The 144,179-nt window shown below is 41.0% G+C and overlaps 2 protein-coding genes across 6 annotated transcripts in view; one reads left to right on the top strand and one right to left on the bottom strand.

Annotated features, from left to right (window-relative positions):
• SPICE1 (spindle and centriole associated protein 1) overlaps positions 1 to 26,223 on the bottom strand; it is a 52,909-nt gene extending 26,686 nt beyond the window's left edge. Inside the window, exons 1-7 of one of the 3 annotated variants that reach the window (XM_059391959.1) lie at positions 26,134 to 26,223; positions 17,933 to 18,031; positions 14,940 to 14,987; positions 10,812 to 10,955; positions 5,891 to 5,993; positions 4,987 to 5,093; positions 1,689 to 1,801 (exon numbers count right to left, since the gene is read on the bottom strand). In XM_059391959.1, coding sequence (XP_059247942.1) covers positions 1,689 to 1,801; positions 4,987 to 5,093; positions 5,891 to 5,993; positions 10,812 to 10,955; positions 14,940 to 14,987; positions 17,933 to 18,031 — 614 coding nt within the window. In that variant the 5' untranslated portion in view covers positions 26,134 to 26,223. The other 2 variants (XM_059391958.1, XM_059391960.1) reach the window with 2 other exon arrangements.
• Positions 26,224 to 37,827: 11,604 nt separating this feature from the next.
• SIDT1 (SID1 transmembrane family member 1) lies at positions 37,828 to 135,718 on the top strand. 3 transcript variants are annotated; one of them, XM_059391956.1, is made up of 27 exons: positions 37,830 to 37,914; positions 38,000 to 38,573; positions 68,997 to 69,118; positions 70,270 to 70,440; positions 81,436 to 81,481; positions 84,734 to 84,835; positions 86,406 to 86,489; positions 88,221 to 88,308; positions 89,246 to 89,317; positions 89,742 to 89,835; positions 99,965 to 100,008; positions 111,031 to 111,102; positions 112,433 to 112,578; positions 113,433 to 113,506; positions 114,641 to 114,707; positions 115,956 to 116,029; positions 117,019 to 117,142; positions 117,352 to 117,469; positions 119,695 to 119,831; positions 120,466 to 120,574; positions 123,408 to 123,422; positions 124,476 to 124,552; positions 127,238 to 127,284; positions 130,594 to 130,699; positions 130,798 to 130,908; positions 131,839 to 131,952; positions 133,820 to 135,718. In XM_059391956.1, exons 2-27 carry the CDS (start codon positions 38,364 to 38,366, stop codon positions 133,880 to 133,882), a joined length of 2,487 nt encoding a protein of 828 aa, XP_059247939.1. In that variant the 5' UTR covers positions 37,830 to 37,914; positions 38,000 to 38,363; the 3' UTR covers positions 133,883 to 135,718. The 3 variants fall into 3 exon arrangements, with proteins under 3 accessions (XP_059247938.1, XP_059247940.1, XP_059247939.1); XM_059391955.1 differs by having other exon boundaries at positions 37,828 to 38,573; XM_059391957.1 differs by lacking the exon at positions 123,408 to 123,422 and having other exon boundaries at positions 37,828 to 38,573.
• Positions 135,719 to 144,179: the final 8,461 nt, after the last annotated feature.

Below are 144,179 nucleotides of genomic sequence, written 5' to 3'. Positions count from 1 at the left end.
AAAATTATTCTAGCATCAGACCAGTCAAAACAACATTCAAAGTAAGCCAAGAATGGAGGAACATTTTCAAAAAAATTAAGGAAACAAAATATTAAAGATTTTATATCCAGCCAAGCTATCCTTCAAATATCAAAGCTACAGGAAAACTTTTAAGCTTTCAAGAACTCAAAGAATAGAACTCATAAACCCTACACCATGAGCTTTGTCTAAATGAGTGATCCAACCAAAAGTTAACTAGGAAAACATCATAAAAGGATTATGAGCATTTAATACATTTAACTATAGATCCAAGACTAAAACAAAAATGGCAATAATATTTTTGCCATATTTATGGCAATAATATTTGCCATATTTTGGTGGCTCAGTGGGTTAAAGCCTCTGCCTTCGGCTCAGGTCATGATCCCATGATTCTGCAATCAAGCCCCACGTGGGGCTCTCTGCTCAGCAGGGAGCCTGCTTCCTCCTCTCTCTCTGCCTGCCTCTCTGCCTACTTGTGATCTCTGTCAAATAAATAAGTAAAATCTCTTTTTAAAAAATGGCAATAAGGAAGAATAATCTGTAAATGTTTTATGTCCTGTCAAAGCAAAAAAAAAAAAAAAAAATGCAGCTAAAAGAAGAGAAGGACTGAGAGAAAAAGAGAAAGAATGAGAATATAGAATAAATTATTTGTTGCATAGGTCATAGGTGGAAGTCAAAGCATGCCATTTAAAACTAACACACCTGAGCAAAAGGTTGAAGAATATAGGGGACTAAAGGGCTCTATAAAAGGCAGATATAAAGACAACCAGCCAGAACAAAATTACAAACTTCCTAAATATCAAAAGAAATTTTTAAGAGAACACAAAAAACATTACATAAAGAAAACTATAATTATAGTATAATATACATAGTACTATAAAATAAGTTGACATCGAACACATCTACTATATCAATAAATATTACAAGCTTACTTCACCAATTTAAAAAAAAAAAAAAAGACTTTTAAACTGGCTAAAATGCAAGACCCAACTCTATGCTAAATACAAAAGATACACCTAGTACACAAAAATTCAGAAAAGCTAAAATAAAAGAATGAGCAAGGATGAACTAGACAATCAGAAACAAGAAGGCAGAGGTTTCATTCCTGATACCAAACAAAATAGGACTGAAGCCAAAAGGCATTAAATATGACAAAGGACACTTTACAATGCTAAAAGCCATAATTCACAATGAAAATACAATACTTATGGATATCCATGTTCCAAAAAACACACCAATCAGGTATTTAACTTTAAACAGAATTAAATATACTTAAACATCATATGCAAAGAAAAATAGAAACACACTAAGAGAGACTTTAATACACTACTCTCAATATAAGATAGTGACAAAAGTAAGTACAGACACAGAAGTAAATAACATCATCAATGAAGCAGATCTTAAGGATATACATATAGACCTTTATACACTGGTAATATAGAATATACCTTCTTCTCAAGCACACAAATGGAACATTTACAAAAATTTAATCATATATTAGGCCACAAAGAAAACATCATTAAGTTCCACAAGTAGAAATATTATAAACACATTGTATACCTTAAACTTACACAATATTATGTTAATAATATCACAATAAAGCTGGGAAACAAAGGAAATGGCCTTGGAGAAAAGGGAAGCCCTGTAAATATTTATCCATATATACCTACCGATCTACGTTAGTTTTTGACTGAGAGTTTATAGAGTTATCCAACTCATTCCCACTTTCTTCAGACTGGCTGTTAACAGTTCCTTCTCCTTCATCATCTACTTCGTTAAGAGCCTTTCTCAACATAACAATAAAAATACAAATACAAGTTGGTTATATGTACACTCATCCTTTGTTTCTTTTTGTCATTATAATAGAGAGGTCCCTCCTTCTACTGCTAACATCTCCACAAGTGCTCTAGGACCTAAACCCTCTCACCTCCTTCCACTCCATCAAGTGCCCCATCCCTCTCGGGCAACTTCAACCTCTCGGCACTGGCTTTAGCTCAACCGCATTTAAATGTGAGTATCTTTTCTCTTTTCTCTCACCATATCTTTTCTCTTTCACCACCAAACTTAAAAGAATCTTACCCACCCCTCCACCCCCACCCCACACGGCTTCTCAACCACCTATGCCCTACAACCTTGCTTCTGCCCTACCATTCCACTCAAACTGCTGTCTACAAGGTCAATATCTTTTTTTTATTTGTTCCTAAATCAAATAGATATTTTTCAGTCTCTGCCTTCCCTTTCTTCTCTAATTGATTGGACATTAATGACCATTCCTTCCTTTCTTTCAATATCTTCTTGATACATTCTTCCTTTTAACTCCCAAGATACCATATTTCCCTAGTTTTTATTCTATTCTTTTGGCTCTTCCTTCCCATCTCCTTCATTGATTCTTTTCTTTCTGCCCTTTCTTAATACTCAAGATCCTCCCTTTGGACCTTTTATCTTCTCATTTTGACTCCCTTTCTGAAAGATTGTATCTAGTTCCAAAGCTGCAATTACAATTCAAATGCTGTGAATTCTCGAATTTCTTTCTTCACCCAGATTTCTCAGGAGTCCTAGACAATTATGTTCAACTGCCTAAGATATTGCTAGTAGACATCCTACACACATAAATTTAACGTGTCCAAAACTAGTCATCTTCCTAAGCCTCTCCTATCACTCTTTCAGAAGCCTTATTCCTGACATATTACCTAAGACCATGAGAGTATTGCCATCTACTGAGATGCTCAAACCAGCAAACTGGGAGTTACCCCTTTTTCTCATCCATCACATCCAATCAGCTACCAAATGCTGTAAATTCTATCCTTTTTTAATCTTTCAAACCCATCTCTCTTCCCCTCTACCTTCTTTTACTGCCATTGCTTAGGTTAGGCCCTCACCACTTCTCACTAAAATTCTAACCTAAGTCTTCTAACCAGATCCTCTCACCAGTCTTGTCCTTCCCAAACCCTTCTTCCACTCTACAATGGATTTCATCATGACTCTATTCTTCCTAAAATTCTTTGGTGGCTCTCCTCTCACTTTCTGGTTCTTTAGCCCTTCATTACCTACCTCCTCCTTATCTCTCTAGCCCCAGCTCTTGCCATTTCCCCTTCCCCATAACAGAGACCATAATTATCTGAAAGCTAACATTTTTTTTATTAACATACATTATTTGTTTCAGGGGTACAGGTCTGTGATTCTTCAGTCTTACACAATTCACAGCACTCACCACAGAACATACCCTCCCCAAGGTCCATCACCCAGCCACCTCATCCCTCCCACCCCTCTCCACTCCAGCAACCCTCAGTTTGTCTCCTGAGACCAAGAGTCTCTTAAGGTTTGTCTTCCTCACTGGTTTTGTTTTGTTTCATCTTTCCCTCCCTTTCTCTCTGTTTTATTTCTCAAATTCCTCAAATCAGTGAGGTCATATAATTGTACCTCTCTGATTGACTTAATCTCGCTTAGCATAATACTCTGTAGTTCCATCCATGTCATTGCAAATGGCAAGCTTTCAGGTTTTTTGATGGCTGCATAATATCCCATAATATTCCATTCCATTCCATGCCATGCCATACCACATCTTCTTTATCCATTGATCTGTTGATGAACATCTAGGCACTTTCCACAGTTTGGGTATTGAGCTATAAACACTGGGGTGCACATGCCCCTTCAGATCACTACATTCGTATCTTTGGGGTAAATACCCAGTAGTGCTATTGCTGGGTCATAGGGTAGCTCTATTTTCAACTTTTTGAGGAATCTCAACATTTTTCAACGTGGTTGCACCAGCTTGCATTCCCACCAGTAATGTAGGAGGATTCCCCTCAAAGCTAACATTTTTAGTAAGTGCCAAAACATAATGGCTTTTGGCTATTTAAAACATGTAACATTCTACTTAATTGCCTTTGTAAGCAGAAAACAGTAGACTTAAGTTGTTTTTTGTTTGTTTTTTTTTAATGATTCTGATTTTTTGATTAATGATTTTGATTTTGATTAATGATTTTTTGATTAATGATTTTTGTTTGTTTGTTTGTTTTTAATGATTCTGGACCTTGTAATTCCCTAGGATCATCCCTCTAACTGATGATTCTCCTTTTTTCATAGGACATATAAATAACCTAGGAAATTGCACTAAACAGGTATTGAGTCCTCGTCAATCCTAAAAATTTGTTTTATTTTAATATTAAATTCTTCGTGAGCTTTAAAAAATGTTTCCCATTTCAAAATTCTAAGCATTTTGATTAATTAAGAGTTTCAGTTAGGTTGGGATACATTTTAATTAACATTTTACTACTATAATATAATTTTCCCATGTAACTGGTCGATAAATTCCAAGTTTCCTGGGTAACAGGAATAAACACACCTGTTTTATAAACACACCCATTAAAAGAGACTATTAACATTTAATGAAGAACTAGTATCTGGAATCATGATAGACACATAACTTATCTCAGCTGATCCTCACAACAATCATAGTAAGTATATTCTACTCCCATTTAACAATAACAACAACAACAAAACCAAAAATACTCTGAGTCATCTCAGATACCTTAAGAAATCAACCCAAGATCCAACAGCTAGTACTAACAGAATGTAAACACAGATCCACCTGACTCTAAAGTGGAAGTTAAGAGACTCCCCACTGTTTCTATAATGGCAGACGGAGCAAATGCCATCTCTGATGCTATGTGATCTTGGACAAGGCACTTAATTTTTCTGAAGCTCAGTTTTTTCACCTGCTAACTGGAGGTAATGCTAGTACCTACATCATAAGTAAGTACTCAATAAATGGTTAGCTATTATTATCCAATCCTGTCTTGTTTGGTACAAATATAACTCACCCAAAGTGTAATATGCTTGAGGAAGAACAATTCTAGCAACCAAACTTGGTATCTGTTGATATTTAAGCTTTTGAAAAGTTTACCTCTATGCCTGCATAAATTTAATTTCAACATAAGCATGATGGCTATAAGGACAGCATATTACCTGAGGCTCCATGATGGATTCACTAAGAACAGCCTGCGTGTCAGGGTCTTGATTTACCACAATAGGACCCTGAGAGGAATCAGGAGCCATAGTTACATTTGGAAACCCTGCAGAAGGAAAAGAAGTCATGATGATTTTACTTCATTTAATTAAACTGACTTTACAAGCACTATACACTGCCACAGGTTTGTATTATCAAATAAAAATCTTAAATGATAATAATAGCAGCTCACACTTATATAATACTTACTATATGCCAGGCACTTTTCTAAATGCTTTTACATATATTAAATCACTTTACCCTCACAAAATCTGATGAGGTTGTTACTATTATTATTTTATAGGTCAGCAAATTGAAACTCAGAGACATGAGGCAAATGGCCCAAAGTCACAATAATAAATGGTTAAGCCAGGATTCAGATCTTAAACTAAAAACTAATGATCTGTTTTTAGGGATTAAAGTAAACAATGGATTATATACACATTAAAGTGAATAATGCTATATATCTGACAAAAGGCAAAGTCTCTGTCAGAGAGAGACTGAAGTAGCTTTAGGCTTCAAAATTTAGCTTTACTCAAGTTACATACAAATACAGACACTTTATACGGTAACCGAACATTAATAAACTGGAAACTAAGTCATATTTATAACAAAATCTTGTAAACTGCACCATGAGATATACTAGTAAATGATGACTTACCTCTATTTAGCTCCATAATTTGTAATAGTGAATATTCTTAGTGAAAAGCAAACAAATTATACTGAATCTATGCCTAACAACTCTAAACTACTTGTACTATAAATAATGTGATGCCCGAAAAAAGTTTTCAAGTTCTTCCAAACAGCCATTGTAGGCTATGATTAATAAGAAAAAGAAGCTTTTGTTTGAACGAAATACATTACCTGTGCGCCTACGGGGAAAATCAACAAACAGATCTTTTGCTTCAGCCATCAAATGATCAGATTTTTCTAATACCTCCTGCATCTGGTATTGATCAGAAAGAATCTAGACATGTGTTAATGATAAATATTATTATTCAGAAAAAAATCTATATATACTATGAAATCACAAAGGAAAAGTCCATGCAAAGGTTCAGAGAATAAAAACAACTGTAAGCCACCATCCTCCCAAAATCCTTCAATGGCAATATCTGTAAGTACCAGGAGATGGCGCTATTACAATAATTAGATTTCAGATGCTTGGCTACAATCCAAGTTAAGAAATACATTATTTCTTACTTGGCCTTACTTGGCGTGACCTAATATACACGCAAATGTAAATGCATAACAAGATAAAAGTCTTACTTAACCTTACTTTTTGAGAACCATTATAATATTTTCTTTTAGTTTCTATTCTATTTTTTAAAATAATAGCTACAACACACTAAATTAAGCAATCCACTAACAAGTTGTGATCCACAGTTTGAAAAACACTGATTAAAGATATAAAACTCTGAGCCATATATTCAGAGGGTTTCAACCTTTAAAGTGATTTCATATTCCACTAATAGATCATGATCAACAACTTAAGAGACTATGAGGTAAGATATGAGTTTTGGGGCATCAAACAAAAAAGTGACAGTTCTGTATTTACAAACAAGGTGGACTTTTATCCTAGAGGGATGAGAACTCAAAAAATACGATTACAGTAGCGCCTCTGATTAGGCACTTTCAACTCAGGAACTTTCTTAATTATAAGCAAGGAGCACAGGCAAGTCAACTCTACCCACCACCACCAGGTGGCATTCTTAAACTGAGAGGAGTCATAAAACAAAACTGCCTGGTTTCCAACACTGATTCAAAACAATGAAGCGGAGCTTCTGGCAAAAAATCCTCTTACCAGAATCTCTCTAGCCCATGGAAACAAGTATATAATATGATTTCAGTTATTGTTTTAAGACATTAAGAGAAATAACAAAAGTCACATTCCGACTTTTTCCCTTTCTTCTCCTGCTGTGGCCAATCAGATTGGATAGCTCAGTGGGTGAGAATCAAGTCTTTAATTTGTTCTTTCCACAGAGTAAGTTTTGGAATGATATAAGGCAAAGAGCACATTCAGAGCCAGAAGACTAGGATCCAGCCAAGGGATACTAAGCAAAATCCAACCCTCTTTAAGCTTAGGTTCCTAATATGTAAATGAAGATACCGCCACCTTCCCCTACCCCAAAGGGCTGTTGTAAGAATGTGGACACACTGAACACCTGTACCATTCTAGAGATATTTGGAATGTTGCTACAACTTAAATTATATTATCCCATGAACCAAATTTCTATCCCTGGTTAGCGATCTTGCAAGTACACCCAATTAGAGCTTAGGCAAGAGAGTAAATGAAGCATTATAATCTATCACTTAAACTAGAAAAATTAGACACAGAATATTTCCTAATGGCAGTTTTGAGTTTACTATCAAAAAAAAATTACTGACCTTCCATCAAAATAAAGAGATATAATTGAAAAAAGCAGATAGTAGAGGAATAATTTTATCATACCAAGACCTGATTATCAATTATAATGAGGTCTCCAGGAAAGAGATTACACTGTTGCATTTTGCCAGTCTCTGCCCAGCCTTCTTGGGGCAGATGGGTTGAGAGGCCACAGATCAGGGTACTGGCTTTCTTTTGCTCTCTCTAGATTTATTCATCACTCCTCTCTGATAACACCCATCTTCTTAGGGAGCCTGGGTGGCTCAGTGGGTTAAGCCTCTGCCTTCGGCTCAGGTCATGGTCTCAAAGTCCCAGGATCGAGCCCCGCATTGGGATCTCTGTGCAGCAGAGTGCCTGCTTCCCCTCTCTCTCTGCCTACCTCTCTACCTACTTTTGCACTCTCTCTCTCTGTCAAATAAATAAATAAAAACCTTTACTTAAAAAAAAAAAAAAAAAAAACCATCCTCTTGATAAGTAAACCAATCTCTGCAAGCCCATCTGTATACATTACATTACTTTCCCAGATGGGTTCATAGAGCACAAAGTCAAACTTATGAATAGTGGTACACATCTTGGATTCACAAAAGATCATCCAAGATCCCTTCAAAAATACTAACAAAAACTTTTAATTCTAGCACTTTTGTTCTCTGATAATAAAAACCAGACAGAAATAGCAAATTACAGAGAGACCTGGGAAGTTATTAGACTTCTAAAATTTATAAAATCTTTATCGAAGTTTCCCTTTCTCTGATCGAATTTGGACCCTCATTTGCTTGATTCCCAAGACATGAGTGCATCATACAGCGAATGATTATGCTAGCCAAAGAGCTTTTCTCTTAACTTTGCTAATCTAGGTAGGAGTCCATTTCTGGGGGATGGACTGGTAGATCTAATACATGTTGATACTGCCTAGGTGAGTATGCCCAAGGAGGCTTCTTCATTTGGTCCCATCACATCCCTTAACAAGGACACAACAAATTTAGCAACACTGAAATAATAGATGCACATATCTTTGACTCAGCAGTTCCACTCTTACGAATTTATCCTACATGGGTGTCTAGGTGGCTCAACCGGTTAAGCACCTGCCTTCTGCTCAGGTCATGATCTCAGGGTCCTGGGGACGAGTCCCACATCGGGCTCTCTGCTCAGCGGGAAGTATGCTTCTCCTTCTCACTCTCCCTCTGTTCTCTCCCTCTCTCAAACAAATAAATAAATAAAATCTTTAAAAAAAATTTTGTTCTACAAATATAGTTTTACATGTACTTAAAACCACATTCAAGGGTATTCATTGTATTATTTCCAGTGACAAATGAGGTAACAATCTGTGGGTGACAGACCTGCTACTTACCCACCAATTTCCTGTCTTTTCATTTTCCTTTTAACAGAATTCCCAAGTTTTAGCCAAGTATACACCGACATCTCCTAACCGTCATTCTAAGTGAGAATGGTCATATGATGAATTTCTGGACAGTGGGATAGAAGCCAGAATTTCTGGATGATATTTAAAGGAGTAGCATGCATTCTCTTTCCCTTTTCATGCTGGCTAGAATACAGCTAAAGGCAGCTGGAACAGCCATTCTCTACTCAGTGATGGAAGCCCTGGAATAAAGGACCACAGAGACCCTACCAACTACTGGTTACTTCTGAACTGTTTCATAGAGAGAAACAGATTTCTATTTTGTTTAAACCACTGTATCTTCTTAACCAGAGGTCTAAACTATAGTCCATGAGGCACCTAGGTGGCTCAGTGGGTTAAGGCCTCTGCCTTAGGCTCAAGTCATGATCCCAGGTCCTGGGATTGAGCCCCGCATCAGGCTCTCTGCTCAGCAGGGAGCCTGCTTCCCTTCCTCTTTCTGCCTGCCTCTCTGCCTATTTGTGATCTCTGTCTGTCAAATAAATAAATAATCTTTAAAAAAAATAAATAAACTATAGTCCAATACACTTCCTAAGTTTTCACAAATAAGGTACTGGATAAATAAATTGTGGTACATCTATATATTACCTGGCCATTAAAAAGAAAAGGTAGATTTCTAAATACTGACATGGGATAATCTCCAAAATATACTGTTAGATGGAAATACTTGATCTCACTAACTGCAGAGGTTCTCAACCCTGGCAATGAATTAAAATTACATAACAACTGTCTAAAAAAATACCTAAGTAGGGCCACATTATAGGTCCACTAAATCAGATTAGCTGAATATGGATATATCTGAGTCCAAAATACCTAAGCAGGGCCACATTATAGGTCCACTAAATCAGATTAGCTGAATACGGATATATCTGAGTCCAGATACTATGATTTTTTTCATAAAAGATCTCAACACTGACTGATCTAATGTGCAGTCAGCGTTGAGAACCATGACACAAGGGCCTGAGGCATGGGACTGGAGGGACATATGAGAGACTTCACTCATCCTCTCCTACCACTCTTCCTTCAGTCCCTCCTTCTACCATATCTACTCCTTCAGGACATGAGCAGTTCAGGACAAGAGCAGGAGCCACTAGAGATGGGACACAAAAGCCCAGAGTCGCCTCAAAAGGGCTGCCTTTTCTCCTGGTCACTGTGAACCACATACTTTGTCCAAGATTATCAAAGGATACTTATCTGTAAAGAACCATATTCTCTCAATCTACTGTTTTTACAAGTCCATATAAACATTTATTTGGGAGATGGAATTCTTCCTGATGATACATTAAGACTGAAACTTTTACCTTTCACTAACAAGCCTAATGAATTCTTCGAAAGACAGAGCCATTTAAAGCTACAGTGAAAGGTCACCCAGAACAGCCAAGTGCCATAAGCTTCAACAATGAACAAGAAGCGACACTACAAAGTATATTTCTTTTTCAATGATTTCATCCCAAATCAAAGGTTTTTTTGCTGTAGCTTCCTCTTATTTGCCATATTATTTATTCCTACACATCTGATTACTTATCCAAATACCCTACATTTTGTAAAAGATTTAGCCAAGGACAAGTGGCTTACTAACTAACTTGTTGGACAAGCACACATTTTTTTTTTTTTTGCAAAGTAATTAATCTAATAGCACTGTGTGTGAACTGAGAAAAATAATTATAGCAGTTTATATATGTATATAAGGAACAAATTATGTGCCGAGGAATGTACTAGTCAGTTTGTTAGCATATACCGCTGAAATCTCATAACATTACAATCAGGCAAGTCACATAAACAGTAACTTTCCATGCAGGAATTCAAACCTCCAAACTAGATGCTAATCATCACTCCACTGCTTTTTTCAGAGTCCATGTGTAAATCATTATATAAGGACACAGTTATTTACTGAAGTCCTTCCAATGTGAATCAAATTTGAAAGGAAAGAGAGAAACCTATTGATCATTTTCTTCTCTAACTCTAAAGATAATGCAGTTTAGCATTACCTCCTTCATTATAGACAATCTCCTTCTCTCAAGATTAGAAATTTCTGGTTTCTGCTTCTTCCATTTTCTCTTCAAAGCTTTTTCTTGGAGTTCCCAGTGTACTAATGCTCTGTTCTTTGATTTGTGTATTTCATGACGACGTATCTGTACAAAAGAAAAAAATATAAAAGAATGCTTCAGGAACAAAGAAGTTGCCTATTCAGATGGTGGAACCACCTAATCTAATTCAACTTTTAAAAACCTTTTCTGGTCCAACATGTGTGTATTTATACATATTCACAACCAAAATTTTCAGTCTTCTAAATCTTCAAACGTGATTTTAAAAAAATATATCTAGAACTAGGAGACCTAGCAAAAAGACAAAATGAAAAAAATACTAATTTCTACTTCCATTGGCCAGAACTATCCAATAAAATGTTATTTTCCAAACTACGGGTCAGGATTCATTTAACAGGTGGTAAAATCAATTAATGGGTCAAATCAACATTTTTTTAAATAAAACAGAATACAAAATAGAAAATATTAAGACTAAATCACACAAAAGAAAGAATTGGGTGCCTGGGTGGCTCAGTGGGTTAAAGCCTCTGCCTTCGGCTCGGGTCATGATCCCAGGGTCCTGGGATGCAGCCCCACATTGGGTTCTCTACTCAGCAGGGAGCCTGCTTCCCTTCCTTTCTCTCTGCCTGCCTCTCTGTCAACTTGCGATCTCTGTCAAATAAATAAATAAAATCCTTTAAAAAAAAAAGAAAGTTAAGAATTGTTCTGTTAAACTTTTCAGTTACATATATGTGTACTTGTACAATTATACACACACATACACACACACCGAGTACAACGTAAAAGGCACAAAGTCCACTGACTCATCTTTGGCAAAGACACACCCATTTCATAATACTCACGTCACTACCAAAAACTAACAATGTAGTATTTTTATAGCCCTGCAATGGCTGCAATTTGGAAGTGGGTCACTGGAAATGCAGAACTCCAGAAAAATGGAATTCCTGAAGCAGAGATACAAGCCACAGCTTAAGAGTTGCAGGAGAGGAGTTCACTGAAGTGGCTAAGGAATAGGAACAGATATTGGCTTTATAAGCACTCTAGTATTCAGAACCATGAAAATGAATAAAATGTACTGCTTTGTTTTCACCATGTAAATAAGAAATCAGTCCATTAAGAGACCAACAACCAAATACTGTGTAAGGATCATGAACACAAAAAACAAATGAAGATGCTATTTTTGAGATAACTGGGGTGATACGAATATGGACTTGGAAACAATAAATAATTATTGTTACTTTTGCTAGGTGTGATAATGGCATTGTAGTTATAGAAAAAATACCTATATTCTTTAAAAATGTAAACAGAATATGTTGGCACAAAATGACATGTTCTCTGGAATTTGCTTCAAAATGCTATAGTGAAGGAAGGAAAGGGTATGAAAAATGAAGAAACTATGGCAAAATTTTAATAACTATTACATCTGGATAAATAGTACATGGAAGATCTTCATATTTTCATCTCCATTTTCATGTAAATTTGAAATTTTTCATAAAAAAATTTTTAAGTCAGTAGGACATCATTATCCTATTTACTAACATTAAGATTTCTAGGTCCACAAAGATATACAAGATACAGCCCTTATCCCTCAAAAGCATTAACAATCTGCCCCGGGAGACTGAGCACATACAGTTGACCCTTTAATGACATGGGTTTGAACTGCTTGAATCCACATATACATGAGCTTTTTTCAATAAATATAGTATAGTACTATAAATGTAATTTCTCTTCCTTATGATCTTAATAACATTTTCTTTCCTCTAGCTTACTTTTTTATATGTTATATGTATATATAAAATACAAAACATATTAAACAGCTACTTATGTTATTGGTAAGGCTTCCTGTCAACAGTAGGCTATTAGTTAAGTTTCAGGGTAGTCAAAACTTATATAAGAAATTTCTGACTGTGCAGGAGGTGGCACCCTTAACCCCCACATTGTTTAATGTACATAATGTACCAACTATACATATAAAGATAAATGAAATACATTAGACAGCACATACACAAGGCTTCATATACACAGTAAATATGAGAACAGTTTAGAGGGGATACCAATTGTTGGGCAGCTTCAAAAAACTTCAAAATTAGTACAAAACTATAATAATCAAGACAATGTTGTGTGGCATAGGATAGACATATAGATCAGTGGAATAAAACTGACAGTCCAAACTAAACCCTTATGTTTACAGAAAATTTATTTTCAGCAAGGGTATCAAGGTAATTCAATGGAGAAAGGACAGTCATTTTAACAAATGGTACATGGAGAACAGGCTATCCATTTAGAGAAGAATGAAGCTGGACCCTTATCTCACTATATACAAAAATTAATTCAAAATGGATCAAAGACCTAAACATAAGTGCCAAAACTGTAAAACTCTTAGAAAGAAACACAGAAGAAATTGTTGTGAATCTTGGGTTAGACAATGGTTTCTTAGAAGAAACAAAAAGCACAGACAGAAAAAACAGATAAACTGGAGTTTATCAAAATTAAAAATTTTGGTGCTTCAAAGAATACATATCATCAAGAAAATGAAAAGACAACCAATAGAATGGATAATACTTACACTTGGATCCAGAATGTGTGAAGAACACTTACAACTTAACAATAAAAACACAAGTAATCCAATTCTAAACTGGCTAAGGAATCTGCATAGACATTTCTCCAAAGAAGATAATACAAATGGCCAATAAGTACACAAAAGGATGTTTAACATCATTAGTCCCTAGGGCAAATCAAAAACAAAATGAGATTCCACTTTACACCCATTTAGGAGAACTAAAACCAGAATAACATGTGTTGGCAATGGATATGGAAAAATTGGAACCCTAATGCCTGCTGGTAAGAATGTAAATAGTGCAGCCACTTTGAAAAACAGTTCAGCAGCTCTTCAGAAAGCTAACTGCAGAGATACCATATGATCCAGCAATTCTACTCCCAGGTATACAACAAGAGAACTGAGAACATATGTTCACACAAAACTTGTACACCAACATTTGGAGCATGCTTATTCATAATAGTCAAAATGTGAAAACAATCCAAATATCTAGATCGATATATCCATGCAATGTAACAGTATCAGCAATAATAGGGATGAAGTAATGACACATGCTACAATATGGACAAGCCTTGAAGACATTCTGTTAGACACTAAAGGACACACATTGTCTTCCATTTACATGAAATGACCAGAATATGAGCGCCTGGGTGGCTCAGTTGGTTAAGTGTCCGCCTTCAGCTCAGATCATGATCCGAGTCCTGGGATCAAGTCCCACATCACACTGCCTGCTCAGCAGGGAGCCTGCTTCCTCTTTTCTCTCTCTCTCTCTGCCTGCCTCTCTGCCTACTTGTGCTGTCTGACAAATAAATAAATAAAATCTTTAAAAAAAAAAAGGATACAGGTTTTCTCTCAGGGAGTGATGAAAATGTTCTAAATCAGAAAATATGAATATGAATATATTGAAAACCAATGGATCATACACATTAAAAGGGTGGATTTTATGGTATGTGAATTGTATTTCAATAAAGCTGTTTTTTTTTTTTTTATCTACAGCAGAAACCTTTTTCAAAAGTAATACTTGAACTAGGATAAGGAAGCAAATTGAGATTTGGATAGGTAGTCAAGAAGTTAGAGAAGGTAGAGAAACTGTTCCAACTAAAAAAAAAATCATTTAATTGAGACTCAAATGTGGAAATATGCATGCAATATTCAAGGAATAAATTAGCACATTCACTAGACTGGTATGCTTGCATACAGAAGTAATAGTAAATAAGGCTAGAGATATGTACAGATAGAAGACAAGAGATACTACAGGGCAATACTGGACCAGAGAGATTTGAACAGTGATTTGAAACCAAACCTATCTAATAAAATTTTAATATATACTAAGTGACATTCCTACATAACATCAGGAAGTCCAGATGATAAGCTTTTCAATTTCATATAGACATAAACAAGATTAAATATAACTAAACAACTTTCAGGAAGTACCTCTGATTTCTATTCTGAAGTCAGAAACCAAGTATCAAATAAAACATTGAGCAAATCTTAACTTTTTATATTAAACTTACCAGATCTTCAGGAGTTGCCCGATGAACTGTTAGATCATTCACAGTATTCTGCGATAAAAAAGAAAAGAACTTTCTTTTAAAAAAAAAAAATTTTTTTTTACAAAATATTAGTATATACTGGATTTTTTAAAAATAGGATTTCAGTGTTTGTTCACTTTGGGTAATTTTCTTACAGGAAAAGTTTTCTTTAAACTAGGTTAAAAAACATTTAAAATCAATTTTAATTTATTTTACATTCTATTTCCTTTTTATTTTTAGAAGCCTTCTTTTTAAAATTTTTTAAAGTTTTTTTTTTTTTTTAAAGTAATCTCTATACCAACATGTGGCTCAAACTCATGACTCTGAGATCAAGAGTTGCATGGTCTACTGACTCAGCCAGCCAGATACCCCTCAAAGGCCTTTTTTTATTAGTTTAAGCCTGGTGTACCTTTCTTCTCCCTCATGCCAAATGGGCCTCAGTTAAAAGATTATGGACTTGGGGCACCTGGGAGGCTCAGTGGATTGAGCCACTGCCGTCGGCTCAGGACATGATCTCAGTGTGCTGGGATTGAGCCCCGCATCAGGCTCTCTGCTCAGCAGGGACCCTGCTTCTCTCTCTCTCTCTCTCTCTCTCTCTCTCTGCCTGACTTTCTGCCTACTTGTGATCTCTCTCTGTGTCAAATAAATAAATAAAATCTTTAAATAAATAAATAAATAAATAATAAAAGATTATGGACTTAACTAAGCATGCTAACCTCCAAGAAACCTTTCTTTGAAGAGTTAAGGGATTTGTCTGATCATCACATTCTAGCAAGATAATATTGCTATTTAAAATTGAAATATTTCTATTTTTACATAATATATAAAACAAATGTGTTTATTTAAATTAAAATAAAATGTTAGTTTTATTATTCAAAATTCTTACCATATTTGTTCCCATTCTTTAGAGAGTTATGTCACACCTATGAACTTACATTGTTCATTTATATGTGGTTAGGTATGAGTACATCCTAGATTTTAAAGGTTGAAACAGATTCAAAAGTCCTGGGATGAAAACGACTTCCTGTCCAGGAACCAGTATTCTCAATTTAAATATTAATATGGATTCTTTTTAGTTATCTTATTAAAACATAACAGGCTATTTTTAGGTATCTTACAGAAAATAAGCACTAAATTTACCAAGCAAGTATATATTATATTAAAACAATGAATAAAACAGGGTAGTTATGTAATCCAAAATGAGTAAGTTTAAACTAGTTTTCAAACTGCATTCCAAGGAATGAGGTACCTCTAAAGATTCATAAAAGATAAACTGTGATCACTATAGAGAGGTTAAATTTGTGTGCATGCAAACAACTTGAGCATAGAATGTATCATACATAATAAGAGATAAAGTTTGAGGGCACTGTATAATTTCATAAAATGTGAGAACAGTCACTTATGTAAAAAGGCACTAAACCAATAGGGCAGGTCTACCACACCCCACAACTCCAGGAGCTACCACTGGGATTGTGTAATGCACAGCCTACACAGCTTGAAGTAACTGCCCTACAATTTGGCCTCTCAAAAGTGACTTCAGTCATTTTGTTACAGAGATTCGGTAAGGCTGGAAATAAAACAAGTTAGTTCTACATCCAACAGATATAAGAGAATTGGATCTGGTGAAACAGCTTCTGATATATTCAAAGACTTAACTTTTTGGCCATAGTTTATATTTAGCTCAAGAGTTTTCTATACTAAAACTGTTACTCCTTTCATATTAATTTAGAAAAGCACAAGATATAACCATAAGATCTTGAGATTTTTAATAATCAAAATAAAATTCAAGCATATTGGGGATATGCCTGGACTTAGTTCTCATGGGAGAAAAATAATGTCATTAATAGTACTACTGCTTAAAATGATTTTCTTCTGAAATCGCCTTTAAATATAATTTACATGCTATTTCAAAAACCATCTCACTATTTTTATCAAAACAGTATTATCCAGTTTTATCTCTCCTCCTTCATTTACCATTTACTCCAAATGACTTAAAACTACTTCCAAGTTTGTCTACAAAAAACAGACTTTTCCAGCACTGGCGATAATGAAAAGCAAATGAGGAAAATGCAATTTCAAATGGTGGGTTTCAATTATGTTTTGAGCAATAGCAGCAAATCAGAATAAATACTAAACTCCCACAGTAACCACTCTGAAGTGGATAACTTCTAAGTTATCAAATGCATTATTTTCCTTTTAATCAGTTTCATTGTTTTAGAATCACACCCTTATAATATTTTATAGCCAGAGGACAACAAAGCAATATAAACATAAGTAAGTCCCCCTGAGCCCCTTCAAAAAAGCTGTCAGTTTTCCCAGAAGTTTCCAAGTCCAAAAGAATCCCTGAGATCCCAAGTAGTCCCTGACTAGCTGCTTTCCACAACAGAAAGAAAAGGTACCTGAAGTGTCACAGTTCAAACTAAAGTACCATGCTGTGAAAAATAAAGATGCCCTTGATAATACTGAACAGTAATCAGAGTGGGAGCTGGGAGTCATATGTCCCAGGTACTTGAGACTTGTCCTGTCCTGTATCTTAAGAAAACCTTTGTACTGAAACTGACCAGCTTCTGGAGGTAAAAAACAAACAATTCAAGGAGTAAGAGAGCAAGAACCACCCGCTTTCTCAACCCAAAATGCCACTCATATGAGTATGATATCACTGGTTGCTATGGGCAAATCTTAAAATTCAGATTTCACAGAGTAGCTCCAGTTGCCTTAAAGCAGTAAGTTCTCAACGTTTAAAAAGTGGGACTTCTTAAAAACATACTCCCCACCTTCTTAAGATTCCCTCTACAAAAGAGGTATAGGTTATGTATGACCTTGACTTGTGTCCTTCCAAGACCTGGGATATGACTCGCCCAGAAATCCATTCCACCCTATCACGTTCAGAGCACTGTCTCGAGTGACCAGGGCCATGTCATCACATCTATTCCCCCAGAGCAATCTTACAGGTTTATTAACCCATCTAGACTTACATCCCATTCTTGCTTCACAGACGCTTTCTTCTTCTTCACCTTCAGCACTTTCCTTCCTCCTCCCCGAGGACCGTAACGGTTCACTCTGACAAGTGACATCTAGAAGTAATAATCATATCAAATTTTTAAAATACAAGAAAAAGTGGTAATTAAGTATCTCTGGATGGGGACAAAGACATCTAGGAAAATAAACTTTAAAGTGTCAGAAGAAAATTTTAAGCATAATGAAAGGAACAGTCTTCCAAAATACTTGGTTCTTTTACTTCACAATTAGAAAGCTATACTGATAACCATGATAAAACAGGTTTCAATAGCTTATATTTATTTGCTTAATAAAGAACTCCAGGAATACAAATTATGATAAAGATCAGAGCTAGGACAGGAGGTGTAAGCTTGTCATCAGTTACAAACCTCACAATTAACAGAGAAAATGTCAGTCACAGGCTAACAGTCTGAAAGCAAAAGGAAAAAGGCCAAGAGTTGGAGTTCTTTGTTGAGCATCCTATTACTGAAAATTACTACCATAGATATATATGTGTTTACCTAAAATAAAAGGGGCTATATTTTAGAGACAAATGAGTTATATCATTCTAGTATATTCCCACACAGTACTAAGGGAGGGTGACTGCCGATACTAAACTGGCATGTGAAAATTGCTAACATTTGCTTGGCACTCTTAAAATAGCAATGCTAAGGACACTGGACTAAATATTACCCAAAATTAGAATAAGACTCATAGTTCCTGTACACTAGGATTTTACAAAACATGGATGTGACTTTTAACAAGCAACACATACATATGAGTCCCATTCCAAAATTTCATTACACACCTAAATAGTTACAGAACTTTCCAGCGGACCCCCTTTTTCCAAATTATCCTAAAATAAGGACAGTAGGATCTTCCTTAAGCACACTTTTATTTTTATTTTTTTTTTTTTAAAGATTTTATTTATTTATTTGACAGAGCGAAATCACAAGTAGATGGAGAGGCAGGCAGAGAGAGAGAGAGAGGGAAGCAGGCTCCCTGCTGAGCAGAGAGCCTGATGCGGGACTCGATCCCAGGACTCTGAGATCATGACCTGAGCCGAAGGCAGCGGCTTAACCCACTGAGCCACCCAGGCGCCCCTTAAGCACACTTTTAAAAAATGATTAAGTAATTAAAAAAAAAATCCAAATTCAAGGATTTTCAAGAGGTTCTCCTTAGTCCTCTTTGCTTTGTCTTATCAATCACATTGACTCTTCAAACATGTTCTCTATTTTCAGGGTTTACAATCCAGCAAAAGCAGTAAGTCACATTTGAGTTGGAGAATAACAATTGTCTTATGGTGATGGTAATGAGGACAGTGGAGGTGGTAATGACTGCATTAGCTAACAGAATTAAGGTACTGTTCTTAGTAAATTCTTCCACACAGTATTTCCTTTAATCTTGACGATAAGCCCATTAAGTATTTACTATTTATTACTCATTTTACAGATGAGAAAGCTAAGGGACAAAGAATTTAACTAACCGTGAAGGTCACACAGGAAGTGGCAGAACCATAAATACCATTTTAAAAGATAGGGAATAGAGAGAGAGCCTGGGGCTCAGTTGGGCTGGGCAACCAAATCTTGGTTTCCCACTCAGATCAGGATCTCAGGTCAAGAGGTGGAGCCTTGTGTTAAGACGCCACACTCTCAGCGGGGAGTCTTCTTGAAGATTCTCATCTTCTGCCCCTCCCCCCACTCATATGTGTGCACTCTCAAATAAATAGGAATATCTTTTTTTTTTTTTTTTAAACAAACAAACAGAGCACCTGGGTGGCTCCGTCAGTTAACCATCTTCCTTCAGCTTTGGTCATGATCTCAGGGTCCTAGGATCAAGGACCCTGTCAGGGTGCTGAGTGGGGAGTCTGCTTCTCCCTCTCCTACTGTCCCTTTCCCCTGCATGTACTCTCTCTCTCAAATACATAAATTAAATAATTTTTAAAATAAACAAATAAATAAATAAAAGATACAGAAGAGGATAGAACTAAAAATCCAACACAAACCCTTACATTTATGGTCAGTTTCTCTCTCTTTTTTTTAATTCTTTATTTAAATTCAATTAGCCAATACATAATACATCATTAGTTTCAGATGTAGTGTTCAATAATTTATCAGTTGTGTATAACACCCAGTGCTCATCACATGTGTGGTCAGTTTATTTTCAGCAGAGGTGCCAAGAAACAATTCAATAGGGAAAGGATAGTCTTTTCAATAAATGGTGCTGGGACAACAGGAGATCCATATAAAAAAGAATGAATTAAGACCTTTACCTCACAATATACATAAAAATTAACTAAAAATAAATCACCAATTTCATTTTAAGAGCTAAAAGCATAAAACTCATAATAGAAAACAGAAGCATAAATCTTCATGAAGCAGTGGTTTCTTAGATATAACACTAAAAGCGCAAGAAACCAAAGGAAAAAATAGACTCCATCAAAATTTAAAACTTTTGTGCTTTAAAAAATACCATCAAGAAAATGACATGACAACCAACAGAATGGGAGAAAATATTTGCAAGTCCCATCTGATAAAAAGCTTGGATCCAGGATATATAAAAGAAACTTAAAACTCACCAAGAAAAACACAAATATTCCAATTTTTAAATGGCTAAGGGAGCAGAATAAACATTTCTCCAAAGAAGGTACTAAAATTGGGCAATAAGCACATGAAAAAATGATCAGCATCATTAGTCATTAGAGAAATGCAAATCAAAACCACAATGACATACCACCGCAAACCCACTAGAATGATTATAAACAAAAGGGTGGAAATAACAAGAGTTGGTGAGAATGCAGAGAAACGAATACTCTTGTATTGTTAGTAGGAATGCAAAATAGCATGGCCACTTTGGAAAACAGTTCAGTAGCTTCTGGAAAAAGTTACCACAGTTACCACAATTCTAGTCCTAGGTATATGTCCAAGAATTCAAAACTTATGCCAATACAAAACTTGCACATGAATGTTCATAGCAACATTATATTCTTAAAAGACAAAAAGCGGGAAAATCCCAAATGTCTACCAGCTGCTGAATGGATAAATAAAATACGGTGCATCCATACAATGGAATATTACTTAGCAATATAAGGAATGAAGTACTGATATACGCTATAACATGGCATAGGAACCTTGAGGATATTATGGTTAAGAAGCCAGACACCAAAGGCCATATACTGTATATATATGATTCCATTTACACAAAATGTCCAGGATAGGCAAATCCAGAGAGACAAAAAAGAGACAAGCAGTCGGCAGGGTCTGAAAGGAGGAGGGAATGGAGATTAACTGCTAATGGGTACGGGGTTTCTTTTGGAGGTGATGAAAATGTTCTAAAGAGTAGTCGATCAATGCACAACTCTGTAAATTTATTTAAAAGCTCTGAACTACAGACTTCTAAGGGGTAAATTTCATGGTATATAAGTTATATCCTAATAAAGCTGTTATTAAAAAGATATGGAAAAATATACCAGTTGTTCAGAAATAGTTTCTAATGTATTTCACTCTCTAACCTACTCTTCAGTTTACTCTGCAGAAATAAAAGAGAATAATAAAATGTCACTAAATCTGTTGGATGAATTATATACCCATTAAAATTGTATTAAGAAAAAAGTTTAATGATACAACAAAACATAAAATTAAGTGTAAAAAGTAGAATATAGAACTTCAAGTATAGTATATTCTCAATGATGTTAAGATACATACACTATTAATAAGCATTTATTTATGCTAAGCATTTCACATTTAATCCCACAACCCTATGAGGTACATTTTGTCTCGAGAGACAATACAGCACAGTGGTTAAGAATACAGACTGAAACCAGACTGTCTGGGCTCACATCCCAACTTTGCCAGAAATTGTAAAATGGAACTAATTAAATAGAAAAGTTGCTGAAAACCCCTACCTAGAATATACTAAGTTCTAATTAGGATTAATGACGATGGTGTCATTAACTGGTGTTAATGGTGTCAACTATTAGTCCTTTCCCAAATGAGAAAAATGGGACTTAGAAAGATTAAGCACATATATTGCTCAAAGTCACACAAATAATAATGGGCAGGTGGGAGGTGACATTCAAAATCAGGTCTGACTCGGCAGCAGCTTTTTTGCCCACGAGTTCTGTCCCCATGCTTTAATAAACCCACCTTTTTTGGGAAAAAAACAAAAACACAGGTCTCACTAAATGTAATGTACTTCCTAGAAAATGGCACTAATACTGAGTTATCTCTGGCTTGTTCTAGATTTTCCAGATTTTCTACAATGAATCCATTTTACTCTTAAAATAATTCATTTCAAGTTATATTATTTAAAATACTATACTTATTCAGAAGCTTAAATTCTACCAGCCTCAATTCTGAAAAACCAACCATGAGTCTGACAGATGCAAAAGCTTATGAGCAGTCAAAAAAGGCCCATATACTTCTTTCATTGGTGAGGCCCTCAATATAACAGTATCAGAAATTTAGGAAAAGCATTTTTTTTTAATCATAGCCATTTGTACACTAATGGTGACTTCTCATGATAAATATAATTATCCAAACAGAACTTTTCTTGAGCAAAGAGATGTGGAAATTTAATACAAACAACTGAACAAATGCCTGAGTATTACTTGTGGCAATGTGAACAGGTCTCAATTTTAGCACAAGAAAATGTAACATCCCCCAAAAAAACCATATTCACTGACAAAAACTGCAATGAAATGAAGGTAGATGCTATGGTCTGAATGTGTTCCCCCAAAATTCATGTTGAATCCCAAGCCCCAAAAGTGATGGCATTAGGAGGTAGGGCCTTTGGGAAATGGGGCCTTGGGAGGCAGAGCCCTCATGAATAGGTCTAGTGCTGTCATAAAAGGGGCTCCACAGATCCCTAACCCCATTCACCATGTGAGGACACAGCAAGAAGGTGGTGGCTATGAACCAGGAAGAGGGCCCTTACTAGAACATGAACATTTTGGAGACTTGATCCTGGACTTCACAGCCTCCAGAACCATGAGAAAAAACTTTCTCATTTATAAGCTACCTAGTCTCCGGTATTTTGTTATGGAAGTCTGAATGGACTACAAGAGTCTACTACTGTTCTCATTTTCTTTTTTTTCTTTTTTTTTTTTTTTTTTTTTAACTTCAATTTAGGCTAGCAAAGCTGGCTGTGGTTACTCTTAAGACGACCTGCAATGAATAATGCCATCATATGATCCCTTCTTACTCTTGAGTCTGGACAGAATCTATGACTTACTCGGGGTTTTTTCCCACTGTGATTTGTTTTATCCAATAAAACAAGGCAAATGTGAGGAGATGTCATTCCTGTGATTACATTATGTCACACAAGTCTCTGTCTTACGAAAGTAGAGCAAGAGAGTCTCTCCTGCTGGCTCTAAAGAAGCCAACTGCCACTTGTGACTGCCATATGGCAGAGAACTCTGACAACTGTGGACAGCCCCGAGCAGAGAAGTCAATAAAAAGACTCCTATGGCATACAGCCACAGGAAAATAAATTCTGCCAATAACCTAAGTGAGGTGAGCCTGGAAGCAGACTTTTCCCAAGCTAGGTTCTAGATGAGAACGCAGACCACCAACACATTAATCCTAACTTTGTGAGACCCTAAGCACTCTACCAAGCTAAACCATGCCCAAATTCCTGCCTCACAGAAACTGTGAGATAATGAGTATTGTTTTAAGTCACTAGGTTTGTGATAATTTGTTATACAGTATAGGAGACTAATATGTTAGCCAACTCTCAATTCCAGCCTGTGTGTGCTAAGATCACTAAGAACTAAGCTGTAATGTAGGAACAACCCTTGCACTGAAAAGTGTTCTCTTTAACATCAGCAATACAAGTGGGCATATTTTTCGTAACCCAGGATCAGACTTTGTGGTCTAAAAAAGGGATTTTGAGTCATTTACAGATATCAGATATTGTAGGGGAGCTGTAGTTCATATGCTGAAATGCAAGACTATAGAGATATTCTGATGATTTTTAGTACTAAGGAGTACAAAATCAGCATAGCCCAGAAAATCTAGGCCTGTTTGGAGAAAATCTAAAATATTAATACTTTCTTAACTGTAAATTGTTGGTGCCTTCTTACCTCTTCTCAAGCCTTTTCCAACACTAAAGACTCCCACTGCTGGAAGCCCTCCCCTCCCTTGGTTTCCATGACACTTTTTCTCTCAGTTTCTCTCCTATTCATCTCCCCTTTTTTTTGCAGGCTCAGATACCACATAATCAAAAACTTCACGCAGTTCTACCTCAACCCTCTTATCTTTACACTGGACACCCTCTCTCTTCATCCAATAATTGTTTTTTATAAGCTATCATATGCCAGACACTGACTGGCATTGGAGATAAAGCAGTAAACAGTTCTAATATGGTACAAGCTCTCATGGAGAGCTTTCTTACTTTCACTTTCTTACTAAAAAGTAAGAAAGGTGTTCACATCTTTCCTCAGTGACCTTACTCATACCCTTGAACAAAGCTACAAGTGCACTGGGCACATAAACACATAAACACACTGTTAAAATGAGCCCCAAATCAAGGATCCACATTATTCCTCAATATACCAAATGCTCATTTCCAACTGCCTTCTGTGTGTATCTCCCAAATATCTCACATACAATATAGTCAAAATATAGCTTATCATCCATGCCCCTCCCCACCAACCTCTAGTTCTTGATATACAACTGGCATGCTCAGTAAATGTCTGAACTCAACTGAACTTACAGAATTACCATCCTCCTGGTTGCTCCAGTTTAAAATCTTAGTTATTAGCATCATCTGCTACTCCTTCCTGTCTCTTAGCCAATCAGATACCGGAATTTATTCATTCTCTCATCAGTCCCCTCTTCATCTCTACTAGGAATGTCTTCGTCCAAGCTCTTTCTCCTAACTGGACTCCTTCACTCATATGCTACTTCGTTATCCATTATTTCAACAAATATTTTGAAAACATCTGCCAAGAGCCAGGCACAAAATACAATAAAGTAAAATAGTCTGCACCCTCACAGAGCTTGGGGTTTATCGGAAGACCACAATTAAAATGAGTAATCTCAATAAAAAGTAAATTCAGTGTCATGTGAATACCTAACTTACTCTACTCAGTACAAAAAGACCACTACATCCCCGTAATTGCTCCCAAAATGTTTAAGCTGAGAGTTAAAGTATGAATAAAGCTAGAAATGGGGGGAAAGAATGTTCCTGGTGGGAGAAAAAGCATTTACAAAGGGTTTGAGAAGTTCAGTTTGACCAGCAAACTTGAAAAGGTGAGAGGCTAGAAAGAGGTTAAAAGAGAAAGGCAGAGGACGTATCATGGCCTTCTAAGCTACAGCAATTTGAACACTATCCTAAAGAAGCCACAGAAGCCACTCGAGGATTTTAGGGAAGGAGAGTTATGATGAGATTTAGCAAATCCACTCTGGCTGGTGGAAAACTGACCAAAGGGAAACAGGACCTCCTTCCAAAAACTGTCGCTGCAATCAATCCTTCATCCCTATATCAGGACAGAGTATAACTCTCAGCCCTTTACTTTCTTCCCCCAAAAGATTTTAATAGCTCGTCCCTGCAGAGAGGACTCCAACTCAGCTACGCACTAGGAGCCTCTGCCCTCCTTGTGGCAGGGCTGACCTGCCCTTCCAGGCTTTGCTCCTCTCAACCTCCCACACATCTAACTCTCGCCGTCACAAGTTGCTCCACCCATCCTTTCTGCTCTGCGGGGAACCCCATCAGACTTTCGCTCCCTTCTCCACGCGCTTACCTCCACTCACTCCTCAAAACTCATTCCGGCGGCTCCTCCTGATAAACTCTTTTCTGAAAGTCCAGTCGACTGAAATGACACTCCCTGTCCCCCGGTACCCTGGGTATTCTGCCTCCCGCTACACTGCAAATTCCTTGATGGCTACAATAGGGTACCCCCCAACTTCAGCTCTCTCCCCGAAAGCGCTGCGCACACTAAGGGTGCACCTAAGGGTTGCGCGCTAGACACTAACACACCCACTCATCCTGACACACACAGACAGTCGCAAAACACAGAGTCGCGGTGCGCTTTCCGCACTAAGGATCCTCCACCAGGCGCCTAAAGCCCCAGGGAACGCAAGGGAGACGCCACCACCGTTTTCCCCTCCTGCAGGCCGGTCCCTAAGACGCGCTGGGGCTACAGGCTGCAGGTCCCCGCCACCTCGTCGCAACCTGCCTTTCCGTTTCCCGATGGCCTCCTCCACCTCCACTAAAACTTCAGGCTCCAGAACTGCCCGGCCCGCCACAGGATAACGCAGCCGACAACTTCCGGGATGTTGCCTAGGCTACCCGAGCCCCGCCCCCACTCCCTGGCGTATATCCGGTGAGGCCAGTGCGCAGGCGCCTCCCACAGGCTGGCAGAAATTGTGGGAAAAGGCTTTTGTGCGTCTTTCTTAACTGTGCTCTGTGTAGGATTCAGGGCAAGGCGTTGGAGGGTAGGCGTGTGGCACTAGCCAGTTTCTCGTGAACTCTCTCCACACCAGGCTTCACATACAACATTTACTTGCTTTCACCTTTATTTATTTATTTTTTCCAAGAATGTTTATACTGCCTACCAATGTGCCATAGACTGACTATAGTAGGCCCTCCGGAATCTAGAAACACTCAAGATCTCTGTGGTCAGTAAGCTTACTGCATGGTAGTAAACAGCTATCAACAACACCAATGTAAAATTAGAACTGTGACAAGTACTAGAAGATACTAGATACTAAATTTATAGGAGTATTTGTAGGAATTACTCGAAATCTGAAAAGTAGATGAGTCAGCTACCAGGGAAGAATAAAACAACCCTGCAGAGGGAGGCATATATGCGAAGCTGTGTGGCAAGTGCAAAGAACTGGAAGAAGTTCAGTATATCTGAAGATGAGAGAGCAGTGGGAGCTTAGTGTAAGGAAAGCTGGTTTAATAAGGCTAGAGCCAGGACAGGAAGAGCTGTGTGGGCCACGTTAAGGACTTTACAAGCATTTTATTTGAAAATAGACCTAATTTGCTCCAATATGACAACTTCCTTTAGTCCTTGGTTTTCTATTGTTAGGACATATCCATACAGGGACCAGCAAATACATTCAGCACCTTCTAGATGCTAAGAACTGCCTTCTAATAGTTTCCACTATGACTGGGGAAGTTGATGTAGATATATTTGATGATCAATCAATATAATCATTCCCTACATACATCCTCAGCTCCCTGCCCTTCTCTGAATTACTGTAATACTGGGCAAAACCACAACTCTGGCCTTAGCAAAACTACATACTAAGTGCCTACACCTTTGCAACTGAAACTGAAAGAAGAAAAACACCCAACCATGTTGACTTTCAATTCATAATCACTAGTTTTATTTTTTTTAACACATTTATTTTTTTGTTTGACAGAGAGAGAGAGAGAGCACACAAGTAGGCAGAGAGACAGAGAAGGAGGTGGAAGCAGGCTCCCCGCTGAGCAGAGTCCAGTGTAAGGCTGGACCCCAGGACCCTGAGATCATGACCTGAGCCAAAGGCCAAGGCCTAACCCACTGAGCTACTCAGGTGCCCTTAAAGATGCCCCAAAACCATATTAAACTTCCCCCTCCACTGATTTCTCTTACCCTTCTACATGACAACTTTATACCGTCTCTCACATCCAACATATCTTCCTCTATCCTCAGTTTCAGGCAGTAGTCTTGCTTCCTAATTCATTGGACACTGAAGCAATCTGAAGAGAATTTCCGTAAGTCCATATTGCTAATTCAGTCCTTATATCACATCTTTACCCACAAACTTGCCTTCCAGAATCTTAACAAAACCGAAACACAAGAAAGATGAAGAACATTACATCAGTAATGTACATAAGTGTACATAACAAATTACACATTAAATTGTTCAGAAACATATATTTAAAATATATGTAAAAGTAAATGCATGGCAACAATTACATAAAGGCCAGAGGACAAAAATGGAAGTCTATTACTGTAAGATTCTTATATTATTCCTTATGTGTATAATATTACTTGCTGGTAGACTATAATAAGTTAAATATGTATATCATAAACCCTAAAGCCATCACTAAAATACTAAATACTAAAAATACTAAAAATTACTTAACTAGCCTAAAAGTAAGCAGAAAAAGTACAAAAAATGAAACAAAGACCAGGTGGGAGAAATAGAAAACAAAAAGCAAGATGATAGATTCATGTCAGTCATTACATTAAATATAAATGGTCTAAATACCCCTGTTAAAAGGCAGAGATTATCAGTATAGGTTTTTTTTTAATTGCTTCCTATTAGAAGAAACTACATTAAATATAAAAAGTGAAGTTTAAAGGGGCACTTGGGTGGCTTAGTGTGTTAAAGCCTCTACCTTCGGCTCAGGTCATGATCCCAGGGTCCTGGGATCGAGCCCCACATCAGGCTCTCTGCTCAGTGGGGAGCCTTCTTCCTCCTCTCTCTGCCTGCCTCTCTTCCTACTTGTACTCTCTGTCTATCAAATAAATAAAATCTTTTTTTTAAAAAACTGAAGTTTAAAGTAAAAGCTAAAAAGATATGTCATGCTAACACTGGTCAAATGAAGTTGAAATGGCTTCATCAGTATTAGATGAACTAGTTTTCAGAGAAAAGAATATTTCCAGGGGTAAAAAAGAAAAAAATCATTTCATGATGACAAAGAGGATATTAAATCAAAAATATAAAAATCCTAAACACTTATTCACTTAATAAGAGAGCTTCAAAATAAATGAAGCAAAAACTGATGGAACTGCAATGTAAAATTAAAAGTCCACAATTATAATCAGAAAGATTCAAGTCATACTAGGAATGTTCTCTGACTACAATGCAATCAAATTAGAAATCAGTAACATAATGATTCTTGTCAAATCCTTCAAAATTTGGGGAAAAAATAATACACCTCTTAAAAAGCCATTAGTCAAACAAGAAATCAAAGCAGAATGTATTTTGCACTAAATGAAAATGAAAATACAGGATATAAAAATTTGTGAAATGTAACAGAAATAGTACTTCAAGAGAAATACATGAGACTAAACGCCTATATAGAAAAGAAAGTCTCAAATCAGTGGCCTCAGCTTTTACCTTCAGAAATTAGATAAATAAATAAAAACAAGTTAAATCCAAAGTAATAAGAAGAAATAAAATATAAAGATCAAAACTGAATCAATAAAAGAGAAAGGCAAAATAAAAGAAAAATAATGACAGTGATGGTTGGATCTTTGAGAAGATTAATTAAATTGCTTAACCTCTAAATAAATTGATCAGGAAAATGACCTATAAACGACCAATATCAGAAGTGAGAGCAGTGAAATATTCTACAAACTCTAAAAGAATGTATTTTGAACAACCTTATGGTAATAAATCTAATAAAACAGATAAATGGACAACTTTCCTGAAAGACATAAATTACCAAGGCTTTCTCAAGAAAAAAATAGATAACCTGAATTGCTCTATATCTGTTACAGGGAGGAAACAAGAGAGAGACATAAAGGAGGAAGGAAACTTTAGAGGGTAATGGATATATAGATAATGGTTTCATGGATATGTATGTATATAACACAAGTGATATGTGCACGTTAAATATGTGAAGTTTATCATCAGTTATACTCAAGAAAGCTGTTTATATAGATTTATTTGCGTGGTCCAAATATAAGCTGGGTGAGCTCCCCAAACCGTAAGATGCCCTGCTTCTACTTAGCCTAATTCCAGCTTCCACATTCCAACTTCCAATCAGTGTTTCTGAAGTTTTCCCTTTATTACACTATAAGTCTTTTTACTCCTCTCCTATCTTTGAGTCTCTGCCTAATGCAGGTGATGGTGGCTGAAATCTTTCCTATATCAAGTTCTGAATAAACAGTCTGTTTACTCTCATGTCAATAGACTTTGTTTCTACAACTGCTTAGATTTTTTAATGACATTGATTTTTTTTAATATTGGCAAGATTTGTTAATACCTGATAAGATCCCTTTCAGTTAGGTTCAAGAGCATGTTTTATCCAATGTCTCTTCCAATAGATGAAATTGCCTGGTTGATGATCATCAAGAGCCTATTTAAGGTTATTTACTTGAGACAGAGCGAGAGAGAGAACATGCCTGAGTTGGGCGAGAGATAAAGGGGGAGAGTCTTCAAACAGATTCCCCACTAAGCAGTGAGCCAAGCACAAGGCTCCATCCCATGCCCCAGAAGATTAGGATTTGAGCTGAAACCAAGAGTCGGATGCTAAATGAACTGCGCCACCCAGTGCCGCATAAAGAGCCTATTTAAAAGTGTTGTGAGAAGCTGGCCTTAACTTACTTACTCATGGGTATGGTACATGTTTCCCTTGCAATATTTTGCCACATCTCCATGCTACAGAGAAGAGTCTAATATCAAGCATAAAATTTCTAAATGTGTGGGCCTTCCTGTTAACATTTCATTGGGACATAATCAATGTATCTCTGAGGGAATGGGTCATATGGCCTTACAGACTAGTGGGAGTACATTTAGCCAAGGGAGCTCAAGGATTTCTGAAAGTTTGGCTAATTTTAATTTAAGGATGCCATTTGTTCTTTTGATTTTTCCCAGAAGTTTGTGGATGCTAGGACAATACAGTTTTTGAGAAAGGGTAATGATTCACAAATTTCTTTTAAAAGGATTCATATAAATTCTGTCTTGGTCATTGGATATAAAAATTGATATACCCCAGGTTTGAAACATAAAATCAAACAGCTTTTCAGAGACTGAAAAAAATTACAGCAAAGATCTTCAGCAAGGAAATGGCTTAACCCATGCTGTGGTGAGTGGGAACTGGATAAAACTCATCCAAAGGTGTTTAAAGGGACTTTGAGACTTTGGCTCCCACCATGCCTCATCTTTACAGGTTGCGTTCTGTCTTTTTTTAAAGTTTCCCAACTAATGTTGATTTGAAATTGTTAGCAAGTTTTTAAAGATTTGATTTATTTTTTTGACAGGGAGAGATAGAGAGAGCCAGAGCACACAAGCAGTGGAAACGGCAGAGAGGAAGGGAGAAGCAAACTCCCCACTGAGCAGGGAGCCTGACTTGGGGTTTGATTCCAGGACACTGGGATCATGACTTGAGCCAAAGACAGATGCTTAACTGACTGAGCCATCCAGGCACCCCAATAGTAAGCAATTTGTCTTTACTGTGATGAGCCTTTTCATGGAGAAATTCAGCTAATAATCATTTGAAATCATCTGGTGCCACCAAATGGCCATGTTGAGTGTGCCAAGGATGATCTCAGTGAAGGATATTCTTCGTCTTTCCACTCTTCCATTTCCAAATCAGTCGTTTAATGTGGGTATTTAATGATGGCCTCTTTGAGGCAATCTAGAGATTTATCCTTTGGGGTTTTAGTTAGTATCACAAGCTTGGTTAAAGCAGCTTATCTGGCAAAATGATCTGCTGGAGGATTTCCTTTAACTCTGTTAGCATCAGCCTCAGTCTTTACAATAGCCATCTCCCAATAGCCATCTCCCAGGGCACCTGGGTGGCTCAGTGGGTTTGGCGGAGAGCCTGTTTCCCCTTCTCTCTCTCCGCCTGACTCTCTGCTTACTTGTGATCTCTGTCTGTCAAATAAATAAATAAAATCTTTTAAAAAAAAATAGCCATCTCCCTGGAAGGTAGAAGTGTATCTAAAAGTTCCTTAACTTGTCCACTTCTGCTGGTGTTCCAGCAGAAGTAAGGAAAACTTTTTGTTTCTAAAACATCATGCACTACTCCAGAAACATGCTTGCTATCTGCATGCATGTTTATTTACTCTCAGGACTTTGTCTGATTGACAAGCTCTGCAAAATATTATGAATTCTGCCATATGCACTTACTTTACCTCAGGTAGATGACTATCCTACAAAGGAAAGTTTAGATAAGTGATACCATTAGAGATAGCCTAATAACAAGTTTCAATTCTGAAGTACCACCCATGAACAAATAGTACGTCTAGATTCTCAGTGTGAGTCTCCAGTAAAGCTAGCCAATTTGCAGAAAGTCCCATAACTGAAGAAAGACAATTACGGAGTTCCTCTTCTTCAAAGCAAAAGAGTGGTAGGATTCAGGGTATTGTAGCAGTGGCTAGGAATGTAAGAGGGAGAGGGCAACAAGGGGTGTAAATCCATAAGAGGTTAATCAATGGACTTCAGGATGTTGCGGGTTCTCCAGGAGACTTGACCGGTAGTCAAGTCAGTACTGCATGTGGAACCATAAAATCAAACAAGGAACCTAGAACTAATTCCACAGAAGTTTTGCAGTGGCACTATTGCCCTAACACAGAGGGTATTATCCTTTGCAACTGGAGTAGTTGTGAGGCTACAGTAAGTGATGGGGTTTTTACGGTGTCCATGAAGTTGACTTAAAGCCCCGAGGCTTTAAACCCCAGAACACTCATGCACAAATAGACAAAAGCGTTTCTGTTGTTTGTAGGGATGTCCAGGCAAGTGGGCTGTCGAGGACCCTTCTTCAGATTAAAGAAGGCTTGTGTAATACTTGGGCTCCCAGAAGAGAGTGGATCTTACTAAAACCTTAGTCATTTCATAAAGAGGTGTCACAATCTCGGAAAAAAATTACACCCCTTGTCTGAAATATTAGACCTAGATGTCATCTCAGTTATAATTTTGTGAGGGGTCTAGGATAGTTTTGGATAGTCTTTATCCTTTTATGAGAGAATGTTTTTCACTCCTTCAAATAGCCCATGCCCTAAATAATGTACCTTCTTTTGACAAAACTGTAATTATCTCTTTTGAGATGTTATGCCTTTTTTCTGTTAAGGCTAAGAGCTACAGGCTTCTATGAACAAAGTAGGAAATTACCCACATATTACATCAGAAATGAAGCATAAGGGAAATTTGGATCTTTTGGTCATTGATTAAAGGCCAAAGAAAAATAGGAAGGGGTTTCAGTGAACCCTTAGAGTCTAGCTATCCATGTCTATCATTGCCCCCTCAGATGAAGGCAAAAGGATATTGACTCTTAAGTGTAGGAATACATCCAGAAAAGGCACTAGCAATGATCTACTACAGGGAAGGAGGTAGTTTGTGGGAGAATGGATGACAGGATGGAATTTGGGGTAGGTATTAATGGAGAAGGAGAGATAACAATTGTATTGGTGTCCTGAGATCTTAAACAAATCAATATACTTGTCCACTTGGTTTCTTTACTGGCAGGACAGGAATGTTACAAGGGCTCATGTACCTTATGAGAAAGGACTCTTTATATAAGGCTCTCAACTATAAATTTGAGTCTTTTCTTGCTCTAGCTTCTAACCTTGGGGAAGTTTGAGAACTTGATAAACTCTAAATGAACTTTAATATATGCTGTTCCAATTATTTTTCCTATGTCAAAGGGGATTTTAGCCCATAAAGAGTCAAGTACAATGTCAAGATCTGTATCTGGAGTATACATCAAGTATACTGGAGAAGGAAAGTTTTATACGAAGCAGACACAAGTTGATTAGGAATTGATACATCCTCTGAAACCTCAAGAAATAGTCCCTCTGGTGTGCATTTAGTATTTCAGCACTATTTGCTAAGTAGATCTCTCCCTAATAAATTTGTAGATGCGGTATCACAGAGGAAGAAGAGATGTCAATCAAGGATCCAAAAGTTGTAGCTCAGTGCTGGGAGATAGGGACAAATCTGTGAGTTGTTTGAAATACTTACACTTTTGTTCTATGCTTACACCAAGGAAGAGATTGAACAAAGATGGCAGGGTTTAATGTAGAACAGTTAGTGTTGTTGGGAGATATTTTCTGTTTGTCCCCAAATCTCCTATAGTTTCATCTTTTTATTTGTTTGCATGATTAAATTATGATCCAATCAACTTTTATTTGAAATGTTTTGGGTTTGGCTCTTAGGAGACTTAGACTTCTTTTTCTGGCCTTTTTCTGACCCGAAGGTTTTTCATGGAAAGAGAGATCCTCAGGTCGCTTTCCAGGTTGATCCAATCGGCTTTTGTCATCCAGGATTTAGCATCTGAGGTTCTGATCAACATGCATGCAAGTTGATACAGGTCAGGCAACTCTGGGTCATATGCATCCAAAGGATTACAAATTCTTCTATGAGTCTTCGCTAGTCTTGCTTGGGTTTAGGGAAATCATTCATTGTAGCTCTTAATTCGTCTCAGATTCAAAGTTTAAATTCTACAGACACCTGCATACCTGGCTTATGGGAGGGATAGACTATTGGAGTCAACTAGCATTTGGAGGCTTTAGAGAGTTGCTGGGAAAAGATAGGGCATCTGAACAGGGGAAAAGGAAGGAAGAGGTGCAGAAGGAGGGACTTCAGAAGAATAAGGGGGAAGGGAGAGAGCTGGCCACAGGAAAGTAACTGAAGGACTTGGAGGGGGAAGACTTACTATCTAAATGAATCTAGATTATAGGTTAAGCTTGCCAAATTTCTCATTAGTTTTGACCAAAGAATATTTTAGTAAAGGAATTTTTAACATAATTTCATTTGAAGTCCTCTGCAAACCACTCAAAAAATGGGGTCCATTGGATCTGAGAAATCTTTATTCTTTTTGTTTTTTGTTTTTTTTTTTTATAAAGATTTTATTTATTTTATTTATTTGTCAGAGAGAGAGAGAATGAGAGCGAGCACAGGCAGACAGAGTGGCAGGCAGGGTCAGAGGGAGAAGCAGGCTCCCTGCCAAGCAAGGAGCCCGATGTGGGACTCGATCCCAGGATGCTGGGATCATGACCTGAGCTGAAGGCAGCTGCTTAACCAACTGAGCCACCCAGGCGTCCCGTCTTTTTGTTTTTTAAAGCATCTGTCAAATAAACAATTTTGGTCAAGGCCGATATTCCACAATGGTCATTTAAGGCCCAGGTCATCCTTGGTGAAATTTCGTCATTTGAAACATATAGGTGCAAAAATTAGAATTGTAATGAGTGTACATATAAGAAGGTGCAAAAATTAGAATTGTAATGAGTGTACATATAAGAAGTGAAGCTTCTCGAAAAGAAAAAGAATTAAACTTAGCCGAGACTGTAAGAGCTGGCAGCTGGAAGTGATGCTTGTGTACTTTGAGTCTTGAGACTCCAGCTTGAAGGGAGCTGCCTCCAAATGTAGACCCAACAACCTATACCTGCGAGCAGGTGGAAAACCAGAGAGAATGTTCTCTGGGAATCAAAGCCAAACTCTAAGGACAAAACAATGGAAACAAAGGATAGCCTAGTTTTATAGGTGATCCAAAGCAAAGTTTGCCCAAAAGAAGGCTGGTCCAGTGTTCTGCTCTATGACAGCCAATACTTTTGGAAAATAGAACACAAAACAGAAGCAGGAAAGAGAGCAAAGATGGCTGAAAAGGAATACCTGAACTCCACCAAAGATGCCAAACAAATGGAAACCAACAACAAAACCCAGATATCAAACTGAGATGAGATAGCCAAAGAACTCAGAAGCAAAAAAAAAGCCAAGCTCAGACATGGTGTTCACTTACCATGTCAACGCATACCCAACAAGTGAGCTGTAAGGCCCAGAGACCCTTGGTGAGTATCGCACCTGGGTAAAGGCTGGAGCCATTCAAATGGCAACAGATTTCCTCATGCAGAGGTTGCTTGCTATAGCAAGCCACCATCTCCTCTGCTTGACCAAGACTCAAAGACAGGCAGGGGACTGGGAATGCTTTATAATGAAGAAAAGGCAAGGTTTCAGAATACTCTGATTGTATCTTGGTGGTACAGAGAAGCTGCAAGCAGACTAACTAGAAGTGGGGCATTTTTATGGTTCACAAAATATATTTGGCTTCCTCTGATGAATCTTGAGTTGGGAGCAGAGGCAAAAATTGGGGACCTCGGCAGTCACTGACAAAGTCCTGATCATTCTGGGCCATTTGCTGCAAAGATTGTGGTTTGTCTTCCTAGACCAGGTGCTGTAGAGTTTGGGGTCAGAGGTCTATTATCATATATAGTCTGGTCATTGACTGTTCATATATTCAGCCTGTCACAGTGGAAGCTTGGCATTGTAGATATTCTACAAGTCTGATTGCTGAACCGTATTTAACTTTTTTAGCTGTTGAACTAGGAGTCATACAATAATAATATTTAGTCATACAACGTGTAAACTTTCTAATATAATTTCAAAAACATTCTTCTGACCCTCCCCCCATCTTTACAGCAACCTTGTGATCCTGAGAGGTTAATTACCCAAGGCCCTTCAATGGAATGAGGATTAGATCATAGTATAATTTGTAATATATAATTCAAATTATATATATGTCATCTATAATGGCTTTAAGATAAATGTTTTGGCTTCTTTGCTAAGATAAAGGATCTGTTCTAATCACTTCTAATTTCAATGCTTAAAGTTAGGGTCATAGCTCCTTCAAATACCCACAAGGCTGTCATGTGGAAGAAGGATTAAGTTTATTCCTATGGCTCCAGAGGGCAGAACCCATGCCAGTGAGTGAAAGAGAGGCAGATTTCAATTTAGAATGTGAAATACCATTCTAGTAATGAGACATTTGCCCGCAAAAGAAGGAGTTACCTTGTGCTAAAGCCAGTTCCTCATCTCTTATGTGCTGAGTAGGACTGCATGATCCTATAGCTGTAGAGAGTGCTTGAACTGGCCAGGCCAGCTAAACTTGAAGGACTTGATGAACGTCAAGTTTATTAAATTTTGTTAAATTCTGAGAAGAGATACAGACACTCTAAATACAGCAGTTCAATGTCTGGATGAAATTATCATATTTCTCAAAACAATGAGTTGCACTTTAAACTTTACCCCCAGACTCCTCTTTGAATTTGTATTTTTGTCCTTATGCCCATACATTTTCAAGAACATTTTTTTAAAAGTGAAAATTGTCCTAATAAGTACTCTCTAACTTAATCTTCCTTTAGTATTATTTTCTAATTGCACAGTTATGAAACATTATACCAAATGTGTTGAACTCATTTGTGATATTTTAATAAATTACAGGAATTCAGTGAGGTTAAAAACAACAAAAACAACTTGGGGTGCCTGGGTGGTTCATTCCGTTATGCCTCAAACTCTTGGTGTTGGCTCAGGTCATGATCTCAGGGGCATAAGATCCAGTCCCCGAGTGAAACTCAGGGCTTGGTGTGGAGCCAGCTTGAGATTCTCTGTCTCCCTCACCCACTGCCCTACCTCCCTCTTGTGTGCGCTCTCTCTCTCTCTAAAATAACTAAACAAATCAAACCCTCCCTTTGAATGGTAAATGCTAGGATTTTAATCTGTAACTTAATTCTTTGAACATGATCTTTTCTTCTTCTGGCTTCTCTTTAAATGTTCCTTCAGACCGAATGCAATTTTATTACTTTCTAGTTTACAAATAACTTGAAGCTGAAATAAGACAGTGAGTTCTCTTCTGCACCTGAACAGTGATTGTTTGATGTTCCCTAAGGACTTCCCAGGGATCCTCTTCCCACCTCACCCTTTATCTGTCTCTCCAGCTGTTTAAATCAAATTCCCTAAGTTCTGCCAGAAGAATAGTTCCTTATAATGACCCCTAGTTTCTCTCTTTTGAAAAAGAATTCAGAACCCCAGGGATTCTCCCAGGATCTAAGAAGTCCTCGCAGAAGTGAAGAAGGCAAGAAGTTGGCTCAGACGGAAAGTAACCCTCTGCAGAAACCCAGCTTCTCTGAGACCTTGACAACTTCCGGGACCAGATTTCAGGCGTGTTGGAAATTGTCTTCTTTACCCTATCTCTTCATTGTCTTTATGACTGTACATATGCAATAGGTACACAAACAGCGAGGGAGAGAGAAAGCGATAGTGTGAGGCTCTCCCTGAGAATAGAAGATGATAAAGAAATAAAACAGGTGTCTGGGAAGGGGTTCTGTTAGTGAAGGGAGAAGTGAGAGTTAATAACCATCATTCAAACGGGCGGGAGTTCTCTGCAGGTAGCAGACAGGAAAAGCAAACTCATGCACCCTCTTTGGGGACAGGCTCTGTTGCTTTCTCTTTCTTCGCTTGCAGTCGGTGCACATTTACTTGAAACAGACTGTATTTCCTGCTTCGTGGCTTATCAGGTTGACTCTTAAGACTAGTAACTATTTCTTTCCTTAATGTCTCTAATGCCTTTTAAAGTTTATTATTTATTATTATTTTTTTGAGATTGATTAAGGACTAAATCTGTTGAAATTCTGGCTGGGTAAGTGGGGGATTATCAGAAATGAGAAAAGGGGGAGGAAAGGGACTTGGAAGCGGGAGAGCTAAGCAGCAGCCCCAGGCCCCCGTACCCTCCGCCCCCGCTACCCCTGGCCCACGACCTCCCGCGGAGACCCCAGGCGGCTGCATCAATATTTGATCGGGTCTTCGCCGGCTGATTGCCATCACTCGCCGGCGGGGCTTGCCAGGCATCACCCGCGCTGCGCTGAAGCCGGCGCCCAGGCCCGCCGAGGGGCTTTGCAAGGACCCGCTCTGCGCTCGCTCGCTCGCCAGGGAGGCTCTGCTTGGTAGCAGGGGCGCGGCGCCCACCATGCGGAGCTGCCCGCGGCTCGCGCTGCTTTGCGCGCTGCTACCCTGGCTCCTGCGGGCCGCGGCACCCCCGCGACCCGCGCAACCCCTCCCACGCCGCGACCCCCGCGACCCCGCCAGGGGCGCCGATTTTGATCGCGTCTACAGCGGGGTGGTGAGCCTCAGCACCGAGAACATCTACTCCTTCAACTACACCAGCCAGCCTGGCCAGGTAAGACACTCGCTCTCCTCGCTCGACTCCCAGGAACTTGCCAGATCTCAGAGCCCCGTCGCTGCTTTGGGTCCCCTGGGAATTGACCTCGGGAGTCCTCAGGGACCGGAAGACCCTCGTTCCCTTTCCCCTTCAATGCAATCAGTATCCTGCCCGAGGCTGCGGCATCCTCTCGCAAACCGGCCTCGGGGACAACTCTGGTTCATCTCGCACCTTCCCTGGCCTGGTCCCCTGGCATTTCGGGGCTTTGCAGAGGGGCGGGTTCCCTGCACCTTCTGTGGCTCCTGGCCCCCTGCTGGGCCTTTCTCTAGAAAACTCAAGATTTCTGGGGTGGCGGAGGGAAAGGACCGCACTTCTGTGCCTAATCCCTGGGGGAGAAGGAACCTCATTTCATTTGGATGATTCTGCCAGACCCTTCTATTTCATAGCTCCTGGGTAGGGAGAGCTGCTCAGAATCTAAAATAGGAATGTGTGAGAATGGACGCAAGCTGCAGAGCATGTGTGTGTTCAATAGTCACTTCCTGTGATTCTGTACTACTGTCACACGTCTGGGCTTCAGAAAAGCCACAAGACATGGCCAGAGATGTTGCAACTGCAGCCATCAGCTGATCTATGAAGGTTTTGATGTTAAATAAGGATGGATAATTGTGGGAAAGTTCTAGACCTATTTCTGACAAGAATCGAGGTGAGACAAGGGGAGGAAATGACTGCTTCAGCAACTACCCCTTTGACACATATACTCTGATTATATAATGTAGAAAAAATGCATAGGTAGATTTTTCCGTTTGATATGGTCCCCTTTGGGGCACAGAGAAAAGAGAAGACTTGCCATTGTGCCTGCCTCTGGGTCTTCTTCCCATATGGATGTGTATGTGCATCTCTTACTGTGACAGGGTTCCTTACTCCCTTGGGAGATTCCAGAACCAGATGACTTAGATACCACAATATGCCTTCCTCTCTAACTCTCAGTGAGAACCAGAGCTCAGAAACCTGGTAGCCTGGAGTAGTATTGAGTAGCATGGACCAGTTTGCCCACCATCACTCCCAGACATCTCCCTGAGCAATTTCCCCATCTCCAGGCTGGCACCAAAGGTCGCCAAGGCAGCGCAGCCCTCACCCTGGCCAGTCGCCTGCTGACCTTCAGGTTGGATGTCCTGAAGTGAGCAGCGTGCCCATGTGCAGAGCCATTCTACTGGGGACAAGTGGGAGGGACAGTTTTTAATCCTCCCAATTCTGTGTCACTCATCTCTTCCTGTCCAGTGTGCGGTACAGACCTGCGGAGATGGTGCCATCTCAGTGAGTTGTGTTCCTAGCCCTGTCATTTGCTCAGAATGAATAGCCTGGAAAACTCCCCGATCTCTGGGGTACACTGTCAGTTTTCCCCTAAATCATTGGGAAGGGCATTCAGATGTTAGGTGCAAAGTGAGTCCTGACATCAGCCTTTATTTAGTATTTCTTACACTTCTGCTTAGAAATAGATGGGCTGTTTTTAAACTGTTCCTTGGCCTTTCTGCCCTTAGTATTTGGTGAGTTTCTCTGCCACAAGCACAGGTGCTCTGTGTGCAGCTGGGTCACCTGCTTGACTTCCCTAGAAAAGCCTGAGATATTGAGGACAGGGGCAGAGTCATGTTCATTTACTAATGTTTTTGAAAAGTGAATAAGTGAAGAAAGATTGAAGGAAACTGCAAAACTAAATAAAAGTAAATAAAATAAAATACATACTTTTGGGGGCGCCTGGGTGGCTCATCCAGTTAAGCATCCAGCTCTTGATTTTGGCTGAAGACATGATCTCAGGGCCCTGGGATCGAGCCTTGTGTCAGGTTCTTCGACTCAGCGTGGAGTCCACTTAGGATTCTCTCTCTCTCTCTCTCCCTTCCTGCTCCTCCTCTAAGATAAATAACTAAACCTTTAAGAAAAAAAAAAACAAAAATATATATACATAATTTTAGTAGGTTGAAAGTGTGAGATCATTCCAGATAAAAACAGCATTTTTAACAATTGTTATGAAATTATGCCCTTTCCGTTTTGCCTGTCTACATGTTTAAATAGCTCTTGTTTTATAAAACAAGAGTGAAAACTCATTTTTTTAAAGATTTTATTTATTTATTTGACAGACAGAGATCAGAAGTAGGCAGAGAAGCCCGCAGAGAAGGGAGGAAGCAGGCTCCCTGCTGAGCAGAGAGCCTGATGCAGGGCTCCATCCCAGGACGCTAGGATCATGACCTGAACCGAAGGCAGAGGCTTTAACCCACTGAGCCACCCAGGTGCCCCTGAAAATTCATTTTTAAAATACTTTGCATAATACAATAAAAAGATGACAACCTCAACAGTCCCTAAAATTTCACTAGTCTGAGAAATACAGTTGGGAACCATGGGGCTGGCAGATAACTCAGGTGTTTTAATTATTTTAACACTGGTATGAACCAGATGTCCTCAACGCTTACAGCTTTAGAGAGACCGCTTTTTAATTCTTTTTTTTTTTTCCTAAAGATTTTATTTATTTATTTGAGAGAGAGACAGTGAGAGAGAGCGTGAGAGGCGAGAAGGTCAGAGGGAGAAGCAGACTCCCCATGAAGCTGGGAGCCTGATGCGGGACTCGATCCTGGGACTCCTGGACCATGACCTGAGCCAAAGGCAGTTGCCCAACCAACCGAGCCACCCAGGTGCCCAAGAGACGGCTTTTTAGTATGCAAATAAAACAGTGAAAACCTCAATCCTCTTACTTGGGGAAATTGCTCCCTTTCACTCCCCCTGGTATTCCTGATATACCTCGTATTCTCCAGAGATGGCATTTTTCTCATCTATCTATCCAAACCATTACTCTTATTTCTCTTGATTGCCTCCTCTCTTCTTGGTCCCATTTGCCCCACATTGGATACCAGCGGCCCCATCTTCCAATACCATGAATACCATGCCTTTGAATATAGCAGAATTTTCCTGAAGGTTTGGACTGACATAAGGGAATTACAGAGCAGAGCAGGGTAGGTGATAGATTAAAGTGGAGATCTAGGCAATGCTGTCATAACTACTTATTAGCTATTCCCCACTAGGGGAAATTTCAAGATGGCGACACTACCTTTTAGGCCTGGTTTATCACCATGTTCTTGGCTACTCCCTACCCCAAATGCTGGCCTCTTCCACTCTCTAAATTTTTGTTAATTCATGAGAAGCAGTTTGTCTCCATTGCAGATCCCAAACTCACTGAAGGGCTCTGCTAAATAAAGCACTATGAACCCAAGAGCCATAGTTTGGCCAGGACCTTTTTCCTTTAACCTGACCCAAGTGTTGGTCAGGGACACCTCCCCTGCAGGGGTCATTTCCCACCCATCCCTCTTCAGTGCACCAAAGAATTGGGTTTAGGGGGGAAAAAGTATAGCCGTTTGAGTTTTCATCTTTTTCCCTTTACTCTTCAAGCCATTGTTATGTTTGACATTATTTTTTCTTCACTTTGGAAGAGAAAGGCTTTTCCCAATTTAGGCTTTGGTAAGAAGGGGAAGCTGCTGTGGAAACCTTGGCCCCTAACCTTTCCTGTCAGCCACTGCCTCTCCCATACCAAACACTGATCCAAAGAACTAGTTAGCCAGGCATGTGTCATGCTAATTAGCTGAGGTCAATATCAGGAAAAGCCTCACATGCCTTCTAGGCAGAGTAATGTAAATATGAAGTTGCCACTAAAAAAAAAAAAAAAAAAAAAAAAAAAAAAAAACTCTGAAAGAATAGAGCGACTGCTTTAAAGAATAGTGAAAATAAGGATTGAAGGTGCAGGTTAAGCAAGATCATGATTCATTTCACTTCCCTGAAGGGGAAGTATCTGGAGACTCCTTTCTTTTCAGGGGAGTAGAGTTTCACTGCGGGCGAACAGGGTGTTCTACCACTACTGGGCTGGAAATAAACTAGAAGGAAATCACCTTGTTGAGAAAGTCACCAGGCATATGTTTGACTAGGACAGAGGGCACGAAAGCAGGTTTATTGAGAAATGAGAATACTCCTGTAGAGACAGGTGGTGGCCATAATCAGATGTTTATACTTGAGCTAAATGCTGATAAGAAGGCTTTCAATAAAAAATGTACCTACCAGCGGGCAAGAAGTCTTCTCAGAAGCTTTCAGTCACAAACTTCGTTGTTCTTTGTAGATCTTTTAATTTGAAATGCTTCCCTGGATATATTCTTTTTGTTTATTCAATGGAAACATTTATCTTTTAATGACATATGCTTTTTTTAATGCCCAAGGAACAATCCTTGACTTTATTCACCTCAACCTGTAGTTGTATATCTAGAACGAGCTATACTGCCTCTTGGATTCAAATTCAAAATATCTATCCAGTTCCGACAAACAGTGAAATATAGATCAGGACACTCCAGTGGTAACTTCTAACTATACATTAGTGGTAACTTAGAAGAATGAAAACCTCTGATGTGATTAGCCTCAGTTCCCCCCGTCTTGGATGGACTCCCCCTGTATTCTTTATGTACTGAGGCAGGGAAACCTTCTTTGCTGGCCTCCCACTTTCTCTTACCGAACAGGACTGGTGCTTGTTTGTGAGGAGGAAATCATCTCATTAGCATGTTATCTGGTGGAACAGAATACCATAGACTGGATGGCTTACAGAACAGACATCACTTCTCACACTTTAGGAGACTAGTTAGTCCAAGATCCAAGTGCCTACTGTGGGCTGACTTCTAGCTTGTAGACAGTACCTTATAGTGTGGGTCTTCACATGGCCCAGAGAGCAGACAGAGAAGCAAGCTCTCTCCTGTCTCTTCTAAGGGCACTAATCTTATCATGAGTGCTCTGACCTCCTGATCTAATGACCTTCCAAAGGCCTTATCTCCAATACTGTCACATGGGGGATTAGACTTCAACATACAAATTTGGGGGCAGAAGGGGACACAAACATTTAGTCCACAGCAGTTACCACCATTTTTCTCTAGGCTCTGAAAACAAAATATCAAAGTGTCATAAGGATGTTTAGGGGCTGACATTACTCCAGTTGTGGGTCCAATTTAATGGACCATTTATGGTCCAATTCTGCCTGAGATGCCTTCTCATCTATCTAGACCTGGTAGTCATGTGCTAAGTTATCAAAAAGATTCTGTAAGTATGTGCTGTCCATTATGGTAGCCACTGTCCACATGTGGCTCTTGCACACTTGAAATGTGGCCAGTCACAAAATGAAATGTACCATAAATGTAGAATACACACCAGACTTCAAAGAAAGTATAAAAGAACATGAAATGTGTAATTAATATTTTTATTATATGTTTAAGTGATAATATTTTGGATATATTAAGTTATATCAAATATATTAATAAAATTAACTTCATTTGTTTGTACTTTTTAATATAGCTACTAGAAAAAAAATTTTTTTAACTACTAGAAAATTTAAAAATACCTGTGAGTCATATATTTTCCATGGACAGCACTGCTCCAAGTCTTCCAAGACTTTAGAGAAGTCATTCATCCCATAGATGGCTTTGTTGGAGGAAATAAGGCTTGAAAGGTCATAAGAGATAAAAAGAACTTGGATAGGCCAAAGAAAAGGAGAAAGGCCTTTAAGACAAGGAAAAATGTATCTGATTTCTTTTTTGACAATACTACCTCAGAAGTGGTAGTATATATTTCTACCAGGAGGCACATAATGTCTGGTTGTCTCTTTTTGTGATGATAGCCACCATGGATCATAATTGCCTAGTTTCATTAAGAACAATAAAGTAATAATATTTTAACTATATCCCTTACTTTTTCATCCATGAATTGGAATACTCCTATACTAAGAAACTTCTCATCAGCTCCTGGGGCATCTTAAGCTACTGTTTTGTCTTCCTTCCTTACTTTTACTTACCAATTTACACAAAATAATTAATTGGTCCCCAAGCAGCCTATGATAAGGGTCATGACATTTCATTTAGCATAAGCATGAATTCATGAATTTAAACATATCTGATATGTTTTGACCCATTGCTGTTACTAAACTTACGTTCAAATTGTTCATTGGCCAGTGAAAGCCAGTTTGAGTTGGATCCTGAATTCTCTTGATAAAATCCAAGTGGTCTCTGACATCTTCCTTGCTTTCTGGCATGAAAAGTTATTACAGGCTTAGCAGGTTCAGTTCTTGTCTCCAACATGGAATCAGACAGATCAGGTTCCTTTGAGTAACAAATAGAGACCACAATATGAAACCTAGAGGCTTTTATTGCTAATGGATTGGTAATTTTTTTCTAAATCTTTTCAATGGACAGAATTAAGGATAGATTGTATCATGAGCTCATGCTAGCACTTCCAACTCAAATTCAGAAATATAGGCTTTTTACTTAACCTCATCCAACTCACACAGAGATTTCCTTCTGTGCCCAAAACCCTGGTTTTCAACTATATGGACTTACTCACTTGCTTTAACCCACAACATACACACAACAGTTTTAGATAACGATACTAACATTACCACCAGTAAGATTACTGGCGCCAATTTAAGATATATGTTTACAGTTCCTTTTACCTTAGGGCATATTTCATGATTGATTAAGTTGAGTCACATTACTGTGTTTTAAAGTAAGGTAACAGTGCAGTTATGAAATCCTTTCAGTGTAGTTATGTTATCAACTTAGCAGTCTGTTAAGCATTGGACATGTGATTTCAGCTCAGGTCATGATCTTAGGGTCATGAGATGTAGCCCCAAGGCAGGTTCCTCACTGAGCGTGAAGCCTACTTAAAATTATCTCTCCCAGAAGGTGGTGGGGTTATGGACATTGGGGAGGGTATGTGCTATGGTGAGTGCTGTGAAGTGTGTAAACCTGGCGATTCACAGACCTGTACCCCTGGAGCTAATAATACATTATATGTTTATAAAAAAATTTAAAAATTTTTAAAAAAAAGATTCTCTCTCCCTCTCCCTCTGCCACTCCCCACCACCTCATGGGTGTGTGCGTAGATGCACACGCACACGCACATATTATGGCCTGTAAAATGAAGCAGTTTTTTTGCTGTTATTATTGTTCCAATGGTTTCCTTTTTTACTAATATATTGATATGTTGCCATTAGCCTCTTCTAGTTTTGTCTCTTAGTTCTCTATGATGAGCAATACTGAAATAAGATGGTAACTTCTTCTTCTTCTTCTTTTTTTAAAAAGATTTTATTATTTATTTGTCAGAGAGAGTGAGCACAGGCAGACAGAGTGACGGCAGAGGCAGAGGGAGAAGCAGGTTCCCCGCTGAGCAAGGAGCCCAATGTGGGACTTGATCCTAGGACGCGGGGATCATGACCTGAGCCCAAAGCAGCCGCTTAACCAACTGAGCCACCCAGGCGTCCCTGGTATCTTCTTCTCCATCTCTTTTTTTCAACTCCCAAATCTAAACCCTAGTTATGCCTATAAAGAAATTAATGAACTTATTCTACTTTTTATATTTTCTCCCCATTCTTGCCCCATTTTTGGTTAGTTGTACATACCTGATTGTTGAAGCATATAGTCATTACAAGCTACACTATCCCTCCTTACAACAAACATTTAGTCTTAGCTGTGCAGGTACCTGTATATTCACAACTAGACTTATGTTAATATTCTCCAGTCATCTGATTGTCTAAAGCTTATTCTCTAGGAGGTGCCTTCTACAATTCCTTCGTGTTTGTAACGCTTTGTCCACAGCCTTTGTACTTGCAAGTCTGATTAGCCGAATATAAACCCCTTACTTACAGTCTTTTTCCTTGAGTTTTAAGCATACTATTCCTTTGGTTTCTGGCAAAAGTGGTAATAAAAGGGATTCTTTCACTTGCAAGTAATTTCATTTTTCTGCCTGGATTCCTGAAAGACTCCTTTTCCTTTTTCTTTGAAATCCAGTAGTTTTCCCAGACTGCCATCTAATAGGTTAGTCTTTCCCAGGTACATGATGTAATTTTGCAATATGTAACTTAAGTGATTATTTCTTTAATTCAGGAAATTTTCCTTAGTGTTTTTAACATTCATTTATTCCAATGCTTGATTATCTTCTTTAGGAATTCTCTTTATACTTATGTTGGCTCTTCTTTGTTGTTTCCTATTACCTACCCATTTTTCTAGAATTATTTTTTTATATCCTGCCCAGATTTTAGAAAATTTTTTCTCCTTTTTACCTTCTGTTTTCCTTATGGCATTATGGAGGTTTTTTTAAATATCCCTCTGCTCCTCCAAATTAAATATTCATTTATGTTAAGATTTTAAATTTTAACTCTAATTTTTTTCCTGAGTTCTGCCCTTTCTTTCTTAAAACTTCATTTTTTCTAATCTCATTTCTGAATTTTTAAAATTCTGATTTATGGCTTTTTTCATAGTTTTTAACTGTTCATAATTCTTAATTTTGAAATATTATGCTATACTTTCCATCTGTTTTATAGGTACAGTTTTCCAACATATATTCACCATCTGAAATGGTGTTTTCTGCCTCTTACTTTCTTTTACTTACAGTGACTTTGTGTGGGATTCAATTGCAGTCTTTAGGTGTTGCTCATCTTTACATTAGGTGAGTTCTTCTTATTTTAGCAGGGAAAGATGGACCTAGATAGCTTTCCTGTCTTTCTTCTCTTATCTTTGTGAAGTGATCAAAATGTGATATTCTTTCTAAGAAATTTCATAGGTCCTCTCCCTCATATTATGGAGTCTTCCTCTTTCTATTCTAGTAAATTGATTAAACCCAAAGAGAACATTGTTATAACCTCTGATCTATAGCTGGTCAGTCAGGTGACAACATGGACTTTTTTAAAAATTTGTTTATTTATTTATTTAGGTAATCTCTAGGCCCAACCTGGAACTCGAACTCGCAACCCAAAGATCAAGAGTTGCATGCTCTTCTGACTGAGCCAGTCGGGTACCCCCAACCTAGATTCTTTGATTGGCACCTGAAAGCAAGTGGCAGTCTTACAGAACTGAACCCTTAACCTGTGGGATCTGACGCTATCTCCAAGTAGAAAGTGTCAGAATTGAGTTGAATTATGAAACACCCAGCTAATGTCTGAGAATCTCTTGGTGGTGTGGGGAAAAGCATATATTGTAACTGGGGGTGCAGAATTGTACCTCCCCATGACTAGCAAAATAATATTTCCAGGCTCTTAGGGAATCATAAGGGAAGATGACATCATCAGTTATCATCTAGGGCATCTATTGTGACCCATTATCCAGATCATCTAGAGAGGCAGCTCTACCTCTAGATCACTTAATAAGTATAGTAATCCTCAGTTTTGAATTTACAGTTAAATGGATAAGCATATCATTATTTTCTTGATTCATGCTAAACTGAAAGCCAGAAGAGTGAAACAAATTACATCAGCAATTACTGAGGCTAGACTATCCAAGTGTCGGAATTCAGGTTCATCATTTTATCCATTTTATCCATTTCAAATCTTGGACTGTGGAGTTCTCAGTATATATATATTTTTTAATGTAGGTTTTTGTTTTCTGAAATATGATGAACTTTACATTGTCTCTGGGTGGTGAGATTATAGAGTTTTAATGGTCTTTTCTGTTCTTTTCTGTATTTTCTGAGTATTTCATAAAAAATGTTTTGGGGCACCTGGGTGGCTCAGTGGGTTAAAGCCTCTGCCTTTGGCTCAGGTCATGATCCCAAGGTCCTGGGATCGAGCCCCACATCGGGCTCTCTGCTCAGCAGGGAGGCTGCTTCCCCCACTCTCTCTCTCTCTGCCTGCCTCTCTGCCTAGTTGTGATCTCTGTCTGTCAAATAAATCAATAAAATCTTTAATAAACAACAACAACAACAACAACGACGAAAACGTTTTACTCTCCTAAGGCAAGGACAACCACCAAGAGGCTGAGCAGTTTGGAGGAAGAACATGGGGTGAGGCTCCAGAAGATGTGTGTTTTTAATCTCTTTAACAACCTGTGTACCTGCAGCAAATCCTATTCCCTCCTTGAGCTTTATGTCCCCCGCAGATAAGAGAAGACCACATTTTTTCTCTCTAATGGAGTGCAAAAGTTCAGTGCTCTTTTTTTTTTTTAACCATGTGTAAGATTGTAATTTTTACATATAATTAAAAAAATATCCTATACTTGTATACAACTTCATCTATTTTTTTTATTTTAAGTAAGCTCTATGCACAGTATGGAGCTTAAACCCACAGCCCCGAGGCCAAGAGTCACATACTCTACCAACTGAGCCACCCAGGTGCCCCAAATCTTTTTCTTTTTTATAGACAAGTAGGAGAAATGTCTTGCCAACAAGATCATTTGTAACTCTTTGTCTCATAAAAGCAAATGAATGAAAACTTTAATTTATTGTTTCTGAAAAACTCCTTTTTTGTTTGTCTTGTTGTTTCTTTTGAGACGCTTCCCATAGGGCTCTTCACTGTCTAGAAGTGGTTTTGTTCTGTTTCATCTTGCTTTGTTCCCACTGAGCCTGTATTCCAGCCACCTTGTTTCTCTCGCACATTCCTTTTGTTTCTTCCTGAGTGTCATGGCAATAGGCTTGCTTTGGTATTGGGTTTAGTTTTTTGGTGGCTGTTATTTTGTTTTGTTTTGATTTTACTGCTGTGATGCTCCCTTCTGTGGGGGTATTTTTAGTATTTGATACAGAATGTAGGGATTTTCACTCATATGGAATATAAGGAACAATGCAGAGGATCACAGGAGAAGGGAGAGAAAACTGAATGGAAGAAATTAGAGAGGGAGACAGACCCTGAGAGACTCTTAACTGTAGAGAACAAACTGAAATTTGCTAGAGGGAAGGTGGTGGGGGAGGGGAGATTGGGTAATGGGTGATGGGCAGTAAGGAGGGCAAGTGCTGTGATGAGCAGGGATGAATCACTGAACTCTACATCTGAAACTAATGATGTACTATATGTTGGCTAATTGAACTTAAATTTTTAAAAAAGCAAAAAAAATTTATACACACACACACACACACATATACATGTATACACATGGATTTTTCAGTCTTCCTTCCTTTTGCTCTCTAGTTTCAGCACATTACCTGAAGTATCTCCTATGTCATTTCTCACTGTTGGCTTGAATCTAAAAGGCCAGGGACTTGATACTTGCAATACCGTGAAACTTCTGTGCTGCAAGAAGATGCCAGTATTTCTTTCTTCCTTTCAAATGGGTTGATATTATTACACGTTGCCATGGAGCCCCCAGAGTTTGTTAGCCAGCTCTTCCTACATTGTTTAACTCCGGAGTTAACTGAAGTTTCATGTCAACACACCAAGATGGTGTGTTGATGATTTAAAGATACATCTAATGAGCTATTCGAATTGGGGCCTCACCATTCTTTCTGCTTATTTACTAAGAAAAATACCAAAGATACCATGGTGTCTCCAGGCAATAAAATCATAGTCTTTTTCATTTTGCTAAAAAAATTACATTTTTGAATATTGTTTATTTTCTTTTCTTGGATATTGTGAAAAAATGGAAAGTTTGAAGGTTTTTTTCAGTACATTAGTTGCTATGCAAACCAAAACCAAACAAAACCTAAGGGCCTGTATTCTGCTTAAAAGCTAAGGTCAGCACTGAGAATAACTATTGGACTTAACACTTAAGTTCTCAGTCTAAGATCCTTTGGTTTTCATATGTAATAAGTTTCTAAAAATGTGTAAAAATTGTTTATACAGGAGAAGCAATTGATTTACCAGTCAAAAGATAGTGTTCCATTCCTGGAGAAAGAAAAACAAAGTTGAGTGGCATATAGCAAATGTAGGTTATATATTAAGTGTTATTAATAATAAAATTAATTGAAATAATTTGCTCTAGTAATTAATTACTTCCAAATTCTCACTTGTCTCATCCCCTCAGTTTATTTAAAGTGAGAATAGGCAAATAAATTGATTTTGCTCTTAGGAAGAAGGACAAGCATATGCTGATTTTGTACAAAATTAGACAGGCAGTGTTTCAATGGGTTGGATAAGAAGAGTGAATCTGGTTTGAAAGTATCTTATATTGAAAAATGCACCCAAAAAAAAAGTTGAATATAAACCTTCTTTCTGATAGCACAGCTATAGGAATCCATTTTCCTGTCATAGATCTCAAGAACTGGTAAATTTTCCCTCTGTTCCACTGAAAAGTTTTCAAGAGCTAGCTCTCAGCCCATAATTTTAAGGAAGTTAATTTGGGACCCAGCCTTCTTCAGTTGAGCCCAAGGCTGGCCAGCAGTGTCTATGTGTAATTATGAAAGTACTAGTTTATTTAAAGGTATAAATCACCAGTTTAGGTTAAACTCCTAAGTATTTAAATAAAATACCTTATTTCTGAAAATAATGGCAAAATTAAGTTTATCTATTATCACCAAGTAGCATGTAACCCTGAGTAAAAGCATCCTCTAACTACCTGTAGTCTTACAGTTGATTGGACCATTAAGAGTGTAAAGGTGTGCCCTTCCCTCTGCCTATCCTGGGACACAAAAATTTTTCAGCTTTGTCTGCTTCCTCACTCTTCCTTTATATATATTTTTTTAAATAGACTGTTTTTCAGAGAAGTTTTAGGTTTACAAAAAATTAAACATTAATTTATTTTTTATTTATAATTAATTATTAACATCTTACATTAGTGTGCTACACTGATGGACCAATACTGATACAGCATTGGTGTTGCAGTGACCTTTATTATTTGCTAAAGTTCACATTTTACTTTATGGTTCACTCTTGGTGTTATATGCTTCCATAGGTTTTGAGAAATGCGTAATGTATCTGCCATTACAGTGGATTGTACAGAATAATTTATTTCATCTCTGTAAAAAATCTCCTATGCTTCACCTATTCACCTCTCCCTCCTACCCTCAAATCCTGAAAATGGCTTATTTTTTTTACTGTATCTCTAGTTTTGCCTTTTCCAGAATGTCATATACTTGGAATCATACAGTATGTAGCCCTTTCAGACTTCCTTCTTTCACTTATCAATATGCATTTAAAGTTCCTTCATGGTTATTTTTCATAGCTCCATACCTTATTTCTTTTCAGTGTTGCATAGCATGTTCTTGTTTGGATATGCCACAGTTCATTTATCTGTTTACATATTGAAGGCTATCTTGGTTGCTTCCAATTTTTGACAATTACAAAGAAAGCTGCTATAAACATTTGTGTGCAGATTTTTATACAGACATAAGTTTTCAACTCCTTTGGGTAAATACCAAGGAGCTTAATTCCTGGATCCTATGGTAAGGGCATGTTTAGCTTTGTTAGAAACTGTCAAACTGCCTTCGAAAGCAACTGCACCATTTTGTACTCCCACCAGCAATGAGAGTCCTTGTTGATCTACCTCCTCAATTGCCACTCTATTAGGTGTAGAGTGGTCTTTCATTGTTTTAATTTGCAGTTTCCTAAGAGCATATTAGCATCTTTTCATATGCTTATTTACCACCTGTGTATCTTCTTTGGTGTGGCATCTGTTCTGATCTTTTGCTCATTTTTTAATCGGACTGTTTGTTTCCTTGTTATCAGTTTTAAGAATTCTTTGTACATTCTGGATACCAGTCTTTTATCAGATATGAGTTTTGCAAATATTTTCTCCTAGTCTGTGCCCTATCTTCTTATTCATGTAATAGTGTTTCTTTAACAGAGCAGACATTGTTAATTGAAGAAAGTACACTTACTAATTGTTTTTCCTGAATCACACCTTGGTGTTGTATTTAAAGGGGCTCCTGGGTGGCTTAGTTGGTTAAGCATCTAACTCTTGATTTTGCTCAGGTTATGATTTTGGGGTCATGATCTCAGGGTCATGAGATGGAGCCATATGTTGGACTCCACGCTGGGCATGGAGCCTGCTTGAGATTCTATCTCTCCCTCTCCCTCTGACTCTTCCCCCTCCTGCTCCCTCCCCCAATATGCAGCTCTCTCTCTCAAATTCATCAATTAATTAAAATAAAGTCAAAGTTCACCTAGATTTTTTCCTGTGTTATTTTGGTTATTTTCTGAAATTTTATAGCTTTGAATTTTACATTTAGGTTTATGATCCTGGTAGATAAACTTTGTGAAAGATATAAAGTCTGTGTGTGTGTGTGTGTGTGTGTGTGTGTGTGTGTGTTACTGCATATAATGTCCAACTGTTCCAGCATGAATTGTTGAAAAAAGATCACACTGTGTTTTTAATATTACAGTGTTATGTATATGTGGGCAAGTTTATAGACCTCCTTGGACCACAGAGTCTGAAAGCAGCTTTGTATGTGGAGCTCATTGTTCTTATCACTATTTCCATAACCTCTACCATTCCCTTGTGGCTAGTTTTTTCTGTGTATCTGGTATCTCTCTGCTCATCTCATGCTTTTTATCTTTCAGACCTTTTATGAACACTGTTGGCCCATCATGTTTCTTCCTCTCTGGTTGATGTTCTGGCTTTGCTACTGGCGAAGAAATTCCTTGTTCTTCATTTCAGACAACATGTTTTGTTTTGTTTTTTCCCATACCTCCTGATTCAGATAATCAGGGTAATGACGAGGGTAATCTCAGTTGCTAGAGAGTTGGTCTCCAGATTTTTAAAGTTATGCTATAGAATTTTAATAATACCAACAGTGGAGGATGAAAAACATATGCTATTTGGGAAGTCAGGCTATATTTGTTTTGACTTCGTGTTCCATTATTTCCTTTATTCATGGCAACAAGATTTTCTTGTCAAGTCTCTTTAGCTATAGAAGTGCGATTGGCTTGCATTTTCTATTCTTTTTTCTATCCCTAAAAGAAACATAAAATATTTCTGGAAACCATTGGGATAGAAAGGGATATTTGTATTTTTTTTTTAAGTTTTTATTTATTTGTATATCAGAGAGAGAAAGAGAAAGCACAAAGCAGGGGGAGCAGCAGGCAGAAGGAGAAGAAGGCTCCCTGCTGAGCAAGGAGCCCAGTGCAGGACTTGATTCCAGGACCCTGGGATTATGACCTGAGCTGAAGCCAGACATTTAACTGACTCACCTAGCCATCCCAGCGGTATTTGTATTTTAAACTTAAGAGCTAAAACAACCTTTTAAATCACCCAGTCTTTTCTCTTAACAGGAGAGAAAACTAAAAGCCAGTGAAATAAATTATTTGTCCCAAATCATGTAACTAGCTTGAAGCAAAGCTAGGAACATAACTCTGGTTTTTTGAAGATATTTCCTCAGGATATTTCCACTAAACCACTCTTCCTCCCACAAGAGCACATCTGTATATACTTACCAACAACAATAAAAAAATAATCTGAAGTATGACAGTCACACTTTCAGGTCATTTGATCACACTCTATGTGATCCCTTACATGTTCCCTTATAGTTACTGAAAATCTACACATGTTTTCATCTTTGTCTTTCCCCCCAGGAATTGTCCAGGCATCCATTCGTCTGTGTGAGTCAGGCCAGCAGGGTTGACACTAACTAAAACTGAGAAGTTCGCAGATTTGGTTCAATATTTCCAAAGCCGCAGCCACCCACCAACCATGATCTTATTCGGACCCCCTGTGAACCCAGAAGGCCAATCTTCATCTCTTTTATGCTCCATTTTCATCAATGCTTGGGTTCCTTTGTGACAGACACAAGGCAGCTTGGAGACCCAAGCAGTTAGCCTATACGTCACTAGAAGACAAGATTTATCCTGAGAACTGGTATTTCTGGATCTCCATTAAACAACCGTGAAGATAAGCCATAGCAAACAGGATTAACCAACTGTTTCTGTTCCTCTAGATTTAACTGCCCTGTTGTAGACAAATTGACTCAGTTATTTTAATTATCTAAACTGGAAGCATATATTAAAATATGACGTGAAAATACTCAATTTTTTTTTTGTTCTTTCCAGTATCTGCAAAAAAGAAATCCTGTATTTGTCCCTGCTCTCTCACCATACCATCTTCACCAGAGTAGAGTAATTATAACTTTCTAGGACAAAGACAATGTTTATCTGGTATTAAAAGTACAAGAAGTGGGGGATAAGGAGAGAGGCAAACAGAATGAAGTCGGTATATGTAGAGATGGTTTGGGAGGCTATGGCTAGTAAGGCTCCAAAGTAGCAATGGGCTATGAGCAAGGTAGAAAAAGAAAGAGGGTGTGGGATCAGGCAAAGTTCTTAGCTGCAAGTGACATAGATCAACTAGCTAACTTAAGCAAAAAAGTCATTAGAAGAATGTTGGGTTGCTCACAAACCTGAGTTGCCAGGCTCAGACCACAGGGAAGGACCAAGAGAAACTAAGCTACAGGAAATTATGGCAACAGTCATGCCACAGAGTGGTTTTGTCAAGATGCCCACCTGGGAATCACCACCTCCTCTGCTGTTAAATATGGTTACCCCAAACCTGCTGCCATGATCCCTACTGGTATCAGCATTGCAGTGAATTCTAAGCTCTCCCTCCATCTTTAGATCATGTAATCACCACTGAAAAATACCAGGTGGAAGTGTCCAACTACCTGAGCACAGGTCACATGACTCTTTTGGCATCCCTCATATGTGCCACCTCCCACAAAACTCATCAGGTTTAATGGAGTGGAGGAAGTCCCTTTAAAACATGTAAAGGATTTGAATGCTGCGTAGCCTCCAAGTCCATTCCACCTAAAGTCCTTATGGGGTCTTCTCAAGCTAGGGCATTTGTTCAAAGACAGATACATAGATCCCAACATTGGTCGTCAGGGACCAAGATGTGGCAGGGAGGAAGAAGGGTGCTTGAACCTTCTATCTATGTCCATTAAAGAGAAACATCTAATCAAGTTTCAGAGAAGAATTAGAGTAGTACATAGCATCTCTGCCACCATGTTCACTCCATGACTGGAAAGAGTTAATTTCTTGAATGTGGCCTTCCCTGAGGCTTCTTCTGTTCATCTCAAGAAATTTTCCTTTAGGATTTTTTTTTAACTATATTATGCTAGTCACCATAAAATATATCATTAGTTTTTAATGCAGTGTTCCAAGATTCATTGTTTATGTACAACACCCAGTGCTCCATGCTATACGTGCCCCCCTTAATAACCATCACCAGGTCAACCCATTCCCCCCACCACCCTCCCCTCCAAAATCCTCAGTTTGTTTCTCAGAGTCCACAGTCTCTCACCGTTCATCTCCCCCTCCGATTTGAACCAATTCACTTTTCCTTTCCTCCTCTTAATGTCTGCTATTTTGAGGGTGGAAGATGTTTACAGACGATCAGCTTTGTCTTATTTAGAAAGCAACTTCCTGGGGTGCCTGGGTGGCTCAATGGATTAAAGCCTCTGCCTTCAGCCCAGGTCATGATTTCAGGGTCCTGGGATGGAGCCCTGCATTGGGCTCCCTGCTCAGCGGGGAGCCTGCTTCCCCCTTTCTCTCTGCCTGCTTCTCTGCCTACTTGTGATCTGTCAGTCAAATAAATAAATAAAATCTTTAAAAAAAAAAAAAGAAAGAAAGAAAGCAGTTTCCTGTAATACTTATATCCTGACAAAACTTATTTAAAACTATAAATGATACTGGTATGTTAATAAATACCACTACAGAAAGAATTGCTGGTAAGTGTCACACCATAACTCTGACAGTCATAACAATAATTTTCTAGTGCCTTTCCAGCTTCAGAACATTAATTAAGTGGGCCTCAGAATAGCTCTCGAGAAACTTGCCTGCAGTGCAATCATTCAGCATATAAATAAAATCTAAGGAGTGGATCCTTGAATTCTGCTTAAACCATAAAATAATTATTTTTCCCTCTTTGAGCCCCTCCACTTGTACTCCAAAGTAAAGGAATTGTAAGGACAGGGAGTATAGGTGAGAGATAGGGAGAAAAAGACAGGAAAGGTAATGGAGAAAAGGAACCAGGCACAGGAGATGAGCAGACCCCAATACCTAGAAGATGAGGAACCAACATGCAGCTGGTTGTCTCCCAGGAACCAAGCCTGGACATGCCTAAAGCAGGGAAGGTCATGGGATTGAGGAGCCAATGCAAAAACTGTGAGAGAACTGGTGAGACAGAAGATGGTTAAGCTCTTGAAGTGAGAGACAAATAGCAGCCCATAATTTTAAGAGGCCACTGGTGAGGAATAGGTTGGAGAAGAGCTTTTTTTTTTTTTTTTTAAGATTTTTATTTATTTATTTGAAAGACAGAGATCACAAGTAGGCAGAAAGGCAGGCAGAGAGAAAGGGGGGAAGGGGAGAGGCTTTAACCCACTGAGCCACCCAGGTACTTTGGCTCAGAGAGCTTTTTTGTTGTGCTTCTCTGCCTCTTTGGGTTTGGCCTAGATGGATTGCCACCTGCTCTGCCTTATCGCCCTTATGAGGGAGAAAACCCGCAGCACCAGGCCAAGGCTGGCTGGGCAACGTGGTCTCACATCTGCGAGGGCCTGCTGGAGCACATAGGATAACCACTGTGACTGTTGACCTGCTGCTGACTCTGAGCATTCCCTCCTTCCCCACCACCCCCTTCACAAGGCATAGGCCAGCAGATTATAATGGGAGCAAAAACGGGGTGCAGGTGGAGAGAAGGGGGGTAGAAGTAAAATGAGATGGGGGCAGACTGGACCCCTGTGTGAGTGTGAAAAGGGGCGTGGTCAACTCAGAGGTTGTCCACACTGTGGTGGGGGGGCTTTCCTTCCAGCCCCTCTTTCTACCCTGGACCATCCTCCCATTTAGCACCGATCCGCTGGGGTTCTCAGTACAACCCCAGGTAGCTGATACTTTCAGAAGTTTGAATTCACAGGAGAAAATAACACATGTGCAGAACAAAGCTACACGAGAGAAATCAACCTGGACAGCCTTTACCAGATGTTGTCCAACTAATAAACAGGAAGAATAAGATTTGAAAATAAGCGAAGTGACTATTGTGAAAGGGATAAGGCTTCGTTAAAATGAAGTAGGTCACAGTTATACAGATGAGCCAACTGGAAATCTGAGTTGAAAATAAAACTGTTTACCTGAAGACCTCAGCAATGGGTTGAACATTAGAATGAACAGCGCATTAGAGAACTGGAAGACATACCTAAAGAGATGTAGGGGTATCAACAGAAAAATTAAGAAATTGAGACAGATGACCTGGTTATGATATCAACATAATAGGGAGCCCACAAGAAGAAAACGAATGGGAAGAAAGAAATATTTGTAGAAGAGTTAAGAATAGCCACTTCCCCAACATCATGGGGGTGCTTTCTCAGGACTTGTTGAAAGTTACAAGCTTAGGAAGACTATTTCCATTCATATAATAATGGTAAATATTTGTAGTGTATATACTAAGGGCCAGATACATACTGGATTCTAAATACAAGTCTCAGAGAGAGAGATGAAACAAATGCATGGAACAATGACCAACTATTACAAACCATGAAAAGAGTATATAATTAAGTATAAAATTGAGTAGTGCAGTCCATAAGACTTATGAGTGTTAAACGGTGGGGTCAGGTTAAGTTAGGGTCTTCGGGATAGACGTGACTTGCCGCCTGTTCTTGTGAACAAAATATGTAGGACAGCATTTCCAAAGGACGTACTATGGAACAATTACTTTGTAGGACAGTCTTGGGGTTGCACATAAAATGCTTTCCAAATGTAGTGGAGCTTGGCCATGGTCTGACTGCCTAACATATGAGTTCCATTCCTATATCTTTGGGGAATTCTTCATTTTAGGAGTCTCACTGGAGCTAGAACTCCTTCCTGTACTGAAGCAGAACAGCAGCACCTGCTTACACACACACAGGGACAAACACTAACCCCAATTTCAGTCATGGCACGTGGCCTCAGTGCTACCAATCATGTCTGCCTTTCCCAGACTTTGATTTGGGAGCCAGCGATGTAGAGAAGCAGCTGTTGACGGAAACAGAGGCCACACTGGTTTCCAGCAATGGCCATGGCTATGGGGCAACAGCACTTAAAACCCTCCAGAAGCTTTCTGTTGCCCTTGGAGTAAAGCCCAACCCCTCTCATGTGACTTTAAGACTCCCTAGGACTTATCATGGTCCTTCACACACCTTCGACTTCAGCCAAACTGATTTTCTCTTAATTCTTCAAACTTCCTTCTTGCCTTTTTTCTCATTTCTCCCCCTTCTCTCCCTCTCTCCCTCCTCCCCTATGTCTACTACACTGTTCCTTTGGTTAGGACATTTCTCTTGTTCTGCCCTGCATTTTTCTGGTTAACTTGTACTCATCCTTGAAGAAAATACTCACCCTGAAAATCTATGTCATGCACTACCACAGGAACTTAGATATTAATGTCATTCTTTGTTTAATGGGCATTCCATTCCACTGAGACCTGTGGTCTCAGTGAAGGCAGACCAGATCCACATAGCTTGGTAATGTCCCTCCTGTGCCAGAACAATGCCTGGCATGGGACAGAAAGTCAAATATTTAATGAATGAACAAAGTTCATCACAAAGTAGCTGGAATGTAACCTGTGTTTGGTTCTATACTCCGGGCCTGCCAGTCATTATACCTCTTTTTAATGTTTTCCTATGTTTTTATGGGAATTGAAATGTTTAATACAAAACTTCCATCAAAAACCTAAAGAGGAAAGTTTATATGGATGCATTTGGGTGTATAATGAAATGGGCGAGTTGAGGTATGTAAAGCATGCTCCTTAGGAAAGAGTTTGGAAAGCAAAGTGCTGAGTATCTAAAAGTAGAGGGAATAAATAGCTCCCAAAGGGTAAACTGCTCTTTTCAATGAGATGAATGAGCTGTTCCAGGAAAGCTGTAAGCCAGACTGTGAAAGGAAATGAATATCCTATGTGAGATGGACCATATAACCTTCTCCTTTGCCAGTGGTGTTTGGGCTTCTAAGTGTGTCTCCGCACATCAACAACTGGTTGATTGGTGAATGTGTGGGAGTGAAAAAGCACTGCCTAACCCCAAGTGCAGGTGGGAGAGCTCTGCCTTCCACTCTGCCTGGTGCTCTGTGGGCCACAGGGTACTGTTGCCCATACTCTCCGGAGGTAGATAGTCTGGGTTTACTGTTTCCATTCTACAGTTGAGGAAACTGAGGTCCAGAGAATTTAAGTGATTTGTTCAAGGTCACCCAGATAGTGTAACGTTGGTGCCAGACATAAAATCTAGGTCTACATATTTTTCTTCGTTATGGTGTAAATTTACAGAAGATGGTTTTTTAAGGTCAAATCAGGCAGAGGGAATTTTAAACAGTCACATCAATAACTGTAGGAATTATTTTAATGTTTATCTCTTTAAAAAGAAAGGTATAACCTTTGATTGAAATAACTCCACTCCTTATGGTAATTATAAAAATTTGGGGATGAATGCTCCATTTATTTATTTATTTTTAAAGATTTTATTTATTTATTTGACATATGAGCTCCATTCCTGTATCTTTGGGGAATTCTTCATTTTAGGAGTCTTCACTGGAGCTAGAACTCCTTCCTGTACCGAAGTAGAACAGCAGCACCTGCTTACACACACACAGGGACAAACACTAACCCCAATGTCAGGCATGGCACAAGTGGGGGGGGGGTGCGGTGGAAGCAGGCTCCCTGCTGAGCAGAGAGCCCGACATGGGGCTCGACATGAGCCTCGATCCCAGGACCCTGAGACCATGACCCGAGCCAAAGGCAGAGGCTTTAACCCACTGAGCCACCCAGGCGCCCCTGAATGCTCCATTTATTAGGACTTTCTAGCCTCTAATAAGAAGGGGATTCAGAACTGCAAGGCCCCTTTGCCCAGGAACAGCCATTTTTCCTACTAGTCACAGAACAGCCCCTCCCAGCAAGCCTGCTTCATTCAGCATGAAGGGTCTTGGCAGGTAGGTACAAGCTGTAGGTAAGCTCATGGTCTGGGAGAGGCTCAGAGTCTTGGAGAATGACTTTATTGCTTAAAAATCCTACAAATCTTATATTGTTTGGGTTGATTTATGTTCTCCCAAAACACACGTTGAAGTCCTAATCCCTGGAATCTATGGGTGTGGCCTTATTTGGACATAGAGTTTTTGCAGCTGTAACCAAGCTAAGAGGAGGTCGTTGAGGACGGTCCTAACCCGGTGTGACCCAAATCCTTACAAGAAGAGGGAAGTTTGCATACAGACACGCACAGAAGGGAGGTCAGCATGTGAAACAGAGACACGCAGAGAACACCGTGTGACAATAGGTAAAGATGAGAGCGAAGCAGTGGTAAGCCCAGGAGCACTGAGCACTGATGGTTATCACCAAAAACTGAGATGAGGCAAGAAAGGACTCTATCCAGAATTTCAGAGGGAGGGTGGCCGGGGTGACATCTTGATTTCAGACTTCTGGTCTGCAGGACTGTGAGGGAGTACATTTCTGTAGTTTCAAGCCACCCAGTCTGTGGTACTCTATTAGGGCAGCCCTAGGAAACAAATACACCTAATGCAGAATCTGGGCTAGCACCTCCCCACCTGGGTCCCTGACCATATTTCTTTTCCAGGGTAGAACAGTGGGGACATGGGTCATGTTAATCAGACCAAAGACAATGTAAGGTTCTGCAGCTAGCTGAGAGAGCGGGGGGGGGGGGGGGGGGGGGGCCCGGGGACGGTAATTGATGTAGTTAGCATTAGCGGATCAAGCACCAAAGTAAGGATAGACTATAGCGAAATAAACCAGGAGAGCAATAAGAGTGTTTTGGAAACTGAGCATTTGCCGCACCCCTGAACAACAAAAAGACTACATAAAATGAGGGCTGTCGTGCAGAAATGGGCAAAACACAAAGGCCAGTGCATCATGGCTTCTTTTTTATTATTATAATGTAATATTTTAGATATATAAACAAGTATAGAAAATAACATAACAAACACCTATGTACTGACAACTCAGCTTAAGAAACAAAAGGCAATTAGAATTCCCTATTTGTCCCCACCCTAAGCCATGCATGGCCACAAGAACTTGAATGTTAATGCAATTCCTTATTTAACTGGCATATCATGTACAAACCTGTGATCTCAGTGGGGCCAGACTATGTCCACATAGCTTAATAATATATCTCCTGTGCCAGAAAAATACCCGGCACAGGACAGGGAGTCAAATATTTTTTGAAAGAAAAAAAGTTCATCCTAAAGTAGCTAGAATCTAGACTGTCCTGGGATGTCCTCCATCCTCCAAAGTAACCATTTGGGGGAGACAGTTTTTCATGGGTCTCTTGATTTCTGCACATCTTATGGGAAGACACTGACTGAATTTTTTCCTAACACTATCATTTCAAGGATATTTGTATAGCAAACAGCTGGTAGGGACAGTGTCCCTCTCTGGAACAAAGGTAAGGCAGATTTACTGCCCATTATAAAAGATACGTGCTCCCAAGCTCTTGGTTCCTCTTCTGTCTTGCAACCCACTGATGTATGAAAGCAGCCATCTGGGCGCATTCACATCATCTTCTTGGTACTGGGCAGCAAGAGGGAGTGATGCAAACATGCTGATGGCCATGCTGCTTGCTGTGACAAGAAATAAAGAAATAAAGGTCCTTAGTCCCTAACCCAGAAGTCTGTCCTCCATACGAACAGTGAAACTGTGGCAACTGGGGTAAAGTCTCAGATCCTTCAAAGCTTTGGAAAACAATTATCTTCATTTTGGTGTTTATCACTTCTGTAAATGTATCTTTTACTAGGGATGGATAACAGATAGATGGATAGTTTTGTTTTGCTTGTTCACAAAGTTTATGTAAACTAGATCATGCAGTATGTATCCTTCAGCCACCTGCTATTTTCCTCAGTTTATCTTCAGAGCAATCTGTATCGATCCATATTGTAGCTTATTCTTTTCACTCTTATCCATCATCCCCAGTACATATGTAAGAGAGTTCCTCTTGTGTATAAACTTAGTGGAAACACTGGGATGTAATGTGAACTCATCTTCAGCTTTAGTAGAGATGGCCAATTTGCCCTCCGAAGTGGTTCTACTAAATAACATTTTCATAAGTGATTTTCAAGAGTTCTTGATTCTCCTCATCCTTGCAAATGTGCGATTATCACACTTTTGAGGCTTTACTTTTCTTAAGAGTGTAAAGAACTGAGCATCTTTTCCCATGTTCTTTGGTCATTTGTCATCTCTGCAGTTACCTATTTTTCTCTTGGGTTGTGTTTTTCTATGAGATTTAAAGACTCTTTTCATATTCAAGATATTGATATTTTGTCTGTTGTGGGTTTTTTTGTACAAGTAACATATCCTATTCTATGGCTTGTCTCTCTCCTTCATTCATGGTATTTATATCGTTTCTTGATTTCACAGTGAAGTATTAGGAGAAGCCTATATCCATATCAATGTCTAGTGGAGTCAGGGATTCAAAATAATGGTGATAGCATGATCTGACCAAGCATTGTGTGCAGACTGAGATACCAGAAGCTTGGTTTCCAGGCATAATTCTTCCATAGCTGAGTGTCAGTGGGGAAGTCATGTCACCTCTGTGTCTGTAAATAGAACCTTTGAACTAGATGGTCTTCTTGAGCACCTTCCCAAATACAAGTTTCTGTAATGAGTCAAGGTCATGTGCACCAGGAAGGCAATGACAGGACCTATGTGGACAAGTCCATCTTAACTATAGTTTGACTGACCAGCTACTGTGCTGTTTTTCTAACTCCCCCACATGGGTAGCCACTTTGTCCTCTATGTACCCACAGCACTTGCTCATGTTGCTACCACAACATCATCACATTATGCTGTTGGTAATAACATCATTTGTCTCTTCGACTAGATCATGAGATCTTCAAGGGCAGGGCTGCCTTTAGTGTACCCGCAGCATCCCTCATAGTTCTTAATTCACTTAATGTTTGCTGTGTGATGGAGGGAGCATGGAAGGACAGCAGGAAAGGGTGGAAAGAGGGAGGGCAGGAAGGAAGGAAGGACCGAATAACCTGAACACCTAATGAACGTAACACAGTTACTAAAACTGTGCATTAGGAAAAGCAAATGCTATTTTTGCTCTTTTACTGGGAGACTCAGTTTTTCAAGATCACACGGAAAACAGTGCTATGCTTAATAATGGAAGCCAGTAATCTCTGATTTAGAATCTGATATTCCAACTAATAGAGCCTACAGTCTCATTAATTAAGGAAAACCAATCCAGATTTTAAATTAAACTCATTCTCATCCTCTTTATACAACAGAATTATATTACTGAGAATTTTGAACTTTTCCCTGCTGACACATTCCAAAAGATTAAAAAGGGAGTCTCGAAGCTTTAAGACATTTTATAATTGTGGCCTATATAATATCAGAAATGGAAGTACTTAAATAATTCTCCTCTCTTAGCTATAACTCAACTCCTTGCTTGTAATGAACATAGAAAGAAAGTAGATATGTGTACAGCAGTCCCCCCCCTTTTCCGTGATTTCACTTTGCACAATTTCAGTTACCCATAGACAACCGCAGTCCAGAAGCAGATGATCCTCCTTCTGACAGATGTCAAAAGGTCAATAGTAGCCTAATACCACGTTGCAATGCCTACGTCTCTCATTTTGCTTCATCTCATCATGTAGGCATTTTAACCTTTCACATCATCACAAGAAAAAGGGTGAGTATAGTATGATATTTTGAGATAGAGAGAGTGAGCACATTCAATAACTTTTATTATAATATATTATTATATTTTATTTCTAGGTATTGTTATTAATCTCTTACTGTGCCTAATGTATAAATTAAACTTCATCTATGTATGTATGTGTGGAAAAAAACATGGTGTCTATATACGGTTTGGTACTATCTGCAGTTTCAGACAACTGCTGGCGGTCTTGGAACATACTCCCCCATGGATACGGGTGGGGGGACTATGAAATGCTCATGACAAAAGGAAGAAGCCACAGGAGGGAAAATCTTGGCTCTTAAGAATGGTCTCCAGAGGCACCTGGGTGGCTCAGTTGTTAAGCATCTGCCTTCAGCTCAGGTCATGATCCCAGGGTCCTGGGATTGAGTCCTGCATCAGGCTCCCTGCTCTGCATGAAGCTTGATTCTCCCTCCCCCACTCCCCCGATTGTGTTCTCTCTCTTGCTGTGTGTGTATGTCTCTCTCTCTGTCTCTTTCTGTCAAATAAATAAATAAAATCTTTAAAAAAAAAAAAGAAAAGAATGGTCTGTTACAAGGTATCATGATCATGCATGGTCAGTACTCTGTCCTTCATTTAGTTTTGCTTCTACAGGGCTTACTTCACTCTAGCAAATGTAATCCAATTTTCTCAGTTGCACATTAGCCTCTGGAAAAGCAAAGCAAAATTTGAACAGGACTCTTTATCCTTTCCTGGGGGCAATGCATTATCTATTTGTGTCGAAAAGCTGCCCAGTGTCTTCTATCTCCTACTCTAATGTATTTTTCTGCAATTTATTATGTCAGTATCTCTGAGTGTTTTTATTATAATTAGTAAGACCATTAATATATAGTACAAAAGTAAATGGATTATAAGAACCAAACAAGGAATAAAATTAGGTGTGGCAATGAGCAGGGAATGGGGTAATCTTGTTGTGATGTATCTGTTGTGCTCCTTACAGATCTCCTTCTTCTAGCCCAGTGTCAGCCCCATTAGATACCAGCTTCCAGACGTACTCATGACATTTGGTGGTGTCATGGTTGTGTACTTCATAATAATGGGCAGTTGGCAAGCTGCTGACAAACGGGGGGTCATCCCCTAGCTGGATCTGTGGGATCAGTACTTCCCAAAGTGTAGGCTCTAATCCATCTGCCTCAGCACCCCGCGGCATGCTTGGTAAGCATGCATATTTTTAGATTCTCTGCTTGATCTGCTGAATCGGAAATGCTAGGGGTGGGCTTGAGGGATGCAAATGCCAAAAAGCAAACAGTTGAGAATCACTGTCTTAAAGTATGCGGGGAGAAAGTGGAGGGAAATCCCTCTGGCATGAGTACCTTAAGAAGAGAAGAGGAGGGGCGCCTGGGTGGCTCAGTGGGTTAAGCCTCTGCCTTCAGCTCAGGTCATGATCCCAGGGTCCTGGGATCGAGCCCCGCATCGGGCTCTCTACCCAGCGGGAAGCCTGCTTCCTCCTCTCTCTCTCTCTCTGACTGCCTCTCTGACTACTTGTGATCTCTCTCTCTGTCAAATAAATAAATAAAATCTTTAAAAAAAAAAAAAAAAAAAGAAGAGAAGAGGAAGCTGCATTCCTAGGTAACAAAAAGAGGGCAGACAAGCTAAAGAGGAAGCTTGCCTAGTTTACAGCTTTCCTTAGGTTTTACCTCAGTTCTGACTACTACGGATGTCAGCCAGACTAAGAGCGTGCTCTAAAACCATGTGCTGCATAATGCCGGTGAGTGTTTGGATTATGAACTGCAGAAGTGAGCTTGCTTCTGAGCTCATGCATTTTGTCAACATTAGGAACACCAGAGATGAAGTCTGCAGCCCCCTAAAAGAGCCAAGCAGGTAAACAGTTAAAATACTGTATGATTCACAACAAGGTATCACTTCACACCCACTAGGATAGTAGTGATCAAGAAGATAGCAACGGGGGCACCTGGGTGGCTCAGTGGGTTAAGTCTCTGCCTTCGGCTCAGGTCATGATCTCAGGGTCCTGGGATCGAGCCCCACATCGGGCCCTCTGCTCAGCAGGGAGCCTGCTTCCCCGACCCCCACCTCTCTCTGCCTGCCTCTCTGCCTACTTGTGATCTCTCTCTCTCTCTCTGTCAAATAAATAAATAAGATCTTTAAAAAAAAAAAAAAAGAAGAAGAAGATAGCAATAAGTGTTGACAAGGATGTGGGGAAACTGAAGCCCCTATATATTACCAGTAATGTAAATTGCTAGGATGTAAAATGGTGAATCCTTTTAGAAAATATTTTGGCAGCTCCTCAAAAAGTTAAACGTAGAGTTGCCATGTCCTGTAATAATTCTATTCCTAGGTATACACTCAAAAGAATTGAAAACATATTCACACCAAAACTTGTATATAAATGTTCATAGCAGCATTGTTTGTAATAGCCCAAAAGTGGCAACAACCAAAATGTCCATAAATGGAAGGATACCTAAAAAATGTGATACATGCATACAAAGGAATATTATTTAGCAATAAAAACAAATGCTACAAAATGGAAGAATTTTGAATACATTATGCTAAGTGAAATAAGCCAAATACAAAAGGACATATGCCAAATACAAAAGGACATTTCATATGTATGAAATGTCGAGAATAGATAAATTCAAAGAGGCGAAAATTAGATTATTGGTTACCGGGGATTAAGGGAAGGAGAGAATGAGGAATGACTGCTAATGGGTACAGGGTTTCTTTTTAGAGTGATGAACATATTCTGGAACTAGATAGTGGTTTTAGTCGTACAGCTCTATGAATGTACTAAAAACTACTGAATTATACTCTTTAAGAGGGAGTTGTGCAGTATGTGAATTACATCTCTATTTTATTTTTTTAAAGAGTTTATTTATTTATTTATTTGTCAGAGAGAGAGAGAGAGCACATGCACAAGCAGAGGGAATGGCAGGCAGAGGCAGAAGCAGGCCCCTCACTAGGCAAGGAGGAACCCAATGCTGGACTCAATCCCAGGACTCTGGGATCGTGACCTGAGCCAAAGACAGATGCTTAATGAACTAAGCCACCAAGGCATCCCTGTATCTTTGTTTTAAAGAGTGATAGAAGAACTGTCCACAAAAAAAATAATAAATTGGACTACATAAAAAAAAATGCTTGGCAGTTGTCTACTGGAAAAACTCACTTCCATTTTCTTCTACTCACACTCAACACTTCTGATACCAGATGTGTGGGTTTTCGACACATCAAGTAATTCTGTGATACCAGCTGGGTGCCCTGCAGTTCATTTCAGCTCTACCTGGTTTTAGCATCAGATCTTGTAGGTTAAGGGCTCAGCCCCATAAGATTGCCCACCTCCCACTTAAGATGCCAATTGCAAAAAAAAAAAAAAAAAAAATGCCAATTGCAAGTCTAGGTATTAGGGTAAATCTGAAAACTCCCCCGAGTTTTCAGATGTCGTGAAAAGAAGGGCCATCTGTACCCCAATGTTTATAGCAGCAATGGCCACGGTCGCCAAACTGTGGAAAGAACCATATAGGACAATGCCTAGATGACTCTGACATCTGAAGGGGCATAGCCCTGGGAATAAGAAGACTTGATCAGGTCCTGTCAATGAGGAGATGAATGATGAGAACGGTGGGAACATCATTGTGGGTGGAGGGGAAGGTCTGGATACAGACAGTATGAAGGACACAGAAGCAGTAGAATTCTACAACCTATTGACTGAGAAGACTAACGAAGTAGGAATCAAGGATGGCTCTCATCTAATGGTTCTCATTAGATGAAATGGCTTCCTGGTGAGGCCATTCAATAAGCAAGAAAATACAGATGAAATTAAAGTTGAGAGTGAAGAGAGTGATAGATTCCATTTCTGACAGGTAGAGTTTGAGGTGCTCATGGAACATCCAGAACTTAGGGAAAAGGTCTGCACTAGAGGTAGGATGTTGGTAGTTATCGGGGCAGCTTAATTTCCATGGAAACATATAGAGCTTAGGCTCAAGAAAATGTTCCTTCGGGGCACCTGGGTGGCTCAGTGGGTTAAGCTGCTGCCTTCGGCTCAGGACATGATCTCAGGGTCCTGGGAAGGAGTCCCACATCGGGCTCTTTGCTCAGCAGGGAGCCTGCTTCCTCCTCTCTCTCTCTGCCTGCCTGTCTACTTGTGATTTCTCTCTGTCAAATAAATAAATAAAATCTTAAAAAAAAAAAAGAAAATATTCCTTCATGAACAAGTGCTTCTTACCAAATTAATAAATTACTCTTGGATTGTTTCAACATTAAAAAAAAAAAAGCAAAGTTGTTCAATGAAGAATGATGTAAGAGAACCAAATATTAGTTACATGATACCCATGTGGTTCTGTCTCCTCTGTTTCTGTTTTGAACATTTAGAGCTGCAAGATTTTCTTGTTTCATTTCTTCTCCCTAATAAAGAAGCTTTCAAGGGAACACTAAGGTTTTAATACAGCAGGAGGGGAAATCTCATGTGAAAAATCAAGTTCTACTTTTTCTTTCTGACCATGTCTTTTTCCTATTTTGTTCTTTCCATGTATTCTATGGTATTACACAAAATAAAGGGAAACACCAGAACCATCTAGATCCAGGGCCATAGCTCAATTTTCTGTCCTTAAAATAGCCATGATAGTGTTAAATCCCTGGGGTTGATCTGTGTATTCAGAAGGAACCGTGAAGCTGCTGATGGAGAAAAGCATTTTGTGTCAGGGGCTGATTTATGCCTTGGAGCAGGGCAAAGAGAGAAATACTCAGCCCCTGTGGTATCTGTTGCTAGGGGAGCACCAGACCATCTGCTAGGCTTTAATAAAACATGGCAATAACATTTTGGTTTGAAGCACAGAATGATTTAAGGAGCTCGTAGGTCTTTTTTAATTTTTTTGAAGATATTTGTATCTGTAGCATTTATATTCAAATGAGAAGAGACATCAATATCTTTCTTTCTCTCTTCTGGGCTTATTCTCAAAACCTTGTATTGACTGTCCAATGAAGCCTACCATTTGAAGCCTCCAGAATCTGTTTTCACTGAAGATCATGTCAGGTGGCAGCCACCGTGTGTGTGTGTGTGTGTGTGTGTGTGTGTGTGTGTGTGATTTGCCTTACCCCTCTTTCTGCCCTGGCTCACAGGTGAACGCTGTACGGGTCTATGTGAATAGTTCCTCAGAGAACCTCGACTACCCAGTTCTCGTCGTGGTTCGCCAGCAGAAAGGGGTGCTATCCTGGCAGGTTCCTCTGCTCTTCCAAGGACTGTAAGTAGATCTTCTCCTGGACAATTTTGCTACACCTGTTTTCTTTCAATGACCTAGACCTTACTTGGTGTTTTCCCTAGTAAAAGGGGAACTCAGTCTTCTAGAATGTTGACATCACATGCATCCTAAGTGCAAATAATAGTCATAAGACATAACCCGAGCTGTCCAGGTCTGTTCAGTTTCCATCTTCTGTTTTTGTCTTTTAAGTACACCAGGCATCAAGCCCAATGTGGGGCTTGAACTCACAACCTTGAGATCAAGACGTGAGCTGAAATCAAGAGTCAGACGCTCAACCAACCAAGCCACCCAAGCACTCTGACTCTTTGAATTCAGATGAGCAAGCACTCTACGCAGATGTGTAGCACCCAGAAGAAGCTTTAGCATTTTCATTCTACCCACAATATTCTGTAGCTCTTGGTTAGTGGATCATTCACTGAGAACAGGGCTGGGTTCCGAAATCAGGGTAAGTGAGTAACACCTCCAATCTTCAAAATGCCCAAAGAGTGTGCCTCCTTCATTCTATAGCAGTTAAGTGCAACTAAGTGCTAGAAACTAAGGATACAGTAGTGGGGGGATTGGAAAACAAAATCCCTGCCCTTGTGTAGTTTATACTTTTGTAGGAGAAACTGTATAAGTTACTCTTGCACTACTAAGAAAAAAAACAGAAGGCATTCAGACATAGGTACCTAGTATGGTGTTAACTCATTTTAGTGGCTGAGTAATTTGACAATTGAAACAATAGTAACTCTCATAGCCTTGACTTGGGCTGTGGGGTTTGTTTGTTTGTTTTTATGTTCCATTTTGCAAAAGCTCAAAGAGTGGGAATATGAAATCAACTGGTTGTTCTATCAGCACAGTTTCCCTTCAGAATTTGTTATTTTTTCCTTCATTGAATGAGGGAGATGGTGTAAGATAATGTAGACACACCATCGAAGGGTGGTCATGGTCAGCATGAAGAGTCCTCGAGTCCCTGTTATGAAGCCTATGCCCCAGACTAAGTTACTATCAGTAGGTCCACTCTGAAATTTTATAACATAAGCAGTCGAAAACAAATTTGGAGAGAAATGAAATAAGATCGGCTTTTCTTCCTTGCTGGTTCACCAAGTCTCTCTCTCATTTGTGCTTGCTTTTCCTTCCATCGGCTGCTGCAGATACCAGAGGACCTACAACTACCAGGAAGTCAGCCGTACTTTGTGTCCCTCAGAAGCAACCAATGAAACAGGACCTCTGGAACAACTGGTATTTGTAGATGTTGCCTCCATGGCTCCCCTGGGCGCTCAATACAAACTGCTGGTCACCAAGATCAAGCATTTCCAGCTACAGTAAGCAGGACGGTCTTGTGGCCCTTCTCTGTTCATTTGTCTGCTCTTCCCATGCTTGGGTGTGCTCAATCCAGCCTCCCTTCTGCCAAGTCTGCACGCAAGGAGGAAATCAGCTACTTGGCATGTTGTGTTAGCACCTTCTGACCCATCCTGCTCACAGCTGGGCAGCGGGACTGTACCCTTTGTTATAGGGAAGCGGTACGGACTAGTGCAGAGGGGATCAGTGCCTGACCTCAGAGGCATATCTGTCCTCAAGGGTCTGTGTGAGGATCCTGCCCGCTTGTAGTCCGATCAAGGGGCCCTGGTGACTGGGTGCTTTTGTATTATGCGTCAGTGCCTCTCTCCTCAAGCAATTTTCCTTTTTCTTCTGAGGAAGACCTTAACCTATTTTTTCTTGTCCTTATTGCTAGTTCAGTTTTCTCCTTCCAGGTTAAGCATGTATACAGGTAGAAAATACTGTCACATGACTTTGTCTTTTGTGCAGTATCTATTGACTATTTCCCCCTTCTCCGTGTACTACCATCCTTTGAAACAAAATCAGTTGGGATACACCATCTCAAATTGTTTGTATTAGACATACGTATAAGAAATTCAGTTGGGGGAATGGTCTCTGAGGGATCTGTTCTTTTCCAGAGGTTACCCTTGTTAAGTATTGCATAAATCTGTGTGTGAAAATGTAAACAGAAAAGCTATTCCTTAGTAAGACCAGAAAGTTCAGGGACTTTCTGCCCCGTTCTCTTCTAAGATCGAGGCTTCTCAAGGGGTCAGACCACTTCATCCTCTCTCAGTGTTTTAAATAAATTTTAAAGAAAATTTTAAAGAAAATTTAAAAGAAACTATCATTAAATTGGCTTATCAAAATTAGAATTTGTACTCATCATAATGAATCATTAAGAGAAGAAAAAGATAAGCCATAAACTAAAAGACAACCCACATAATTGTAAAGGGTTTATAGCAGAATATATAAGGGACTCCTACAAATCAATGAGAAAAAACAGGTAAACTCTTGGCTGCTGGCCCCATTATCACCCACTCTTCTGTGCCTCTGGCTTCTTATAGACAAAAATCTCAGCGCTTGTGAGTCTAGGTACTGCTAAGAGTGGAGACTGGCCCCCAGGTGTGCACAAGTTTGTGTCCCCAAGTCTGCATGCCCATAGACCCAGACTCAGCTTCACTGGAACAAATAAGTTTTCTGAGGAAAAATGAGAAGCTCTCAGGAGCAAAAGTTGAGAAAACAATCCTATGACCTACACCGCTCACTAGAACTTTGGAACAGTGTGTAGGGTCTCAGAAAGAGAATCAATGTTTATATTTACCCAGTGAAAAAAAGTCTTAATCGTATAAATAGACTTAAATATGCCAAGAAAAAGACTAAGAATGTCAATGGGATTTAGAAAAAAAGGAAACTAAGTATGTGTTACTTAAAAGAATACAACCCTGGGACACCTGGGTGGCTCAGTTGGTTAAGCGGCTGCCTTCGGCTCAGGTCATGATCCCAGCGTCCTGGGATCGAGTCCCACATCGGGCTCCTTGCTCCGCAGGGAGCCTGCTTCTCCCTCTGACTCTTCCTTCCACTCTGTCTGCCTGTGCTCGCTCTCATTCACTCTCTCTCTGACAAATAAATAAATAAAATCTTTAAAAAAAATAAAAATAAAAAAAAAAAATAAAAGAATACAACCCTAAATAAAAGAATATATAAATGTACATAAAAGGGTAGTAAAAGAACTATACTGATACAAACAAAAAGAAAGTTGATGTAGTGTGTGTGTGTGTATATATATATATATAAAATATTATACAAGATATGCCTTAATGCAAGAAGCATTATTAGAGCTAGAGGGACAGTTCATATTTCTAAAAGAAGCATTCACCTGGAAAACAAATTTAAATTCTAAATTTGTATGCACCTAGTAACATCACTTCGTAACATACAAAGCAAAAATTTCAGAATGAAAGAAGAATTGGACTAACTCACAATCTCTCTGTTTCTAATTACTACGTATATAGTACATAGTAATTAGATAGTACATAGTACTATCTACATAGGTAGTATGTACATACTAGTACATACTTCTACATAGTAATTAGATAGACCAGACATTGATGAATGATGGCCCACAGATTGGCCACTGCATTCTGTAACTAGAGTTTTATAGGAACACAGCCCTTCCCATTCATTTATGTATTGTCTTTGGCTGCTTTCATACCACAATGGTAAAGGTGAGTAGTTGGTATGAAGACATTATGGCCTATAAACCTAAAATATTTACTGTCCAGCCCTTTAAGATAGAAAGAGCTGATGAACATGATCACAAGCTTGAACTAATTAATGTATCTAGGAAACTGTATCTCACAACGATAGAACGCCTAACCTTTTCAAGTGCACACGCAACATTTACCAAAATTGCCAAGCTCTAATGCATATCTTGATAAATTTAAAAGAACTAAAACCCTGTATATGGAATTGAGTTAGAAATCAACTACAAAATAATATCTATAAAATCCCCAAATGTTTGGAAATCAAGTAGTCTACTTCTAAATAGCCTTTTTTTTTTTTTAAAGATTTTATTTATTTATTTATTTGTCAGAGGAAGAAAGAGAGCGCAGGCAGGCAGAGCAGCAGGCAGAGGCAGAGAGAGAAGCAGGCTGCCTGCTGATCAAGGAGCCCGATGTGGGACTCGATCCCAAGATCCTGGGATCACAACCCGAGCCAAAGGCAGTGGCTTAACCAACTGAGCCACCCAGGTGTCCCTTTTTTGAGTCAAAAAAGTAATTACCATGAAAATTAGAAAACATTCTGAACAAATGATAATGAAAATATGATATATCCAAACTTCTAGAATGCAACTAAGCACTGCTTAGAGGAAAATGCATAGCTTCAAGTGTATGTTAGAAAGGAAGACTGGCTAAAAATCAATGTGGTAAGTGTCCACTGCTAGAAGTTAGAAAGGAGGGCACCTGGGTGGCTCAGTCATTAAGCAGCTGCCTTCGGTTCAGGTCACAATCCCAGAGTCCTGGGATAGAGGCCCGCGTCGGGCTCCTTGCTCTGCTGAAAGCCTGCTTCTCCCTCTCCCACTTTCCCTGCTTGTGTTCCCTCTCTCACTGTCTCTCTCTCTCTCTCTCTCTGTCAAATAAATAATAAATAAAATCTTTTTTAAAAAAATAAAAATTATAAAGTAAACCCCAAAGAAAGTGAAAGGAAGTAATGAAATAAGAGCATAAACCAATAAAGTAGAGAACAAATCAACAATGGACAAAATCACCCAAACCACAAGTCAGTTATTTGAAATGACTAGTTTTTGGTTTTTGGTTTTTGGTTTTTTATTTTTTTGCACAAAGTTCATTTCTTTTTATTGATTAGTCATATTCCATTGTATGGCTTTACCACCGTTTGTTTTGTGTTTTTTCTTTAATTTGAAATGACCAGTATTATTTTTATACCTGTTTTTCAAAAAACAAATAAGGCAAGACCATTGGGGAAAAAAAATAGGCAAGAGATTTGAACACTTTACTAAAGAAAGTAGCCAAAATGATCCCCCCAACACAATCCTATTAGCTATCAGAAACACAAATTAAGACTATAATGGGATGTCACTAACCTACCAATTTCTATAATTTGAAAAGCCTGAATATGCAATTTCCCTCCTACTTATTATAAATCCAACTCCTAGATATATATTTTCCTATTCATTGACACACTATTTTATTGACACAATAAAAAGCAACAAACTATGGCTGTACCTGGCAACATGGATAAATCTCACAAACACAATGTGACACAAAGGCAGCCATGCAAAGGAATACATAACTGGTTCCATTTATACAAAGTATAAAGACAGGCAAAACTATTCTGTAATGTTACAGAAGGAGAGGAAAGAGGAAATGTATGGTTGTTTACCTGGTAAATTCATTCAATATATACTTATGCCTTGCCCTTTTTTCCCAAATGTTTGTTACACTTCAAAAGAAAGATGAATGTTTTAAAAATCAGAATATTTGGGGCGCCTGGGTGGCTCAGTGGATTAAAGCCTCTGCCTTTGACTCAGGTTATGATCCCAGGGTCCTGGGACCGAGCCTCGCATCGGGCTTTCTGCTCATCAGGGAGCCTGCTTCCTCTTCTCTCTCTGCCTGCCTCTCTGCCGACCTGTGCTCTCTGTCTGTCAAATAAATAAATAAAATCTTTTTTAAAAAATCAGAATATTTAAAAATAGCACATTACTTTTACAGCTTACTTTTCTGATCAGAATGTTTTGTTCTATTTTAAAGCTCACCTTCAATTTTCTAAAGCAGTTTATAAAGAAGTCGATAGCCAGAGGAATTGCTAATAGGAATCAAATATTTATCTTTGACTTCTCTGCAGTTCTTGACAATGTATACCCATACAGATGAATGGACAGATGGAAGAGTGAATGGCTAGGATAGAGAAGTAGTCACAACATTTTTTCCAAGTCCCTCCATTAATTTTGGGTGTAGAAAAAAGTGACACAATAATTCCAAGAGCAAAAAAACCCCTCACTCCTACCGCTGGTGGGGAATAAAGGTGGAAAAATTTCTCTGGTAGATAAAATCCACCCTGATTAATTAAGTGAAAGTTTCTAGGAGGGAGGTTTGAGCATTAGAATATATATTTTTAAAGTTTTCCAGGTGATTCTAACATGTAGCCAGAGTTGAGAACCATTACCTCTAAGTAATTTCTAAATATGGTGCTTACATTTAATTATTTTAATACTTAAATCTATTTAGGATATTAAACAATAGGGGAATTCATGATGATACATTGGAAGGAGACGGCAGCCCCATTCCTTGAACAGAGTGCAGTTTGAACTTCCGAGAAGCCTCACATTTACTGATTGGTCTCTGTGTCTTTGACCTGTTGCTGTCACCTGGCGGCAGTGTACTTGAATTCTCAAGCTGGTTTTCCTGGGAGGTTAATTAGACCCTTTGGAGTACTGAATTCTGTGAAACTGAAATCATAAGGTCACAACTCTGTGCAAGCGTTAATGAATGATAAGCTTGCTGGTGGGACTGCAAATCTATTCCCTCACATTGTTTTCTGTTTCCACTTCTTATAACATGACTTGACCTCAGCAACATTCAGAGCATTTCAAAATGCACACAATTACTAGGGCTTTGATGAGAATAAGTAAGTCTGAGAAGAGATGGTAACTGGGAATAGAAATATATTTGTGTCTCTTGTTCCTTGGCTCTGGACTGTCCCATACCAATCTTGCTGGCAACCCAGAAAACCAGAGGATGGTGGTAATGGATCTGGATAATGAAAGTCTGGATAATGAAAGAAACACTGAAAAATCAACTCAAAAGTCCTAACATGGCAGTTTCTGTTGTATGTTTTTGAGTGGTAGCCTGGAAGGTATCTGAAACATGTTTCAGGATTTTTTTCCAGAATCATAAAGTTTAAGAATGAAAGGAATTTTGGAAATTGAATCCACTCACCTCATTTTTACAGATGAGCAAACTGATACCCAGAGAGGTTAAGTGACTTAACTAAACACACAGCTAAGAAAGACCTAACTCCCAGTTCTGAGCTCTTCCCACTATAATATGCTATTTCTAATTCATGTTTAAAACTGTCCTCCAGGGGCGCCTGGGTGGCTCAGTGGGTTAAAGCCTCTGCCTTCGGCTCGGGTCATGATCCCAGCGTCCTGGGATAGAGCCCCACATCGGGCTCTCTGCTCAGCAGGGAGCCTGCTTCCTCCTCTCTCTCTGCCTGCCTCTCTGCTTACTTGTGGTCTCTGTCTGTCAAATAAATAAATAAAATCTTAAAAAAAAAAAAAAAAACTGTCCTCCAAATTTTTATGTTGCCCTACATATGTTTCTCAATTCCATGAAAGATTTATTTATTTCAATCAAGTCTTAAAAATAAAATTCTGCCTTAAAGCATTACTTCCTGCCATCTAACTATCCCTCACCCACCTACACACACACACACACACACACACACACAGAGCTTTGCCACCACTCATTTTCCCAAATTCCAGTGATCAGCATTCTGTGAAGTGGAGTGTGAAGTCACAGAGAGGGAAGAGCCAGAGGCTGTAGGGGCAGGCTGACACCTCATCATGGGATGGGAGGAGCTTGGAAGGGGTGTGAAGAAAGTTAGGTAGTTGTCTAAGTTGTCATAGTTGTATGGAGGATTTGAAGGGGACAAGACTGGAGGCAGAGAAATTAGAAGGCTTAATGCAGTGGTCAAGATAATAATGAGATGAACTGAAGAAATGAGAGATGAAACTGACAAAACTTGATTGGATATGAGGAGTGAGGGAGATGGGAGAATCAAATATGGCGTCCTCCCTTGTAGATGGTGGTGCCACTAAGAAAATGAGAAGGTTGAGGAAGGAAGAGATGATAAGTTCACTTTGGGACATGTTGAACTTCAGGTACAGATGTTGGGCAGAAGGTCGGCTATACACTAGCATGATGCTCAGAAGAAAGGTCTGGATTACAGATAGCAGACTGAGTTTAAGTGCTTCGGGGAGGCTGGCCCACACAGTGCCTGAGGTGGAAGAACAGGAAAGAGCACAGAGAAACAGATAGTAGCACCCAATCCTCAATCTTTGAGATCTTATATGCTGTGCTAGAGAGTTGTTGTTGTTGCTTTAAGATTTATTTATTTTAGAGAGTGTGTGCATGCAAAAGTGGGAGTGGGGGGAAAAGAGAGAGAGAGGGAGAGAAAATCCAAGCAGACTCTGCGCTGAGCATGGAGCCCCACATGGCACTCATTCTTATGACCCCAAGATCATGACCCGAGCCAAATCAAGTCAGACTTTTAGGTGACTGAGTCCCCCCAGGTGTCCCTGCACTAGGGAGTTTAAATGCCAACTTTTAGTTTATGGGAGCCACTAAAGCTTTTAAGCAACAGGATAAAATAAAACAAATCTGATTTTTAGAGATGAATTTAGTAGTCACATGGAAGATGAGTTGGAGAGAAGAGAGAGCAGAGACAAATAAGCAAATGAAAAGTTATTTGAATCGAGAAGAGTAAACAATGATTAGGAACTGAACTCATTACAGCAGCAATGAAGTTGTAAGGGAGAGAAAGAGTCAAGTAATATACACAGGGATAATCCACAAATGCCAAAAAATATGTAAAAAAAATGCAGTCCTACCTGAGTCCTTCCAGGCTCTGACCCTCCTCCAGACTTCTAAGTAGGGATCTGAGTCTTTGTTTTGAGAAACTTGAGTGAGATGATGCAGCTACCATCTCACTCAGTAGATTTTTTTGAGGAAATGGGAGAGTGAAGAGGCTTTTAGACCATTTTGCCATGTGTCATACTATGTAATCACCCTCTGGTGTTCAGGGATAGGCTACAATAATGATTTCCATTACTTTTCCAATTTTTTTCCTTACCAAATGCTACACTGGGCAAAGATGGTACTTCAGGTGGGTCAGGCACATCCGGGTTACTTATATACTAATAGAGTCAATAAGACTTGGCGATCAATTAAAAGGGGAAGTTGACAAAAAGGGAGTCCATGATGATTCCAACGATGATGTCAGAAGTCTGACATCAAGAGCCATAGTGGGTCAGGATCAGGAAAATGATAGCACATTCCATTCTGATCCTGTGGAATCTGAGGTGTTTGAGGGCCAACCAAGCGCAGAAGCCCAGCAGGCGATCATACTCCCGTGACGGGAGCTCAAGGGATAGCCCTGGGCTAAACATGGAGACTTGAGATTCACTGATATTTTTTGTGAGTTTTGTGGCAATTGAATATGTATGTGATTTTTATGGCAATCAGATATATATATAATGTACATGGCTATGGAAAATGAGAAGGTCAAGAACAGCAGGTCACATTCTTATGGAAGGGATGGTCTGAGAAACAGAAGCAATCAGAAGCAGCAGAGCAGACATAGCAGTTTTGTGGGAGAAAACCCAGGAAAGCAAATGTCACAGAGCCCAAGGGAGGAAAGAGTTTCCAGACAGAGGGAGTGGTCGTCAGAGTCACATGTCCCAGAGAGGTAAAGTGAAGGTTGAAGTCACTAGAGTTAGGAGGTGACTATTACCCTCACCAAAGACAACTTCAGGGAGATGGGAAAAGAATGCTCACAGTAGGGGAGAGAGGAGAGGATGAATGAGGGATGAAAGCAGAACACGATTTTAAGAAGTTGGTTTGTGAAGGAGAGGGCAGGTAGAGATTGACATCAAAGGAGTGAAATACAGGAACGGGGGGGCATTTTGTTGGGGTGGAGGGTTTTTTTGTTATTTATTTTGAAAGTGGTTGATATTCGTATATATTTATAAGCCAGGGGTGTATAAAATTTACAGGACCACTGAATTTTGTAGAAGCAGAGTCCTAGAGAAGGCAAGAAAGGGTGAGATGTAGCCCAGGCATGTGGAGTTTATACTCAGACCAGAGCGATGAGGTAGAAATTTAGGCATGACCAGAGGGTGGCTGGAAGGGTTGGGGGGAGCAGGGGGAGTTCATAACAGATGGCAGTAAGGCGATAACAGGGACTGGTATTCTGAAGTCCATAGTCCAAGTGAATAATAGGGCATAATTTCCTTCAGCAAACAAAGTGGGGGTTTTACACATACAATGGCCTCTGTGCCAGGGGCTGGCTCTCACAGCATGAAGAAGATGCCGGCAATCTCACAGTCTTCTCTGGTACTCACCCCAAGTCCCTGCCTCTCTTGCCACCCTCCCTCTCTTCTTCCCACCACCCTTTCCGTGTTCTTCTGTCTTATTTCTCTTCTGTATGGGTTTCTCCTCTCTCTCTTCTTCTCCTGTCTCCCTTATCTGCACACTTCCCTCTCTGGACACCATCTGGTCCTTTCCTCTTCCCTCTCCCTCAAACTAAGCAAAACAAGGGAACAAAGTCAGCTTTTGAGTTTTTCTTATTTATTGAATAAACATTTGTTTCCTGTGCTTAATTTGTTTAAACAAACAGGTTGACCATGTTACACTTCTTTCTCTCGTGGTGTGCAGGAGCCTCAGCTTTGTTCTGTTGGTTAGCAATTCTTGGTGAAAATAAACCTTCCCCAACCTGTGGCAGGTCACCACCTCCACCCCCGACTGCCCCAGGGAAGGAAGCAACATGTTTCAGCAGCAACAGACACAATGTTTATTTTTGCTTACACTGTTAGAGGACTTAAATGAGATAGTCTTCAAGAAAATAATGGCTTTGAAGGTTGTATGTATTATACCCGTAAGGAAACTATAAAAAAGAAAGGGGGAAAAATCATATTGATGCCTATATATTCAGTGTTACAACTGGAATTCAAATGATAGGGGAGTATATAAAAGAAATCTCTGGCCAAAGGAAACTGGTTGCATCTGGAAATCTCCTGCTATGTGTAGCCAGCCAAGAAAATCAGTGTCTTTCTCTTTCCCCTGACCTGGCAACTGAACAGAGCTGAGGCCACACACAGCATGGGGTCCCGAGGACTCTGGTGGTGGAATCTCAGGAGTCAACACACAACTGCGTTTGACACTGACTTTGCCTTCTTTAGCTGACTTCAGGCCACAAGTTTTCAACTGTTCTTCAACAGAAGCAGTCCTTGACACTGATCATTTCTGTCGGGAGTAGCTTCACAAAAAATTGCAGCCACTGCTAAATTCTGCACCCAGTCTGCCAACAGCCTAAAATTGTTGGCCATTAAATTTAGAAATAGCGCTCAAGTTCTATGACTTCTAAACAACGCTTCCAATTATAAACTCCTTGTTAAATGTTTTGGCATGTCCTTTATAAAGGAATCTTCAGTTAAGTTTTTAAAACTTCTAACTTTTATTAAAGAAAAATTAGTAGTAGAGAGAAAGACTCTTTAGAGAGCACCAAGGGAAGGGGCCCTCAGACAAGTTCAGGTTCGGGTTTCCTGAAATACAGGCCCGACAGGGGGGTTGGGGAGGAAAGGCTAGTCCCCCCGCAGGGGCCAGCACTGAGAATGCAGTGGGCTTGTGTGAGTGAGCTTCGCAGCTAAAGACGAGGCAGGAGCCAGAAAGTGTAAAAGGCCAAAAAGAGCCCTTTACAAAACTATAGAGAAGGCCAATTTGTCTTTGTGTGCTCCAGCTTCTTAATCCATTTCGTGTGTGTTCACGCCAGCCAGCCCTCTCTGCTACAAGGCTATGCTTCCCACGTGTTCCTCACACTCTCCTTTCCTCAGTGCTGGACTGCTGCTGTCTTTCACAGAAGAACAAACATAGCTAATAAAATCGTTCACAGTAAGGGGCGCCTGGGTGGCTCCAGGGTCCTGGGATTGAGCCCCGCATCTGGCTCCCTGCTCAGCGGGGAGCCTGCTTCTCCCTCTCCCTCTGCCTGCCTCTCTGCCTACTTGTGTTCTCTCTGTCAAATAAATAAGCCAAATATTTTTTTAAAAAATAGTTCACAGTAAATTACCAACTGGAGAGAAAACTGCTTCATTATATTCTTGTGATGGTATTTGCATTTTAGAGGATGGCCTTAGAAGGCAATGTGTAACCTGAAGAGGACATAGTCTTAGACGGGAATTTTAGCTGGTGTGGCAGGCATTTGGAGAAGTGCTTGGGGTCAGGAGTATGCTTCTAGCCCCAGGGCCCGTCCCATGGTGATGATGTATTTACCATGTTTAAAATAATGATCTTTTACCATGGATACATCCAATTATTTTGAAGCATGACCTATATTATCCAAAAGGACCTCAAGCCTTCTTTTCCTCTCTGTTTCAGCCCACTTCTGACACCTAAATCCTGTGCTTGATTGTAAAACCTTAAGAGAATCGAAAGGCAAAAGTGTCTGCAAAAGTAAACAAGTAATTACTTTACTAGGTATGATGTCATGGGTATACAAAGACATAAAATTGATCCCCTCCCCAATTTGATCATTCTTGAGAGTTGAAAGCAAATCTTCATGCAGTTAACTTTGTCAGTTTGATGGCAAATGCTTTCCTTGCATTGACTTTAAGATGGTTTTCTTTTACATAAATCATTTTTGCTTGCTAACTTAGCTTCTCTCTCACTTTTTCCCCTTTCCCCTCTCCCACTTACATTTCTCAGGACAAATGTTGCCTTTCACTTCACTGCCAGCCCCTCTCAACCTCAGGTAAGTGAAGGGTTTCAAGGTTATCATGATTCAATACCCTCCAGAAAGCCACAGTAATAGGGTAGAGTCAGCATGGGGTATTGCCTTAGACTTTCCACATCTTGAGCTATATTTGCATTTTTGGCATGTTGTTCATATTACTTGAATTTTAGACACAGCATTTAATCTTATCCCCTTAATCAGTGTGAAATGGGAGGCATGACATCTGTTGACAGATGTTCCTTGGCTCAACTTTTAGCAAACTGCGTGCCTGTTATGCACCAAGGACAGTATTCAACTGTACTAGGTGCTGGGGACATGAGGTGAAAGAGAAAAAGATGTAACTTCTGCCCTCATGGACCTTGTAATCAAAATGGGCGCTGGGGGGCCAGGGAGTGGAAGGCCAAACACAATACAGGTACACAAATAATTAACTGACCAGGAAATGCCCTGAAAACAAGACAGACTTTAATTTCTACAGTGTTACAGGTAGAATAAATTATTCCTGTCGTAAAGAGAGACCAGGAATGCTGACATGAGAAGAATTAGATATTTATGCTGTGCTCTCCATTAAACCATAATCATAAACAGAATAAATACTTGAAAACTTCCACTTAAATTGCTTTTCTATGGACAATTCTAGCTCCTTTTCTCTTTCGCCACTTCTAAAAGAGTAAAGTCTATGCAATAGCAAGTTTATAACAGATTCATTTAATGTCCTGATATTTTTTGTAAATCTTCTGTAGGCTGTGATATAGCTTAGGTCATACATGGCTACTTAATTTTTTGTTTCAAATGTGCTAAAACTGGGAGTAACATAATCTATGGATACTGGTGTAACTCTATGACAAGCATTTAGGTGCTGGTAAATATTGAACGACCAGTTTCCAGAGAGAAGTTCCTGATCTGTAGCAGTTGCCCATTTCTGTGGTGAAAATACCTCTATTCTGGCTAATCTCAAGCTGCCAGCATAATGTCCTTGAATACAGAGTCGGGAAGAGATGGGCACAATCAGCTCTCCAGACCTGTATGGGCCAACTCCCACACATCTTTTCAGAGCTAAACTTCCCATGATTAGAGGGCCATAATCTCTCACCTTCAACATTTCCTGGCCACTTCATTCATGAAATATTTGACATCAGAGAGGGAGATAAACTGTAAGAGAATCTTAACTCTAGGAAACAAAGTGAGGGTTGCTGGAGGGGAGGGCGGGGGGGGATGGGGTAACTGGGTGATGTAAAGACCACTGGGTGATACAAGTAACTGATGAATTACTACGCTCTACCTGGGAAGCTGATAATACATTATATGTTAATTAATTGATTTTAAATTTTTAAAAAATAAATATAAAGCACTAGTGGCTAGGTGTAATGGGAGATATCTAAAGAGGGGGGGAAAACTTACACCCCAACTATAGAAAGAGTCTAGTCTAATAGTGCTGTACAGCACTATACTAAATATGGTAACGGAATGCTAGAGTATACTTCCAGTTTGTAGAAAATCAGTGATGACTATATATGATGGCTTCCTCTTATTTTTAAAAAGGTATGTAAATATGAAAGTCCAAGTAGTCTGCATATAAATCTCAAACTGGAGTAAAACATCCTTAGAACAAACTAATAAAAACAAAACTTTTTTGATATCTATGCAACTTTGACCTTACTATTAACTGTTCCCATTTTGGCCGAAATTTTATATCCTCTTCAGTTGTAGGACAGATTTTTCTATTTATATAAACTCACCCAAACTATTACACATTCTCACAGAACCTTTATTATCAGATAGAAGCAGGTTACAGAAACTGTGTAAGTAGTGAGGACTCAAGGTGGTGATTTCTGGTCTGAATTTGAGCCATTGCTTTGGATCCTTGTCATTAGCTCCTTTCTGATAAAAGTAGATTTTCCAGGCAAGGGTCAAAAATATTTATTTGGGGTTGATGGTAATTTAGAGATAAAGAAGATTGATAATATTTTGGCATATAGATAAAGCTTCAATAGCTATCTAATTTTTGCATAAAACCAACTCCTCTAATATATAGGAATATACACGATACTCCCTATTGCTAACGGTAATGCTCATGAGTTACGAAGTTTGGCTTCCCTAAGAACCAAAAATACCCCTTGAGAATTCCAGAGCATTTACCTTTGGAAGAGCCCTGTGTTATATATATGAATCAAGCTCCAAAATGAAAGGTCAAAATGAAGTGGGCTCCTGGGAGTGTTACCATCTGTTAAAAGGCATGAACAGACTTCCAAGCAGCAGCGTTAATGACACTCCTTAATCTTGAGGTTATTTTTTTTCCCCATCAGAAGGCTTTGGATTATTGGACAACATTCTATTTTTATTGTTCTGGTTCTCAGTATAAGGTTGGTAAAGAGGAGGCTGGAATACAAAATTAATTTTTAACATGTTTTGTCTCTCCTTTAAACTGATAGATTTATTAGAGTCCTAGGATGTTGGGCTTGTTTTGGTTGGTGTCCTCAAAATCTCTATGTCAAGCTTCTCAGCCAGTTACCACATTTATAATTATTGGATAGGAGTCTCCTTTCTTCATTTATTAGCAACATGTTTAAAACGCAGTGTTAATAAACAGTGGATTCATAATCTAATCTGGGTAAATGGTATAACTTCTTTCTATTATAAATGCTTCCTGATTCTGTTGATACCTGAGAAATAGTTTTAAAGGTGTCTCAGCCTGCTCAAATATAAACATAATTCAGGGTATGAAATAGTGCTTGATCTTTGAACAGAAATACCATCTCACTACATTCCAGCCGGGAAACAGATTCTTGAACAAGAAGTCTAGGGGCAGGGGTAGGTCTCCTGTAATTCTTGCCTAAAGGAAGGTTGTTAAGAATCTTGAAGAACAGGCTTATCTGCTTCCTATTTCAAAAAGGATCACCTAGAAATAAATGTCTTGACTATCCCTAGTTCAAAGGGTTGGGAGGAATCTTAAGCAGAAACTGGAATGAAGTGCAGGAAGGTTGAGTTGAGAGAGAAATGTTAGCAAATGAAATGACAACATTTCTAAAATGCCTACCTTGTTTTGTTCACTGCTGTGTGCCTAATATCTGGCAGAGAGCCCAGAGCCCTGCACACAGCTGTTGCTCACTATATGTGAGAGGAATGGCTGACTGAATTAATGGAGATTTATGTCTGAACTTTGTGTCTAATGTGAGAAGAAACAATCCTATTCATGTAAAACCAGTTTGAGTTCATAACAGTAAAACTTTTTTGAATATTAACAAATCAATTTCTTTTTCTGATTCTCAGTATTTTCTATACAAATTTCCTGATGATGTGGACTCGGTTATCATTAAAGTCCAGTCCGAAATGGCTTATCCGTGTTCTGTTGTCTCAGTCCAGAATATCATGGTGAGTCTTAATAACTTGTCAGCCTTTCAATATGGAGCATTATATTGTCCCAGTGATGAGGGAGCACAAGGCTGGCTGAAGACAAAGCAAAAGCTGCCACCTTGCACAGCCCCCCCCATCTGTTCCCCCTCAGTCCTATGTGTAGCATCCCTCGGGCAGCCCTGACTGCCATGAACAATAAGCAAATAGTTAACTTGCAGAGCTCACAATACTGCTGGACAGGAGTCTCCCTTGGTTTACAAATGCCCTAAATCTCACTAACAAAGACGATTGATAGCAGGATTGTGACATCCCACCAAAAAGTCTCCCAACTATCTTAATGTTAATGGCTGGTCTAGAGACAACATTGATCCAGCTGCAAGGGCAAGGCCTCTGGTAGGCCTCAGACATCCTGGCGCCTTGTAGGCCCTCTTTAGCATATGAAAGCTCCACTGAAACCTCCCTTCCCCTCCCCTTCCCCCAACAGCAGGGTACATAACCTGCCCTCCCTCACAACCCGGGGCAGCAGCTCTTCCTGCCCACGGGTCCTGTCCCCATGCTTTAATAAACCACCATTTTGCACCAAAGATGTCTCAAGAATTCTTTCTTGGTCATCGGCTCCGGACCTCAGCCCACCGAACCTCACCTAGGTTCTAGAACTTCATCACCAGGACAAATGAAAGAGGAGGGTGAGGACCATGTCATCCTCTTACTCTGTATCTCCTGCAAAACTGCTAAATAATAAAAGTAGTATCTTGTGCACACAAGTGGATAATCTGTTTGGAGACACTGATTTGGGGTAGATAGAGAATACTTAATCCCTCACCAAAATAAACAAAGGGAAGAAGGAAGGGAGGGCAGATTGTGACAAAGAATATGGAAGACCAGGGCTCCTGGGTGGTTCAGTGGGTTAAGCTGCTCTCTGCTCAGCAGGGAGCCTGTTTCCTCCTCTTTCTCTCTCTCTGCCTGCCTCTCTGCCTACTTGTGATCTCTCTGTGTCAAATAAATAAATAAAATCTTAAAAAAAAAGAAAAGAAAAGAAAATGGAAGACCAAACCGTGGGCCAACCGTGGGTCAAGAAACATAGAAACCTACCACTTAGCCTAGATTTTAAAATTTTTATTGTAGGGGTGCCTGGGTGGCTTAGTTGTTAAGCATCTGCCTTCAGCTCAGGTCATGATCCCACACTCTTGGGATAGAGCTGCGGGAAGCCTGCTTCTTCCTCTTCCACTCCCCCTGCTTATGTTCCCTCTCTCACTGTGTCTCTCTCTGTCAAATGAATAAATAAAATCTTTTTTTAAAAAATTTCATTGTAACCATAGCCCCTTTTTGTCTCATAATGTGTTAGTAACAAATGGGAAAGGCATCATACACTTTAAGACAAGCTTTTCAGGTCTCTTTGATATAAAGTAACCTTTAGAGGACACTTGAGAGGACTTTAGAAATCAAGGCACCGAGTTTTAGGAGGACTGTTTCATGACTTTACTTGGAGAAAAGGTTTCCTGTCTGCTCTGTGATGCAGACAGAATGTGTGGTATGTGTAGTATGGCCTTAGTGAAGCTTTCTTTTTTATCCTTCATGTGCATTACAGTGCCCAGTGTATGATCTCGACCACAATGTGGAATTTAATGGTGTGTATCAGTCCATGACCAAGAAAGCTGCCATCACCCTGCAGGTGAGACATCACTTCTGTGTCCACTATTGTCAACTACAATGCACAGTTTATGGTCAGGTTACCTGTTGGACCAGCATCCAGAAGTTATCATCATTCACTGTGTGCCTTGGATCTCTTTCCTTTATGATAGGTTTTAAAATAAAGATTGCTGGGTACCTGGGTGGCTAAGTGGGTTAAAGCCTCCGCCTTTGGCTCAGGTCATGATCTTGGGGTCCTAGGATAGAGCCCCACATTGGACTCCCTGCTCAGCAGGGAGTCTGCACCTTCTCCCTCTCCCTATACTCTTCTCTAACCCCTACTTGTACTCTCTCTCTCTCTCTCTCTCACTCTCTCTCTCAAATAAATAAAATTTTTAAAAAATAAAATAAAATAAAGCAAAGATCGCTACTTCTGAAATCAAAGCCCAGGCCATGGGCTTTGCCCCATTCCCCTTGCGAAGTCCTGGGAACCCATGATGCAATGGGACACATATCTGACAGAGTGCTTAGAGAGGTAGGATGAGATGCCAATCTCCTCATTGGGGGTTGCCAATTTAGTGTGAAGCTTGATCTATTTAAAGGAATTGAACCAATTCTAATACTCTATATACCTATAACAGTAACCAAAAGAGGACTTCCATTCTGGACAGAATGGATATGTTCAAAGGAATATAGACCACATGTGTATAGCAGTTCGCCCTTTTGTCATTTGTCATTAAGTTATATCAATGGCAGTTTTATAGAAAAATGAATATATATCATGTCAGTAGATTTTCAGAAAGATTCTGTTCCTGCCTTTAGGGTGGTGTTTACCCAAGTTACTTACAACTTGGTCTGTTCTCCAGGGTAAGGTGATACTGTTTACTGAATAACAAGGAATGAAGAGAGGTTAATTATAATTTAGCTATCAAATGTCAAAAGTTTTATTAAGCTTTAATTTCTTAGTGCTTCAGTTTTGATACACCAAATAGCTGTTCTTGTTCACTCATGAGTAGGGGGACTGGGACACAGAGAAGCACACTTAGAGAAAGTTAAAGCCAGGACTTAACAACTCAGGTCTCCTCACTTAATCTTCACATCCCTAACTTAAATTACTTAATTGTGGCTGTGTGACTTTCAGGAAAGTCATTTATCATTAGATTTTTTTTTAATTTCTTAAAGATTTTATTTATTTATTAGAGAGAGAGAGAGCGCACAAGCAGGGGAAAGGGGCAGAGAGAGAGGGAGAGGCAAACTCGCGCTGAGCAGGGAACCAGATGTGGGCTCGATCCTAGGACCCTGAGATCGTGACCTGAGCTGAAGGCAGACGCTTAACCCACTGAGCCACCCAGGCACCCCTATCATTAGATTTTTAAATAATAAAGACTTAATATAGTGAACCTAAAACACTCTAGAGTATGCTTATTTTAAAAACAGCATATACAAGTATTCATTATTAAACACAGGCTATTGACATATTTTTTTTTACCTGGGACCTATTACAGTTCTAAGCACCTAAGTGGACACAACATAGAGTGAAATTAGAATAGTGTGTCTATTTGCTTGAAATTTTTGTGTGTAGCAATTATTTTATTGTGGATAAAATCTGGAGTAAATCATGGGTATCTGAAGGTTCTTTCTAAGAAATAAGAAGGCAGGGGTGAACTCCACTTTTCTTCTCTTTCCTCTCTCCCTGCCTCCCCCACCCCCACCATGCACTTTCTCCCCTTTTACTACCCTTTCTTACTCTCACTAGTTGTTATGTCTCACACAGAAGAAGGATTTTCCAGGCGAGCAGTTCTTCGTGGTATTTGTGATAAAGCCTGAAGATTACGCCTGTGGAGGATCTTTCTTTATCCAGGGTAAGAAACAGTCCCTCAGACCACGTGAGGTATATACTCTCAGTAGACCTTTTACTCAACAGATATTTGGCTTTATGAAATAATGATTTTACGTAGCATATCAGGGTCCACTTTCTAAGATCAATTTGGTAATGGAGCCACTGTATTTATCAGCAGTTATCATTTCCACAGGATGTACAAGGAAAATTCAGAGTTCTCAGTTTCAGTTGCCAAAATTATACCTGGCAAGATGGTAAGAAATCAAAGTGGGACAGTTTCTCCCCATGACAGGGATTGTGTGAGCCCTTAGGCACAGAACAGATGGTTCTGGGTAACTACCCAGGAACCACTGTGGGAAAGGCACAGGCTGCTTACTGAAAACCAGACCCCCAGCAGCTGATGAACCACACGTGATTAACACAGAGGGTGTCCACTATTGAGTTTAACATGGTTCCCTTGCCAATTAGGTGAAATTTCAGCTTCTGCATTCTTTAATCTCTTAATTATGCAGTCTAGAGTTTTGCCAGTGTCTGTTGATCTTTGGTAAACTACAAGTCCTTCTATGACTATATAACAAAAAACAAAGTTTCACTGGCTGGAATAATGGAAACCAAAAGATGAGACAGCTTTTGTTTTTGTGGCTATTTCCTTCAGATGTCTCTGGCCTACTGAGCCACTCGGATAGCAGAGGAAGGGTCGAGCCTTCTTCACTCAAGAAGTGGGGGCTGCAGTCTCATTGCTTCAATACTACCAAAATGCACCAAGCAAAGGCCACATTGAAAGTTTGGCCCAAAGGGGGTATCAGATGGTCTGCAGCTTTGGAGGCTAGGTTTTCCTCCAGTTCTTGCTACAAGGAAATTCAACAACCAGAGCTAATTGTGGACAGTTTTTGAACTGTTCAGATGAAAGGCCAAGAACCAAGTATCTGATCTACTGTGCCTCCTTCTTTTTTTACCAGGAAAGGAGAACCAAACCTGGAATCTACAACGAACAAAGAACCTTAAAGTGACCATTGTTCCTTCCATTAAAGGTCAGTGTTGGCTCTAGGATTCAATAGAGAACAATTTCTATGTCAGGAAGTCAGTCATATGCATCGTTACTCATGTCATCCTTCCAGAGAAACATCGTAAGAAAACTGATATTTACCTTAGAGATAGAAGAGACAGTCAAAGCATTCTGTTAAATCTCTTCCAGAAAGAGAGGGAGCTCAATTGTGAAGTTGTATACAGGAAGTCCCTTCCTAGCTTCCACTGGGTACTCATGACTATGAAAGGCGGCATTTGTGGATAAGTCTGGGGGAACTCCAGCAGCTTTGTTGCCTTTGCGGCAAATGGAAATGTATTAGGATTTCAAAATGGGTGTGATGGAGATGGGCCCTTGAAGCTGTCCTATCCCAAACACGGTCCTCTTTTCTCCTGGGGACTTGCTGACTAAAGTTGTTTCTCTTCCCTTAGGATCTGTTTATGTGAAATCCATCCTTCTCAGTTCCCTCATCTTCTTCTCCTTCTACCTGGGATGCCTGCTCATTGCATTTGTTCATTATATCAGGTAGGTCAAGAATATCAAGAAATGTTCACCCCCTTCTCCTGTTTCTGCATTGGGCTTTAGAGCCGTATTGACCAGATTCAACTCTACCTCAACCACCAACTGTGTGACCTTGGGCTAGTTACTAAACATTTCTGTGCTTCAGTTTCCTACTCATCAAAATGAGATCATCATTTCCCTCCTGGAATTGTAAAACTGCAGTGTTTAAGTCAATGTCCTACACAGAGTAAGTGCTGGTAGAATGTTAGTTCTTTTCATAGTTAATAAAACTCAATGGAAAGACAGTGTGGGTATTTTTTTGGACCAGAAAGTCTTATAAATCCTATGGACTGTAGGAAATGATAAGTTCTTCCTCATATGGAGAAACACATTAGATATTCCATAAATAGTTTTAAATATTCCATCAACAAGTAAATTAATGCCTGAAATAATTCTTGAGGTATAATAAATAGCAGGGGTGATGTGCTCTGCTACTGCATTACCAGCTGCTTTCTTTCTACTGCAGCATCAATTTTCCAGTAAAATGTCCCTGGAGAGATAAAAGGAGATGATTGCACTGTAATTTGACCAAGACAATTTCCCTTTCCAAGAGTTTGGAGCCCATAATAAAAAGAGCCCCAGTTTCTCCTTGCATCTCTGTGCAGACCCAAACACTGTGAATTCTGTACTTTGTTGTGGTCTCTGGGAAACAACTACAAAGGAATGGCAGAAGGCCTACAATAAACAAATGTTCTTTCCCATCTTGAACATGTAAAGAAAACAAAGCATGGGTTTTCAACACAGTGTTCTCAGACTCCTGGGCAAGTTCACAGCATCAGTAGAAAACCTTCATGGCCACTACTAGCACAGAGCTGTCTCAGCGATCCAGGCCTCTTTCTGGTTCAAACAATAACTCTCTTCAGGGAACTTTATAGAACCTTTCAATTGAGAAACTGAATTTTAAAGCCCTGGGACTACCACTGGCCACATCTGGCACAATTTGACCATCAAAATCATTAAGAATAATACGGTTATAAACCATTGAGAAAAATAGAAATCCATGAATCCAAACTGATAAAGAAAAGAAGGAAGGAAGGGAGGAAGGGCAGGCCTAAATACCTCCAGATACAAATCTGAAGTCACTAAAACAGGCACACATTAGGGAAGGGAGCCATTAGCAAATGCTGACGGTGTAAGGGAGGACTCTTGCCTACATCAGAATGCCAAAAGCTGAACTGAAAATATGGAGGGAATGCTGCAGTTGGAAAATCATCCTTTTGCATAGATTAACAATCATTGGTGGATACTAATCTAAGAGGGGAATCTGATGAGAATCCAGGTACTACACTGCTGTAAAGTGCATCCCCATGATTTGCTTCCTAGTTGTAAGAGAAACATAGTGACTCAACAACGGAAACGCAGACTCGGATTGGCTGGGTGATCAAAATTAATGTGAGCAAGGGGAAGAGGACGTTGTGTGCCCCCACATGGGATGCTCTGAGGAGACAGCACCATGGATGCAACAGTCCAGCCAGAAATGCATGTTTTGTATGAAATCCTGAGGGAAAATTGATCCAATTCAAAATGACAAACACTCTATTAGAATGTGTCGTCCAAGACAAAGGCAGGCCGCAGAAATGGCCTAGATAGAAGGAGACAAGAGATACGGGCAGCTAAAGGCAACACCTGGTCTCAGATTGGATCTTTTGCTAGAAGAAGAATATGCTATAAAGGACATTATTGGATCAGTTAACAAAATCGTACTACAGACAGATTAGATAAGAGTAACATATTGAAGTAAAATTTGCTGAATTTGATGGTATTGTGGTTAAGTAAGAGAATATCAGAATATCTTTATTCTTTGGAAGTATTGAGGGTGCCTGGCTGGCTCAGTCAGTAAAGCATGGGACTCCCGGGGTCATGAGTTTGAGCCCCGTGTTCGGTATGCGGCTTACTTTAAAAAAAATGGAAATACTTGGGAATAACAGTTCATGACATAAGCAACTTACTTTCCCATGATTCAAAAAATTATATATATTTTTGTGTGTGTTATATATATCATATATATATATATGATATATATATATATCGTGCAGAATGATAAAGCAAATGGGCTATCTTGCTATCAGTAAGTGAATCTAAATAAAGGCTATATGGGTGTTCTGTATTTTATTCTTACTTTTACCACTTCTCTGTAAATTCAAAGTTATTTTCTAATAAAAGTTAAAAACAAAAACCCCCATGTACAGGCAAACATATCTGGAAAGTATGTACATTAACTGATTACCAGCCTACTTAATTTACTAGATCACAATGGCTGACATTTAATAGGTACCCTGCTGGGCCCTCTAAGCTAGCTGATTATCTCAGCAAATACCCTACAACAAGGACTAGTATTATCACCACTTGAAGGTTAAGGAAATTGAGGCCTCGAGAGGTGAAACAGTTGAACCAAAAATTCATAGCCAATAAATGAGGGAGCTGGGATTTGTCTGAACTTGCAGGCAGTCTGGGTCCAGAGCCTGCCAGGCTGGTCAAGATGGATCTGGAGTGGTTGGGGCATGTGAGGGAGGGCAGTCCTGATCAGGGAGGCCAAGACAAAAGTCAGGCCCCCCAACATGGGTGCGATTGGAAAAGGACCCAAAAAGCTTTCCATTTTGACTCAGATGAGCTCCAAGCTCATGCAAAAAGAAGTTCATCTCTTCTGCCTCTCTTAGGAAGACCATCTCTATGCCTGATGATTTAAATTTTAGAAGATAGGATTTTTACCTCATTAGTTAACTAGCATGGGTAATCAATATACAAACAGACAAAAAGTTAAGATCTGGATATCAGTCTCCTTAAAGTTGTCATTCGGCCTACAGAAGAAAGCACAGTTTTTGCAAGTTGTGGTATAAGGCTCTGTTGAAACCTCTGGCTGCCGGATTATTTTGCTACAGTCGACTGCACAAGCATGGATTCTTTCCAAATATAGAGAACCTGAAAATAGAAATCTAGAGACATAAGAACTATCTGGCATTCTTTTTTTTTTTTCTAAAGATTTTATTTACTTATTTAACAGACAGAGATCACAAGTAGGCAGGGAGAGAGAGAGGGGAGGAAGCAGGCTCCCAATGAGCAGGGAACCCGATGCAAGCCTTGATCCCAGGACCCTGAGATCATGACCCGAGCAGAAGGCAGAGGCTTTAACCCACTGAGCCACCCAGGTGCCCCCATCTGGCATTCTTAATAAGAGGACAGACTGAGGGAAAATGTTAATGGAACTCTTCCCTCATTGAACTAAGCAGAAATAACAAAGTTTTCTACAAAACCAAATGAAGCCAGTCCTGGAGCATAAGGCCACTTGCTTGGTGTACTCCCTGTACTTTATTATTAATGTATGTGGGATTTGCAGTATATGCTATGAAGTCAGAATGAAACATGGATAAGAGACTTGGCTCCCACCCTCGGGAAGCTAAGAATCCAAGTACTAGCTGTCCCGACTTGAACCTAAACCCCCGTTCCCCTGCCATTCCCAGCCACAGTCCATTCAACAAGCATTCAAGGAGCCACTACAATAAATGTGCCGACCCTGGGGCAAACACTGGATACATGTTCTCTTACTCATTTCTCCCAACCATCCTGCCAGACATTGAGTTCAAACCGCACACTCCTGGGAGCATTCACCCTTCCCTTGCTTCTTCCACCGGTTATCGATGGCCACAGTAATGCTGCATAACAATCAACCACAAAAACTCCAATGGCATACAGCAATAAGTAGTTAAGTTTACTTAAAAATCTCCAGGTCAGGGACGCCTGGGTGGCTCAGTTGGTTAAGCAGCTGCCTTCGGCTCAGGTCATGATCCCAGTATCCTGGGATCGAGTCCCACATCGGGCTCCTTGCTCAGCAGGGAGCCTGCTTCTCCCTCTGCCTCTGCCTCTGCCTGCCATTCTGTGTGCCTGTGCTCACTCTCTCCCCCTCTCTCTCTCTGATAAATAAATAAAATCTTTAAAAAAAAAAAAAAATCTCCAGGTCAGCAAGATGCTGCCGCTAATCCAGACCCGGACTCAGAGCTCTCCGCTGGGTGTGGTCACAGTGTGAGATCACCTGGGGAGTCCTCGAGAGTGGGCTCCTGCAGGACCGGCCTCAGCAGCCCTTGATCTCTCCCGTTCCAGCCGGCTGACCCTGGCTTCCTGTATCTCTGAGAGAGATGACAGAAGAGCGCAAGGCCTGCTTAAGACGTAGGGTCAGCAGTGGCATCTATCACTTCTCCCTTCCAGTAGTCAACGCAAGTCCTGCGGCCAGCGTTGATTCCAGAGGTGAAGATACAGACTCCACCTTTTGATGTAAGGAGCTGAATGCAAGAGGAGGTGTCACCGTTTTGTAATCAGCTGGCCCTGTTCTCATCTCCTATTTTCTCTTTGCACCTGGGATACTGCCCGCCTCAGACTAGCTTTCTAAATCATTTAACCCCTCTACTGAAGAATTCTGTCAGCTCCGAAACCTATGGCAAATGTGGATAAAGGCTGTTAGTACAAACACATCATCTTTTATGAGTCCATAGAATTGCTTGCCAGTTAATATCACTAGGATTGTTTTAAAAAGAGATTTCAACAAGTGTCGGTGAGGATGTGAAGGAAAAGAACCCTCGTGGACCGTTGGTGGGAATGCAAACTGGTGCAGCCACTGTGGAAAACAGTATGGAGTTTCCTCAAAAAGTTAAAAATAGAGCTACCCCATGACCCAGTAATGGCATTACTGGGTATTTACCAAAAAGTACAAGAGCATTAATTAAAGAGTATTATGCTAAGTGAAATAAGTCAGTCTTCTAGAGAGACAAAGACTATTTGACTTCACTCATGTGGAATCTAAGAAACAAAACAAATGAGCAAAGGGGGTGTGGGGGAATAAGAAAGACAAAGCAAGAAACAGACTCTTAACTATAGAGAACAAACCGATGGTTACTAGAGTGGGGGGCGGGGATCAGTGAAACAGGTGAGGGGGATTCAAGAGTGCACTTACCATGATGAGCACTGGGTAATGTATAGAGGTGTTGAATGACTATATTGTACACCTGAAATTAATATAACACTGTATGTTAACTGTACTGGAATTAAAATTTAAAATTTAATTTTTTTTTAAAAAGGGACTTTGCCAGAGCTTCATTTGCCAGCTAAAACAGTTAAGCCAAATTGTAGCTGTTCTCTTTAAAAATATATTTTTTTTCATTCAACAAACGTTTAGTTGTAATTTCCTATGTGCCAGGCTCTGTCCCAGAACTTAAGGATGCAGTGGTGAACAAGAGAGTCTAGCTCCGGCTCCAAAAGAGCTTATATTGTACAAAGGAAAAACACACAAGCAAGCAATTAACAAAGCAAATAATTTCAGCTAGTGACAGGAGGAGAAAAAATAAAAAAACACTGTAGTGTGATAGAGAATGGATTGGGAAAGCTACTTTAGATTTGATTTGTTCAACAAGGAAGATCTCTCAGAAGTGAGACTTCAATAGCAAAAAGGAGCCAACCGTGTGAGGATGTGGTGAGAGAGTGGCCCAGACAGAGAACAATAGCAAAGGCCCTGAGGCAGGGATGAGTCTAGGAACAAAAGAGGTATGAAGAGAAGTTCTTCCACCAAACGTACTAGGATCAGGAATGTGCAACTTCTAGAGTTGCCATCTGGAAGTAAACAAGAGCACGTACCAAAGCGCAAGCATGTCTAACCCCTAACTTTCCTCCTCCCTGACTCTAAGCTCACATCCAAAAGAGACGCTCCTTTTGTGAGATGATGGTAATTCACATCTTAGTGTTTCACGGACATTCCCAAATGATATACCTGGCTTTTTTAGTAAAAGCTTTACTGAGACATAATTCACAGATCATAAAATTCACCCTTTTAAAGGATACGGTTCAGTGGTTTTTAGTATATTCACAGTTGCAAAAACCGTCACCACTATTTGATTTTCATCACCTCCAAAAAGAAACTTTCATCGAGATTACAGGATATAAGATCGATATACAAAAATCAGTTGTATTTCTATACACTAGCAATGAACAATCCAAGCATGGAATTAAGAAAACAATTCCATTTTCAATAGTATCAAAAATAATAAAATACTAAGGGCATGTGGGTGACTCATTAGGTTGAGTGTTTGACTCTTGGTTTTAGCTCAGGTCCTGACCTGGGATCGAGCCCCACATGAGGTGGGGGTGCCGGTGCACACTCAGCAGGGAGTCTGCTTGAGGATTCTCTCTTTCTCCCTCTCCTCCTCCCTCTGCTCACACTCTCTCTCCAAAATAAATGAATGTTTTTAAAAATAATAAGAAACTGGGGCACCTGGGTGGCTCTGCCTTCAGCACGGGTCGTGATCTTAGGGTCCTGGGATCAAACCCCACATCCAGGGTCTCTGCTCAGAAGGGAGCCTGCTTCCCCCTCTCTCTGCCTGCCTCTCTGCCTACTTGTGATCTCTGTCAAATAAATAAATAAAATCTTTTAAAAATAATAATAATAATAATAAACTTAATACATTTAACAAATTAAATATAAGATTTGTACACTGAAAATGACCAAACGTCCTTGAAACAAATTAAAGAGGACCTAAATAAATGGAACGATAACCCATGTTCATGGTTTGGAAGACTGAATATTACTAAGATGGTGTAGTAAAATCATGGCCCCCAAAAGATGTCCAAATCCTAACATCCAGAACTTGTAAACATGTTACTTTACATGGCAAAAAGAAATTTTACAGATGTGATAAATTATGGACATTGTTCTGGAGTATCCATGTGGGTACAATCTAATCACAAGGGTCCTTGTAAGAGGGAGGCAAGTGGGTCAAGGGCAGAAGGAGATGTGATAATGGAAGCAGAGGTTGGAGCAGTGCACTTTGATGGTAGAGGAAGGGGCTATGAGTCAAGGAATGCAGGTGGCCTCTAGGAGCTAGACAGGGCAAGGAAAAGTGTAATCCCCCAGGAGAGTCTGGAAGGAATACAGCCCTGCTTGCTACCTTGGTTTTAGCCATATAAGATGCATTTTGGAATTCTGACATCCAGAACTGTAAGATAATAAATTTATATCATTCTAAGCCATTAAGTTTGTGATAATTTTTTACAGCAGCAACAGAAACTAAAACACATTGGGACAATACTCCCCAAACTGATCTATAGATTCAAAACAATCCCTATCAAAGTCCCAGCTGACTTTCTTACAGAAACTGACAAACTGATCTAAAAATTCATAGGGAAATGCAAGGGACCCAGAATAGGTAAAATAGTCATTTAAAAAAAAAAAAAGAAAAAGAACAAAACGGGAGGTCTTACACCTTTTGATATCAAAACTTACTACAAAGCTGCATAATCAAAACTTTGGTGCTGATATATGGAAAGACATATAAATCAATGGAATAGAATCGAGAGTTTAGAAATAAACTCCTTACATCTATGATCCTATTTTTAATAAGGGTACCAAGATAATTCAATGGAGAAAGGATATTCTTTCCAACAAATGTTGAGACAACTGGGTATCAACCTGAAAAAGAACACAGTTTTGCCCCTACCTTATACCAATAGGAAAAAATTAACTCAAGGGGTGCTTGGATGGCTCAATCAGCAAAGCACGTGACTCTTGATCTCTGGGTCATGAGTTCAAGGCCCACAGTGGGTGTAAGGATTACTTAAGAAAAAAAATTTGGGGGGTGGCTGGGTGGCTCAGTCAGTTAAAGTGGCTGCCTTCGGCTCAGGTCTTGATACCAGGGCCCTGGGATCGAGCCGCACATGGCGCTTAGCAGAGAGCCTCCCTCTGCCTCTGCCTGCCACTGAGCCCACTTGTTCTCTTTCTGTCAAATAAATAAATAAAATCTTTAAAAAATAAATATAAACTTAAATAAAATAAAATCTTTTTAAAAATGAACTCAGATCAAAGATCTAAATATAAGAGTTAAATCTATAAAACTCTTAGAAGAAAACATAGGTGTAAATCTTTTGTAACCTTGGATTAGGCAATAGTTTCTTAGGGCACCAGAAGCATAAGTAACAAAAGAAAAAATATAGATAAATTAGACTTCATCAAAATTAAAACTTTGGTACTTTTTAAAAATTTTTTTAAAGATTTTATTTATTTATTTGACAGAGAGAGGGAACACAAGCAGAGGGAGCAACAGGCAGAGGGAGAGAGAGAAGCAGACTCCCTGCTGAGCAGAGAGCCTGATGTGGGATAAGTTGAACTGATGCAGATGCTTAACCAACGGAGCCACACAGGGACCTCTGTGCTGCTGCTGCTTCTTCTTCTTCTTCTTCTTCTTCTTCTTCTTCTTCTTCTTTTTTTAATATTTATTTATTTTATTTTAGAGAGAGAAAGAGAATGGGAGCTGGAGGGACAGAGGGGGAGGGAACAAGAATCTCAAGCAGGCTCCCCACTGAGCGCAGAGCTGAACATGGGGCTCCATCTCTCAATCCTGACATCATGACCTGAGCTGAAACCAAGAGTCAGGTGCTTAACCGGCTATGCCACTCAGGAACCCCAAAACTTCTGTACCTTTAAAGGGCCTATCAAGGAAGTGGCTCAGTGGGTTAAGCCTCTGCCTTCAGCTCAGGTCATGATCTCAGGGTCCTGGGACCAAGCCCCTGCAACGGGCTCTCTGCTCCATAAGGAGCCTGCTTCCCTTCCTCTCTGACTGCCTCTCTGCCTACTTGTGATCTCTGTCTGTGGAATAAAGAAAAATCTTTTAAAAAAATTTTTTTAAAAAGGAAGTGAAAACACAACACAAAATGGGAGAAAATGTTTGTGACGCATATCTGTTAAGAGTCTAGTATCCATACTATATAAAGAATTCTTATAAGCCAATGATACAAAGAAAAATAAATAAAAAGGGCAAAGGATTTGAATAGATATTTCTACAAAGAAGATAAACAAGTGGCCCACAAGTATATGAAAAGATGCTCAACATCATCAGCCATCAGGGAAATGTAAATCAAAACAGCAATGAGATACCACTCCTTATCCACTAGGATAACTACAGTATTTTTTTAATGGAAAACAACAAGAGTTGGTAAAGTTGTGGAGAAATTGATACCTTACACAATGCTAGTAGGAATACAAAATAGTTCCTGCTATAATACTACTGTGGAAAGTTTTGAAAAAAAAGAAAAATACAGTTACCTAATACCCAACACCTCCGTACCTAGGTATACCCAAGAAAATTCAATATCCACACAGAAACTTGTACTCAAATGTTCATAGCAGTGCTATTCCTGACAACCAAAACATGGAAACAACCAAATGTCCGAGTGTAAACAAATAAATGAAACATGGTGTACCATACAAAGGAGTATTATTCAATCATAAAAGACTGATGTATTGATTCATGCTACATATAGATAAACTCTGAAAGCATTATGCTTAATGAATGAAGCCAGTCGAAAAAAGACATTTAGTATGGTTCACATGAAACTTCCAGAACAGGCAAATATATAGAGACAGAAAGTAGATTTGTGGTTGTCTGAAATGTACATAAGTGGGTATTGGGGAGTGACTGCTAATAGGTTTTTAATTTGGGGGTGATGGAAATTTCTGGAATTAGATAATAGTGATAGTGGCACAGTATTGTGGGTTTTTAAAAGATTTATTTATTTGTTTGTTGTTTGTTTGTTGGAGAGAGAGCACAGGTAGAGGGAGAAGGAGAAGTGGCTTCCCACTGAGCAGGGAGCCTGATGCAGGACTCGATCCCAGGACCCTGGGATCATAACCTGAGCTGAAGGCAGACGCTTAACTAACCGAGCCACTCATTTGCATAATTGCACAGTTTTGTGAACATATTAAAATTCATTGAAATGTACACATTGAAGGGTGAACTTTATGGTGTGTGAATTATCTGAAAATAAAGGAATCTGGGAATAAATTAATGAATTTATGCACGTAGAAACATGCTTAGGAGTGGAATTGGCCATATGATAAGTCTATGTTTAACTTTCTGAGGAACTGCCAAAGAGTTTTCCAAAGTGGCTACACCATTCTACAGTCCGGCCAGCAGTGTGTCAGGGTGCCAGTTTCTCCACATGCAAAGGCTCATTTTTAAGAGATTCTAGCAGACAATTCGGCAACAAAGTCTATGGGGAACAAAAGTAAAAGGCCGAGGTTTTCACTATCTTAGAAGCATGTGTGTGCGTTTGTTTACAGATTTCAAAGAAAATCCATCGATGGAAGCTTTGGTTCCAGTGATGGTAAGAAAAACCCTGGTTTCAAATTCAAATGATTATCGAGTGTGTGGCAACATCCCATTTGGTGGTACTTTTCTCTCTTTGCCCAATTTCCAAACTCTCTCTCGTCCTCTCCCACAGAGTAATCTAATCTGCACTCTTTCTACAGAAAGCAGAGCTAGTGAGAAGCAGTTTTCACAGTTGGTAATTACTGAGCTGTGGAGCTCATGCTAAAAACCTTTGCTCAGAGTGTCCCTTGCAGTTATCCATACCATTTATCAGCCATTCATCTTTTTTTAAAAGTTGAGTCTTTTCTAGGATGTAAATCGTTGTCCCCAAACTGACTTGTGAACAAAAGTAAGAATTTATTGTATCAACTCTAATACAGAGCTCACTTTTCCCAAATTGAGAAAGAGGCTTTTTTTTGTTCACGTAGCTAAAAACCTGAAATGTTTGAAACTAATTAGTATAATAAAGAGTATAATAACTCTTTGATTATTTGACCATCGTAAGATGCCCTTTCCTCCAGTCTGATAATTGAACAAAGGAATTCAATTACCTTATCTTTTTATCAAGTCTTTAAAAATTTTAACTGTCCTCATTTTTTTAATTGAGAAATAATTGACCAGTAATACTGTGTAAGTTTCAGGTATGAACTCAATGATTTGGTATCTGTATATACTGCAAAACAATCAGCACCGTGAGTCTGGTTAACATCCATCACCACAGAGAGTTACAATTTTTTTTTCTTGTGATGAGAACTTGTAAGATCTACTCTTTTAGGAACTTTCAAATATATGATAAGTAGCATGAACTACAGTCACCAAGCGGCATCTTACATCCCCAGGACTCATTTATCTTATAACTGGAAGTTTATATCTTTTGTAAATGTCTAAATCAGTGTGAGTTACTCAGTGTTTGTAAGTTCTTTGGCATAGAGTGCTTATTTGGAAAAGGAACGATGAAATGAAACTTGATTTTTAAGTCACATACAGCAGATATTTAGTTCTGTGTTTTCTGTACTTAAATGAGCCCGCAGAATATTAGAAAGACACAAACCCGTCCCCTACACACCCAGAAGAAACATTTCTCACTCTGCTGAAGGGCTGCTTCTCCTGCCTTCCTTTGATTTTTTGTCTTCCTCAATGTTAGCATGTTTATTTTTCCAGCCACCCAGGCAATTGGTTTTGATAACATTTCAACTGTGAAAGGACACCTGCTCTAGTGTCTTTAAAATTTGAAGTCCTACTTTCCCTTGTATTCATAAAATGTGTAAGTGAATCTGTCTTCTCTCTGGATCTCATCCTTTTTCTTCTGGTGTTCTCCAAGTTCTACTCTTAGTTTAGGTCTCCACTGAACTTAGAAAGCCTTACTAATCAGATGCCATTGGTGCTCTGTGAAAGAAGGGTCTGTTATTTTTATTTTATGAGTGAAGACATTTTATTATTGTAATTCAAATTATTGTAATGATAATATTGTAATAATAATAAGGAATTTCCATGTTTGGAAGAGTTTCCTGAACAGTTCAATATAAGGGGGCAGAACTGAGTCCTCAGCCAGATCATTATCCAAGATCAAGAAGGCTCTGAAAATTAGCTACAAGCTACAGGCACCCTTCAGGTGACAAGCAGAAATGAATGAATGCATGAGTGAGTGATAGAAAGAAGGCAGGAAGGAGAGGAGGAGAGGAGAGGAAAGGAAGGGAGAGAAAGAGAGAGAAAAAGAGGAAGGGAGGGAGAAAGAGAGAGGGAGGGAAGAAGGGGGAGAGGGAGAAAGAAAGTAAAGATGCATCGGTTAGGATTCACATGGTTGCAAATAACAACAAAACAGAGCTCAAAACATGCTTAAATAATAAAGAGGCTCCTCCCTTTGCAAGTTGAGCAGAAGGGTGGGCTTCAGGGTTGACTGAGTCTGGTGGCTCTGGTCCCTTTCCCTGCCTTCCCTTGACTCTGCTTTACTTCCAGTGCTGATGTGAGGTGAATTAGTTTGACACCCTCGCCTGAAAATGTCCGAAAGGAAGGACTTTTTCAGGAGCACCCGGGAACTTCTCATATTTCACTGGTGTAGAGTGGATCATTGACTTATTGTTAAATCAGTCACTGCAAAGGAGTAGATTTACCTGCAGATCAATCAAGCCTACTTACAGAACTAGATCTTCTTCCTCTAAGACCTGTTTCTCAAACTTACATTGTTAATGTTACAGGCCAGGTAATTCTTTGTTGTTAGAGACTGTCCTGTGCCCTCTAGGATGTTTAACTGCATTCTTCACCTCTACCTAGTAGAAACCAGTAGTACACGCCATCCTCATGACAACTAAAAATGTCTCCAGACATTGCCAAACGTCATCTTGGGGACAGAATGGCCTCCCCACCTCTATAGCCCCAATTGAGAATATCTGACTTAAACACCCGGACTGCCAGGTGAGGATACCTGACCAAAAATCCCAGCTTAGTTAGGAAGTAGGGAATAGGATTGCTCACCACAAAGCGCTTTGAAATAGGGAAAGGTCAGGAGCCTTTTTTATGCAGACAGGCTATCTCGGAAAGATGGCCCATGACCACAAGTGAAACAAGACCTAGATGCCGAAGACAAGAGCAGAGAAGACACAGTCTACCCTAGGAAAAAACTAGTTAGCAACTCTTTTTTTTTTTTTAAGATTTTATTTATTTATTTGACAGAGAGAAATTACAAGTACACTGAGAGACAGGCAGAGAGAGAGAGAGAGAAGGAAGCAGGCTCCCTGCTGAGCAGAGAGCCCAATCCCAGGATCCTGAGATCATGACCTGAGCCGAAGGCAGCGGCTTAACCCACTGAACCACCCAGGCGCCCCTAGTTAGCAACTCTTTAAAGCCCATCAAAGGGAGCATTGAGAAACCAGCCTGGAGCAAGAGACAGAAGCAAGTGAGGGACACTATCTATCTGAAAGCTAAGGTGAGATATTGGGGGGCTCTGCCTTGCCGAGGAACGAGGATACAGAAATGCCTTTCTCTCCCAGGGGTCCCATATCCATGCAACTGTGGGGGCTACAGGAAGATCAGTGGAGATCAGAGCCACAGGGAATAGCAGAGGCACTGGTAACCAGCGCAAAAGCTAGGAGTACTATATGAAAGGGAAGGAGGATCCCATTAGACTTGGGATCCACCCAGATCAGTGCGGACCCAGACGTCTGAAAGGGAGAGGACAAATGCTGCCACAAGAAGAAGATGAGGCAGGGAAAACTCTTACAAGAGAGAAGCAGCCCACTTCACTCAGCCCAGTAGGATGGTGGGAGGAAGATGGCAGGGGAGTGGGGTAATGACAAAGTGACCAGGTGAGCAGGACGTGTGTATCTTCCTCTCCGTGCTGAACTCTGGGAGTGTGGTTATGGACTATTGACAGGTTAAAAGGAAGACCAAAACAGGAGATTTTACCCAGATTGTCAGTGGGGACTCAGGATGCCTGTCTTTTTTTTTTTTTTCCTCACAAATATTCTCTTTATAGATAAGCTTAATATTGGTGGCAAATTTTAATAGAGTAGAAAGGCTTCACATGTATTGTTCATATATATATACATATATACACACACACATATATATATAAAGTTACTAAAGATAAATATATATATATATTTAACAAATATATATATATGTAAAGATTTATTTTGTCAGAGAGAGAGAGCACAAGCAAGGGGAGCAGCAGAGGGAGAGGGAGAAGCAGGTTCCCGGCTGAGCAGGGAGCCTGATGTGTGATACGATCCCAGGACCTTAGGATCATGACACAAGCCGGAGGCAGATGCTTAACCAACTAAGCCACTCGGGGAATCCCTGTTTATATTTAAAGTTTATGTATCTTTCTGAAGAGAGAAGCTCTCAAACTAATGTGCACTGAGGAGGCAGGTCAGCTCTGAGGCCCCAAGGCCTCTGCCCCCTGTGCGCTCTCCAGGTGGGGGGACCGTGAACCGAGGCCCATGCCAGCTCCTCCCCGCAGAGAGAGTTCCAGGAGCGCTCCCATCATTGGAGGAGTTCTAAGGCTGGATCTTTTCTATTCTAGTTGCCCTTTTAAACCAGGGCTTTTGTCTATGCCCCCAAGGCAGACGGATTTGCTCCCGGTCCCTCAGAACTATCCCTGCCGCCCCAGTTCCTCCAGGGCCGGTTGTTCGCATTAGCGCGGCTTTGTTTTTCCTGCTGTTCTATCTTTAGCTGTGCAGAAGCTGCTCAGTCAGCCCTCGGTTCTTCAGGAGGAATGGCTCTATAAATAGGTGCAGATTTGGTGTGTGCGTGGAGGAGGTAAGTTCAGTGTCTTCCCACGTTGCCATCTTGGACGGGAACTCTCTCCCCAACTTTTGAGACTTTGGGGATAGGTAGCCTGTTGGCATAAAACTGAAATTTCTCAGCAGTGAGTTCGTGTCATTTCTGACTCCCTCTTCAGCTTCCGACCTCCTGAGTCCAGAGACAGAAGAACACAGGACAATTATAAATATGAAGCCTCTGAAAGATCCAAACGTGCTCAAAGTGAGGTTTTTCTCCTCACACTGAGCATTCAACATAAAAAGCCAGCATGTGAGCATATCTTATGCAATGTTAACAAAGTAAACAGATGGCAAAGGGTTTGTGCTCAGGAAAAAAAAAAAAAAAAGATGCCAGAACAAGTTTCTTCATTAAGATGAGCTCATTCACAACTTTATATGTTTACTTACTCCCAGCCAGAACATCTTGGTCTGTCCTATAAACTGATATTTTGTGTTTAATTCTTTCTGAATACCATAGAGAGTTAAATATAAGTATATAACTCCCCTTACGGAGCATCAAGTATATTTGAAGTTTGGGAGAGAACGCTTTGGTTTTCTGCATTCCATGAAGTCCTTAAATGTTAGAAAAATTAATAGAATACTGTTATCCAATGTTGGCCAATCTCATATTTAAGCTGAGCCTGTAGATGTCCACTGAGTTAACACATCTTTGTGTGCGGGCCACTGTAGTACCATGAAAATGCTGATGCTGTTGTCCCTCATAGAGCTACACGGGGCATTGCAGCCGCCTCCCAGTGGAAACTGCGGCCCGCGACTGTATCAGAACCACCGCCCGCTCAGTTACAAGCCAGAGCTGAGTATCAAAGGCAGTACCACCTCCGAGTCTGAACAGACCCACGCAGCTGGCTTTTGCTTTGTAATGAAGTTTCACCTCACAAAACAGGGATCGTTTTATTTGCTCGCTTGCTTTGATCTTAGCTTTTGTGTTATTTTCTTCCTTTGTTCACTCCCACAAAAATACTACTTCCCACAAACCATCACCAGACTCAAGCCTTTTCCTAGGCACAGTTCTGCTTCTCAGAGCAGAGGGCTTCTCAGTAACATCAAAATGCCCCAAATTGTGGGTGTTACGATTTTAGTGTCATTCTCTACCTATTCTTTACACATTTAATATTTTTAATTACATCTTTTTTAAAGGATGTAGGCTGATGGTTAAAAAGAGGGAGCTTAAAGCCACAGAGTTGACCCGTATCAAAATACAGCGTTTTTCACAGAACTAGAACAAATAATCCTAAAATTTGTATAGACGACAGAAGGCCCTGAATAGCCAAAGCAGTCTTGAAAAAGATGACCCAAACTGGAGCTTTCGCAATCCCAGATTTCAGGATATACTACAAAGCCGTAGTGATCAAAACAATCTGGTACTGGTGCAAAAATGACACGTGAAAAAAGGAAAAAGTCTCTTCAACAAATGGTGCTGGGAAAACTGGACAGCTATATACAACAGAATGAAACTGGACCACTGTCCTACATACCATACACAAAAAATAAGCTCTAAATAGATTAAAGACCTAAATCCATAAAACTTCTAGAAGAGAACATAAAGTGTAATCTCTTTGACACTGGCCATAGCAACATTAGCTATGTCTCCTTAGGCAAGGGAAACAAAGGCAAAAATAAACTCTTAGGACTACACCAAAATAAAAATTTCTGCACACCAAAGGAAACCATCAACAAAACAAAAAGACAACCTACTGAGTGGGAGAAGATATTTGCAAATGATTTATCCAATAAGGGATTATATCCAAAATATATGAAGAACCTATATGACTCAACACCAAAGGGAAAAAAAAAAAACCCAGACAAATAATCCAATTAAAAATGGGTAGAAGAGGGACACCTGGGTGGCTCAGTCGGTTAAGCTGCTGCCTTTGGCTCAGGTCATGATCCCAGGATCCTGGAATCGAGTTCCACATTGGGCTCCTTGCTCATCAGGAAGCCTGCTTCTCTCTCCGCCTCTGCCTGCCACTCTGCCTGCTTGTGAGCTCTCTCTCTCTCTCTCTGACAAATAAATAAATAAAATCTTTAAAAAAAAATGGGTAGAAGACATGAACAGACATTTCTCCAAAAGGAGACATCCAATGGCCAACAGACACATGAAAAGATACTCAACATCAGTCATTATCAGGGAAATGCAAATGAAAACCACAATAAGATACCTGTCATACTGTCAGAATGGCTAAAATAAAAAACACAAGAAACAGCAAGTGTTGGTAATGATGTGGAGGAAAAAGAACCCTCATGCACTGTTGGTGGGAATGCACACAGGTGCAGCTCTTGCGGAAAACAGTAGGAAATTTCCTCAAAAAATTGAAAAATAGAATTATCATATATCCAGTAATTTCTACTGGGCATTTACCCAAAGAAAATGAAAACAATAATTCAAAATGTTACATGTACCCCTATGTTTCTTGCAGCATTATTTATAATGACCAAATTACGGAAACAGCCCAAGTGTCTATAGGTAGATGAATGGATGAAGAAGCTGTGGGGTGTGTGTGTGTGTGTGTGTTTGTGTGTGTAACAGAATATTACTCAGGGACGCCTGGGGGGCTCAGTCCTTTAAGTGACTGACTCTTGGTTTCTGCTCAGGTCATGATCTTAGGATGGTAAGACTGAGCCTCATATCGGGCTACATGCTCAGCAGGGAGTCTGCCTCAGGATTCTCTCTCTCCCCCTTCTGTCTCTCCCCCTCGCACACTCTCTCTCTAAAATAAATAAATAAGTCTTTAAAAAGAAAAAGAATACTACTCAGCCGTAAAAAAGAATGAAATCTTGCCATTCGCAAGATTCGCATCGATGGATCTAGAGGGTATAATGCTGAGTGAAATTAGTCAGTCAGAGAAAGACAAATACCATATGATATCACTCATTTGTGGAATTTAAGAAACAAAGCAAACGAACAAAGAAAAAAAAAGATGAATTAAAAAACCAGATTTTTAAATACAGAAAATAAACTGGTGGTCGCCGGGGGAGGTGGGGGGGGGGGGGTTGGGTGAAGCTGGTGATGGGGATTCAGAGCACACTGATGATAAACACCCGTTATGTATAGAATTGTCTAATCATGTCGTACACCTGGAACTAGTATAACACTGTATGTTAATTATACTTGAATAGAAAGTTTTAAAAAGAGTGAGTTTAAGCTCGGAAAGAGAAAAATGTGAAAGACACTGAGGGAAATGTAAAAGACCACATCACCTGGGATGAGCCCATCACCATGGTTTCTGTGAGACCCCCCACAGTGAACTAGACAGAAGATACTAGCCTGACCCAGTAGAGCATCATCGGCAAGCAGCAGCAGACCACCTAAAAAGCAAAGGTTGTGCTTAGATATGTCTTTAAAGTATCAGCTTGCTATAGTGGAGATGCAAATAAGTCTCAACCTCCTTGTCTCTTTTGAAAGATATTTTTGGGCACTCTGTGAAAGTAACACAATTGATATTCATATCTTGAAGGAAAATCCCTGTATTATTTTTCAGTTACGAAGATAATTTTGGGGGCACCAGGCCTTCAGCTCAGATCATGATCCCAGGGTCCTGGGATTGAGCCCCGTGTCAGGCTCTCTGCTCAGTAGGGAGTCTGCTCCTCCCTCTCTCTCTCTGCCTCTACCCTGCTCCCCTCCCCCCCATTCATATCCTCCTTTTCTCTCTCAAATAAATAAATACAATCTTTAAAAAAAAAAAAGAAGAAGAAGAAGAAAAGTTTTTGGGCACCTGGGTGGCACAGTCGGTTAAGCATCTGACTCTTGGTTTCAGCTCAGGTCATGATCCCAGGGTCAGGAGATCAAGCCCTAAGTGAGGCTGCATGCTGGGCGTGGAGTCTGCTTAAGATTCTCCCTCCCCCTCTCCCTCTGACCCTCCCCCTGCTCACACACACACACACACTCTCTCTCTCTCTCTCTCTCTCCCCCCCCACCCCACCAAAAGAAGAAGATAAGTTTTAACTGAAACCAATGCAATGAACCTCTTTCCATACACTGTCCGAGGAACTCTGGGCAAATCCTTGATTTCTCAAGTGTCTCCCTTATGTTATTTTAAAATGGTGGTCACACTACCCACCTCATAGGGCTATTGAAAAATTAAAAGGGTAAATTCTTGCAAAGAACTTCAAAGAATGTCTGACATACACTAAGTTATCAGTAAACACTGGCCAGTAGTAGTAGTAGTTGTTGTTAGTAGTAGCAGCAGCAAGCACAGCAGTAGTAACAGCAACGGGAGCATGGGTTACAGTAGCAGTACTAGTGGATGTGGGAATAGTAAGTGGGACTCATTACGGTCAGCAGTCGCAGCAGCAAAGCTCTGTGCTCTTAACTATGGCCAAATCTGTCCTAGGTCAAAGAGCCCATCAAATTGTACACGACGTTTCCACATGACACTGCTATTGCACACACAAAAAATTTAGTATTTCATACTTAAGCATCTGCAAATAACCTCCTTCTTTGCCTTGAAGTTGGATGAAAAGCATAGAGGGTGTTGACACCATGTTACATATTTACGGGTGAGCCCAAGAAGGGCCAAGCAACATCTACTCTCTTGAAGTCATAAGACACAGATCAAGGAATCCCCAGGCCTGGGGACAGTGCCAGGGAGTCTGCATTCTGAGGGCCTGGAAACAGCCTTGCCCACCAGGACTGCTGTATTAGCCAAAGGCCTTGCTGTCCAGCTGAGCCCACTCTTGGCTAAGCTACCAAAAGGAGGAAGGAAATGGAGTCTCCCAGGCCATCTTTTATCACCCGGCTAAATATTTGGAACTCAGGATTTAATTCTTTTTCTTCATGAAGAAAAGGAATGGACACACCAAGAGTTTAAAAACATGATATAGCCTACAAGTTGGCTTGTTTGTAATGTTTTTATTACCCACCAGTGGGAGGAAGTGTATGAGGTGCGTGAGGAGAGCTGGCTGTGACAAGAGATGAACTGTTGGAGGCTTTTGGTTCCACGTATTATGTATTAGGGCAGGAACGTAAGCTGTAAGGAGGTGTATTTTCTATGAAGAAATGGAAAGATATTTACAATGAGGTTGTTATAGACTATCCTCAGTTATGTGTCTTCACTGAAAATGTATTTCCCTGCAACAGTATACCAGACTGACCAGTTAACCCACAGACTCTTTTTTTTTTTTTTTTTTTTTTGACTGGAATGTGATACAAGCAACCTCACCTCAGAAGAAAGATACAATATTGTGATTCCCACCAACCTGATAACATCCCAGATCTTGGACAAAGCTCAGGAGGCAGTGAAGACATATTCTCCTGCATCTCCACAGACCAGGGTGGCTCCTGGAAACATTGTAGCATTGTAGCATTAGAGAAACATCCTAGATAGGCTGCTTGTTTGTGGCTTCTCCTCTCCTTGTTCAGCTCTGCCTAATCCTCAGAGGTGGATAAACTCACTGAAGAGCATCTTGCCTCATAACCAAGGAGACCGTCGGGAGATGTTTTCCTCCGATGCTTGCGGTGGCCTGGCTCCAGAGGACACCACCAGACTTAGGAACGAGGTTGCTCCCTGGGCTGCTACCAGGAGAACCTCAATGGAAACATTTGAGGAACATTATCTTATTCGATTTTTCTCTCCCTGCCAACAGACATTTGGCAGCAGATCCAGAAATCTCTCTCAAAATATCTCACATTCTTCCTCATCCCCAGCTCAGTTGTCATCATTGGTTGCTCTGAGGAGTGGAGTAATTTCCTCCCTATCTGGGCTCATCCTGCAGATAGGGTACTGCTAAATGCTATTTTAAAAACATCCAAATTACAGTGCTTTAATTCCGTGTTTCTGTTCAGTGGTGGCCTTCCTCAAAATAATTTCAAGACCTATGCTCCTTTGTTCTTGGGATCCTGCAGTCCCTTCAGGCAGAAACCAGGAGGGATTTTTTTTCCCTGTAAAGTGTCAAAGAGCAAATCATGTCAGACGTCTCTCTCGCCATTTCTCAACTCTGCCACTATAGCCAAAGGCAGCCATAGACGAACCCAAATGACCGTGGCTTTATTTCCATAGAACTTCATATATGAACACTGGAATTTGAATTTCATATAATTTTTACCTGTCATGAACTCTTCTTTTGATTTCATTCCCCAACCATTAAAATTTTAAAACCATTCCTACTTCAAGAGGCAGACAAAAACAAGACCTGTACCCCTGGGGCTAATAATATATGTTAATTTAAAAAAAAAGAAAGAAAGAGGGGCGCCTGGGTGGCTCAGTGGGTTAAGCCGCTTCCTTCGGCTCAGGTCATGATCTCAGGGTCCTGGGATCGAGTCCCGCATCGGGCTCTCTGCTCAGCAGGGAGCCTGCTTCCCTCTCTCTCTCTCTGCCTGCCTCTCCACTACTTGTGATTTCTCTCTGTCAAATAAATAAAAAAAATCTTTAAAAAAAAAGAAATAAAAATAAAATAGAACGAAAGAAATCAAACTATATCTATATACATATACATATACATACACATATATGTGTGAGTATATATACATACATGTGTATGTATATATATACATATAAAAGAATGGAAATTATTCAAAAAGAGGTAAAAATAAGAAAAAAACTGAAAAAGCAAATAAAAGTCTAAAAAAAAAAGAGGCAGGCAAAAACAGGTGGTGGGCTAGATTTGGCCCACAGGTCAAGTTCAGTGAGTCTTATATTCGAGTAAAAAGAAAATCAAGTTCAAAATGTTGTGATCTGATTATTCAGACTACTTAGAGTTGTGTTGTTTTGTTTTGGCAACTGGACGTTAAGTGTTGGCCTCTCTGTGTTTCTTTCCAACAGGCTCTGAAAACATGGTGGCGTCCCATCCCATTGCTGCCGGCACCCCTGAAGGAAGCAATTATGGGGCCATAGGTATTTCCTACAATGAGTTCATTCGTTGAAGTATTTCCTAATTCTCCAGAGAATAGGATATAAAGGGCCCTCCAGCCACTACTGACTGTGAGAGTGCGTGATGCGGTCATCCTGTAAGGTTGTCTTTTCTTTATAAGATGTGCCTTTATAAGGGTGATCTGGGAGGCTCCTTCCAGCTCTAACTCTCTCCAGTTCTGTTCTTCTGTGCCAGCCACACGTGAGCAGAATTCCCTTCCGTGGCTGCTGCCATCAACCCCCAAGGTCCCCGTGGGGATGCTTTCAGACCCAGCCTGAGTTTAGTGCATGAACAGTGTGTCAGAGTCAAGTCAGGGAGCCCGACATCAATTGACGAGCTGTTTCATTCTCAGATTTCAGTGGAGTGGGGGCGATCAGAAGACTAAGGCTCTGCTGCAGGTGAACATGGCCGTAGGCAAACAATTGCTCTTTCTGGCTAACTTCATAACTGAACTTAGTCATTCACATCGCAACCCCCCAGTGTTCATTGCATGGCCTGAAAGAGACAGAATTCCTGTGGGTCTATGAATGATTCATTTAAAATGTCAGGGCAAAGGGGCTGAGAGTCTTTACTCTGTTCCGTGTGCTGAAGCTTGGAGAAGCATGTGGGTTTCGTGCAGGCTACTTATTTCTGGCTCTGCAAGAACAGGGGAGTGTGTGTGTGTGTGTGTGTGTGTGTGTGTGTGTGTTTGTGTGTGTGTGTGTGTGTTTAATTCTCTGAACCAAAGAAATAAAGTGGAAGGTAGGCTCTGCTCATGGACTCATCAAGCTGCACAAATTCCCATCTGCTCTGGGAAACATTCACAAGAACACAAGGATTCTTCTTCCTGAGAGTGGTGTTCTCATGCTGTAATCATAGATGCAGCATGTGGGGGGTCTCGGTGTACACATACTTTATCCATGAGCAATATATAGCCCCTGGATATGTGTGTGCTTACACAGACATGTGGAAGATGCCCTATAGAACCATGCATGTACATGTTTATATATTTATGTTCCTATTTTAAAATATGAAACATGACATATAAACATCATCTTATTTTGTGCATCCAAATACCTTATCAGAGCAAATGCCTTTATGTTCTTAATATGTATTTGGCCCTAGAAATAGACAATGTAAATATAAAAAAATAGGAGAAGAGGAAAATTAGAAGTCCACTGAGAAGGAATTAAGAGAAAGAACATGTGTTGTGGGGAAGGAGTTCATTTTTCAACACAACATTTTCAAGAATGAGTCAGCACTGTGCCTTTTTGCAGAGAGGAATGGGCTCCATGGTACTCACTCTGGAAGGCAGCTGAGTTTTCTCTGTTTCAGAGGAGTCAAGCTCCAGTCCTGGCAGGCAGATGTCCTCCTCCGATGGCGGGCAGACGTGCCAGTCAGACACAGACAGCTCTGTGGAGGAGAGTGACTTCGACACCATGCCAGACATTGAGAGTGACAAGAATGTTATTCGGACCAAGGTACCTCTGCCTGACCAAACTCTGGGTGAAGGCGGAAAGAAAGTTCAACAAACACACCTTCAGCAAAACTCCGTTTCCTCTCTTTTCCTTGCAAGGGAAAACCAAACTTCCATGAGGGCTTTTGAGATAAAACACAAATACAGACTAAAAGCAATACTCGGCTAATTAGCATCTCTTTCTGGAAGAAGGAAGCGAGAGCATTTAGAACACTGCAATCTGTTCCCAGTCTTCAGGGTCTGGGGGCACCAGCCTGGCTCAGTCGGAAGGGCATGGGACTCTTGATCTCTGGGTTGTAAGTTCAAGCCCCGCGTTGGGTGTAGAGATTACTTGAGTAAATAAAACTTTAAACAACACCACTCAGGGTCTGAAGTGGCTGACTGAGGACCAGAAGGGCAGAAGAGTTCCAGCAGATGGAAGTAGAGGTTCACTGAGGGGTATACCCGGGGAAACTCCCTGGTTTTGCACATATCGTCCTCCAGGAATAAAGCTCATTTCTTTCTGGCGTATATTTATTATATTGGGTTGTAGCCAGTAAAGGAGATGAAAGCAGGTTGTCTAATTTCAATCCTGTCATTCAGGAATCACACAGTGGACATCTCTGAAAACTGAAAACCCATTCCTGAGATATATGAAGCATCTGAGACTCCCAATACATTTTCCACATCAGCCAATTCTTAATATTTCAGAGAAAATGCTAGGATTTTTATTGAGGTGCTGTGGAGGGAAAAATTGAAAGAAAAGTTTTATTAAATCATTTTAATCCCTAGTGAGGGATTGGATTGAAATTTTGTAAAGCTCTCCTATGTATCTTTGCCACATACAGTTGTGCACTCTCTTTTTATTTGATACCCTAGATGTTCCTTTACCTGTCAGATCTGTCCAGGAAGGACCGGAGAATTGTCAGCAAAAAATATAAGATTTATTTTTGGTGAGTAGATGACTATTGGGACCATGGTTCCCTGAGTAAAATGGCAGTTTTCTTAGTAAAAGCCACAATCACTTATGGTACCAGTTTCCATTTAATGAAGCAAAAGTATAGATGTTTTGAGAATTCATGCCACATTCTATAAGAAAAACAAAAATAACAATAAAAGGCAACCAGTCCTAAATTAAAGACATACAAAGTTGGGGCACCTAGGTGGCTCAGTCAGTTCAGCTTGGGTCACGGTCTCAGGGTCCTGTGATTGAGTCCCACATCTGGCTCCCTGCTTAGCGGAAAGCCTGCTTCTCCCTCTCCCGCCCCACCTGCTTGTGCACTCACTCTCTCTCTGACAAAAATAAAATCTTGAAAAAAAAATAAATAAAAGGAAAAATGAGAATGGTAGTAGAAACCCTTTTGTTTAGGGAGCACATCAACTCCCATTTCTAGAAAGACAACATAACAATAACATGTCACTATCTTCCATGAGAGGCACTACACTGGAGGCTTTATGTTCTTAGTATGTATTCTGTCTTCTCACCCTGCCTGAAAGGGAGATGGTACCCCAGCAGGTGATAAACAGACCTGTGGTGGTCAAGCACCTAGATGCAGCTTCTCTCCAAACGGAGAGGCTGAGCTGCCTGGCAGGTGACACCCTCGCACCACTGACCCCTGCTCAGAAATCCCAAGCTGATGCTGTGACAGTTCTTCCATACTTTTCTCCGGAGGGCTGCCATTTTACTTGGGTACAGATATCCCAGGGAAGCAGGGGCAGTGGGGGCCCCGCGGAATTTCATAGTGGGACCATCATTTTGGAACTAAGGTATCTTAGAGAGCCATATCCCTTCATATACTCCATCTCCCATTACTTACACTCTGGTCACTTTTAATCAGACAGCATTCTAAAGGAAAAGGCCCTCATCCATAATTTAGGTAAAGCAGAAGCAAGTGTTATTTATAGTTTTACCAGTGATTATAGTAGCGGGATGCTGCAGAGACAGGAGCTCTATAATCAGTTTCTAACTACGTTTACAAGTGAACTAAGGAGTTATGAGGTGGAAGGATTCTTTTTTAAAAAAAAATTGGGCAAAGATTCATTGTTAATTTGGAAACAACTATTTCCGGTTCTTTCTGCCTGTTTAGGAACATCATCACCATTGCTGTGTTTTATGCGCTGCCTGTGATCCAGCTGGTCATCACCTACCAGACAGTAAGTGCTGCCCAGATCCCAGAATCCCAGTTTCATACCGCAGGGAGAGATCTTTGCTATGACTTACAGAGAAAGGTATCTATCACTTGAGCTCAGTTCAAGTGTGAATTTCCCATTTCAGTTCCAACTGGACCTGTCCATTGCTTCATCTTTGATGGACCTTTATATCTAGTTCCCAACTGTTTATCACAGAAGGGCTTGAGACCTCTTGTATTATTTTGTCACCCAAATCGAAGGTATCCCTTGATGCTCTTTCAGTCATAATATCTAGCAACTATATCTGTCATTTACCAGGCTGAACTTCTGATTGTCAAGGGGTAATGAATAGAGTAAATAAGTTCCAGACCAAAACAAAGAAACCCGGTGTGTAATTTAGCCTGCGCCCTCTTATAAAACTAAAAACAGCTTTACAAAACTAGTAAGATATTCAAATTTAGAAAATATAAAATAAGAACAAAAATTAAGTAAAAACAAATAAACAAAGATAGTAATTAAAGCAGCTTGAGAATCCTCCTCATAGTTCATAGAACCTTAGGATCCAGATCCCATAATGACCTTCTCCAGTGTTTATTACACACAGAAATCCTGCTTTGAAAGGATAAGGCTGACAGTGTTTCTAATACAGTGTCTCCCAAACAGCTGTGCATCAAAATCACCTGGGGAGATTTTAAATCCTGATGTCCAGGCTCTACCCTATACCAAATTAGATCCAAGTCTCTGAGAATAGAACAGGCACCCGTATTGATTAAACCCCCAGTGAGTCTAGTGTACAGCCAAGTTTGAAAGCCAATGGTCTAATAGTATTTAGCCAATTCCCTACCTAATAATGCAATAAGGGTGAGGACTCTTATGAGGTTTGGGCACCACTGCTTCTAATCTCCAGGGCCCTATCTGAAGATAGAGCTGTGCTATGGTCTGGGAAGGTTCTTAACGTTAGAGATGGTGATAAAGACAGAAAACTGAACACATCCCCCCTCACGTCGCCTTGCCCTGTGGTTTATCACTTCTGCGCACAGGATGGGACAGCTCTGTACCCTCCCAACACGCATCTAGAAAATAGAACATAGCATGACGGTCCTAATAACCCTGTGCTGTGTGAGGAGGGCAAACCACGACCCATCCCCTGCTGAGAAGGAACACTGCTTCCATGGTAAATCACTGTGAGCAGGGCCCGCGTTTTGTGATCTCAGGCTGGGCTCAGCAGATGGAGAAACGCTGCATCTCCTCTTCTCACTCTTGATGTTGCAGGTGGCGAATGTCACTGGCAATCAGGACATCTGCTACTACAACTTCCTCTGTGCTCACCCCCTGGGCGTCCTGAGGTGAGCCCTGCCCTCTGGTTGCGCGTGAGGCACTTAGAGATGCCTTTCTAGATGATGAAATGTCAGTTTTTTAAAATACTAAAAACAACCATGGAAAACTACCCCAGTTGAGGTTAAGAGGGATGAAATCTAGAAGTTTTGAGACCAGATGTGCTCCTCTCATTCCCGTATAGGGGCCTCAGGAGAGAGTCCTAAGAATAACCAGCTAAGAAGAGGGCAGGGATGTTTCGAAAAGATTAGGTCCTAGATGTAACGACACTCATCCATGCACATGAGTTCCTCGTACATTAATCCACTGAACAACCTCATAAACTGCATAGGATTATCATTACTTCCACTTTCAGATGAAGATGCTAAGGCTTAGAAAGATAAGGCCTTGTGGGAGGTTCTTCACCTGTCAGTGATGTCAGGACTCAAACCCAGGCCTGCTGCCTCCAAGGCCATGCTCTGCCCTCCAGAACATGGGGAAGTGGAAAGAGCATTCGTCTGGCAGCTGGGAGCCAGACTTCTTGTTCCAGAATTAAACCAGCCTCAGTTTCCTGAAATAAAGCAGCTGGCTATGACCAGCTGACACTTCACCATTAGAGAGCTGAATATTGACACACACAGCATGGGTCCAGCTGTGAGAATTCCCTCTCAGAGCGCAGCTGAGACCCTCGGCCAAGCTGCCCATCCCTGAAGCAGCTGTTTCCCAGGATTCATTCCATGCCAGTCCTCGGGATAAGAGAGGACTGAGTGGGTATCAGGGAAGCCAATCAGGCATCCAGGGCAGAAACCGACAGACACATTATCACAGGCTAGGCATCCTAAAATAAAGGAGTAAGGCTAAAGATGATCTCTGATGATTTGCCAGTCGTGAAATCTGATGAGAAGGCTGGGCAGAAAACGTGGGATGCTGAGAGGACTCACACACTCGTTCATGTGTGCATTCATTCTCCAAATCTCTTGGATCGCCTGGACTCTCTCATGGTTTCCCTCTTATCCCTTAGTGCCTTCAACAACATTCTCAGTAACCTGGGCCATGTGCTCCTGGGCTTCCTCTTCTTGCTGATAGTCTTGCGCAGGGACATTCTCCATCGCAGAGCCCTGGAAGCCAAGGACATCTTTGCCATGGTGAGGAGAGGGCAGCCAAATCAGATGTGGGAGCTAGGAAGGGTCATGGTTCTGAACTGTATCTACAAAGGGGAGGGACGTATGGCTGGATTGTGTGGTGTTGGATTACAGGAAAAGAATAACAGGAGGCCAGAAGCTTGGGTTTCCAGATTGTACGGCTATATCACCAGTTGGTGTCTTTCCACTGACCATGCTCTCTCCTCTTTCAGGAATATGGGATTCCTAAACACTTTGGTGTTTTCTATGCAATGGGTATTGCATTGATGATGGAAGGAGTGCTCAGTGCTTGTTACCACGTCTGCCCTAATTACTCCAACTTCCAATTCGGTAATTAGAATTTCCATCAACCACACAGATTTGAGTTATAGGAGTGCTGTCCTGGGACCCTTCCCAAATGTAAGCAAGAATTGAATGATATTTTATGTGAGCTAAAGTGATTTGAGGGCACCTCCTCACAGAACATGGTTTTCATGGGTCATGCCATCTTTTCTCTCTGACCACCTTTCGGACTACAAAAGGCTCAACATTCAATGATAATCCCATGGTTAGAGCTGCAGATGAGCAATGGGCAGATAGACTCCTCCAACAAACAGGAATTTTCCCTTAGTATAATTTGGCTTAGCTTAGCAATTAGACTGCTTTGGGTTGAAAATAATAGAAAGCCCAATTCAACTGGATTAAATAATAAGGACAATTATCAGCTCACCTTCTGCAAGTGCAAAGGTGGGAAAGGCTTGCGATGGATTCATCAGGTGGCTGTGGCTCCAGTTCTCTGCAAGGCCTTGGGCTGAGCTTGGCCTGTAGGCTGATTTTATCCTCAAGCTTTCAGGAAACTCATGATGGCAAAAATAGCTACCGTAAGTCCTGGCTTCACATCTCTACTTCATGATGTTTGGTGGATGCAGCAAGCTGGTTTCCAGAAGCCTTCATTTAAAAGCAAGGAAATTTCTTTGCCAAAAACCCCCAGATGACATTCTTCCATACCTCAGTAGTTTAAAAAGTCACAAGCCCACGGTTAGCTCAAGCATGGGTTAGTACACTGATCATGGTGGCAACGGCAGGGCACTACCTTTAGACCAAGAGACCCATTGGTAGAACCAGGAGTTGGAGTTAGCTTTGCTGAAACAAATAGGAAAGGCATGAATTTCTGAATTGAAAATGGGGAAGATATCTGAGTTAGTACTGATATGCTGTCAGAAAGGAGGCGGGGAAGAACTGATGCTAGTAGTAGGCAATTAACAGTGACCCCCATACTCAAGGATAGGGATTTAAAAAAGTAGTCATTTTTATGTTTGTGTTCTAGCCTCTGTCTGTGAATCCAGAACACCACAGAAATTCTGTCACATTTAATTTTCTTTAGTTAGAAACATTTTTAATAGAAAAAAACTGTAGAGAACCCTATCAGTCACCACTCAGAACAAATGCCAACATTTTAAAAATATTTGCCTTGAATCTACTTTTTAAGAAATAAAACGCCGTGATAAAGTTTGAGGTTCCTTGAACTGCTTTCCAAATTTATTCCACCCTTCCCCAGAGGCAACAGCTATGACTAATTTGATATTTATCAGTCCAGTTTGTTTTTATAATTCTACTACATTTGTAGTAAATTAATATTTAGTTATCACACTCTGTTCTGTAACTTTTTTTTTCACCCAATGATATGTTTTCAAGATTTACCAATATTGAATCAAGGACATCCAGTTCACTCATTTTTAAGGACTGTCATCTTCTGTAATAAAAATATGAGCACTGCATTTATGGGGCACCATCCAAACATTGCACACAGTGTCCAGTGAATACCCTTACGTAGTTCTCTTTGTGGGACACGTGGGGGAGGTTCCCTGGGACACTTAGACATAGAATTTTGGAGTCACCTGACTTATGCATCTTCCATTGCTAAAATACTCAGTTTCTGCAGAGTATTAATTCCTGCTTCCACTAGCTGCCTGAGAGTTCCCATTCCCCTACATCAGCATGAACATATTATTGTCCGACATTTAAATGTTTCGCTACATTCTTAGGTAATATGGGACATTGCCTTGTTGTTTGAATTTGTATTTCCATACTTCTCATGCAGCTATGCCACATTTCATTTCTAGCTGTTTTCCATCCCTTGGCTGTAAAGCTGGGTTTGAGCAGTGATCAACACGGTTCTATTTCAGGGTGCTGATAAGGACCTAACAGTCCACCTAGGATGCTTTTTATTGTCTCCGCTTCCTAATTGTCACCAGTATGGGCTCCTGTTACAACTGCTAAACAGCAACATTTAAACACAAATTCCTCCACAAGTAGGGATAGTCGGTTATTTACCGTGTCATCGGATGCTTTGCTTCCATGAAGTAGGAACAGCCTCGGAGGGCTTTAGAAATGGGATGTGTGGGGTCTGGCTAGAGAACGTGGGGGCAGAGGCTGTCCCGTTGGAGGTCTCCAAATAGTCTGAGGGCGACAAATACTCCAGGGCCTGAGAGCAGGGGGTTCCCAGGCTCCAGAGAGAGGATCTGTCTGTGGCCCACTGGGTCCTGACTGTTTCCACTCCTCCTGTGTGCCCTCAGACACCTCCTTCATGTACATGATTGCCGGCCTCTGCATGCTGAAGCTCTACCAGACCCGCCACCCAGACATCAATGCCAGCGCCTACGCCGCCTATGCCTCCTTCGCGGCGGTCATCACGCTCACTGTCCTCGGAGTGGTGCGTGCCCACCTCCCTGCCCCCAGCACCTTCAGCCCTGCTTTCCTAGGGGATGCTCCCTTGGGAGGTTGTCCATTGTTTGCTTGCTTGACCTCAGGAGAACAGGTTTGAATGAATCGCAATCCTTAGTTCCTGATAGGCGGCCATCGGGGGTCAATTCATGGTATTTTACTGACGTAGCAAGGTAGTTATCTCTAATAATGTAAGAGGCACCTGTAAAGCTAGCCCTGTAGAGTTTCGCCGTCAAGCTGGGACTTGACTCACATGAGATCGGTGTAGAGATGGACAAGCTGATCGGACAGAGACTGAGTGGACGCCACTCATGGAATGTGCAGGGACATGTGTGGGTTGGGTGCAGTTATTTGAAGAGTACTGGCCCCCAACTCTACACCTGTTGCCCTTTCATTGTTGCTGTTCGGTGTCTCCCCCATTTCTTTCCTCTCCCATTGTCACAGGTAGCCATTCGTTTTGGCGCAGTAAGGTACCTGTGAGCTCACAGAAGTTAGGGGCGGGGAGAGACACCACAATGCATGCACGGCTGGGGTCTGTCTCCGTGTGCATACATGACAGAATGATTTTCATGAGTTCTGTGGGGAACAGCCCCGATGAAAGTAACTTGCATCTTTACTCCTAGGTGTTTGGAAAAAATGACCTGTGGTTCTGGGTCATCTTCTCTGCAATCCATATCCTGGTGTCCCTGGCCCTCAGCACCCAGATCTACTACATGGGTCGTTTCAAGATAGGTGAGTCACCTGTTACCCTATACTGAACACACTGATGAACGTACCCCAAGACAACATTGTCTTTGCTTACCCTAAATGGAAGTGTTGGGGGTCATCATGAATACGGTCTCTGAATTCTGTGTTTAGTAACTTCTCCTGTATTGGGTCACCGTGAGCTGTTGCCACTAGTTCTCTTTTCAACCGAGAACTAAGCTTGCCCTACCTCAGACTGAGGCAGACCTCCAGCTCCAAGTCCCAGTGCTTTATAACTCACGGAACTCTGAAAGTGTGTTTGAAGAATGGTGCACCCACCTCGCCACTTGTTCCACCTAGAGAAATCCTTTTCTGTCTGTAGCATTTAAAAGGAGCATTTCTCTGAGCAGGCTAAATGGTTATCGAGAATGAATTCTATATTGTTTTCAAATTCTGGGACTGGAACGAATATTTTGAGACTTACCATTCTTAACAGCAGGACACCGGCTGAACTCCCCCACAACAATGCACACGTATCACCGTAGAGCACTCACTGCTCCATGGAAATCAGTTTCTGATCTGGGGCCATCACTCGTTATATGTGGGAACAGATTTGAGTCGTTGTAGAGAATTACATTTCCCCAGTCCTTTGAAGGGCCAGGAAGTCAGACTTAAATATTCTTTTATCTATTTCAAGAAAACTAATTACATATAAACATAGGTCCATCCCTAATATTTGCAGAGCCCAAAAGTCCACATAATCATGTGTGTAAAAATTTTGAAGTTCTAAAGCAGGCTAAAAAAAAAAGAAGAAGAAGAACCTATTAAATACATGAAAGGAAGGAAGGAAGAAAGAGAGGTAGAAAGGGAGAGAGGGAGACCAACAAACTGATGACTATAATATGCCTTCATTACAACCTAGAAGGTCCAGGCTCAAATTTAAAATTGTCAGCTCCCCAAGAACACTCCAGAACACAGATGATTAGGAGAGCTGGTCTCCGGCCCTTATCCATCTTTTCTTTCCACTCTGGCTCTGTCCTGCATCTTAAGCAGTCTCACAGGTATGCACATCGACATTCCTGCCCAAATTCCAGTTGGCCACTCCTTGCCCCTACAGGTGCTCACTCTAACAGCACCCAATGCCCTCAGGAAGATCGACGGGTGAAGGGAGCTATGCAGGCTCTGAGTGAACTCAAGTCCATCTGGGTAGAGAACTCTGGGCTCTGGAATTCAGAATGTGGTCCAGAAGGAGAAGGAGTAACTCCTTCATCCAGCAGACCCCTCACTCACTGGGGATCGAGGACCTTTAAAATATGGCCAGGTCTTAGATTCACATAAACAAGTAGCTTATGATTAGAAAGCTGAATAAAACAATTTCAGCAGTGTAGTTTTCTCCTTGGGCTCAGTCAGTAGATTTGCCTTTGGCGTTAACATAGCCAATGTATCTTCAAGTTGCCCAGTGGAAGCATCGCTAAGTGGTTGTAGAGAGCACTCGGTTTGGGCTCTGGTCATGTCCCAACCTCCAGACTCACAGGTGAGTGAAGTCATGCAAAGTCAACTTTGAAAAGGAAAATAATTTGAAGCACTCTTGATCTGGCTTCCCCTAGGTTCTCCCAGAACTGGAAAAACAAATTTGAATTCAGATATATGTGACAGGAGGGTTCATTAATAATACATAAGAGAGCTTTTAGTATATTTATATTACTTTTGCCCTATGCGATTTTGCCTTACTATATAGTTTACCTTCTTAAAAAGGAGAAATTTAATGTATTATGTTGTGGCCATGTGATCGTCTGGAGCATCTCAACAGGAACAAGATGTCACACATGAAGATGGAGGATTTGATCACAAAGGGACCCTTCCTTAGACAAGGTCGAGATAGAGGAGAGCGAATGGGGTAGCCTGGCAACCTGGAGTCAGGAGTAAGGAAGCCCAAAGGACAGGGAGGGAGTGGTTGCCAAAATGTGGAAGGAGAGGGAGTCACTCTGAAAGGAGCAGTGACCTTTAGATGACAGACATGGGCCAGTCTGAGGCATCCTCCCAGTGAAGGTGCCAGGTGGATATACACTCTGAACTCACTCTCTTCCCTGAGCCCCTCCAATCTCCTGCTGGGGTTTCCCGCTATCCAAATCCATGGAGAGGGAGCAAAGCCACTTATGGGGTCTGCAGTCAGCCTCCCCGGGGGGCACGGTGTGGGACAGAGGTGTGGCCAAGGTCATTGGAGGACAGCCAGTGCATAGCATCACTGAGATGTTCAATTTCTCTACTCAAGGAGTCTTCCTCAAGTGATCACAGATTTCATGTCTAAAGGAAAATGTGCCATTCTATGGTGACAATGGTCGCAACTATATTTAGTCCAAAGACGGGCAGTTGGGCTAGTGGACCGTGGCTCAGCCAACACCAGCCTTACTGCCCATTGTATAAGCTGCCTCTAATTTCTAGAATGACTTACACCCTTCTCTGTGGCCCTCAGGCCCTACCTGAAAATGAATGTGGACACGGGAAAGGCAGCAGGGATGGGGCAGAGCATTCCTAAGGAGACAGAAAACCAGAGAACTCCTTGCCCAGATCCTGACTATGCTTCAGAGCCAGGGGTTTGCTCATGAGAAAGGACGGACAGCACATTGCAAGCAGTGCCCGAAGGAGATGGGGCGAGACAGACGTCTGCTTCCCTCTAAGGAATAGTAGACTTGGGAATGTTTGAGCCAGGCAGAAAGATTCTGTGTTCTCTACGATGAGAAAACATTGTTTTTTTAATTGGAAAATAAAATGAAAGTCATCGCTTTGAGAGGAAAAATAAAATGACCAGTAGTTTACCTGTTTGGCTACCGTCTTATACCATTTTCTTCTCTCATTTCTTCTCTGCTTTCCACTGATTCAGACGGGTCTGATACAGGTAACATTCAGCCACTCTTCCCAGGGTTCTTGGTTGTTTTCTTAACAAAGCGACTGGCAGGGCTGTCCTGCCAGCTCTGCTCCCCAGAACCCCCTCCCAGGCTGAGCACGATCAGTGGGGGGAGGGGAGAAAGAGGGGGAAGGGGTCAGGGCTGCACTCCAACCCAGCCTGCCCCCTGCCTCTTCTGGGCTATTGCATGGACCCACCCCCCCTCCTCCATCCCTCAGTATAGGCAGTCTAGAGAAGTCTGGTTCCACTGACCCCAGGGGTAGACATGAAGGGGAACAACGTTCACAACAGAGCTGGGGTCCCCCCTTGCAGACATGCTGGCTTTGAGCAGACCCCAGCCTTCCTGTGACATCTGAGGGGTAGACGGCGCGCAGAAAGACTGCTCTACCTGTGACCCTCACTCAGTTCCTATGACAATCATAACACCTACACTTGCTGTGTTTCCTCCTATGCTTTTGAAGGACGGTATTTAAGGCTTCCTTTCCTGTCTGTTTCTTGCCTTCTTAACTTAAAACCCTCTGATTCCAGCTTCCTGACAAGTTTAGGCTTTCCGAACATGCTTCCTAAATGGCAGGAAGTTCGGTTCTTACTGACTTAGAACCACATGGAGAAACACAGATTAGAATTTTTGCGAGCGAAGATTCCCCATCCTCTAGAGAGAGCAGTTGTTTTAAGGTAGCTTGAGGGGTCCCATCACATCTCTGCTCTGGAGGAACCAGCACTGGGGTGAACTGTAAACAAAGGGAACCGTAGCCCAGGGGCCGGTGGAAGGGCTGGCCAGCCACCCACATTACTGGTGAGCGCTTGTTACTGTGTCCCCCTCACTTGCCTCCCTGCAGGGTGATGCCTGGATCTTGCTTGCCTCCCGGGACAGCCTGGGGGCCGCAGGCACTGTTTTTTAAGGCCAACATATATTGCTGACCTATTCGGTGTGCAAAGCATAAAGCGAAGGCGACATCATCTTGGCCCTCAAAGCCTGGGCCATTGGGGAGTATCTTGTATGACCTCTGACTCAGCCTTCCCATGCGATTGTGTCATCGGCAGACTTGGGGATTTTCCGACGGGCCGCGATGGTGTTCTACACGGACTTTGTCCACCAGTGTAGCCGGCCGCTGTACATGGTACGTGCGCATCCTGTGTGCCTTGGCCTTCTCCCAGAGAGCGCGGGAACAGGAGGAGGGGCAGGCTCGGGGCAGACGCTCAGGTTCTCTAAGTCGAGAGAGCCAGATGGCCCAGGGTGGCAGAGGTCCAGTTAGGGGGAAGAAGCGTGTTACTTTCTCTTCTCGCTCATGGGAAAGCAAGCTGGGATGGATCTATTTTTATACATGAAACGCTGCTAGTGTATAAAGAGAACATATGTGTATACATAGAAAACTACTAAACAGTGACAATCGCTGTGGGGAAGGATCAAGGCAGGGCATCCGTGTATAAAATCACCCGAAGAAATATGATTATTTCACTTGGGGAAAGGGAAGAGGCACTTGCTCCATAATTGTACCCAGACAGCAGGCACAAAGCAGGCCTGTCCCAAGCAAACCCAGGCACCTATCTCTCCAGTTGCTTTCATTATACCTTGTTTGACTTTTTTACAGTGGGCAAGAATATTCTTTCAAAATTGTGCTTATTCATTAGTGGCTGAAACACAAGTCCTAAACATTCACCATTGTTTTCAGTATATTATACATGTCTCCACGGAGCAGAGGGATGGGCGCCCTGGTCCCAGCTCTATCTTGGCTGGCAGGCCAGGGACCTTAGGAAGGCCATATATGTCCCCTGAGTCAAGGGGGACCTTTACAGAAGCAACTGGTGCTGCTGTTGGGGCCTGGCACACCAGAGTTTCCTAAGAACTTGCTAACAGTATATGATCCCAGGATGTTTACATAGAGCAATATGAGAATATTTGAGGCATCTAGAGCTTGGGCAGGAGCTGTAGGCACCAAACCTATAGGATTTTATTCATGTGAAAACTTAAAAATCCAGTAGGACCTGTGAGTCTTTGGGGAGTTAAGCATGCTTTGGCTGTGAGCCGGGAAGAACAATTAACATTTTGTTTGTTTGCTTGCTTACATTAAGGGATACAGGCGGTCTCCCCCCACCACCACCCATAGACTATTTTTTTAGAGCCGCTTTTTAGGATCCGCAAAAAATTGAGCCAAAAATACAGAGATTTCCCATCGATCCCTTCCCCCCCACAAGCACAGCCGCCCCCACTATCCACACCCCCAACCAAAGCTGTACGATCGTTAGAATCAATGAACCTACACAAACATGTCATAATCATTCCAAGTCTATAGTGTACATTCTTTGAGCTTTGACAAATTTGTAATGACAGGATTCACCATTTTAGTATCCTACAAAGTCCTTTCCCTGCCCTAAAAATCCCCTGGGCTCCACCTGTTCTTCCCACTCCCCCTCCCCTCTGATGCCTGGAAACCACCGATCTTTCTACTGTCTCCAAAGTCTTGCCTTTGCCTGAACATCATATAGCTGGAATAATACAGATTTTAGCCTTTTCAGATTAGCTTCTTTCACTTATTAATAGGCCTTTGAGATATCTCCGTGTCTTTCCATGGCTTGGTAGCTCATTACTTTTCAGCACCAAATACCACTCCATGGTCTGGATGCATTACTACACTTTGTGTATCCATTCACTTGCCGGGTGACACTTTGTAATTCGGCAGTTACAAATAAAGCTGCTATAACAATTGGTGCTCAGAGGTGCCTGGGTGGCTCAGTCAGCTGAACATCTGACTCTTGCCTTAGCTCTGGTCTTGATCTCACGGTCGTGAGTTCGAGCCCCACATTGGGCTCTGCACTGGGCATGGAGCCTATTAAAAAAAAAAAAAATGTGTGCAGGTTTTTGCATGGTCCTATGTTTTAGGGTGTTTTAAATTCTTTTGGACAAGTACCTAGGAGGGCAGTTTCTGGATCGTATGTCAAAACTATATGTGGTTTTCTAAGACACTGTCAAACTGTCTACCAAAGTGGCTGTACTATTGGGCATTCCCAGCAGCAGTGAATGAGCCTTCCTATTGTTCCACATCCAGGCTAACATTTGGGGGGACCCCTGTTTCAGTCTTTCTAATAGATGGATTCATTTTTTTAAAATGAAGATATTTCCTCCAAACTGGACGGATCACCCACAAAGAAAGAGCATCGCCACTTTTAAATAGTCAACGAGGCCATGCAAATTAAAGCATAATCAGAAACCACCTAAAAGTTTTAAGTTGTACGCTGAGGTGCAGGACCAGATTGTGAATGAATCCCTACCCGAGTCATTTTCCTCTGAGATGGACCTTTCCAATTTTTCCCACTACTAGTGTCTTTAGTGTTGAAACTATGTGTTTAGAGATCAGGAGCCTGGGAACTTCAGGGCCTCCGCGGAGCCAGAGTAATGGGTAGGAAACCAGTGCCTCCCAGGTGAGTCCCACAAGCCACCCATGGCCCATGAAGTAACATAATGCCAGGGAAGACCAGCGGCTTAATGCTTTTTAACTACAGAGTCAGCTGTAGACACTGCTCACTGAGAAGTGGGCCCCAGGTGCCCAGCTACCCTCAGCACTGTGGAGAATCAGTAAGAGTTCTGTTTACTGACCACATCTTCTTTGACACTGTTTCGTCTGTTCAGTCCCAGGACTTGCCATTGGTTCTCATGGCGGATTAGGAACTGACTATCTGCACAGCTTTCTTAAGAACCATGGAAACTCTTCCACCGGGCAATTGTTTTGCTGTAATAGATGTTTCCCAGGTGGTAGGTTAAAAGAAAAGCGATGTGTGCAGCCTCTCATTTGATGCTTTCTTACCAGGACAGAATGGTGTTGCTCATCGTGGGGAATCTGGTGAACTGGTCCTTGTAAGTAGTCTTAGGAAGACAAGTCTTCTCTCTTCGTTGATGTCTAGAAAACTGTGGTTTCGCTTTCCTTGGCTGTCATTTTTATAAAGAAATATGAAACTAAGGTGAGTGTAAGACTGTGCTTGCCCCAGGGACTTGAAAGAAAGGTACTTTTTTCTTCTGCAAAGAAGGCACTAGGAAGCCTTGTGTACTGACAGTGGCCTCTCTTCAGGCACTGAGTTGAGTTTAATGCACTGATGCACTGAATTCATTTGCTCAACAAGACCAACATCAAATTTGTTATCTGCATGGATAGACTACGCAGATAGTTAGACGATAGAGACTAAGTGAGTAGATGTAAAAATGAAGCATAGTTTTAAATTCTTGTAGAACTCTCCATAAATGCTACCCCGCAGACATTTCCCTTTCTTACTGTGTGTGTGTGTGGGAGCCGGGGTGGGGGGGCGTGTACAAGTCTCTTTCCTATTTCTTTCTTTCCCTGTAGGTGTCAATCTTTCTACCACACCAATATCCTCCTCCTTCTTCTTTCCCTTCATTATCACCTTGGCCTTTTGTCTTCAAATGCCTTCAAAATAGAACAGTATAACAGACACATATTTTCTATCTCTATTTTATACAACATGTTCTCAACTTTAAAATGTGAATAAGTGAGAGATTTTATTCATCCCTCAAAAAAAAACTCAGTAAATTTAATTGCTTTCCTTTGTGGTTCTTAGCTGATGTGCTAGAAAGTTCAGCAACCTTTGATAGAAAGACGACTCCCTACCCCTGCCCCCTTTTAAGACATGAAAGGAATGGAAGAAGAGGCATTCCTCTTCAGGGGAAGCCAGAATCTGGTCATGACAATTCAAAACTTATTTGGGGTAATGCTTCTGGAAAAATCTGCCCATAATGTTGTCACCCAGGGATTACCTCCAGGTAAGGTCTACACCTGTGAAGGTGTAGAGAAGGTCTACACCTCTTTTACATAGAGATACGTTGAGGTGGGTGATTCTTGAAGCTTGGTGCTCTTCCTGACCACTCTTTGGGGGCAGACTGCACAGTCCTGATGACTGCAAGAAAGGGTGCCGGGTGCTGGTAGGAGGAAAGGGACCAATTGCTTGATAATGAGTAACCGATAACCATGTCCCCAGTACTGACAATCAGCTGGCTTGTCCCTGCCTCTCTGTAACCAAAACCAAACACATAATCTGCTCACAAGACAAGGTGAATGGCCTCTCTTTTCTTACACAGGAACTCTTTGGGCATCGAGGCCTGCAGGGAGGAATGAGGTGTGATGACACACCAACACTAGGATAGCCTGGTCGGGGGTTACCGTGCTCTTTGTTCCTCCGTCCTCAGTTTCTTGTGGACATTACAGGACATGGTGTCCTGTAAGTCATGGTAGGACTTAATATGAATGTTATTTTAAAGGTAATCACTCTTATATAGTCATGAAGGATGGTGTGTGTGTGTGTGTGTGTACATAGAAAGAGATGTATGTACATATATATGTAAGTCCCCAGACACACACAGAATGAGAGAGAGATAAACTAAATGAGAGAGAGGCAAATGCTGATAATGGGTGAATCTGAGTAAAAAGTATACAAGAGTTTTTGGTATATTGAAGAATTCAAATTCCGGGAAGAGGAAATTCCCTATATTATATAGAATAGAGTTGGTTGGAATACAAAGTGAACCAAAAGAGAGTCCATTAAGAAGAGCTTTACACTTCAAATACTTCAGAATAAGCTTTGAGATAGGAGGACCCTTTCTGCAGAAAACTTAATTAACCTTATTAGGAGACATAAAGGAAAACTTAATTGAACGAAGAGAGATGTCACGCCCTAGGTGAGAAGATCAGCTGTTGTAAAGATATTATTTCTCAAGTGCATGCATAAATTTCAACTTAAAATTAGAATTAAGTTAATAAGATTTTATTCTGAAATTATTTGCCTACTTAGCGTAAAATTTCCGAAGGTCTCCACAAAAGATTAACAGAACAAAGGGCAGAGGAGTATAGTGACTAGTCCAGTTTTATCCAACAGAACTTTCTGGAGTGATATAAATGTTCTACAAGGCATTGCCCCATAAGGTAGCTGTCAGCCAAATATAGTTACTGAACACCTGAAATGTGGCTGGTGTGACTGAGGCACTGAATTTTCTATTTTATTTAATTGTCATTAATTAATTTATTTTTTTAAAGGTTTTATTTATTTATTTGACAGAGTTCACAGGTAGGCAGAGAGAGAGGGGGAGGCAGGCTCCCCGCTGAGCAGAGAGCCTGATTCAGGGCTCGATCCCAGGACTCTGGGATCATGACCTGAGCCGAAGGCAGAGGCTTTAACCCACTGAGCCACCCAGGCACCCCAATTGTCATTAATTAAATGTAAATGGCCACATGTAGCCACCGTACTGGGTAGTGCAAGCTAGCCTAATCAGATAATTTGACATATTCTAAAATAATAACATGGTGACCCAAAATTAGAAATTAGCAACAAATTAGTGAAGCAGCATGGAGAGGATAGAAATCCAACTATGTTTGTGTATGTGTCTATATTTATAAAAACAAGCTTTTCAAAACAAGGACATAGGAAGGGTCTTATAATAAAGAGTTTTAGTGTAACTGAATAGAAATGTGGAACATGCTAAAGGCTCATGCTAAACCCCAGCCAAAACAAACTTCAGTACTGGTTTAAAAGCCATAGGCAGGGCGCCTGGGTGGCTCAGTGGGTTAAAGCCTCTGCCTTCGGCTCAGGTCATGAACCCAGGGTCCTGGGATCCAGCCCTGCATCAGGCTCTCTGCTCAGCGGGGAGTGTGCTTCCTCTCTCTCTCTCTCTGCCTACCTCTCCCCTACTTGTGATCTCTCTCTGTCAAATAAATAAAATCTTTAAAAAATAAAAATAAAATAAAATAAAAATAAAAACTATAGGCAGCGAGCAAGAATTTGATAATGTGTGTCAAGGCAATTTTTGAGATAATTCTACTTCCAGTAATCTAGTCTAATGAATTAATCTTAAATCCAAAAAAAAAAAGAAAAAAGAAGAAAGAAAAGCGCGCTGTTGAAGGGATTCAGTTAGTTGTTGAGGTGTTCTTTAGAATAATGAAAAGCTGCAGGACGCCTAGGCCCTCAAGATGATTGTGGTACCTCCACTTATGGGACTCTTACAATCATCAAAAATGCCAGGTCTGAAAGAGGTGTCATAATTTATGGAGGTTCAAGTTTTTTTTTAATCACCCTCCTCCCCAAAATACAAGTGGGGAGTGAAGAAGCCAAGACAGTTATGCAACCGCCCTGATGCCTACAAAGTCATTCTCCTTACACCCAGCGCGCTCTTTGGACTCGTCTATCGGCCCAGGGACTTCGCTTCCTACATGCTGGGGATCTTCATCTGTAACCTGCTGCTCTACCTGGCCTTTTACATCATCATGAAGGTAAGAGTGGGCGCTGGGGGGCCGCCCCCACCCCGGCAGCCCTGGGGCGCGCCCACATGCAGGACCCCAGCATGGCAGCATCTGCTTCCCACCCACAGCTTCGAAGCTCCGAGAAGCTCCTTCCGATCCCACTCTTCTGCATCGTGGCCACAGCGTTGCTGTGGGCCGCCTCGCTGTACTTTTTCTTCCAGAATCTCAGCAGCTGGGAGGTAAGAGGGTGGTTTTCTTGGCCAGGGAAACGTTCTCCCTCCGTCTCGCCTCCCAGGGCCTTCCTACCTCCCTCTCTCCACGCGCTTGTGGTTGTCTGTCTTTGAAACGGAAGCTTTTTCTGAGAGAGATCGTGTTTCCCATCCACGCCTAAATGGCATGGGGTCCTCGCTGTCACGACTGCGCCTCACGTGGCCCTCGAGACGCGGCAGAACTGATCTTCATTACATGTCATGGGACGATCCCACCCCCCCCCCCCCGTGATGTTTAATGCGTGTAAAAACCTTGTTGGGTGCGTGTTCTTCTCCTAACCCGCATCCACAAACAGATTCTCAGCTGCGGCCTTTGTAAATCCGTGGCGCAGAGAGGAAAGCAGAAGCCTGGGAACCCAGGATGGTACCCAGTAACAGAGAGGGGGCCTCCACTCTCCGCCCCCACAATCGACTTTAGAACATTTCCATCACCCCAGAAAGCCAGCCTGGGCCCATTAGTAGCCACTCACTCCATTTCTCCCTCACGCCTTAGCCATAGGCAACCGCTAATCTCTCTCTCTAGCTCTGCCTCTTCTGGATATTTCTTACCCATTTATCATGCAGCATGTGCCTTTGAGTCTGGCGCAGGCACTCATCCATGGGGTCGCATGTGTCCGTGGCCATCTCTTTTTATCGCTGAATAACACTCCCTTGTGTGGAGACAGTGCTCCTCCTCTCTCATCAGTCACCGGCCATTTGGATTGTTCCCATTCTTGGGCTCTTGCAGATGCAGCCGTGGTGAATATGGTGTCCGCGTGTTTGTGTGGACTCCTGTTTTTTGGGAAGCTTGCTTTTGGAGCCAGGCATCCAGTAGTGTCTCCGTAGCTTTCTGGACGTTCGGCCCTCTAAAGAGTTGAGCTGTGGGAAGGCTCACCCACATCCTGTCTCACCTTCCTCCAGGGCACCCCAGCTGAATCCCGGGAGAAGAACCGAGAGTGCATCCTGCTGGATTTCTTTGATGACCATGACATCTGGCACTTCCTCTCTGCCACTGCTCTGTTCTTCTCATTCTTGGTGAGTTGATAAATACTTTTTTAAAAGAAATATACTTTTTAAAAAAGAGTTTGCTCATTTATTTGGGAGAAAGAGAGTGAGCGAGAGAAAAATGGAGGAGGGGGAGAGGCAGAGGAAGAGGGAGAAGCAGACCCCCTGCTGAGCAGGGAGCCCCACTCAGGACTGGATCCCAGGATCCTGAGATCATGACCTGAGCAGAAGGCAGACATTTAACTGACTGAGCCACCCAGGCGCCCCTAATTTGTTAATTTCTTTTTTCTTCACATCCCATACGTTTTTTCTTTTTCCCCCTCTTCCTTACCCTTTTGTACTTCTCTGGTACTTCCCTTTCCAGTTCCTCATTGTAATTCAGTATACAGACGATTTTTTTTTTCTCCTTCAGTTAGAGCTTTATTTTTCTTTTCCTTTTACTCCCCAATATTTTAAGACAGAGTGACAAAATGATTTTTCATAAATGCCCCTGGTCCGGACTGAATTTGTTGTTAGAACTCACATGGCTATATATATGGGATGCCTGGGTGGCTCAGTTGGTTGAGCAGCTGCCTTCGGCTCAGGTCATGATCCCAGCGTCCTCGGATCGAGTCCCGCATTGGGCTCCTTGCTCTGCAGGGAGCCTGCTTCTCCCTCTGCCTCTGCCTGCCATTCTGTCTAACTGTGCTCTCGCTCGCTCTCTCTTTCTCTCCCTCTGACAAATAAATAAAATTAAAAAAAAAAAAAAAAAAAAGAACTCCCATGGCATGAATCGCCCCAAGAATCACCTTGGCATTCACTCGCATTCGGGTGACATTAGATAATTCTTCCCTGTGCTGCCCTCACACTCCTCCTCCTCTTCCAGTCTCACTGAATATCTTACAGATATTTTACAAATTCCTAGCGTACTCAGGAGAGCAGCCCAGGCCTCTGCTGCTTCTCACCAGTCTCCCCAGACCTCTTCTGTAATCCCTCCATTCTTTGCGGCCCAAAACACCTTTCCAGAAGCTGTGCGTATACTAACAACCTTGGATGATCACTCCTGGCATCGATTCATCCTCATTTAGAGATTTTTCCAAATTAAAACTCCGCAGTGCCTGGACACAGATTCAGCCAGCAAAACAACGGGACGAAGGAGACCTGTGCCCCCGGCACTCCCCGGGGTGCGCACGCTGCTGCCGTACTGTCTCGAGAGTGGAGCGGGGCTGCCCCCTGGTGGTTATCTGGGGAAATTCAACAATCCGCATAAACCTCGTTCCTCGTGACTTTTATCTCTGATGAACACATTCATTAGAGAAAAAGAGATAAACAAAAGTGGGGTGAAAGTTTCCACGTGAAGAAGTGATGGCAGAGGGAACTAAAAATGGAGGAGGGGTGTGCATTTCTTATATAGCAATACTCTATATGCAATAAGACTTCTTTCCTCTAGATCATAAGCCAAATGTCCCTAAGTGATAACTTCCCTGGCCACCCTATTAGCACTTTTTTACCTTTCCTCACCCCATAGTTCTTGTGTCTAATTTCCATTACTGTTTTTATTGCATATTATTACCCAGTACACCATACTTAGCTCACCTCATTAGCATGCTATACTGTACTCAGGTATTTGCTTCACGTCTCAAGCTGTCTCTCAAATGTAAGCTCCAGAAGGGCTGGGAGTTTTGTCCCTTGTGGCATTTAGAATAGCACATCATAGACCCCCAATAAACATTTGAATTAATACATGAATTATGTAATCCTAATAATCACCTGTAGAGAGCGCTGCATTGCAGAAAGCTGTAGAGCACACAAAGGCAAGTAAGGCTTGAGGGCATTGCTCCAGCCAGCCTGTGTGGGTAGGTGCTTACCCCAGCTGTGACTGTGCATCCCCGTCATCCCTCTGACCCTCTCGTTCCAGGTTTTGTTAACCTTGGATGATGACCTAGATGTGGTCCGGAGAGACCAGATCCCTGTCTTCTGAGCCTCCAGCTTTAAGAGAGGGAGAGGGAGCAGTCGATCTTGGTGCTGTTTCATGAAAATACAGGGACTGCAACAAGTCACCACTGCCAAATGCTCCACTCCCCCTCTGTCAAGTCAGTTCTGTGCGCATTTCCCCAGGAAGGTGAGGGGCTGGAGGGAGACTCAAGCCTTCAAGCAGGGCAGCAGAGGAGAAGCCATGGGTACGGCCAAAGGCAAGCCCTGAAGAGTCAAGGGACTCCCATCCCCTGTCGTGTACAGCCCTGACATGGACAAAAGCTGCATCCGAGTCAACTCATTGTCTTGGGACCCCTCCCACCCTCACGAGATTTACCAGCTAGGGGGAGCGACACTGCCCTCTTCATCCAGCTGCCTCCAAGCCCAGAGAGGCCAGCAGCTTGGGTCTCCTGCTCAGACTTGAGGTGACCCCTCTGCACCTCCACATCTGTTGCTCTACACATCCCAGAGCCCCAGCTTGCTCCTCCGAGGTCCAGGGATGACAGGGAATCCTCAGAGTCCGGTGGAGGGCTGAACCCAACCCCCTACCCAACTGGGATAGTTCTTTTAGTAGGACCAGCTAATCACCTCCTTGGAAGGAATGCTGTATGTGCCCCCAGGCTCCTGACCCCATTAGAAGGGCTCTGGATTGGACTTTGTCGCACAGTTGTCCTCACAGGTGACTGTCTCTGGGCCCAAGTCTTGGGTGCTTACCTACTTCTGTGTCTTCATCTCACTGCTGTGTGTTGACCCCACAACTCAGGCTCTTCTCTCTCGGGAAGGCTCTGTTACCCCATCAGCTCCAAGGCAGAAGGGGAAACAGGAAAAACTCTTCTAGCAGCAGGAACGAGAGGATTGACAGGCCGAGAGACTGGTGACATCGGCATCAAGAAAATAGACCTCACCCTAAGGACGTGGGCTCCTGGGGCAAATGCAGCAAAGACGAAATTGCTTTCTCGTGCCTCCAATTCAGACAGCTAAATTCTGGGCCCACCTCTCCTGTGGGGAATAAATCATTGCTCTAACCAGGGGCACTGCACTGGGGGTCCTCCACCACCAACTAAACTCCCTGTCACTTTCTGCAGATCAGGGGCTCCAGGTTTTCTCCCCGGAGTTCTCTAGAAATAATTCTTGGGGTGAACTCGTTTTACTCATCCTCCCTGAGTTGCAAAGAGCAAGCTGATTGAGGACTGCCTTTTGTTTGCACCTGATTTTCATTCTCTCCCAGCAAGATGTGACAGAGCTCAGCCACCTACTTCTCTCACACCGTCCGGCAATTCTGCCCCTGACGAGTCCCATCTGGACCAAGCACCCTCATTACCTGTAGTAAGATGTAATCAGAAAATAGACATACAGATGTGTACCCCATATATATTTGCCTGTGAAACTGAAGTCACCTATACCCCCTGCTTTCTTGATCATTCATTAGAGAAATGGATTAGGTGTCCTTTAAAAAAAAAATTATTCTGTCTCTAAAATATTTGCATAAAGGCCAAAAATCACATTTTGGAAGTTTGAAAAGTTTAACAATGCAAAGATGCTTTTGATGGAACTTTCTGTGATTTGCTTTTCCTAAAATAGCCCCAAATTCATATTTGTTTTCTGCTTTTCTTTATTCCTTAAAAACTGTTGGCTTCCAGAGGCCATATGAAGACCACTTATTTAATGGTGGTGTTAGTCTAACATCTGAAACAAATCTCAAATCTGTTTAACTATGGTGTATTTGACCTAATTCTTTTATTTTAATGGATGGTTTAAAAAAAAAAAAAGATGCACTAAGAAAATGTGGACGTAGTCTGTTCGAGTGGCCCTGTGACCCAAAGTGAATAAATTGTGAGATGCATTCCCTGTGCAGTTGCTTGTTTGGGGAATGTGCCAGGTGGGGCTGCCATGTGCTTGACTGTGTTCCCATCGTGTCTGTCTGTATTGTGCTGTGAACTCACACACTGTGGTTAGTTCTTTTCTCTGCAGCAGGACTAAAAACCCAGACCAAGTCTGCCCTTAGAGTCCTCAATTCCTCACGCACTTGCTAATTCTTTCTACAATGGCAACATTGTGGCCGAAGGACATGAGAAGGTCATCCAACAGCATCCGTGGGGTTGGTAGGAATGGGCGGGGAGGAGCGGCGGGGGGGCAATCGGAGCTTTTCATGGCCAAACAGCCCTGTCCACAGCTTGCGCCTGTGCCCATGGACGTTGCTTTTTAAAAGAGAAGTGAAGAAATAATTCTTGGGGTGAACTCGTTTTACTCATCCTCCCTGAAAGCCAAGATCAGCCGGAGGTAACCGGAGAAAAGTCACTGTGAAGAGGCTTTTGGCAGAGCAGGCACAGAAGTAATCAGAGGAGGTCAGCGGGATCAGGACAGACATGTGGCGGCCAGAGGAGCAAAGCTGTGCACAGAAAAAAAAAGGACCTCTTCACACCTCTGACGAATGCTGGAGAGGCAAGTCCACCTGTTGACATTGCGTGGTTGAGGGATTAGCCCGGTTTTATTTTAGCAGCGGGAGAAGCCGGTGGAAAACCAGAGTCTATCTGGGGAAGGGACTTTCGGTGACTGAAGGAGCTCACCCAACCAGCTCCCCAGGGAAGAGAAAGTGGCAGCTGCTTCCTTGAGAGTTCTGACTAGCCACCAGCATGTTCTGTGGGGTCACCAAATGCATGGGTCAGCAGGTCTGACAACCTTCAAATAGTTCTCCTTCCAGGAGATAGTGTCTCTTTGTAAAGCTTGGGAGAAAGGGAGAAACAAAGATAAACATTATTCATGGAAAGAACAGTGGAGTCTGAGGAAGATTCTGGAGCCTGATTTTAGACCAAATATGTTCACGTGCTCACTTTGTGACCTGGGGCAAGTCGCTGGAACTCTCTGATGGTCTCCTATCAAGCCTGCTACGTGAAGGAGACAGAAGTGGAGATGTGCAGAGCCCCGAGAGCAGTGCAGGGACAGAGGAGGGTGTCACCTACCCCCATAAACCCCACAGGGGGCAGTCTCTCCACCAGGATGGCCTCTCTCTCCTCTAGGTGCTGTTCACTGAAACCTGCTGTTCCGTTTCCTGTCCTCAGTTCCAGGAGGCCCTGAAGGCGTTCTGGGGGCCTCTTTGCCCTTCAGAGATCCGGTCCAGATTTATCAAATCTCCCAGCCCCGGGGCCCCCTTGCCCTTTAGTGCTGCACGTCCCTGTCTCTGGCCCTTAATGCTCTTACTCCGACTCCAATGAAAAATCACTCCCAAAGCTAGGCCAAGCGGAAAATCCAGCTCTGTGGGTCACACCTCATTACCTCCATCTCTGCCCTGGGAATCTCAAAGAAAACCTGGATTTGCTCCTTTTTCCGAGTAGCTGTTCCTACTGTCGTTCAGGGAAAGCCCTATGCAAACGTTCCCCTCACCCTCCCCGCCCCCTCAACAAATGCTCCGGAGGGAAAGCCTGGAGGGTCATCCCGCATGAAGAGAGGCTTCAGCCTTTGGGAAAGAGAACTGGCCCCAGAAAGAAGCAGGAGAAGCTCATCCAGGTTTTGAAATGACTAATATCGCTGGTGAAACTAAGGAAAAGCATTGTAAGTAAAGATGCGATCTGCCCTGCCTGAAGAAATGTAAAAAGCCTTGGTTAGCGTGATTCTGCCCAGTTTGTGACAGGTTTCTTTGTGGTGGTTGTCAACGCTGTTTGGTAGAGACAGGATATATTGTGTGACTAGGTTTCTTTGTCCCCTCAATATTAAATTGTCCCCTCAATATTATCCCCTCACTATTGCCAATGAGGTAAACCTTGGTCCTTAAACACGTGAATTCAAATAAGCTTCATGGAACTCACAGATCAGCCTTCCCCATGAGTTTCCATCAGGGCCGTAGTAATAGTTTTGCTTGGACGGGATCCTCTGCGAGAAGAGACCCCTACCCTGTGAGCTCCAAGGGCAGATTTTATATAGTTTTCCCTCAAGTGTGGTCTTGCTGTTCTTACTGATGCACAAGGAAGACTAGGTGGTTACCATTGTTCACATAGAATTACCCCTTGTTCTTTCCAACCTCAGGGAAATGGACTCTACCTTCTTCCTAAATATCCCTAGAATAGATTTTATCATCTTCCCTAAATTTCAAATTTTTAAAAATTGTATCATTTTCCCTAAACTTCAAATTTTAAAAAATTTGTTTGGCTCTGTCCTATGTCCTTTTCATCACCTGAAAGTTTCTGTCATCTCAGATTTACACATTTCGCTAGAGATGAAAAATAATTAACCACCATATTTTATACATAGAATAGCCTTGAAGTCGTATCACCTCTCAGTCAAGAGCTAAACAAAGTCTAGGTGTTTTATCTCTTGTTTGGCATTATAGTTCTGATTTAGAAAATAAGAGATTCAAACAGTGAAAGATTTTCAAGTCTGGGCAAGAGAAGTCTGATACCAACCCCACTATGGTTTGCTCCTGGGGCCCTCCTCCGCCCTATCTCCCCACCTTCTTTATGAATTAGGACTCTAAATTTTTAAGTGACTATCAAGTTATCCAAAATAATTCAAAAGCTCTCTATAACATTGCCCTCACAGAAAAAAGTTGATTTGCATTTTATGATCTTTATTATATAAAAATATATATAATATATACATATATAAGATCATAATATATATTTATGATCTATATTATTATGTTGCCTATCTGAGCTTTTCATAAGTCTCAGTACCCAGTCTTAGGCAGGCCCCTTTGGGGAAGAGGACAAATTCAGAACTGGGGCTCACTTTGCTTGTCTCTCAACATAGGACACCTGATAAAATAACCTACTTGTCAGAGGATCCATTTCTCTTTTAACCTCTCCTTCCTCACCTTTTCTCTGTCCACTTACATAGAGTCTGATATACTGCTTTGGCTACGAGTCAATCAGAAATACACAGGCCAGACTCTGTGTGGAGGTGGTCGCAGCGATCGACAAACACACAATCTCTTCTGTCATAGGATCCAGGGTCCAAAAGGGACATGAAGTACATCCTCACAATCTGTCAGTTAAGTGGACCAAGCTCTCCAACAAGAGAGTGGCCTTCTGAGAATCTTATCATTAGATCCAAACCCGAAAAAAAGTCCAAATAAGCACCAGCAATTTTTATCCCCAGATGTGAAGTCCTAAACTTGCTACTGATACAATGTAGCCTCTCTCCTGCTTGAACTGACCACCTCCAGTTTTTCATAAGGAAAATGAAAGTCCCGATTTCGATCTTAGTGAATAACAGAGATCCAGAGAGAGAGTTGGAGTGGGGATCCTCTCAATCCATTTTGTTGGAGCAAAAACTGCTCCAACTCCCTAATTCTGAGGTACTGCAATGACCCATCCCTCACTGCTCTAGGACAAGCAGGAGATTGAGCTTTCCCACCTGCCCTTTTAGGGGAGCCTTGCTGTTGGAAACCATTGCCTTCCTGCCTCTAATGCTAGAATCTTCGAGTCTGCAGAACTGATCATTACAACAGATCATTTGGCATCAGGTATTGTGTCAAGGGTTTTATGTACATTACCGTCTTTAATCCTGAACCCCACCTCCCTGTAAAGTAGGCAGTGTTACTACATTTGCCATCTGGAGAAACTGACACTCCAGTCCCTGTTGACTAAATGAAGCAAATGGTGCCAAAAACTGGGTTCTCTGAATTGAGTAGCTTGGGTCCAGACACCAGAGAAAGGGAAGACAGACTGTGTTGTAAGGAAAGCTCTACTATCATGTGTGCTTGTATCTATACGTGTAAACCATGTAGTCTAGAGTTGTGTAACTATTGAACACCTTAACAAAAAGAGAAGGTTGCAGCAAAATTCAGAAGAAGCGTGTCTGTTATATAAACCTGAATAACAATGAAACCTACCATGCTTTAGGAAAGCCAAAGGATAAAACCACGGGTTTGGATCACTGTGGCTCGATTAAACTGGAACAGCTGGGTTCATGGGAGGGCTGTTGCTTCAGCCTCTGAGCTTGTAACATTAAAAACCAAAGTCCATTTTATAAATGCAAAGATTGTACTTGGCAAAGGGCTACAGGCTCAAAGATCCATTTTAAATTAAAATACATGTTTTTCGTAAGGTGTCAGGTCTCCACTGGAAGCCTACTGGGTCAGAAACAAAATTAACACTGGAGACAAAGCACAGGCATGCAGTCGGTTTCTGTTTCCTAAAAAACATTTACAGACTGAAAACAGCGCCATGTCAGAAAGTCCTCCAAATCTGCCTCTCGGACTGATCAATGCTGGTCTGGTAGATCAGGCAGATTTCACCACTCCTGTCAACAGCTGAACCATCTTCCGACGTGGGGACAGGGCCCAGCTCTCCCTTTCTAGAAGGGAGTGGTTTCATCTCTCCAAACAGAGGCAGAGGAAGGAGGCTGTGTTGAACTGGAGAATCAGTCTTCTCCACTGGAAATAAGTGATAGTAGTGGTAAATGTTTTTAAATGTGTCCTGAAATAAGAGCAAAAATAACATGACTTGGTTTGCGACACTGATATACTAACCAGTGTTCTTCTCCTATCCTAAGCTGTCTGTTGGGCTTTTGTGTGTGTGTGTGTGTGTGTGTGTGTGTGTATACACACACACATAATTTATATATAATTTATATTTAATGTGAATTTGCACATTTGCCGCTCGGCAGCATTTTTAAAAATGGGATTTAACCTAATCGAATCATGAGTTCCCAGAAAACCTCCCTGAAGCGGCAAGTTCTCCACCATCACAATTTGGATTCAGCCTCTTTCCAAACCACAGATCTGAATATGATTAAGACAGTGTACAAAAACAAAACCCGACCTGCTCAGCCCAAACTTAGTTAAAGGCTGGGTTTTCATTATCTTCCCTAAAATATGGGACTTACTGGATCGTGGGAACACGGGTGGCACATTGATACCAGTAAGCCAACCTACCAGACTTCTCAACTTAGGTAGGCAGTAAATTAGCATTCGGGCCTTAATTTCTCACAGAAAGGTCAAAGGGGCTGTTGACATTGACCAACACACTGTAGTCTAGTATTCCCTGCATTTCAGTGTCCTGAGTAGGGAAGATAGAAGCGAGGAAGGTCCTGGAAAATAACTGACCTCTTTACATTCAAATATTCCTTTGCAGGGGCGCCTGGGTGACTCAGTGGGTTAAGCCGCTGCCTTCAGCTCGGGTCATGATCTCAGGGTCCTGGGCTCGAGTCCCGCATCGGGCTCTCTGCTCAGCAGGGAGCCTGCTTCCTCCTCTCTCTCTGCCTGCCTCTCTGCCTACTTGTGATCTCTCTCTGTCAAATAAATAAATAAAATCTTAAAAAAAAAATATTCCTTTGCAACTGTGTGAAAACTTTTTTCAAATATCAAACCTCTTTCATCCCTCACATGAACCATGTGAGGTAGGATAGATAATGTTCCAACTAATAAACTAAGACCTCTTGCCCAAAGTCTCGCAGCCTGGTAACAGGAGCCAGATACAAAATAATGCCATTGCCTCTTTTTTGTCTAAAGAACAACAGTAAAGTAGCTTTTAGATTTTACTGATTCCAGAAACTGACCAAGAGAAAACCAACATCAGTTCAGATTTCCGTAGACAGTTTTTTCTTAAATTTTTATTGAGGCACGTGTAAACTATATCACGTAATGCACGTAAACTATATTACGTAACACACGTAGGTGCACACGTGTGCATGCATATGCACTAATGTATCCAGCACCCACCCTGAGATTCAAAAGGTTTCCCACATCCTTGTGCCTGATCCAAGTCAAATCCCTGCCCCAGAGATAACCACTGTTCTGGTTTTTCTCCGTATAGACAAATGTTGCCTGTTCTTGAACTTCGTATACGTGGAATTCTGCAGTATATGCTCCTTCTCATCTGGCTCCTGTCATTCAATATGTCTGTGAGATTCATCCATGTAAAATAGAGGAAGCTGTGACATTTGTGACAACATAAATGGACGTAGAGGGCATTATGCTAAGTGGAATAGGTCAAACAGAGAAAGACAAATATATTATTTCATTCACATGTGGAATCTAAAACAAAGCAAACAAAAGCAGAATCAGCTAACTACAGGAAACAAACAGATGGTTACAGAGAGGCGGCGGGGAGGGGGAGGGGCAAATGGCGGAAGGGGAGTGAAAGATACAGGCTTCCAGTTATGGAATGAATAAACGCGAAGACAAAAGGGAAAATACAGGGAATATAGTCAGTGGTATTGTAATAACATTGCATGGTGACAGATGGTAGCTACACTTGTAGCCAGTATAGCATAATATAAAAAGAAGTTGAATCATTATGTTGTACCCCCGAAACTAATGTAACATCATGTGTCAACCATACACAAATAAAAAGAAATTTTTTTTAAGGAATGCAATGACTATTAGCACAGTAGTGGTGCCACTGCCTTGATTTGTGCTAAAGTCCCAACAGTTTCACACACCATCACTTCTGCAACATCAGTGCGAATACCAAAGCAATTATGGTATGTCACACCTTAGCACTATCATAAAAATGACTATGAGGGGTGCCTGGATGGCTCAGTCATTCAGCGTCTGCTTTCAGTACAGGTCATGATCCCAGGGTCCTGGGATCGAGCCCTGAGGTGGGCTTCCTGCTCGACAGGAAGCTTGCTTCTACCTCTCTCACTCCCCCTACTTCTGTTCCTTCTCTTGCCGTCTCTCTCTCTCGTCAAATAGATGGAAACTTAAAACAAAAAAAGAAGAAAAGAAAATCTTTAAAAACAATAATAATAACATTGGTCTCACAGATTCCCTAAGCTCAGAGAGCCCCAGGGTCCTGGGGCCTATGTTTTAAGAATCACTACCCCAGAAGTTGTAGTGTTCTACCTTTGACATTTAGGTCTGTGACCCAACTTGAATCAATTTTTGCATATAGTGTGAAATAGAGATGTCCAGGATTTTTTCCCCCTCCATACGGATATCCAATTGCTACAGCCCTATTTACTGAAAATACCACCTTTTACTCACTGAAATCCAACTGGCACCTTTGTCATCAATCAAGTGACTATACCATGTAATCTATTTCTGAGATTTCTTTTCCTTCCCATTGGTCTACTATTTTTTCCTTGTGCCAATATAATAGTGTTTTAAGTGTTGGAGCTTAGTAAGTTTATTGAGATATAATTGACCTATTACATGAGTTTCAGTTGTACAACAAACTGATTTGATATTTGTATCTTTTATTCTGCCAGCAACGTTGTATAGCTTTGGGTCAGTAACTTTATTCGTTGGGAACACACTGATCAGCAACATCAAAAAAATGTTGACTATATTGGTAAATAATGATCATCTTTGTCTTGTTCCTAACTTCAGGGGGAAGTCACTAAGTATAATATAAGCTGTAGTTCTGTGTTTGGTGTTTTGTTCAGGTTGTAGATACAATTCGTCACTTAGAATGTTCCCTTCTCTTCCTATTTTGTTTAGCGTTTTTACCATGAGTGGATGCTGAATTTTATCAACGGTTTGAGTGTACATGGGTTTTTTTTCCTCCTTTATTCTGAGACAACGAGTGCATAAATTGATTTTAAAATGTTAACCCTACGGGGCACCTGGGTGGCTCAGTGGGTTAAAGCCTCTGCCTTCCCCTCAGGTCATGATCCCAGGATCCTGGGATCAAGCCCCGCATTGGCCTCTTAGCTTGGCAGGGAGACTGCTTCCTCCTCTCTCTCTGCCTGCCTTTCTGCCTACTTGTGATCTCTGTCAAATAAAATAAGTAAAGTCTTTAAAAATATATAATAAATTAATTAATTAATTAATTAAATGTTAACCCTACATTCCTGAAATAAACCCTGTTAGGTCATAATTCATAATTCTTTCCTTGTACCGCTAGATGCAATTTGCTGACATCTTTTTTAGAATTTTCACATCTATGTTCATAAGAATACTGACCTATGCTTTTCTTTTATCCTAATGTTGTGACAGGTTTGGTATCAAGGTTATTTACGTTAACTTCCTAAAACAAGTTTGTAAGTGATCCCTCTAACTCTATTTCATGAGTTTGGGTAGATCAGTGTTACTTCTTCCTTTAACACTTAGAAGAATTTTTCACTAAAATTACTTGAGCTTTTGAGTTATCTTTGTGGAAAGATATTTATTTATCTTTTTGGAAAGACCTTTAAGAGAACAACAGCTTGATTGAGATATGAGAACAAATGATCTCTAACCTCCTCATTTTACCCATTTTAATATTAGAATGTAGTTTATTCGTTCGTAAAACCAAAACTTCATGTATGAGATAAACACCTGAGTATCTACTATTCAGTTCAATGGAACATACCAGTGCTTGAAGTACCCCTCCATGATACAATCTCCCTCCCTCCTTTCGTAAGAAACACCCATTATCCCG

This window comes from Mustela nigripes, chromosome 2, assembly GCF_022355385.1.
Source record: "Mustela nigripes isolate SB6536 chromosome 2, MUSNIG.SB6536, whole genome shotgun sequence".
Taxonomy (NCBI): Eukaryota; Metazoa; Chordata; class Mammalia; order Carnivora; family Mustelidae; genus Mustela; species Mustela nigripes.
This window is presented reverse-complemented; position numbering and strand designations above follow the sequence as displayed.

Excerpts from the sequence above, each read along its gene's own strand:
- SIDT1 (XM_059391955.1), top strand. The coding sequence starts at position 38,364 with ATGCGGAGCTGCCCGCGGCTCGCGCTGCTTTGCGCGCTGCTACCCTGG. Across the intron at positions 86,490-88,220 it reads AAGCTGCCATCACCCTGCAG|AAGAAGGATTTTCCAGGCGA; the intron begins GTGAGACATCAC and ends TGTCTCACACAG. Across the intron at positions 113,507-114,640 it reads AAATATAAGATTTATTTTTG|GAACATCATCACCATTGCTG; the intron begins GTGAGTAGATGA and ends CTGCCTGTTTAG.